Source organism: Rana temporaria, chromosome 5 (assembly GCF_905171775.1).
Source record: "Rana temporaria chromosome 5, aRanTem1.1, whole genome shotgun sequence".
Taxonomy (NCBI): domain Eukaryota; kingdom Metazoa; phylum Chordata; class Amphibia; order Anura; family Ranidae; genus Rana; species Rana temporaria.
Window position 1 is genome coordinate 350,812,529 of NC_053493.1, and position 121,896 is coordinate 350,934,424.

A 121,896-nucleotide genomic window follows, 5' to 3' on the forward strand; every position below is an offset into this window, starting at 1 on the left:
GCTGCCAGCATGCCAGCACACTCCTCACCACTGTATTTGTGGTGAGAAGTGGGCTGAAATGATGTACAAATTGAAAAAGGGAGGAATGCCCCGAAACGTGTGCATAAATATATATTTTTTGACATATATTATATATAGTATATATAAATATCCTATGACAGGGCTCAAAATTTCAAGTCCTGAGCTACTAGCTAGGTCTCAAGATTTACTCGCCATCAGTTGGCCTGCCCAACCCCGACCTGCCCCGCCCCTAATTCCACCCCTAAACATGTCCTCATAGAATGGCATTTAAATTTTTTATGCAGAATTAAGTTCTAAAAATAAATAGTAACAACAACTTTGCAGGAGGCATTAAGGTGAAAAAACATGAGGGTTTACAACCCCTTTAACCGGTTCCCGACCAGCTCACGCAGATATACTGCGGCAGAATGGCTCCCCTGGGCGGAACCTCATACGGGTATGTCCTTATCTTTTTCGGCCACCAGAGGGCGCACAAGCCCGCCGCACAGCGGGGAACCCAATGTGCCTGGCCGGCGTGCACGATCGCCACCGGCCATGCGTGATCGCATGCACAAGCACCATCTGTCAGGGAAGAGGAAACATATTGTTTTGTTCCTATTAAGTAGGAAAACGATATGTCTCCTTTCCTAGTCACTCCCATCCCCACACAGTTAGAACACACTGAGGGAACACACAGTTAACCCCTTGATCACCCCCTTGTGTTAACCCCTTCCCTGCTGGTGACATTTACAGAGTAATCAGTGCATTTTTATAGCACTGAGCGCTGTATTATTGTCAATGGTTCCAAAAAAGTGTCCAATCTGTCTGTCACAATGTTGCAGTACCGCTAAAAATTGCAGATCACCGCCATTACTAGTAAAAAAAATCCATAAACAGGCCATAAATCTTTATCACAGTTTGTAGATGCTATAACTTTTGTGCAAACAAATCAATATACACTTATTGCAATATTTTTACCAAAAATATGTACAAGAATATATATTTGCCTAAACTGATGAAATGTATTAATTTTTTTACATTTTGGGGATATTTATTATAGCAAAAAGTCAAAAATATTGTTTTTTTTTTAAAAGTTGTCACACTTTTTTGTTTATAGCACAAAAAATAAAAACCGCAGAGGTGATCAAATACCACCAAAAGAAAGCTCTATTTGTGGGGGAAAAAGACGCAAATTTTGTTTGGGTACAAGTTTGCATGACCGCGCAGATTTTACCCCCTTCTGGTCAGGAAGGGGGTAAAATCTTCTGGGACTGAAGTGGTCAGGAAAATGGAGGCCAGGTTGAGGTAAGTCTTATTTATAAACTCTTTTGAGCTGTTTGTATGTTGTAAATGGGTGACTGTTGGTGAAGTAAAGTAGACCTTTTATTTTTATGGAAGGCCACCTTTAATACGTACTGTATGTTTCATAAGACTGTGATTTTTACAAAGTCTTTCTAATCCAGGGGAAAAAAACTTTACCTTTTGTTAGATTTCTACCAACCCGAATCTCTGCTGCACAAGGTTATCCCTGTGACATTGAACTGTATTTTTTACAGAGCAGAATTCTCTACATTGGATTGTAAGGATATGAAAAGCAATGTTTCATTCATTCATGTAAAAACAAAAACAGTAAGCGCTCGCAGGGAAAGTATTCAACCATTAGATTATATTTTGACCAATGTCATCTTTGCAGTACTGCACTATGATCTCTACTACTGAGAATATCAACTCCTTTGAATCCTTTGTGATCTCAATTCAAGGAATAATAAGCACAGTTCTGAGCAGTATTTTCCTTTTTCTTGTTTAATATGCTTATTTAGGAACATTGGTAGGGTACAGTTTATTATATGCAGCAATAACAGTACACAAAATAAAATGTACTGTTTGCATAATACGTACTGTATATACTCGAGTATAAGCCGAGGCACCTAATTTTACCCCAAAAAACTGGGAAAACGTATTGACTCGAGTATAAGCCTAGGGTGAGAATGCAGCAGCTACTGTAAGCGGAAAAGAGGGTCAACAATACCCATTTGCACGCCTCACTGTGCCCATTTGCACACCTCACTGTGCCCATTAGAACCTCCCTGTGCCCAACCTCACTGTGTCCATTGTAACCGCACTGTCCCCAACCTCACCGTGCCCATTGCAACCTCACTGTGCCCAACCTCACTGTGCCCATTGCAACCCAACTGTGCCCATTGCAACTTCACTGTGCCCATTGCAACATCACTGTGCCCAACCTCACTGTGCCCATTGCAGCCTCCCTGTGCCCGAGTCAGTGTACCTGAAATTCTTGACAGACTGCGGGCATCCATTCATTGTTTAAAAGTCACGGTCTCCTCCTGGTCCCATTCTGTGATAGGCGTTTCCCAGCAGCCCATCACCGTGCCCATTGCAACCTCACTGTGCCCAACCTCACTGTGCCCATTGCAACCCCACTGTGCCCATTGCAACATCACTGTGCCCAACCTCACTGTGCCCATTGCAGCCTCCCTGTGCCCGAGTCAGTGTACCTGAAATTCTTGACAGACTGCGGGTATCCATTCATTGTTTAAAAGTCACGGTCTCCTCCTGATCCCATTCCGTGATAGGCGTTTCCCAGCAGCCTATCACAGACGTCTTCTCATCCTCGGACTCAGTTTCCCAGCAGCCACTGTGTTCAGTTTTCCACCAGTCACGGTTGTCTTTTCATCCTCGGACAAGAGAACGTCCGTTATAGGCGGAACACTGAACACAGTGTCTGCTGGGAAACACCTATCATGGAAGGGACCAGGAGGAGGCCGCAACTTTTAAACAATGGACGCCCACAGCCTGTCAAGAATTTCAGGTACACTGACTCGAGTATAAGCCTAGGGGTGTATTTCAGCCCTAAAAAAAGGGCTGAAAAACTCGGCTTATACTCGAGTATATACGGTACAGTATGTTGTATATTCTGTGTTTAAGATTTACAATTTGCTAATGCACATGCTTGGACCTGCAACATTTTTAACAGGAAGGTATCAGTAAAGAAGGGTGAGGGGGGGGGCAGAAACAAAGGACAAGTTGGGTGCAAGTGGGGGTAGGTAGGAAGTGGTGGGGATGATTTCCAGGGGTACAATATAGTCATTGGATACTGATTAGGCTGGTATTAGTTAATCATTTCTGATGCTGTCAGGGTTCTATAGGAGAGAGTCAAACCCTGGTGAGATATATCTAGGGATGCCAAACTTTTGTATATTTAATAATCTTTTCTTGTAGAGTATTTTTCTTTTTAAATTAGACTACATTCCCTAAATTAGGGTGTCTGAATTACTTGGAGCTGTACTTTTTTGTCATTGATGGTGAACTCACATGGACAGAATTTTTTTCTCCATGTCAAGAAGTAAATGTTCTCCTGAGTAGTAATATACGTCTGGTATTGTTTTGTGCACCCTTAGGAGGGTGAACAGATTACACACATTTATAGTTAGTCTATGGATGAAATGCAAAACCTAATGCCATTACTTGTATGAATCTGACAGACTAACCAGGTTTTATTAATATGTTTCAGTGTTGCGTATTAATGTGGGTTCGCCTTTAGTGATGTTGGAATAGGGGTCATGAAGACTACTGTTGCAACCAGGTATTAGCTCCTGGGGCCCATTAGATACCACTGCAACTGGGTGGAAAAATTGCATTTATTTTTGGTAAAGTATAAAAAGGTGGAAGGGGTTATAGGAGTTAAGATGGTTAGGTGTGGAAGAGGGGTTTATGAGGATTACCTGTTTTAGGTACAGAAGAAAAAGAGGTGAGCATGTTTTCTGCACTGGGAGATATATAGTTGGAGATGGTGGCCCGGATTCAGAAAGGAGATACGACGGCGTATCTCCGGATACGCCGTCGTATCTCTGAGTGTGCGGGGTCGTAACTATGCGACTGATTCATAGAATCAGTTACGCATAGATTTCCCTAAGATCCGACCGGCGTAAGTGTCTTACACCGTCGTATCTTAGGCTGCATATTTACGCTGGCCGCTAGGTAGCGCTTCCATATATTTACGCAATGAATATGCTAATTAGGTAGATACGCCGATTCAGAAACGTACATCCGCCCGGCGCATTTTTTTACATTGTTTACGTTAGGCTTTTTTCTGCGTAAAGTTACCCCTGCTATATGAGGCGTAGCCAATGTTAAGTATGGACGTCGTTCCCGCGTCTAGTTTTGAAAATTTTACGTTGTTTGCGTAAGTCGTTCGCGAAAAGGGGTGTACATAAGTTATGTTCACGTCTAAAGCAATGACGACTTGCGGTGTAATTTGGAGCATGCGCACTGGGATTTTTTTTCGCGAACGGCGCATGTGGGGTCACAGTGACTTTAAATAAAACACGCCCACATCATCCCCATTTGAATTAGGCGGGCTTACGCCGACACACGTTACACCACCGTAACTAAGGGCGCAAGTTCTTTCTGCATACGGAACTTGCGCCCTAAGTTACGGCGGCGTACCGTATCTGAGATACGTTACGCCGCGCCGACAGATACTCCAATGTATCTGAATCCGGCCCGGTAAGTCTACAGTAGTGGTTATGAAATTGAAGCTGAGGGAACCTAGCTTTATCTGGCACTGAGACCCAGTTATAGTGCCTTGAAAAAATATTCATACCCCTTGAAATGTTTCACATTTTGTTACAAGTTACAACCAAAAATGTAAATGTAAATGTATTTTATTGGGATTTTATGTAATAGACCAACACAAAGTGGCACATAATTGTGAAGGACAATCATAAATGGTTTTCAAAATGTTTTACAAATATATACTGGAAAAGAGTGGCTTGCATTTGTATTCAGCCCCCTTTACTCTGATACCCCTAACTAGAATCTAGTAGTGGAACCAATTGCCTTCAGAAGTCACCAAATTAGTAAATAGAGATGTTATCTCTGTATACTGTAAATACAGCTGTTCTGTGAAGCTTTCAGAGGTTTGTTAGAGAACCTTAGAGAACAAATAGCATCATGAAGCCAAGGAACACATCAGACAGGTCAGGGATAAAGTTGTGGAGAAGTTTAAAGCAGGGTTAGGTTATAAAAAAATATCCCAAGCTTTGAACATCTTATGGAGCGCTGTTCAATCCATCATCTGAAAATGGAAAGAGTATGGCACAACTGCAAACCTACCAAGACATGGCCATCCACCTAAACTGACAGGCTGGGCAAGGAGAGCATTTATCAGAGAAGCAGCCAAGAGGCCCATAGTAACTTTGGAGAAGCTGCAGAGATCCACAGCTCAGGTATGAGAATCTGTGCACAAGACAACTCTTAGTCGTGCACTCCACAAATCTGGCCTTTATGGAAGTGTGGCAAGAAGAAAGCCATTGTTGAAAGAAGACCAAAGTCGCATTTGCAGTTTGCAAGAAGCCATGTGGGGGAAACAGGAAACATGTGGAAGAAGGTGCTCTGGTCAGATGAGACCAAATGGTACTTTTTGGCCTAGCGAAAACTAACACTACACATCACCCTGAACCCACCATTAACACCATGAAACATGGTGGTGGTTCATCATCATGTTGTGGGAATGCTTTTCTTTAGCAAGGACAGGGAAGCTGGTCAGAGTTGATGGGAAGATGGATGGAGCCAAATATATGGCAATCTTAGAAGAAGACTTGGTAGAGTCTGAAAAAGACCTGAGACTGGGGCAGAGGTTCACTTTCCAGAAGGAAAACAACCTTAAACATACAGCCAGAGCTACAATGGAATGGTTTAGATCAAAACATATGCATGTGTTAGAATGGCCCAGTCAAAGTCCAGATCTAATGCCCCATACAGACGGTCATTTTTTGTGATGAAAAAAAAATGACGTTTGAAGTGATGAAAAAAAACGACATTTTTGAAACTTCATTTTCAAAAACGATGTAGCATACACACCATCATTTTGAAAAATGATGAACAAAGTGACGGCACTCTAAAGGGGAAGTTCTATTCGCCTTGAGGCTGCTTTTAGCTGGTTACTTGTTAGTAAAAGATGATTCGTGCTTTTTTGTCTGTTACAGCGTGATGAATGTGCTTACTCCATTATGAATGGTAGTTTTACCTCCCGTCTCAAAACTTGCTTCTGGGCATGTGCGGGTTTAAAAACGTCGTTTTGCCCACACACTATCATTTTCATTGACACAAAAAATGACATTTTGAAAAACGACACAAAAAATTCGAGCATGTTCGAATTTTTTTTTTGTCATTTTTCAGAAGACATAAAATGACATTTTGCCCACACACGATCATTTTAATTGACATTTTTAAAAATGTCATTTTATTTCATCACAAAAAATGACCGTCTGTACGCAGCATAAGTCCAATTGAGAACCTGTGGCAAGACTTGAAAATTGCTGTTCACAGATGCTCTCCATCCAATCTGACAGAGCTTGAGATATTGTACAAAGAAGAATGGGCAAAATTTCACTCTCGAAATTTGCAAAGCCGGTAGAGACTAGCCCAAATAGACTTGAAGCTGTAATTGCAGCGAACGGTGTTTCTACAAAGTATTGACAAAGTATTGATTCATCGAGCGATTTTATTTTACATAAATTGTCTATCATAATTACTCAGATAATTTATTAATTTTAGACAATTGATAATCATTTGTCAATAAGGTAGATACACCCTTTATACAATATTTTAAATTGTATACATACCATATATTCAAATACATTTTGGGAATATATGCTAGTTGGTTTTATTATATTATGAAATTGGCGTTTGTACAAATATAATTATAATTTAGGATATCTATTGGTTAAAAAATAATGGTTTAACCACTTCCCGACCGCCGCATGTATATGTACGTCCACAGAATGGCACGTACAGGCAAATGGGCGTACAGGTACGTCCTTGCCTTTCCGCGGGTCGGGGGTCCGATCGGGACCCCCCCCCCGCTACATGCGGCGGTCGGATTCCCGCGGGGAGCGATCCGGGACGACGGCACGGCTATTCGTTTATAGCCGCTCTGTCACGATCGCTCCCCGGAGCTGAAGAACGGGGAGAGCCGTGTGTAAACACGGCTTCCCCGTGCTTCACTGTGGCGGCTGCATCGATCGAGTCATCCCTTTTAAAGGGAGACTCGATCGATGACGTCAGTCCTACAGCCACACCCCCCTACAGTTGTAAACACACACTAGGTGAGCCCTAACTCCTACAGCGCCCCCTGTGGTTAACTCCCAAACTGCAACTGTAATTTTCACAATAAACAATGCAATTTAAATGCATTTTTTGCTGTGAAAATGACCATGGTCCCAAAAATGTGTCAAAATTGTCCGAAGTGTCCGCCATAATGCCGCAGTCACGGGTTTTTGGGGGATATTTATTACAGCAAAAAGTTAAAAATATTGAATTTTTTTCAAAATTGTCACTCTATTTTTGTTTATAGCGCAAAAAATAAAAACCGCAGAGGTGACCACCAAAAGAAAGCTCTATTTGTGAGGAAAAAAGGACGTCAATTTTGTTTGGGAGCCACGTCGCACGACCGCGCAATTGTCTGTTAAAGCGACGCAGTGCCGAATTGTAAAAATGCCTTTGGGCATTTAGCAGCATATTGGTCCGGGGCTTAAGTGGTTAAACATCATTAATCATGTTTTAGATCATATAAAGGGGGTCAATTATGATGTACTGATTATTTCTGCATGATCGAGTCATTTGCCAGCATAGATCGATAGTACACACCAGTTAACCTCCAACATCATTGCCATGGAATGGGCTGATTGGTCTACAACGCCATGGAGGTGCGTTCCAGCAAGGTTTGTGGGCTGCCAGTGCTCACCAGTGCATATCAGTGCCACCTGCTAGTGCCCACAAGTGCATATCAGCGCCACCTATAAATGCCCACCAGTGATGCCAATCGGGGCCTCATCAGTTCCAGCTAGCAGTGCTGCCTATCAGTCTCACCTACCAGTGACCATCACTGCCACCCATCGGTGCCCATCACTGCCACCTATCTGTGCCACCTATCAATGTCCTTCAGTGCCACCTATCAATGCCCATCAGTGCCATCCACCAATGCCACCTCATCAGTGCCCACCAGTACCACCTCATCAGTGTCCACCAGTGCCACCTCTCAGTGCCGCCCATCAGTGCAGCCTCAATTATCTGTTAAAGTACTTCAAGAGGTTATTTATTTTCTCCACATGTATTTGAGCCAAAGTAATAATCATGGTAATGTTTTATGGAGTTCCCTCACTAGACACAGCTGTGGGAGATACTAATAGTCAGAAACCATGAATCAGACTGAAACAAATGTACAGTTAAATCACACTTGTTTAATATATAATAAAAAAATGTAAACAGAGTAAACGCAGTCAAAACATAGCCAGAGTTCAGGAACCAGAACGAATAGTCAGACAAGCCAAAACACCAGGGAGCCAGAGATCAGCGTAGTAGAACAGCAAGCAGGATCTGGAGCCAGAAGGAACTTCAGCCAGGCATGTCTTTAACAGCAACACAGGAGAGCGTTTCTAGAGATGTGACCAAGGTGAAGGCAGAGAAGATCTGCACTGGACGGCTTAAGTAACCAAGACTAAAGCAGGATATCATTAACAGGTGAGTCACTGTGGAGAGATTGGAGCTGGCAATTAGCAGACAGCTGAGCGGCCAGCTCAGAGAAGAAAGGGCTGAGCCTAGCACCTGACACTAATCCCATGATATTGTTCAAATATGGAAATACTGAAATATGATTTGTTGGCATTTAAAAAAAAAGATGCTGATGTAGTCCACCCAGACACCTAAGATACAAAGCTACCTATGTAGTCAGGTAGGTCTACTTTGCCTCTACAACCTGCCTTGTAGGTGGAGGAGTGACGATTCCTCTATATTTATGGGATGGAAAGGAGGGGGGGGGGAGAATGGCCTGCATAAAACTAAGAATGTAGAAAAGGAACGGTGTGCTCCCCCTGTTTGGGAACTGTGGGCTGTGACTCTTGATGGGACTAGAGGTTAAAGAAAAGACATGTTTCAGAATCGTGAGTGTCACAATTCTCCCTCCTTCCATCTTGATTCAGTTTTTTGAAGTACCACTTTGTTTTGGGACTTGTATCTAATATATGGTACTAATACCATATTTCTTTGCTGATGGTGGATATGGGTTTTGCTGCATGCTAGTACCAGGTTGCTGTTTTCAGGATCACACCAGCAGAAGATGAACAAGTCGGGGTCCAGTAGCAGATGCAGCAGGTAAGGATCGAACGGAAGCATAGTCAGTAAACAAGCCAAAGGTAGGTAACACCTACCTAGTAGTTGGATGGGAAGCGCAATCGATGAACTCGAAAAGGGTCAACAATGAGTGGTAGCAAAAATAGGCACAGCATCAGGTATGCAAGGAGAAAGATATTGGATAGAGAGAGCACAGTAATTTGGCAAACACATGGCTTAAATCAGGAATTGCAGGGGGAACAGCAAGGGGTTGCAGGTTCACTAGAAAAGAAGACAAAAACAAGGTTGTCCAAGGAATCCGGCATGGAGCTGTTCAGCATCCTTGGTGACACAGTGAGAAGATCCACAACCAGACACCAAAAAAGGTCGCAGGTTCAGACCCAGGTCCTGACACTCCCTCATGGAACATGCGCTATGTTCCATGGGTCCCAGCTGGACCACTGGAACATGATGCCTTAATCTGAACCAAGGCAAATCGAAGGGCACTGGAGGGCGTATGGGGGTTGTGTTGGACTTGGATCCAGGGATGGGGTCAGCAAGTCTCAAACCAGCATCCAAGAATGCATTGGCAGACAAGCAGGTCTGTGTGGAGTTCGGTGGTCACAATGTACAGAATATGCCCTATAGCCTTGTTTACTGCATCCCAGCTGAAGGGTATGGCCACATGAAACAGTAATTGGGTCTCCGCCTACCCCTTATTACCAATATTCTAAGAACACTATCTTGGGCCATATTTTAAAAGTAGAGCAATCTCACTTTTTTCACTGCAGTCTACTAGTCTCTGATTATTGGATAATTAAAAGGAAAATTATTACAGTACTTATTGATTGAAGATCCTGAACTCCTTTAGTAAATTAATTTCCTGTTTTGAATGGTATTAATAACTAACCGTGATATTTCAGCATCTGGACCTCAGCCAAGCAGTGTAAGCATGCCAAAAGTTCTGCTCATGCTTATAAGAAGGAAGTGGGGAGGAAGGACAACAATTTACAAATTTTGAACTGAAAATGTAAATAATGAATTCAAATCAGCAGCTAATTTGTATCTAAAAATATACAGAAAATAATAATGATGCACTCAGAAGTACTAACAGGGTACAGTACTTAAGTCCAGTGATTAATGTGAGTTTGGAGTATCAATATTTACACATATTTTGATAAATTAAACACAAAACAAATTTATCACTTAATATGAAAATGTGCAGATGAAAGTGCCTCTCCACCGGGGAATCTCATTTGTTTAAACAGTACCAAATAAATAATTGCCATTCATAAATTAGAGATGAAAAGTGCTCTACAGCTGAATCAAAAATTGAGGTAATTATAGCTTCTGGCTCTCATACATTAAACAAAGAGCTATCAGGGTAAACGATTTACATTTTCTATTCACCATGATACTGCAATGAATATGCGCTGTATTTTTTCCAAGCACGACTTGCCCTGTAATTTAAAGCATGGAAATACCTTGCTTTAAATTTGTTGATGGTCTTTTTTAGCTTCACTTTCTTTGGTTGTCACAAATTAGTTTTTATAATGGCTGAAGTTACATGCTGGGTATATGAATTAAAGGATAATTAAGAAGTTTAAAACTCTAAAAAGGCTGAAGCCTCGTACACACGGGCCAGAATCTCGTCAGGAAAAAACGTTGTTTTTCCTGACGAGATTCTTGGCAAGAATCTCTTGCCGCCCGAGTGTACAGACTCTCCTTTCAAAAGAACCGCGGTTCTCTTGAAAGGCAAGAACGTGGTGACGTCATTGCGTATGACGAGCATTCGCTCGTCACATTTGATGCCGTCGCCGCCATCTTTCTATAACCTACCTATGCCTAGGAAGCTACCACGCATGCATCAAATTTCGAGCATGCGCGGGTTTCCACGGCGACAGGTAAGTATACAGACACTCGAGTTTCTCGTCGGGAAACAGGCCGACAAGAATCTCGACGAGAAAATAGAGAGCAGGATCTTGTCGAGATTCTGGGCAGATTTCCAGACGAGAAACCTCAAAGCCTCGTACACACGCTCGGTTTACTTGAGAAAACCGAGCGTGTGTATGAGGCTTAAGTCTGATAAATTAATTTATGTAATAGCATGCCTTGCAGCTCTGATTCTGATTGTGAATTTTTTTGTAAATGCAGATGCAATTGCATACACACATCAAGTAAGTAAACCAGGGGACTATTAAACAGAAAATGATAATATTAAAAAGGACCAGGAAGCCTCTCCTCCTACTATCATCAGATGGAAAATTAGATTCATTTCCAGATCTCATAGGACTATCCATGAATAGTATCAACACACTCTACAAGAGGTAATAGGGTCGATATCCCTGGAGGTGTCTGTAACATGGAACATGATTTGGTATGACTGGAAGATGGGTCAAAGCAGTGGAAACTGCAGTTCAATATTTCTAAATGTAAAATAATGCACTTAAGGAAAAAGAATCCCATGAGAGAATACAACATTGGGGGTACAGTGTTAGACAGCACTACAGCAGAAAAGGATTTGGGGGTACAAAGTAACTAAAGGAAAATTTTAAATTAATCTTAATAAGTATAATTTTACTGCAAAGCAGTCAGATGGTTACATAGTTTGTAAGGCTAAATAAAGACACCAGTCCAATCTGTGGTGTGTGTGTGTGTGTGTCAATATTAAATCCCATATCCTTGTATGTTGTGATCGTTAAGATGCTCATCTAAAAGTTTTTTTGAAACTATTGAAACTCCCTGCTGATACCACTGCTTGTGAAAGGGCATTCCACATCCTCACCATTCTGACAGTAAAGAACCCCCCCCAAAAAAAAAAACACACCATAAGCCCCCCTCCACCAAATGATTTGAACCAGTGCACAAAGCAAGGTCCATAAAGACATAGATGAGTGAGTTTGGGGTGGAGGAACTTGACTGGCCTGCACAGAGTCCTGACCTCAACCCGATAGATCACCTTTGGGATGAATAAGAGCGGAGGCTGCGAGTCAGGCCTTCTCATCCAACAGCAGTGCTTGATCTCACAAATGCGCTTCTGGAAGAATGAATGGTCTAACATTCCCATAGACACACTCCTAAACAAACTCCTAAACACGCCTTCCCAGAAGAGTTAAAGCTGTTATAGCTTCAAAGGGTGGGCCAACTCAATTTTAAACCCTATGGATTTAAGCCTCGTACACACGATACGATTGTTGGCAGGGTATTGTCTGTTGACAGACTGTTGTCCTAAAATCTTAAGACTGGGATAACATTAAAGTTCATGTAAATGTAAAGGCAGGCATCTCAATACTTTTTGCAATATAGTGTATGTTGGTTGGTGTTAGTGGATTAATTTATCAAAGTATAATAGTTTCAACATAAAATGGACAAAGGGGTATAAATGAACACTTCTAAACATAAAAAGTAATGAGAAAGAGTATTGAACTTTTGGAGTCTGTATAATAAGAGCTATGATTACAAATTTCAACATAATCCAAAAAAAAAAGGCAATTTCAGCTGTGCGTAGTGCAAAATCTTGAACTTGTTCTACAGACATTGTTACTGAACTAAACACAAATACACATTTTAAAACATTTTAAATATATATATATATATGCTATTGCAAGGCATTAGTAAGTTTAAACTAGCAAAATTTAAGCTTTTAGCATGACTCAAATCAATTTATTGTTTAAGATGTCTGAAAAAATAGGATTTTTATAACAGCTTACCTGTAAAATCCTTTTCTTTTGAAGTACATCACGGGACACAGAGAAGCATAGTAATTACTATGTGGGTTATAGAGAGTACCTTCAGGTGTGGACACTGGCACGCCCTTAAGGCAAGAAGTTCCCTCCCCTATATAACCCCTCCCATACCGGGAGTGCCTCAGTTTTGTAGCAAGCAATAAGTGTCCCAAATACCCCAAAAGAGGGGCGGGTGCTCTGTGTCCCGTGATGTACTTCAAAAGAAAAGGATTTTACAGGTAAGCTGTTATAAAAATCCTATTTTCTTTATCGTACATCACGGGACACAGAGAAGCATAGTAATTACTATGTGGGACGTCCTAAAGCAATGCTATGAGGGGAGGGAGACCCCAAGAAATAAGCCGGGCGCCATCAGACATGAGGAATCAAACTGCAGCCTGCAGCACACTGCGCCCAAAGGCGCTCTCCTCATTCTTTCTTATGTCCAATTGATAAAACTTAGTGAAAGTAAGGACAGACGACCATGTCGCGGCCTTGCAGACTTGAGCCATGGAGGCTTGATGATGCACTGCCCAGGAAGTACCCACCGCTCTAGTGGAATGTGCTTTAACCTTAAACGGGGGAACCTTTCCCCTCAAGCCATAGGCTTGAGTAATGACCTGCCGAATCCATTTGGAGATAGTGGACTTCGACGCTGCCTGCCCACATCTGGGACCTTCTGGCAGGATAAACAATGTATCAGTTTTCCGGACCTGAGCAGTAGCCTTAAGATAGATCTTAACTGCTCTTAATATGTCTAGCGTATGTAAAGACTTCTCCCTTGCAGAACTAGGCTCTGAGAAAAAAGACGGGAGAACAAGATCCTGATTCAAATGAAATCTTGAAACAACTTTAGGTAGGAAAGCCGGGTGGGGCCGTAGGACCACTCTATCCTTATGGAATATAAGGTACGGTTCCTTACAAGACAAGGCCGCCAACTCCGAAACCCTCCTGGCGGAGGTTATGGCTACCAAATATATCACCTTCCTGGTCAGAAGGACCAAAGGAATATGAGCCAAGGGCTCAAATGGTTGTTTCTGTAAGACAGAAAGGACCAGATTCAGATCCCATGGACACAAGGGAATCTTGACTGGTGGACTAAGCCGGATCACACCTTGCAAAAAGGTTTTGATCAGGGAATGTGTAGCTAGTGGCCTTTGGAAAAAAATCGATAAGGCCGAGATCTGGCCCTTAATGGTGCTTAGGGCCAACTTCATGTCCGCCCCTAACTGCAGAAACTCCAGAATTCTGCCAATGAGATACCTCCGGGGATGCCAACCCCTGGTCTCGCACCAGGCCACATAAGATTTCCAAACTCGGTAATAGATAAGTCTGGATGCCGGTTTTCTGGCATTAATCAAAGTAGATGCCACCGCATTAGAGAGACCCCTTTTCTTTAAGATATGGGACTCAATAGCCAGACCGTCAAATTGAGAGACGGTAAGGAAGGATGGAATATTGGCCCCTGGGACAATAGGTCTGGCCGAAGCGGCAGGGACCACGGTTGCCCCACGGACATCCTTACAATGTCCGCGAACCAGGCCCTTCTGGGCCACGCTGGAGCCACCAGAATCACTGGTCTTCCTTCCGACTTTACCCTGCGAAGAAGACGGGGTAATAATTGCAGCGGAGGAAACGCATACATTAGGGAGAACTGATCCCATGGGAACACCAGTGCATCCGTGCCGTAAGCAAGTGGATCCCTTGTCCGGGACAGAAAGTTGCCCACCCTTGCATTGAACCTCGATGCAAAGAGATCGACATCTGGTGTTCCCCACCTCTGACAAATGCTCTGGAAGATGTCGGGGTGAAGAGTCCATTCCCCTGGAAGCACCTGTTGGCGGCTTAGGTAGTCTGCTCGCCAATTGTCTATTCCCGGAATGAACACTGCAGATATGCATGGGACATATTTCTCTGCCCAGGTCAGGATTCGATTCACCTCTCTTTGGGCTGCACGACTTCTTGTGCCCCCCTGGTGATTTATGTATGCCACGGCAGTGACATTGTCTGATTGAATCCTGACCGGAAGACCCTTCAACCTGTCTGACCAAGCTGACAGGGCTAGATAGACTGCTCGAATTTCCAGCAGATTTATGGGTAGAGACCTCTCGGAGGCTGACCATTTCCCCTGGAGAGACAAACCTCCCAGGACTGCACCCCAGCCTAGCAGACTGGCGTCCGTGGTCACAACCTGCCATGTCACGGGAACAAAGGACTTCCCCTTTAGCAGGTTCCGGGGAACCAGCCACCAACAAAGGCTCTGCCGGACTGACCGGGAGAGAGACATAGGGAGATCCAAGGCTTGAACCTTTTTGTTCCAAGCGGACAGAATGGCATGTTGAAGCTCCCTTGAGTGGAACTGCGCAAATGGGACGGCCTCGAACGAGGCTACCATCTTTCCCAGTAACCTCATACAGAGGCGAATGGGAGGCTGACGCTTTGCTTTGACTAGTTGAACTAGTTCTCTTAAAGCCTCGAACTTCCTTTGGGGCAGGAAGACCCTTTTTAGCTTTGTGTCTATGAGTAGACCCAAATATTCGAGCCTTTGCACAGGCATTAAGGCTGACTTGTCCAGGTTGAGAACCCAACCCATGGATTCCAGAAATTTTACGGTTCTGTGTACCGCTGAGTTTAGATCGGCCACTGACCGGTCTACTACCAATAGGTCGTCTAGATAGGCTACTATGGATATGCCTTGAGACCTTAGATAGGCTAACAGTGGAGCCAATACTTTCGTGAAAACACGAGGAGCGGTGGCCAGACCAAAAGGTAAGGCCACGAATTGGAAGTGGCGCTATTTACCGCGAAGCGAAGCAGCTTCTGATGGTCGAGAAAGATAGGAACGTGCAAGTATGCGTCCTTTATATCGATGGACGCTAGTAGTTCCCCTCCTTGCAGGGAGGCCACCACTGACCTGATCGATTCCATCCGGAATGATTGGACCCTTAGGAACTTGTTTAAGGCCTTGAGGTCCAGGATGGGTCTTACATCCCCGTTTGGTTTGGGGACGGTGAAGAGATTGGAATAAAACCCCAAACCTTGTTCTTCCACTGGCAGCTCTCTGATTACCCCTTGGGATAACAGATGATCTAAGGCCAATGCTAAGGACCTTCTTTTGCCGAGGTCCTTTGGGACGTTCGAGGTTAAGAAGCGTGGTGGAGGAAATTCGCTCAACTCCAGCTTGTAGCCCCCGGAGACCGTAGAGAGGACCCACCTGTCTTGGATCCTGTCTAGCCAAGCCTCCGCAAACAGCTGAAGTCTTCCCCCCACCCGGCTGAGTGGGGGAGAACCTTCATAATGCTGACTTAGTTGCTGGCTTGGCCTGTGGCTTACGGTTCCAAGGTTTTTTGGAAGCCTGAGGCTGGCCCTGTGGCTTCCCACCTGCATTGAATCGTCCAGGAGGCCGTCGGAACTGCCTGGTACCGGAAGTACTAGGGATAGGAGAGGAGGATCGCTTAAAGGAGGGGGGACCCCTAAACCTTTTCTTTACTGGCAACAGTGTACTTTTGCCACTGGAAATTTTCTGAATGTAAGCATCCAGATCTTCCCCAAACAAACGCTCTCCATGAAAGGGAAACCCCGCCAGTAATTTTTTACACGGGGCTTCAGCAGACCAGTTCTTCAGCCAGAGTAACCTGCGCATATGAACTAGCGAGAGAGTGAGACGTGAGGACTGCTGAATGGAGTCCTTAATAGCATCTATGGCAAAACATAATGCTCTGGGAAACTCAGCCAAATTCTGGGCCTGTTGTGCCGACAATTCCTTTAAGACCCCTTTAAACTGGTCCTTCAAGGCCTGGCAAATCCCAATAGCCGCAATTGCAGGCTGGGTTATTCCTCTCGCCGAAGCAAAAGAGGTTTTTAATAAAGTCTCTAATCTCTTGTCTGTCGGATCTTTGAATACCAGAACATTGTCTACTGGACAGGTCAAAGATTTGTTTACGCAGGACACAGCTGCGTCCCTTGGGGATGCCCCATTTTTTAGTGAATTGTTCCTCCATGGGGTATAAAACCGAAAACTTCTTAGGAGGAAGAAAATATCTATCTGGATGTTCCCAATCCTTGTAGATAAGCCCTTCCAGCAGGGGGTGAACCGGGAAGGAATAATTAGCTTGAGGAGCTTTTAAGGAGCCTAAAGATGAGACTGCACTTGAAGCTGGTTCTGAAAGTGGCAACTTGAAGGCCGAACGGACCATCTCAGTGAGGGACTGGACCAACAATTTTTCGGATTGCGATGCCGAAAAGGGTTCTCCCAAAGTGGAATCCTCAGAGTCCACTACTTCCAGCTGACCTTCTGCCAGATCTCCAGAGGGTAAATCAACCTCTTCTGAGGATGCATGCCCCAAATCGAGGGACTCCTCAGAGGGAGAGGGGGACCTTGTGCGTTTTTCCCTTGAGAGAGAGGATGCAATCAAGGTCGCTAATCTCTGCTCCAGACCCCCCATAGCTGAGGCCAGAGCCTCCTGTGTCACAAAAACTGGAGCAAGTGGGACAAGGGCAGAACAGGCATCTGACAGCCCTGATGGTTCACCCTGGGCCTCCTTCAATTTTTCAGGAGAGGAAGCAGCCGCAGGAGCATGCCCGAGATCCTCTGAGCCAGATGGCGATCCCTTTGCTTTTTTGCTTCTAGTCCCTGAGCCTTTAGCCACGATAAAGCTGAGGTTCTCACAATAGTTGCAACTACTTGCGAACCTATAGACCAGCACTGACGCTGCTATTTGATGGTTGGCAAGGTGCAGAGCCCACTATGCGCCTTAAGCAAATGTCACTGTCCACCATCAGTACTAAATACTGAAGTATGTGCACAAGATCTCTGTGTCCACCGTCAGCCAGAACCAGTTAGGTGGACTGGAGCATATAAGGACTAGGTGTATCACCTGACCTGCTCTGTCCTGTAATCTCAAGTCTCATAGAGAACAGCTGAGATAGACCCCCTGCGCGCATGCGCACGCGCGCGCCGCTGTTAGGCGTGCACCACGAGGCTACGCGCGCACACGTAGCCGCACGCGCGCACATGTCGCCACACGCATCTCACGGAGCACGCCGCGCACATTCGTGCGCATCGGAGCAGCGTACAAAAATTTCATTTGTGCGCGCGCGTGCGCCTAAGACACATCAATGTCGCGCGCGCATGACGCTACGCGCCATGCATGAGGATGGAACCCACAGCTCCATGTGAGAACCAGGTAAGCCAAGTGAAGCCAAACATTTTGGACAACTTTTCTCTGCTTTTAACCTGCACAGGAGGGGCTAACTACCTGACTAGAGATACCCCTCCTCCCCACAACACACAGGACCATATAGGAGAAGCACAGACAGTTAGCTTTAGGCAAACATAATGGCTCAAAATAAAGGAAGGTTACTCCTAGGACCAAGTCCTGAAGCACCTTCACTTACCTGATCCAACGCTGCAGGACTCTGCATAACAGACAGTCCAATCTTCACCCATCACGGAGAGCAGCGTCTATAGACCTTCAGGGACCGGGGTCCATGGACAGGAACACCACACCCCTGGACCCATATCGCACCCTGTCAGTAAACTTTTGGTATTAGGAAATTGACCAAAGTACTGAATAACCAGGATCCAGCTCTCAAAGAGAAGCATTACAGGCCAAACCCCGTTCTTCTTAACCGGGGCCCGGGTACCGTCCACTTTGGCTCAGAAGCACTTTGGACGGATCCGGATTTCATGGAGGCTTTTTACATCCAATATGGATCCCTCCAGTGGAGCTCCTTGGAGCACATGTTCACTCGTGACCAACACCTTAGACACTGGCAAAAAACTGAGGCACTCCCGGTATGGGAGGGGTTATATAGGGGAGGGAACTTCTTGCCTTAAGGGCGTGCCAGTGTCCACACCTGAAGGTACTCTCTATAACCCACATAGTAATTACTATGCTTCTCTGTGTCCCGTGATGTACGATAAAGAAAAAGTGTTTTCATGGTGGAGCTGTAAAAAACTATTTACCAATTCTGAGATCCAGTTCTAAAATTCAAGGTTATATAATTTGCAAAGGACATCATTTTTTAAGTATTCTAAAATGTTAACATGACCTTTATTATCACACACTGTAAACAATATGGGACAGATCCACAAAGATCTGCCCCGGCGCAGCGTATCTGAGATACGCTACGCCGCCGTGACTTACTTGTCCTCGGTTCGAATCCTGAAAGAATTTGCGCCGTAAGTACGGTGGAGTAGTCTATCTCTGGCGGCGTAATGGCGCGTAATTCAAATCGGCGATTAGGGGACGTGTTTCATTTAAATGAAGCGCGTCCCCGCGCCGAATGAACTGCGCATGCGCCGTCCCTAAATTTCCTGCCGTTTTTTTGTTTTTTTAACATAGACGTGAATTACGTCCATCCCGATTCACGGACGACTTACGCAAAAAAAATAAAACATTCAAAATAAACGTGGGAACGACGGCCATACTTAACATGGCAAGTCTAACTATACGCAACGAAATACCAGCTTTAACTATACGCCGGAAAAAGCCGACTAGAGACGACGTAAGAGAATGCGACGGCCACGCGTACGTTCGTGGATCGTCGGAAATAGCTAATTTGCATACCCGATGCGGAAAACTACGTGAACGCCACCCAGCGGACGCCGAAGTATTGCATCTAAGATCCGAAGGCGTACGAAGCCATACGCCTGTCGGATCTAACCCAGATGCCATCGTATCTTGGTTTGAGGATTCAAACCAAAGATATGAGCGGGAAATTTGAAAGTACGCCGGCGTATCAGTAGGATCTGCCCCAAAGTATATTTGTATTCTTTAACCACTTCCCGCCCGGCCTATGGCCGATTTACGTCCGGGAAGTGGTTATGAAATCCTGACAGGACGTTTTAGAACGTCCTGCAGGATTTCATGCCGCGCGCGCCCGTGGGGGCGCGCATCGCGGCGATCGGTGATGCGGGGTGTCAGTCTGACACCCTGCATCTCCGATCTCGGTAAAGAGCCTCCGGCGGAGACTCTTTACCACGTGATCAGCCGTGTCCAACCACGGCTGATCACGATGTAAACAGGAAGAGCCGTCGATGGCTCTTCCTCACTCGCGTCTGACAGACGCGAGTAGAGGATAGCCGATCGGCGGCTCTCCTGACAGGGGGGGTTAGCGCTGATTGTTTATCAGCGCAGCCCCCCCTCGGATCGCCACACTGGACCACCAGGGATGCCCACCCTGGAGCACCAGGGTGGACAAAAAAAAAAAAAATGCCAGAAAAAAAAAAAAAAAAGTCTAAAAAAAAAAAAAAAAAAAAAGATGCCAGTCAGTGCCCACAAATGGGCACTGACTGGCAACCTGGCAAAAATCAGTGCTGCCACCCCAGTGTCCATCAGCGCCACCCCAGTGTCCATCAGTGCCACCCCAGTGTCCATCAGTGCCACCCCACAGTGCCCATCCATGCCCAGTGCCCACCTATCAGTGCCCATCTGTGCCACCCATAAGTATCCATCAGTGCCGCCCATGAGTGCCCATCTGTGCCGCCTATGAGTGCCCAGTGCCGCCCATGAGTGCCCATCAGTGCCGCCTATGTGTGCCCATCAGTGCCGCTATGTGTGCCCATCAGTGCCGCCTATGTGTGCCCATCAGTGCCGCCTATGTGTGCCCATCAGTGCCGCCTATGTGTGCCCATCAGTGTCGCATACCAGCGCCGCCAATCAGTGCCACCTCATCTGTGCCCGTCAGTACTACCTCATCGATGTCCATCAGTGCCATCTCATCGGTGCCCATTAGTGCCGCCATATCAGTGCCCGTAATTGAAAGAGAAAACTTATTTACAAAAAAATTAACAGAAAAAAATAAAAACGTAATTTTTTTTCCAAATTTTCAGCCTTTTTTTAGTTGTTGCGCAAAAAAAAAAATCGCAGAGGTGATCGAATACCACCAAAAGAAAGCTCTATTTGTGGGGAAAAAAGGACGCCAATTTTGTTTGGGTACAGTGTAGCATGACCGCGCAATTGCCATTCAAAGTGCGACAGTGCTGAAAGCTGAAAATTGGCTTGGGCGGGAAGCTGCGTAAGTACCTGGTATGGAAGTGGTTAATGTTAAAAATTCCCCTTCTTTTTTAATTTTTTTGGACATAAATGTTTATATAAACACTTCTTTAAACTTATACACTTTGCTTTACAGTCTTTCACCACTTTGATTATGGCATATTGATATACAGCTGTATAATTATCTGACTAAGGCCGGGTACTCACGACCAAACATGTATGGTGAAAGCGGTCCGTCGGACCGTTTTCACCATACATGTCTGCCAGAGGGCTTCTGTACGATGGTTGTACACACCATCGTACAGAAGTCCGCGCGTAAACAATACGCGGGGCGTGTCCGCGGTGTCGCCGCGTCGATGACGCGGTGTCGCCGCGACAATGACGCGGCGACGTGGGCGGCCCGCCTTTAAAATGCTTCCACGCATGCGTCGAAGTCATTCGACGCATGCGAGGGACGGCGGGCGCCTGGACATGTACGGTAGGTCTGTACTGACGACCGTACATGTCCGAGCGGGCAGAATTCCAGCGGACTGTTTTAAAACAAGTCCAGGAATATTTGTCTGCTGGGAAAAGGCCCGGCGGGCAAATGTTTGCTGGAATTCGGCCCGCTCGCGCCCACACACGACCAAACATGTCTGCTGAAACTGGCCTGCGGGCCAGTTTCAGCAGACATGTTTGCTCGTGAGTATGGGGCCTTATAGGTATTATAGATATGTGTTACATACAAGCAGTTTTCTGGTACAGTGGTAGGCAGATGTTTTGAGTTGCAAAACATTCCTCTCATATGTCTGCCAGCCACTCTGCCAGAAAACTGCTTGTGTGTAATACCTATTAAATAAGATATTTATACATGTACAGTGCCTTGAAATAATTTACCACATTTTGTCATGTTACAACCTAAAATGTAAATGTAACTTATTGGGATTTTATGTGATAGGCCAACACAAAGTGGCACATAAATGTCAAGTGGAAGGAAAATGATAAATGGTTTTAAAAATAGTTTTTTAATAAATATGTGAAAATTGTGGTGTGCATTTGTAATCAGCCGGTGCGGTTTAGTGAAGCCTGCAGATCACTGCTCTTTCCTGCGCCGCTCCCCCTGCGGAGGTACACCGCGGCCGGCCTGGTGCTGTTCCGACTTACAAACAAATTTGACTTAAGAACAAACCTATAGTACCCATCTTGTTCATAACCCGGGGACCCCCTGTATGCAACACAAGTTTGAGTCAAACATTCCATCGGAAACAAAAATCACGGTTTTCTTGTCAGAATTTTCGATGGTGTGTGCGTTGACAGGTTTTCTTCTATGATTGCTCTGTATCCATCTTTCCAAAAACTCATCTTCCCTGTCCGTGCTGAAGAAAAGCATCCCCACAACATGATGCTGCAACCACCATGTTTCATGGTGGGGATGGTGTGTTCGGGATGATGTGCAGTGTTAGTTTTCCACCACACATAGCATTTTGCTTTTTGGGCAAAAAGTTTGGATTTTGGTCTCATCTAACCAGAGCACCTTCTTCCACGTTTGCTTTGTCCCCCACATGGCTTCTTGCAAACTGCAAACGGGAATTCTTATGGCCTTCTTTCAACAATGGCTTTCTTCTTGCCACTCGTCTATAAAGGCCAGATATGTGGAGTGCACAACTAATAGTTGTCCTGTGGACAGATTCTCCCACGTGAGCTGTGGATCTCTGCAGCTCCTCCAGAGTTACCATGCTGCTTCTCTGATTAATGCTCTCCTTGCCCGGCCTGTCAGGTTAGGTGGACAGCCATGTCTTGCTAGTTTTGCAGTTGTGCCATACTCTTTCTATTTTCAAATGATGGATTGAACAGTGCTCTCTGAGATGTTCTAAGCTTGGGATATGTTTTTATAACCTAATCCTGCTTTAAACCCTGCTATAACTTTATGCCTGACCTGTCTGGTGTGTTCCTTGGCCTTCACGATGCTGTTTGTTTACTAATGTTCTCTAACATACCTTTGAGGGCTCCACAGAATAGCTGAGATTAAATTACACATACGTGGACTCTATTTACTAATTGATTGACTTCTGAAGGCCAGATGTGAAATATTTCAAGGGGTATGAATACTTTTTCAAAGTACTGTATATAAATTTGACATAAGAGTTTCCATACCTTGTAAGTGGATAGGTAGATGATAACACATGAATGTTGTACATTTAAATATAAGCTGTACGGTGGTTTTAAATAAATAATTTTATTATGTCTAATAAAATTTCATGATCTCATCAGAGACATACACAAAGTTTGAGGCTGGGTTCACATATGAGCACACAGGGGCTCACAGCAGGAGTCCGGTGCGTCCACGTTCACCGTTTCAGGTCCGAATTCAGCCCAAGTTTTGCTGCTGCGAAGATATGTAAACCGGCTCCACATACATGTACGTGATGCAGCATTTCCGGGAAGGGGGCGCACATGGCCTCATCTGTGCTGTGATTCAGTACAGCACAAGTTGATCAGTAGGTCCCGACCAATGATTTATGGCCAGGAGCTGCTGATGGGCCTAATGAATCAATTTACTAAGAACTCAGGGCTCTGTACACGGAGCAGTGATGTAGCTGTTTTTTTCTCCCTGCAAAGCAATCAGCCACATTGATTAAAGTGGTTGTTAACCCACTTTTAGTCATTCAACATTTTCTGTCTTTTTTTCCATTTATATAATAAAAATAAAAAACCCAGAGGTGATCAAATACCACCAAAAGAAAGCTCTAAAAAAATTACATTTAATTTGCGTACAATGTTGCATGACCGCAAAAAAGTGCAGTGCAGAATAGCAAAAAATGCCCTAGTTATGAAGGGGGTAAAATCTTCCGGAGGTCCTCAAGTGGTTACTAAATGAACATACCAAAGGATAAGAAGCCTCTGCTCCATCTGGCCAGATAAACAGCAAGCTACTACTCATGTATAAATAATTTAACAGGGTTAAACACCTCCGCTATCTATAATAATCACACATGGAAATAATTCTCAATACGCCAAACATTCCAGACACTAAAGGTACATGAACTGTCAAAAACGAGTCACTGTTTACATGTCAAACATATCAAAGTCCTTTAGCACAATGCTCACCTCTAACAAATAGCACATAACTGAGCCACTGCTTGATGTGTCAATGTACCCAAGGATAGGAGCATGTGAAACCTTGTGACACCTCGAGTTTGTTGCATGCCCCCATGTGACTTCTGGCCAGGCCCAAAGCCATTTAGCTTTGCAATCTGACGAGTGGCTGTTCTAGGTATAGTGTGGTTGAAGGCAAGAACCAGTAGGCTGTCGTTTTGCAAGATGACTGTGGAAAACTAGTACTATTACAAAAAGAGAAAAAACTGTTGCTGTAACTGCTTAAAAAAAGTTAGCTTTAATTTGTTAGTCAAGTCCATCTAAATCTACCAAAAAAAAATAAAAAAATGATTGCAGCCACCACATTTAAAGTGGAGCTAAACCCTATTCTTCTTTACAGCAAAGGAAGCTGCCATTTCTCTGCGTCCCCAGCTTCAGTAGGGGGCAGTGTGGTGCTCGATTCAGAGCATCACATGGCTCCTTTTTTTGTTTTGAATAAACTTTATGCTAAGTGTGCAAAACATACACTTTATTCAATGCAATGTAGGGCACTGCGACGTGCTGTGCTGCCTTAAATTGCAGTGCGATTCATAGTGCGTTGCAATCAAATGCAGCATCTGTGCAATTTACTACAGCATGCTGCAGTGCAGTACTAGGCTGTATTGCAATGTAAATAGGACACATAGGAAACAATTGCTTCCCGTGTGTTCCTGCTGTGACAGACATTTTAAAATGTCGATTGTCATCGCATATAGTGTGAATTAGCCCTTAAAGGGGTTGTAAAGGAAAAAATGTTTTTCCCTAAATAGCTTCCTTTACCTTAGTGCAATCCTCCTTCACTTACTTCATCCTTCGATTTTGCTTTTAAATGTCCTTATTTCTTCTGAGAAATGCTCACTTCCTGTTCTTCTGCCTGAAACTCACCACCGTAATGCAAGGCTTTCCTCCTGGTGTGGAGAACGTCTCTTGAGGGGGGAGGGGGTGAGCAGGAGTGTCAGGACACCAACTAACACACAGCTCCTTTCTCTATCTGCAAAGAAGAGAGTGTCCTGACTTGCCTGCTTGCCCCCTCCCCCCTCAAGAGGCTTTCTCCATACCAGGAAGAAAGCCTTGCATTACGGTGGTGAGTTACAGATAGAAGAACAGGAAGTGAGGATTTCTCAGAAGAAATAAGGACATTTAAAAGCAAAATGGAAGGATGAGGTAAGTGAAGGAGGACTGCACTAAGGTAAAGGAAGCTATTTAGGGGGAAAACAAATCCTTTACAACCCCTTTAAAGAGAAGTTTGGGTTTAAAAAAAAATTAATACTTCTTATCTAGGTGGATGCTGCATCTGTCCCCTGTTGCCTCAACACCCTTCAGTGAGCAGAGAGCCAGTAACTGTCAGGCCTTGTACACACGACCAGACATGTCCGATGAAAACGGTCCGCGGACCGTTTTCATCGGACTTGTCTGCTGGGAGGTTTTGGTCTGATGTGTGTACACACCATCAGACCAAATTCCCTGCGGACAGAAAACGCGGTGACGTGGCGGCGACGATGACGCGGCGACGTGCGCGAACCAGGAAGTTCAATGCTTCCATGCATGCATCACTTCGACGCATGCGGGGGATTTCGGTCCGATGGTTAGGTGTACTAACCATCGGACAAGTCCGACGGACAGGTTTCCACCGGACAAGTTTCTTAGCATGCTAAGAAACTTTTGTCCGCTGGAAACCTGTCCGCTAGGCCCTACACACGGTCGGACATGTCCGCGGACCAGTTTCAGCGGACATATTCGGTCGTGTGTACGAGGCCTCAGTCACCAACTCTCTGCTCTGCCCCTCCAGCGCTCACTGGAGTGCCAGGGGCTGTGCAGGTCGTGGGAGATGCTGGCTCAAGCTCTTAATGGTTAACTGAGAGGATGAGGCATTTGCCAGCCAGGCATCTCGGAGCATCCCCGACATTAAAGTTGGGGTCTCTTCAGAGTATAGACCAGCTGGGTGACATCAGTCAAAAGCGGGTTTTAACCCACTATCGGCTGAAGACGAGTCAAAAAATTTCTAAACGAAGTGCACTCTTGTGATCCCCAGGAGAAGTAGGGCCAAAAGAGCTCTGGCCCTACTTCTCCTTTAACCACTTGCCTACCAGGCACTATAACCTGCTTCCTGCCCAGGCCATTTTTCAGCTTTAGTGCTGTCGCACTTTGAATAACAATTGCACAGTCATGCAACACTGTACCCACATTTAGGGCCATATCCACAAAAGAGATACGACGGAGTAACTGCTGTTACTCCATCGTATCCCTTGTCCTAACTTTGGAACTGATCCACAGAAGCAGTTTTCCAAAGTTAGGCAGAAGATCCGGCATGTGTAATTGAATTACACTGCCGGATCTTAGGATGCAGTACCGCATCTGCCGCTGGGGGCATTTCGAGTCGAAATGCCGCTTCTAGTATGCAAATTAGCACTTAGGGCGATCCACAAAGCTTTTCAGCTTCGTTTTTTCGCCGTAAGTTTTAGTTTGCAAGTGTAAAACTAGGGCTGGTTTTACAAAGTGGAAAGTTAGTAACACCATGTAAAAGCCCATTCAAGCGACTGCATTTGGTATGCATTCCTGAGGGAGAACTCCACGGCAATTTGTAAAATCAAAACCGGCATGGGTTCCCCCCCCCCAGGAGCATACCAGGCCCTTAGGTCTGGTATGGGTTGTAAGGAGACCCCCTCTACGCCGAAAAATCGACGTAGGGGGTCCCCCTACAATCCATACCAGACCCGTATCCAAAGCACGCTACCCGGCCGGCCAGGAATGGGAGTGGGGACGAGCGAGCGCCCCCCCCCCCCTCCTGAGCCGTACCAGGCCGCATGCCCTCAACATGGGGGGGTTGGGTGCTCTGGGGCAGGGGGGCGCACTGCGGGCCCCCCCACCCCAGAGCACCCTGTCCCCATGTTGATGAGGACAGGACCTCTTCCCGACAACCCTGGCCGTTGGTTGTCGGGGTCTGCGGGCGGGGTGCTTATCGGAATCTGGGAGTCCCCTCAAATAAGGGGGCCCCCAGATACCGGCCCCCCACCCTAAGTGAATGGATATGGGGTACATCGTACCCCTACCCATTCACCTGGAGGCAAAGTGATAGTTATTAAACACACAACACAAGGGTTTTTAAAATCATTTATTAGTCTGCTCCGGAGGCCCCCCTGTATTCTTTAGCTCTAATACCAGGGAGGGCTTCTTCTTCCGCTCTCCGGGGGTCTTCTCCGCTCTCCGGGGGGGGTTTCTTCTTCCGCTCTCCGGGGGGGTCTTCTCCGCTCTCCGGGGGTCTTCTTCTATCTTCGCCGCTCTCCGCTGTTGACTCGGCGCACCCCGGTTCTTCTGCAGCTGTCCGGTGCCTTCTCCTTCAGCGCTGGCTGCCTGCTATCTTCGTGTGTTAGCTCAATTACTAGCAGGCAGCCAGCGTGGTCTTCTGTGACGTCATCTTCTTCTCTTCTCTTCTTCTCCCTTCTTCCGATGTTGACACAACGCCTCTTGTCACTGCAATGATGGAAGCGCGCCTTGCATCCCATTTATATAGGCATCATCGTCCCATCATGCTCCGGTAGGTACCCACGTGGTGGGTGCCTACCCACGTGAACCCACCACGTGGGTACCTACCGGAGCATGATCGGAAGAAGGGAGAAGAAGAGAAGAGAAGAAGATGACGTCACAGAAGACCACGCTGGCTGCCTGCTAGTAATTGAGCTAACACACGAAGATAGCAGGCAGCCAGCGCTGAAGGAGAAGGCACCGGACAGCTGCAGAAGAACCGGGGTGCGCCGAGTCAACAGCGGAGAGCGGCGAAGATAGAAGAAGACCCCCGGAGAGCGGAGAAGACCCCCCCCAGAGAGCGGAAGAAGAAACCCCCCCGGAGAGCGGAGAAGACCCCCCCGGAGAGCGGAAGAAGAAGCCCCCCCTGGTATTAGAGCTAAAGAAGACAGGGGGGGCCTCCGGAGCAGACTAATAAATGATTTTAAAAACCCTTGTGTTGTGTGTTTAATAACTATCACTTTGCCTCCAGGTGAATGGGTAGGGGTACGATGTACCCCATATCCATTCACTTAGGGTGGGGGGCCGGTATCTGGGGGCCCCCTTATTTGAGGGGACTCCCAGATTCCGATAAGCACCCCGCCCGCAGACCCCGACAACCAACGGCCAGGGTTGTCGGGAAGAGGTCCTGTCCTCATCAACATGGGGACAGGGTGCTCTGGGATGGGGGGCCCGCAGTGCGCCCCCCTGCCCCAGAGCACCCAACCCCCCCAGGTTGAGGGCATGCGGCTTGGTACGGCACAGGAGGGGGGGGCGCTCGCTCGTCCCCACTCCCATTCCTGGCCGGCCGGGTAGCGTGCTTTGGATACGGGTCTGGTATGGATTGTAGGGGGACCCCCTACGTCGATTTTTCGGCGTAGGGGGGGTCTCCTTACAACCCATACCAGACCTAAGGGCCTGGTATGCTCCTGGGGGGGGAACCCATGCCGGTTTTTTATTTGAAAATTGGCATGGAGTTCTCCCTCAGGAATGCATGCCGAGCGACGCTGTCAAATTTTTTTTTTTTTCCCGACGCAACTTTTTTAAGCCGGCGCGATCCACAAAACTCGGCGTAACGTAACTTCGCGCATGCGCAGTACGGCCGGCGCGGGAGCGCGCCTCATTTAAATGGGACTCGCCCCATTTGAATAGGAACGCCTTGCGCCGGCCGGATTTAAGTTACACAGCCTGAAATTTCTAGGTAAGTGCTTTGTGGATCGGGCACTTAGGTAGAAATTTTAAGGCAGTGTAACTTAAATGGGATTTTTTAAGTTGCGCCAGGTTTTTGTGGATCTGGCCCTTAATTTTTATGATTTTTTTGAGACAGATAGACCTTTCTTTTGGTGTTATTTAATCACCACAGTTTTTATTTATTTTTTGTATTCGTTGCTAAACAAATTAAAAGTTAATTTGTGATCCTGATGTCCACTGCCCCCTGCTGTTTAGGGGACGGTGGTGTCCTCTTCTGCTCAGGGACCTTCATAGGGTTGGGGGCGGAGGGGGTTAAACATCATATAGTGGACATTTTTGGTACTTAAGAGACCTAGAGACATAGGGCCAGATTCACATAGAACTGCGGCGGCGTAACGTATTGTAGATACGTTACACCGCCGCAAGTTTTCATCGCAAGTGCCTGATTCACCAAGCACTTGCATGAAAACTTACGCCTGCGGCCTCCGGCGTAAGCCGGCGTAATTCAAAGGGGCGTGTGCCATTTAAATTAGGCGCGCTCCCGCGCCGGACCTACTGCGCATGCTCCGTTTTGAAATTCCCGCCGTGCTTTGCGCGAAGTGACGTCATTTTTTCGAACGGCGACGTGCGTAGCGTACTTTCGTATTCCCAGACGTCTTACGCAAGAAATTTTTTTTTTTTTAATTTTGACGCGGGAACGACAGCCATACTTTAAAAAGCATATACGTGGGCTGTGTAAAGTTAGGGCAGGTAAAACGACGACTAAAATTGCGAAGGGGAAATTAGACTAGCGACGACGTACCGAACGTGAAAAACCGTCGTGGATCGCCGTAAAACCTCATTTGCATACCCGACGCTGGAATACGAAGCGAAGTCCACCCAGCGGCGGCCGCGGTATTGCATCCTAAGATCCGACTGTGTAAAACAATTACACCTAATTGTTTAGGTCTAAGGGCTATCTATGCGTAACGGATTCTATGAATCAGTCGCATTGATACTCTGAGAGATACAACGGAGTATCTGAGATACTCTGTCGTATCTCTGCTGTGAATCTGGCCCTGAGTCCACAACTGATTACGTATATTATTGTACATTTGCTGCTGAATGTATTTCTCCGTTTATTATTGGATGAACAAATGTCATACTAGACTGTTTAGTAATTTCACACTGTTATCTAAGTGTTCTCGCCAATACCAGTGCACTTGTTTTTGTGTAATGTAATGAGAAAATACAAATGTTGTGTTTTTTGTTTTTTTGTGTTCGTTTTCAATAAAATTTATCTGATTTAAAAAAAAAACGAATTAAAAGATTCGAAAAAAAAAACAGCCCTTTTTCTTTGTTTCTGTTATAAAATTTAGCAAATAAGTAATTTTTCTTCACTGAAGTGTGCTGAAGGGGCTACACTGATAGCCACTCATGAAGAGGCACTAATGAGGCTGTAATGATATGGTGGCATTGATGAAGAAGCACTGACATTCTGCACTGATTCCCACTGATGTGGCTGCCCTGATTATCAGTGTAAATGTCTGCTGTCACAAGAAAGCCAGTTATCAGCTTTCCTTTCCTCACAGTGACAGCATTGAGGAAAGGAAATTTGTCATTTGTTTACATCGGATCAGCTGTTATTGGTTACAGCTGATCACATGGTAAAGAGCCAATGCCATTGGCACTTTACCCTGATCAGTGATGTGCTGTGTCCAAGGGACATGGCTGGCCATGTGCGGCATGACTGGGAGGATGTTATATGACATCCACCCGGAAGGAGGATAGCCCTGCCGGCCTATAGTAGATTGAGGCCGGGTTCACACTGTCGCCGCATGCGGCGCACAGCAGGGGTCTGGTGCGTGCTGGTCCGATTTCAGCCCGAATTTTGGGCTGAAATCAAACCTGAGACACACCAAAAAAGGCACGCATTTTTCCAGCACACCGCACCGGACCCGCTGCGGAGATATGTGAACCGGCTCCATAGAGAGCCAGTCACATTCTCCTGCTATGCGGATCGAATGCGGAGAAACACGCATTTAATTTACATAGGTGTCAACCCGGCCTGAAACTGGTTAAACGTCATAATGTTTTCTTCCTTAATGCATTCTAGGCATTAAAGTAAAAAAATCTTACGATGCTTGTTTCTATTTTTCTTTTTCCCATTTATAACCAATTCTAAAACTACAAAAAAAAAATGTACACCCATTAAATTAAAAGTCAACTATAGTTTCCCATTTACTCATGACAAATGACCTAACCTATAAAAGCGTCTTTTTAATTAAAGAAAATCTAAATCACCGTATCTGTTGTAGCAGTCTCCTTGGATGTTAAAATGGTGATGCATAAGATTCTCGCTAAAAAACAACAGACATTGTAGTTTGAGCTTTAAAGTATACCTGAAGCCTTATTATTAGTTTTAGATAGGAGTAAGGAAAGGTAGTAAACAATCCTGTGAGTGTGAGTAGGTCTGCGCAGAAAAGGAGCAGCCCCTAGCTGGAAGAGATCCTACCCCTGGCACATGGTGGGGCTCAGGTCATGGCATGCAGTGGCACAACACAAACCTTTAGTGCCCCAGTGCAAGGAACCATGAAGGACTCCCTTCAATCCAAACCAGGGCCCGGTCGCAAGTGCAACTTTTGTCACCCTGAAAGTTCCTGCCGGCATTCCAGCACTGAACACTGGTGAGGTCAGGACTGCTGTGAAGCAAGATGTGGGTTGTGGAGAGGAAGAGAGCCTCTAAGGCCCCGTACACACGACAGAGGAACTCGACGTGCTTGGCACGTCGAGTTCCTCGTCGAGTTTTGGGATGAAGCCGCCGAGGAGCTCGGCGGGCCGCCTTCTCCTATAGAACAACGAGGACAACGAGAAAATAGAGAACATGTTCTCTATTTTCTCGTCGAGTTCCTCGGCGGCTCCATCGAGCCAAAACTGTACAGACGACAGAGATTCTCGGCAGAATCCGGGTTTTGACCAAGTTTCTCGGTGAATTCTGCCGAGAAACTCTGTCGTGTGTACGAGGCCTGACACTCCTGGAAGTGTCAGAGGTGGCCAAAACATCAGAGATGATTGATCAAAAGGGGAAAAACAGCACAGGGAGTTTTGGTAAATGCTCAATATCCACTATTAGTGAATGTGTTCAGGCAGCTCTGCGTATTGCGGTGACAGGGCTACTGTAACGTACAACTCTCACAAGGAAATATGTAGGTTGCAATTAGTGACCTGCTTCTGAAAAAGCCAATTGACTTACTTTTGTTCTGAGTCATTGGAGTAAGTATTCAGAACAAATCGGTGCACATTACTTGTGCGCGGGAGTGACGTCACACCGGCTCCAGCCAATCACAGAGCAGGAGTCCGCGGCCCCAGAAGGAAGAGGGGTGAGAAGATGGACGCAGCCTGAACAGGGGACATGATTAGTTTGCAGGTAAGTGAGTGAGTGAAAAACGTATATACAGTAGCGCAACACATGCGAACTGAATCGCCTCACATAATGGGCTAATATGTGATGCATATTAGCCCAGGGCTCGACAAAATCCGGGCGCCCAGTCGCAATTGTGCCGGTAATTGAGTCCGCGGCTTTGCAGGCCTAAGCTTCCTTCTGTGATCTTCATCTTGTGGAGGCCGTTGGCATTACAAGTAAAACAGCAGTTTTCACTGCCATCTCCTTCCCTCTAATTAGAACCCCCAAACACTATATATATTTTTTATTCTAACACCCTAGAGAATAGAATGGCGGCTGTTGCAATACTTTCTGTCACACCATATTTGCGCAGCGGTCTTACAAGCACACTTTTTTGGGGAAAAAATACACTTTTTTTAATAAAAAAATAAGACAACAGCAAAGTTAGCCCAATTTTTTTTTTTAAATTGTGAAAGATAATGTTACGCCGAGTAATTTGATACCCAACATGTCACACTTCAAAATTGCGTCCGCTCGTGGAATGGCGACAAACTTTTACCCTTTAAAATCTCCATAGGCGACGTTTAAAAAAATCTACAGGTTGCATGTTTTGAGTTGCAGAGGAGGTCTAGGGCTAGAATTATTGCTCTCGCTCTACCAATCGCGCCGATGCCTCACATGTGTGGTTTGAATACCGTTTACATATGCGGGCTCCTAACTTTTTTAGCTGGCTCCTAGATTCCAAGTACATTTTTCAAACCCTGTATTAGCCCATTATGCTTTTAATTTGCAGGGTTTTTAGTGAGCAAAAGAGGAAGTACAGGTGAAACTCGAAAAAAATTGAATATCATGCAAAAGTTCATTTATTTCACTCATGCAACTTAAAAGTTAAAACTAATATGAGATAGACTCATTACATACAAAGCAAGATAGTCCAAGCCGTGATTTGTCATAATTGTGATGATTATGGCTTACAGCTCATGAAAACCCCAAATCCACAATCTCAGAAAATTTGAATATTACATGCAATCAATAAAACAAGGATTGTACATAGAACAATATTGGACCTCTGAAAAGTATAAGCATGCATATGTACTCAGTACTTGGTTTGGGCCCCTTTTGCAGCAATTACTGCCTCAATATGGCGTGGCATGGAAGCTATCAGCCTGTGGCACTGCTGAGGTGTTATGGAAGACCAGGATGCTTGAATAGCGGCCTTCAGTTGTTCTGCATTGTTCGGTCTCTCATCTTTCTATTGGCAATGCCCCATAGATTCTCTATGGGGTTCAGGTCAGGCGAGTTTGCTGGCCAATCAAGCACAGTAATCCCACGGTCATTGAACCAGGTTTTGGTGCTTTTGGCAGTGTGGACTGCCAGTGTTATAGAAGTGAGGTGTTCTATGGAGACATTGTAGTAAAGTGTTATAGAAGTGAGGTGTTCTATGGACACATTGTAGTAAAGTGTTATAGAAGTGAGGTGTTCTAGGGAGACATTGTAGTAAAGTGTTATAGAAGTGAGGTGTTCTATGGAGACATGTAGTAAAGTATTATAGAAGTGAGGTGTTCTATGGAGACATTGTAGTAAAGTGTTATAGAAGTGAGGTGTTCTATGGAGACATGTAGTAAAGTATTATAGAAGTGAGGTGTTCTATGGAGACATTGTAGTAAAGTGTTATAGAAGTGAGGTGTTCTATGGAGACATGTAGTAAAGTATTATAGAAGTGAGGAGTTCTATGGAGACATGTAGTAAAGTGTTACAGAAGTGAGGTGTTCTATGGAGACATTGTAGTAAAGTGTTATAGAAGTGAGGTGTTCTATGGAGACATTGTAGTAAAGTGTTATAGAAGTGAGGTGTTCTATGGAGACATTGGGGGTTATTTACTAAAGGCAAATCTACTTTGCACTACAAATGCAGTTAAAAGTGCAGTCGCTGTAGATCTGAGGGGAAGATCTGAAATGAGGGGAAGCTCTTCTGATTTTATCCTCCAATCATATGCAAGCTAAAATACTGTTTTTTTCCCTTGCATGTCCCCCTTGGATCTACAGTGACTGCACTTCCAAGTGCACTTGTAGTGCAAAGTAGATTTGCCTTTTGTAAATAACCCCCTCTGTAGTAAAGTGTTATGTGAGTGAGGTGTTATAGAAGTGAGGTGTTCTATGGAGACATCGTAGTGTAGTGTTATAGAAGTGAGGTGTTCTATGGAGACACTGTAGTAAAGTGTTATAGAAGTGAGGTGTTCTATGGAGACACTGTAGTAAAGTATTATAGAAGTGAGGTGTTCAATCAACACACTTTAAATTAAAAATTAAATGACTGGCATATTATTGAAAAAAATTAAAAGTAACCGGGCGGGGCCCCTATTGGGCAGGGTAAGTGGTAAGTCTGGCCCAGGTTACTATGTATCTGTAGCACTACCCCCGAAGGAGCTGCTGGTTAGTTTTGGGCGGCACATTACCTCTATTTCTCCGCCTTCTAGGGTACTGGATGAGAGCTGAAACAAAGTCAATGTCCACACGTTGCGTTCCTTTTTCTCTGCTTTATTTACCGAACGTGGTAAAAGAACGAACAATAGGTTAAAGAGGTGAGATATGGTATAGGTAGTAGTTTCAGGTGTAGAACTTGATAGGAAGCACTCCTGCTTCCAGACAAAAACTCTCGTCGCCACTCTAGCCACAGTGGGTAGTGTGCCCCTGGATAGGCCTCTCCCACTAGTCCTAGCAGCCAGGGCGTCACACAGAACCATGGTGCAGTCCCTGCCACTGACCTTCCCAAAGGTGGAGACACGTTCGGTCCAGAATCCTGTCCTTTAGGATTAAGCACCCGGATCTCTTCTCAAAGTAGTAACTGACTCAGCCTTTCAGTATTATTGCGTCCTTCAATGAAGTTCAGGCTTCCCCTGAGTGTACCAGCCTCGTACTGGGTGCTCTCCAGAACAGCTACTTCATTCGACGGCTTCCTCCCTCTAGGATGGATAGCGCAGGACCACTTTAGCAATGCAGACCGTCTGACTACTGGGCCTGCTCAGCAGGGCATGACTCCAGACCAAGGTGGTCTCGGAGCCAGGAAACTCTGAACACGCACCCCCGGCCAGGAGGGCCACACACAGGGGTGGTGGGACGACTGCCCAGGGTGGACGATGACAACCCAGAACATGGGACGTCTGTCCCTTAAATACTCTGCAATACTACGCATGCACAGCGAGGCAATCAACCCCCACTGATTGGCCGCTGAGAAAGAATACCCAACACACCTGGATCTGACTGCTACCACCCTTGGCCTGGGGTGGAACTGACACCCCAGACAACAATAGTGGTCACCTGCAGTACAGCCACGGCTGGAACAGAGGTCCAAATTTGAAAACAAAATAGGTCAGAGGTAACTGATCCTCTGACTAACCCCTAAATTTAAAGCAGGGCCAGCAAATAAAATAGCTGCCCGCTACATATCCATAGAACACCTCACTTCTATAACACTACACTACAATGTCTCCATAGAACACCTCACTTCTATAACACTACACTACAATGTCTCCATAGAACACCTCACTTCTATAACACTACACTACAATGTCTCCATAGAACACCTCACTTCTATAATTCTTTACTAAAGTGTCTCCATAGAACACCTCACTTCTATAACACTACACTACAATGTCTCCATAGAACACCTCACTTCTATAATACTTTACTACAATGTCTCCATAGAACTCCTCACTTCTATAACACCTCACTCACATAACACTTTACTACATAGGGAGTTATTTACAAAAGGTAAATCTACTTTGCACTACAAGTACACTTGGAAGTGCAGTCACTGTAGATCCGAGGGGGACGTGCAAGGAAAGAAAAACAGTATTTTAGCTTGCACATGATTGGAGGATAAAATCAGAAGAGCTTCCCCTCATTTCAGATCTTCCCCTCAGATCTACAGCGACTGCACTTCTAACTGCACTTGTAGTGCAAAGTAGATTTGCCTTTAGTAAATAACCCCCAATGTCTCCATAGAACACCTCACCCCCATAATACTTTACTACAATGTCTCCATAGAACGCCTCACCCCCATAACAGAACACCTCACTTCTATAATACTTTACTACAATGTCTCCATAGAACACCTCACTTCTATAACACTTTACTCATAGCTCCCAACTGTCCCTGATTTCGAGGGACTGTCCCTGATTTGGAACAATGTCCCTCTGTCCCTCATTTCGCCTCATGTGTCCCTCATTTTGGTCTGATTCATATAGTTGTATATAAAATTTACTTTTTATCTTTCAAAAAGTGTCTCCCAGTGCTAAACCTTTCATCCAAATTCTAAATTGCTGCATTTGTAAATTTTAAATGCCAATATAAAGGAATAGTAGTGGTAAAAAAATGTCCTTGTGGATTTAATGAACCTTTTTTTTTTTTAGGTAATTCTCCTTTATATATTCTATAATACTTTACTACAATGTCTCCATAGAACACTTCACTTCTATAACACTACAATGTATCCATAGAACACCTCACTTCTATAACACTACAATGTATCCATAGAAGACCTCACTTCTATAACACTACAATGTATCCATAGAACTCCTCACCCCCATAACAGAACACTTCGCTTCCATGGCACTATACTACTGTTACTAAAGTATTCATAGAACGTTCCCAACCGCCATTCCCACTACTCCGCACACTAGTCTGCTCTCGTCCTATCACCGCTCTCCTTTCATCTGAAATGCGGCAATGAGCAGCGCTCTCCTATTGGTTATTCGCAACCCCGGCCGCTAATTGGGACGGAGAGGAGAGGTGGGCGGAGTTAGGTTCCCCGGGAAGTGTATGGTTGCCATGCCACCCTGGACTTCCTGTATAGACTGTCCAGCCGTTACAGGGATCCGGATGGGGGGCTGACAGTGCGGAATGCAGGTGGGTGATGTGACCTGTGTGATGTACGGAGCCGCTCCTCATACCAGTGAAGGTGCACAGTGTTCTGGATGTATGGAGGAAAGCGGCAGCTTGTCTGTTCTGTCATCTCTGTGAGGATGTGTCAGGACAGACCCCCCCCCTCTCTCTGCAGCTCAGGACCTGCACCCCCATGATGGCTAACTATGGCACTGCTGGCACTTTTAGTTCCTCAAAAACTGGGGGTCACCAGGCTTAAAATAGATGTAAACCGATCACTGACACCTCATAGAAGCTTCAACCTCTTCATAAAATATAGAACTAGAGGCAAAACCTTTTTCTTTTCCTGTTGTATAGTGTAATGGAGGTTTATTACCCCCCATCAGTTTCATTATTGCCATCTGTGTCCCCATTTGAGCGACTTCTATTCATTTCCTGTCCCAAAGCTGAAACAGGAAGTGAAAGACAATCCAAGGCTGTCACCAGAACTAGTGTCCCCCCCCATTGGAAGATTTCCCCTCTATTCCTGTTCTGGTGACAACCCAAAATTTGGGATTTTCTTTCATTTTCAGTGGCGATGGTAAACAGGACAAATGGGGTGGATCTCTCTAATGAGGGCAATAAAAAGTGGGGGGTGTTTTATTCCCCCTCCACTCTATCCACAGCTAAATATAACGTTTTACATGTCTATTGAATAGTGCAGTGCTCCTTGGTAAATGATTGGTTGTATACTCTATGTTTACATACACTCACCGGCGACTTTATTAGATACACCTTGCTAGCACAGGGTTGGACCCCCTTTGCCTTCAGAACTGCCTTCATTCTTCATGGCATAGATTCAACAAGGTGTTGGAAACATTCCTCAGAGGTTTTGTTCCATAGTGACATGATGGCATCACACAGTTGCTGCAGATTTGTCGGCTGCACATCCATGATGGGAATATCCTGTTCCACCACATCCCATAGGTGCTCATAGGGCCGGCGCTAGCAATAGGCAGATCAGGCGGCTGCCTAGGGCGCCAGGGTAAGGGGGGCGGCAAAATCCGGATCCCCAGTCACTTGCTGGGGATTCAGATTATTAAAAGAACGTCCAGGACTGACTTTTTTTAAATACGTAACATACTGCCTTATGGCGACAGCCGCCAAGCTAGGGGGCGCCTGTGCCTGTGAAGACATCCCGGACCACTCTGCAGTGCCGCCCTAGCAATGAGAAGATGAGGGGAGAGGAGCCAAGACAAGGAGCAGCCGAGGAGTGCTCAATGGAACCGGCTGGGGCGGATGAGATGGAAGCCCTGCATACGGGCTTGCCGCGATATTCGCTCCCCCTCCTCCTGGTCGCTCGGGGATCTGTTGTGAGAGGACAGGCAGCAGCAGCGCCGCTCTCATAGTAAAGCCATCACCCACCGCCGACAGGTATAGTGGAAGCATAGGCAGCACGCGCGGTGCTGCAGCCTCTGGTCACAAATAAAAAAATGTACTCTGCTTGTGAAGTTTATAGTGCGTTGCACTGTATACAGATGAGGGACAGATGTATGTGGGAAGGGGGGCAGACGTGCAGGGGGGGACAGATGTGTGTGGGAGGGGTTACAGAGGGGGATCAGATATATGTGTGGTGGGGGGGGCAGACTTGCAGGGGGTACAGAGAGGAAATGATAGGTGTGTGGGGCATGTAGAGGTGCAGAGGGGAACAGAGGTGTGAAGGGGGTACAGATATATATGTGTGTGGGGTGGGTGAACAGACATGCAGGGGGGGTACAGAGGGGGAACAGGTGGGGAGGGGGGGGCAGATGTGCAGGGGGGTACAGAGGGGAAATAATATGTGTGTGTGTGTGTGTGGGGGGGGGGCATGCAGAGGGGAACAGAGGTATGGAAGGGAGGTGCAGAGGGGAACAGAGTTGCATAGGGAGGGGTGCAGAGGGGAACAGAGTTGCAGAGGGGTGTGCAGAGGGGAACAGAGGTGTGGAAGGGGATGCAGAGGGTAAAAGAGGTGTAGAAGGGGGTGCAGAGTTGCGGAGGGGGATGCAGAGGGGAACAGAGTTGCGGAGGGGGATGCAGAGGGGAACAGAGTTGCGGAGGGGGATGCAGAGGGGAACAGAGTTGCGGAGGGGGATGCAGAGGGGAACAGAGTTGCGGAGGGGGGTGCAGAGGGGAACAGAGTTGCAGAGGGGGGTGCGGAGGGGAACAGAGGTGTGGAAGGGGGTGCAGAGGGGAACAGAGGTGTGGAAGGGGGTGCGGAGGGGAGGTGCAGAGGGGGGCTGCAGAGGGGAACAGAGTTGCAGAGGGGGGTGCAGAGTTGCAGAGGGGGGTGCAGAGGGGAACAGAGATGTGGAGGGGAACAGAGGTGTGGAAGGGGGTTCAGAAGGGAACAGAGGTGTGGAAGGGAGTGCAGAGGTGCGGAGGGGAACAGAGGTGTGGAAGGGGGTGCAGAGATGCGGAGGGGAGGTGCAGAGGGGAACAGAGGTGCGGAGGGGGGTGCAGAGGGGAACAGAGATGCGGAGGGGGGGTGCAGAGGACCACGGCTGAAGAAATAGGTGAAGAGGCACCACAAAAATCTCAGTGAGGGGGAGGCAAAATGAGGTTTCGCCTAGGGTGTCAAAAATCCTTGCACCAGCCCTGGGTGCTCTATTGGATGAGATCTGGTGACTGTGGAGGCCATTGGCGTACAGTGACCTCATTGTCATGTTCAAGAAAGCAGTGTTGAGGTGATTTGAGCTTTGTGACATGGTGCATTATCCTGCTGGAAGGAGCCATCAGAAGATGGGCACACTGTGGTCATAAAGGGATGGACATGGTCAGCAACAATACTCAGGTAGGCAATGGCATTTAACCACTTGCTTACTGGGCACAAATAACCCCCTTCCTGACCCGTGGACTTTTTGCGATTCGGCACTGCGTCGCTTTAACTGACAATTGCGCGGTAGTGCGATGTGGCTCCCAAACAAAATTGACGTCCTTTTTTCCCCACAAGTAGAGCTTTCTTTTGGTGGTATTTGATCACCTCTGCGGTTTTTATTTGTTGCGCTATAAACAAAAATAGAGCGACAATTTTGAAAAAAAATATATTTTTTACTTGTTGCTATAATAAATATCTCTTCTTTTTTTTTCAGTCTAGGCCGATACATATTTTTTGGTAAAAAAAAAAAAAATCGCAATAAGCGACTGGTTTGCGCAAAAGTTATTTTTTTTTACTAGTAATGGCGGCGATCTGCGATTTTTTTTTTTTTTTTTTTTTTTTTTTTTTTTTTAGCAGTACTGCGACATTATGGCGGACACTTTTGACACATTTTTGGCACCATTCACATTTATACTGCGATCAGTGCTATAAATATGCACTGATTACTGTATAAATGTGACTGGCATTGAAGGGGTTAACACTAGGGGGTGAGGGAGGGGTTACATGTGTACCCTGCCTAGTGTTACTAACTTGTGGGGGAAGGGGGGTGACTGCGGGAGGTGACCGATCTGTGTCCCTATGTACAAGGGACACAGATCGGTCTCCTCTCTCCCTGACAGGACGTGGATCTGTGTGTTTACACACACAGATCCACGTCCTTGTCTCTGTAACCGCCAATCGCGGGAGCCTGGTGGACATTGCGGCCGCCAGGCACGCGCATCGGCATCCCAGTGATGCGGCGGGCGCGCACGCCCCCCACAGTGGCCATGAGGAGCGGAGGCCGTAAAAAGACGGCGGCTCAGAGAATTAGAACCACCGGCCGTATAAAGTCGTACGGCCGTCAGGAAGTGGTTAAATGATGCCCAATTAGTACTAAGGGGCCCAAAAGGTGCCAAGAAAATATCCCCCGCACATTACACCATCATCACCAGCCTGAACCATTAATACAAGGCAGAATGGATCCATGCTCTCATGCTGTTTACACCAAATTCTGACCCTACCATCTGAATGTTGCAATCTTCTATTATCCAAGTTTGGTGAGCCTGATGCGAATTGTAGCCTCCGTTTCCTGTTCTTAGCTGACAGTAGTGGTGCACCGGATTGTCATTGATCCGTGATCCGCAGGGATCAATGACTACGGATCGGCACACGCATGATCCGCGGCGCAGGTGGAGGGGGGCAAGCAGAGCGGTAAAACACGCTGTATAGGCTGACACTGAAATAGTCTCCGCTCTGCTCGCACAGCCCCGCCTCCTCCTTACCCCGCGCTGGTTTACACAGAATGTGCGCCGCAGCCAATCGCATTCTGGTGTGTCCGGCCACTCCCCCAGCGTGGATAACTGCTGAGTGAGTGATGGACGCCGCTGCAGGTGAGCAGCTGTCCCGCGGTAAACTGTGAGAGAATGGGGGGGGGGGGGGGGGGGCAGTGCATGGCGGCAGGTGAGGCTCCATGTGTGGGGGGTCGCAGTAGGTATGGAAGAATTTACCTCCCAGGGGGGATTGTTTACCCCACCAGGAAGGAGAGGGGGAGCGGAGGGCCGATCCGTGAGTTTTTTGATACGTTGCACCCCTAGCTGACAGGAGTGGCACCCTTCTGTTGGGTCTGTGGTTTTCTGCTGCTGTAGCCCATCTGTTTCAAGGTTCTGTGTGTTGTGTATTCAGAGATGGTATTCTGCATACCTTGGTTGTAACGAGTGGTTATTTGAGTAAGGCTGGGTTCACAGTGGATGCTGATGCGGCTCACAGCAGGGGTCCGGTGCAAATTCACGGAGCCGCACTGGAGATATGGTCACATTCTCCTGCTTTTGCTAATTGGATGCGGAGATTCCACATCCATTTCGTAATAGTGTGAACCCAGACTTTCTATCATCTCAAACCAGTCTGCCCATTCTCCTCCTCCGACACCAACAAGGCATATTCCTTCACACAACTGCCACTCACTGGATATTTTCTCTTTTTCTGTTTTTTTTTTTGTTGTAAACTAGGGTGGATATAAATCTTTGTGTGTGTGTGTGTGTGTGTGTGTGTGTGTGTGTATATATGTATATATGTGTGTGTGTGTGTGTATGTATGTATATATATATATATATATATATATATATATATATATATATATATATATATATATATATATATATATATATATATATATATATATATATATATATATATATATATATATATATATATATATATATATATATATATATATATATATATATATATACACACACACACACACACACATACATACATACATACATACATACATACATGTCCATAAATATTGAGAAATCGACACAATTCTAAACTTTTTGGCTCTATGCACCCGTTCAAATGAATAGGGCCACAGTGAAAGTACCCTGCAACCGCGTGCAGCAAGGTGCTTGAACATTTTGAAGGTTAAAGTACCGTATTTATCGGGGTATAGTGCGCACCCCTAAAGTTGCCCCCATTCCTGTGGAAAAAAAGTTTTTTTTGTACTTACAGTTTTGGTGTCTTGCGTGGCGTCCATCGGCGAATCCGGCGTCCGTCTGCGGCTTCGGGTGTCCTCTTCGTCGGGTCCGGCGTCCTCCCCGCTCGTTTCCCGCGCCGAGTTTTGAATACTGCGCCAGCATATACCGAGCGCAGTACACTCGGGCAGGCTCGGCAACTGTCGCGCTCACGTCCTGTACGTCCAGGACGTGAGCACGGAAGAAGCCGAGACTGGCCGACTATACCCGAGTGTACTGCGCTCGGTATATGTCGGCGCAGTATTCAAAACTCGGCGCGGGTATCGGCGTATATCGCGCACCCACGATTTTGCCCTGATTTTCAGGGCAAAAAAGTGCGCGATATACGCCGATAAATACGGTAGGTGGTGCGGAGGCAACATATCATACCCCCTAACTGCCTGTCAAACACCCTTTAAAAAGCAATCCACTGGGGGCGTGGTCTAGCCACAGGTGAAGATGGCTGCTTAATAGCGGAGCTCCCACCACTACGGGGATTTTTGAACAATCTGAGCGTTCTTAGGCTTTTATTCCGGTCCTTTCCGAGACACCGTCATTCCGGACTTATCTGGCTACCTGGTGTGAACTTTTGGTGGACTACACAGGTGAATTTTTTCCCTATTTCGGCTTTATACCGGGACTGGGTCAATGATATGGCTAATACCGGATTAATCAAAACGGATATATTGCTGAACCCGACAGGTATCCCTGCATCGAATCTTGCTCATATGCCTGTCTCTGGCATAGCTATGGATAACATACATCTCCAGCCTAGCTTGAGTGATCTTCACACTGTTGCTGATGACATTAAGAACACTTTTACGGCGGCCATTGCAGCACTGAGCCTGAAGGTAGACACTATTACTGCGCGGGTGGTAGAAGTTGAGAATTCTGCTGCGCAACAAGGTACCATGCTGCGTCATGTCAATCGTAAGGTTGACTCCCACACGCTCCATCTCAGAGATCTCCACCGCCAAGTCGAGGACTTGGAGAATAGAAGTAGACGCCATAACCTTAGATTAAAAGGTCTTCCAGAAATCGTTGAACATGATCAACTAACTTCTGTGGTGTCTGAAATCTTTAACAATCTGCTGGGGCGCCCTCCGCAGACCCCTGTCAAAATGGAGCGCATTCATCGCGCATTGAGACCAAAGGGAAAGTCCAATGATCCCCCCAGAGATGTCATCTGCTGTATTTCTGACTTTCAATTAAAGGAAGATATCCTTAGAAATGCTAGGATGCGACACAAATATCTACATGAGGGCTCAGAATTGCAGATATATCAGGACCTGTCAAATATCACGCTCCAAAATAGGAGAGACCTAAAACCCTTGCTGGAAGTACTGAGAGAGAGAGCCATATTATATAGATGGAAATTTCCCTTTGGATTGCAAGCCTCTCATCAAGGTCGTTCAGCCCTGCTAAGAGTACCAGAGGAGCTACAAATGTTTTGTGACGCACTTTGTATTCCATATGTCGATGTTCCTGACTGGTATGCAGAGTTTCGCTACAGAGCTGCCAAGAAAGATCAACAAGCAGAAACCATGGAAACCATTCCTACACGCTATCGCAGACGTCGCTCACCCTCGAGGAACAGGTCTCCAGCTGCCTCCAAAGATCAAGATTCCAGACTGCAGACAACAGGATCCCCGCGCATGAGAAGACCAAGACGTGACTAGTAATCATTTAATGTCTTGCTTTTTTTTTTTTTTTCTTTTCCCTCTGCAGGAGGGTTTGCTCCTAATCCCTTTCTGCACCAATGGTTTCAGGTTTCTTCTTATCTTATCCTCTTTCCATTTCTGATTTTTGTGAGCCTTTCTTTACATGGCTTATCTCCTTTATGCAAACGGAATCGTTTTATTTTGGAAATATCTACTGTGATTAGTATTGCCTGATGCCTTTTGATTTTTGTTTTTAAGTATCCTGAAACCCTTCTGTTGCTCTCTAATTTAACACTTTGTGTCATATGTCTAATGAGTGAGACGATGGATACCTTTTTGCTTCCTAATAGGGAATGTTATGTGTTCAGTAATCCATTGATCTTACTTGTTTGGGGTTAATGTTTCTTTTCCTTTTCTGCTATGGTCTGGTTCATGATACATTGTACCTATCTGTTTTTTGTTGCTATTTTTCACGTTTTTTTTTGTCCTTTATATGAATTGAAAGGTGGTAGTGGGTAAAGGGGAAAGGAGGTTGTGATCTTAATTGAAACAATTACTAAGAAGTAGGATGTTGATAGGAAAGAAAAAAAGGAAATGTACAGGAAGAATGCTTATAGTAATTTAATATGGAAGCATGATGAGGTAGCTGAGGGATAATATTAGAACATAGACATTTAAATAGGGCAGATTCTTTGGTACTCTTTGGTTTAATAACTAGGACATCCCTCTTTGTTGACCTTTTTTTTTTTTTTTTTTTTTTTTTTTTTTAAGCATTAGAACTCACAATGGGAGGGAACCTTACAAAATTCAATGATAAATAAAAATGAGATAGCAATAATATAAAAAAAATAATAATAAGTAAATAACAGTTATTGAGGATAATTTATATATTTATGTATGCACTTTTGTGGTAAAAATATTGCAAGGGGAAAAATTATTATTTTATTTAAAATTAAAAAAAAATTAAAATAAAAGAAAAGGAGGAAAGGGGATTAAGAAAGAGTATGGAGAAGTGAATTGTTTTATTACGTCAGACTCTGTTTAATACCTGTGCATTTTTTTTTTTTTTCCTTTCTCAATAATTCTGTTTTATTTTAAATAAGGGTTTGAATTCATAGGTAATTTACAAATTGATGAAAAGGGGGTTCTTTATTTGTGTTTTTTTCTACCCTGTAGTGGTGGGGCGTATGGTTTACATCCCATTCATCTTTGCCTGGGTTGTTTCCAACCCCACAATAGTTACATTAGTGGTCGTCGATCGGTTTGAGGTTGACGTGCTCTATTGTCACTATAATTTTTACCGATTTACCTTATTGTGGGAATCCTTGTGTTGATTTCCTCCTTACGGTAATCGGTCTCTGGGTTTTCACCCAACGATTTTTACATTTGTTTTTTCATTTTCAGTTTTTTCTTTTTTTTTTTTTTTTTTTTTTTTTTTTTTAAAAAACCCTCCCCGCTCTTCCCTCCTCGCCTCCCTATTCACACCCCTTCTTACCCCTGTTTTTGTATATATATATAATTTTTTTTTTTTTTAAGACGATATAAAAATGGCCCTTCATAATAATATTTCTACGAGACCACCGCATTTGAAGTTCTATTCCCTAAATGTTAAGGGTCTCAACGTCAAGGAGAAAAGATCTAAATTATTAATGATATTGAAAAAGTCGAGAGCTGATATTATTTTCCTACAGGAGACTCACTTCAAGACTAACAATATGCCTGTTTTTAACGATAAGAGGTTTCCATTGTCTTTTCATGCTACTAATCCTGAAAGCAAGACTAAAGGGGTTTCTATATTGATTTCCAAAAATTGTCCCTTTCAGATTCAGGACTCTCTGGTGGATGAAGAGGGAAGATTTATTTTTCTTAAGGGCTCCTTGTATAACAAACCGATTACTCTGGCTAACATATATGCCCCTAATAAAATGCAAGTATCGTTCCTTAAGAATGCTTTACAACTACTTGATACCTTTCAATCTGGTATGCTCATAGTGGGGGGCGACTTCAATTTGGCATTGAACCCCTTGCTTGACACTTCTTCAGGCTCCTCAAAAATTTCCTATAGATCCTTATGTTCGATAAAGAATGTGTTGAAGAACATGTCCCTTCATGATACGTGGCGCGCATTAAACCCCACAACCAAAGATTACACTTTTTATTCCTCCCCACACGACAGATATTCAAGAATTGACTACTTTTTCTTGTCCCAAAATGATCTTGAGGACCTTATTGACACTTCTATTGAACCAATGTTTTTCTCCGACCATCATCCCATTACTTTCTCTATAATTTTTCGTTCGCGGCCTGTTAATAATAGAATCTGGAGGCTTGATAATTCCTTACTTAATGACCCTAAACATGTTGACACACTAAATTTAAGGATTAATCAGTACTTTACTGAAAATGATATTGGAGATGTAGATCCTGTATCTCTCTGGTCTGCACATAAATGTGTAATTAGGGGTGAACTGATTTCTATTAGTGCTAAAAGAAATAAAATGAGAAAAGCCCAAATCAAATCCCTTACTGAACGAATCCAACTACTGGAAAACAAACATAAACAGTCGCTGGCTTTGGATACTCTGTCTGAATTACTGGAAACTAGAGAGGCTCTTTTGAAAATTTTAGATGAAAAGATTAAACGCAACTTCGCTCTATCACAAAAGATGTTTTACGAATTTGGCAATAAATCTGGTAGGCTTCTTGCTAGGACTCTTCATTCTAACAAACGTGTTAATAATAATATTTACTCTATCACAGATCCAAGTGGAAAAAAATTGTTTACCTCTTCCGAAATTGCTGATCGATTTAAGCAGTTTTATGCTAAATTATATAACTTACCCATTGATGGTACTCCCACTAGCTTGGCTGATAGAAATAGGAAAATTACTGATTTCTTAAATTCCTATAGCCCGAAGCCTATTAGCACAGAGGATGCTATTGCTTTAGACAGGCCTATTGATAGAGAGGAAGCTGACACTGCCCTCAAGCAACTTAAGACGGGTAAATGCCCTGGCCCAGATGGACTATCTGTTTCATATTATAAGACCTTCTCAGGTTCCGTCATTCCTCATTTTTTAAAAACGTTTAACAATATCCCCTCTTCATCTCCTTTTATCAGAGATATGCTAGAAGCACATATTACCATGATTCCCAAACCCAACAAAGATGCATCCCTAGTTTCTAATTACAGGCCCATTTCACTTTTAAATGTGGATATTAAGCTATATGCTAAAATTATTGCTAATCGCCTACTCCCCTTACTACCTAAGATTATCTCTCTAGACCAGGTGGGCTTTATCCCTGGCAGGGAGGCGAGGGATAATACTGTTAAAGCTATTAATATACAACATTGGCTCACAAGATCTGGAGTCCCGGGTTTCTTTCTTTCTCTTGACGCAGAGAAGGCCTTCGACAGAATAGCATGGGATTATATGGGTGAGACCTTGAGAGCTCTGGGATTTGGAGAACGTATCCTTCATCTTATTCTTCTGCTTTATTCTACACCCACAGCTAAAATTAAAGTGAACGGCTGTCTGTCGGAGGCCTTCTCTGTGTCCAATGGAACCCGTCAGGGATGCCCTTTGTCCCCAATTATTTTTGTCATTCTCTTAGAACCCATGCTCAATAGACTTAGATGTAACCAGGACATAGTTGGCATTGGGATTGAGGGGAAGAATTATAAACTTGCTGCATTCGCTGATGACATCCTTCTCTTTCTATCAAATCCCATAGTAACTATTCCCAACTTGTTAAACGATTTTTCCCTCTTCAATTTAATTTCAAATCTTAAAATTAATTTTGCTAAATCTACGGCCATGAACATTTCTTTGCCGGCTAATACTGTCTCTTTGTGTAAATCAAACTTTCCTTTTCACTGGGATGAGGAATCATTAACGTATCTTGGTATTAAATTGACTCCAAATATAAAGGATCTTTTTAGTACGAATTTTATACCTCTGCTCAAAATTATTAAATATGATTTGTTGTCTTGGGATAAGCAATTTTTGTCTTGGTTTGGGAGAGCAGATGTTGTTAAGATGAATGTTCTCCCCAGAATTCTCTATTTGCTACAGACTATTCCCATTAAGATCCCGTCTACTTTTTTTAAGGCATTTAGACAAATATGCACAAAATTTATTTGGAATTTAAAACAGCCTCGAATTAAATGGGACAAACTCGTTCTTCCCAAACTTTTGGGGGGTATAGGATTGCCTGATGTGCAAAAATACTATTGGGCTTGCCACATGACTCGCATTTTAGATTGGCATTTGCATTCCCATACTAAGGCTTGGGTCGAATTGGAAGGTGTTTCCTCGTCTCCTGTCTTACCGCTTACGCATTTGCCTTGGATTGCTGCTCGCAAAATCCCACCTGTCGCCTGCTCTCACCCTTTGGTGGGTCCTACCTTGCAAACTTTTAGGGCTCTCTGTAAAAATCTACATTTTTCCTCATTATATGGTCCCATGACTCCTGTTAACTTAAACCCAGAGATTTCTTTAGGACAATCGGTGCTTGACGTATCCGGTTCCTCATACGTCAAATCGATCAGAGCTGAAACCTTTTTTGACAACGGTAAACTTCTTACTTTCGATTCTTTTCAACTTTCCCACCCTGACATTATTATACAACCCTCTGGATATGAACAGGTTAAACATTTTTTCAATCGCACTGGCTCGAATTCTGTATGGTGTAGACGCAAGTCTCCTTTTGAGAACTTGTGTCTCCAAAATTCTCCTAAAAAACATTTGATTTCCGCGATGTATGCGTCATTTTTTGCAACGTTCGACATTAAGACTGATGTAGTGAATCTCAAATGGGAAAGCGACCTAGACGTATCCCTATCGAGTAATGAATGGGAACTTGTTTTTCATCATATACATAAGGGATCCCTGAATGTATTGACACAGGAAAACAATTACAAATTATACTCTAGGTGGTATAGGACCCCTGCCATCATTCATAAATATAATGCAAACATTTCTCCACTATGTTGGCGATGTAACCGTGCTCAAGGCACACTCTTGCACATATGGTGGGGATGCGATCTGATCAGACCCTTCTGGAAGGAGGTCCATCAATTAATTTCTCGCATTACAACATATACCCCTGACTTCACTGCCGCCCAGTATTTACTACACCACTCCTCTCTACCGCAATACATTTATAAGAAATCATTGATGTTCCACCTAATCAATGCTGCCAAACTATGTGTACCCATTCGATGGACACAGTCATCACCTCCTTCCATCTCGGATTGGTTTAATAAAATTGGATACATGGCCGAAATGGAAGAACTCATTTCCCAATCTAAAGATTCTCCTAAGACCTTTTATGAAAAATGGGCATGCTGGTTGTCTTTCAAGAACTCCGCTGAATTTCATTCTTTAAGGACTGCTTCACTATAATCTGGTATTATTTCATCCTCTCCGGACTCCACTTCTTATACGTACTCGATAGGGCTATTTTTTTTTTTTTTTTTTTTTTTTTTCCCTCTCCTCCCCCCTCTATCCACCATCCCCCCTTTCTTCTCCTTACCTTTATTCTTTATTGACTTCATAATTATCTATATGTCAATGGTATTTTCCTTTTAAGGACTGTTTTTAAGGACTGTTTTATGTAATGTGCATATTCTACAATTTGTACATGTTTAATATTCTGTATTTATTTATGAAAATTTCAATAAAATATTTGAAAACAAAAAAAAAAAAAAAAAAAAAAAAAAAAAAGCAATCCACTACAGACACATGTGAATGAGCCCCATGATCGTGCTCCGAAGAAGTACACACAATCACAAAATGGGACAAAGTACAGCTTTCAAAGCGATCGTATGATAATCTGACAAGAATTTCCGTAAATTGAATAAGCTCTTGATTTATGATATTCTTTATTGTTTGTAAGGCTAAGAGGTTGGCAATCTGCAAGATAGAGTAGGCACTGCCCAGAGAGGGATCAGATTGAACATGTTTTGGGATATATGCAAACTACGAATTCTCATTTTTTAAGTAAAAATGTGTTCTAGGTGAGGGTTACTAAATCATTACATCTTTTTGATAGAGCAATAAGTTATTCTCACTGTGCTCTTTACATCTACTTCAACATACATTTTAATTTTTTTTGTTACGTATCATGATTCCCAGCATATACAAGACATCACAAGGCTGGGTTTACACCAGTGCGATGCGAGAACCCTGCAAATCTACTGCGGGTTCCCACATCGCACCCGACTCGCACAGCAGTTCACACTGCCATATGCAAATTGCTGGGAGGGTCATACAACATTAACGACACCCCCTTTTCAGCTCGCATATCGCACTGTGAACTGACCGTTCGGACATGAATCGGATCGCATAGCTGCAAACACTCATGCGATCTAATTCTGACCAAAAAGAGTCCTGTGCGTGTTTGGTCCGAATGCGGTGCGATATCAGCCATGTTATCTTTATGAATATGAAAAAAGTGTAGCGCTTATTTTTGTGCATAAGTCAGTTGACAACGCATGTCAAATGTTGCAAACATACATGAAATCTTAATTTCAGTGACACCAAGTGACTGAGTGTGATCCGTGAAAAAATAATTGTAACAAATAAATCAGAACGAAGCAAGCCTCTATTGTGACCAAACACAAATAACAGTCCAAAAGTGTAGGAAAAAACTGCAAGGTTGAAATGAAGAATTATATGATGCGTGGTGTACTATTCTGTTAATTTACTGTTGATCCTTTTTGTCATTTTATACTTGTAACTGTTCTTTAATACTTACAATAAACTTTTGTAAACAAAAGAAATTAAGAATTCCGCATAGATATGACTCACTTTAAAGGATAGAGACACCACCACAGATGATGACTGTTTAGTTGAAATGCGTCGGGTGTACCCATTCACACACATCGCTCTTGCACTTTGTGATATGCCTATGGCATTCTTCCAAGTGCAAGTTTTTTTTGTTTGTTTGTTTTTTTTAAATACTACCTTGTACGGTATTGCACTGTGAGGTTTTTTTTTCCATTACGCATGTTGTGTGGTTACCGTATCTCTGGCTCCAACAAGACTACATGTTTTTTACACTTCCTGGTGTTTATTGGAATTTGCGGTGCCAACTGATATGTGGATTTAGGACCAGCTTTATACATCTTGCTGACTGATTAAATAAGCCAGTTTTGACTTGGGTGGTCTATACTAGAGCTGCAATCTCGCGCGATCTCCAGGCTGAATGACCCACGATTTTCGGGTGCGGCCATAGGAAAGTCCCCGACTTCAGCCTAGCTCCGGAGCGGAGGCCATCTCGGTACACCCGGCGGCGGTTGTCTCATCAGGAGGTGACGTTTCGTCGCCGCCATCTTGCTCCACCCCACACTCCTGCACAGTAATGATAGTGAGAAGGGGGCAAGCAGACATCTTGTTACACCCAACATTTATTTTCAACACAAAACGGAGCTTATATGCTTAACCACTTGACCACTGGGCACGTAAACCCCCTTAATAACCAGACCAATTTTCAGCTTTCGGTGCTCTCACAATTTGAATGACAATTACTCAGTCATACAACACTGTACCCAAATGAAATTTCCGTCCTTTTTTTTCACACAAATAGAGCTTTCTTTTGGTGGTATTTAATCACCGTTGGGTTTTTTATTTTTTGCGCTATAAGAGAAAAAAGACTGAAAATTCTGTAAAAAAAAAAAAAAAATTTTCTTTGTTTCTGTTATAAAATTTTGCAAATTTAGTATATTTTCTTCATTCTTTTGCATAAATGTGAAAGATGAAGTTACGCCGAGTAAATAGATACCCAACATGTCACCCTTCAAAATTGCACACGCTCGTGGAATAGCGCCAAACTTTGCTACTTAAAAATCCCCATAGACGACGTTGCAGGGTATTGTGGGGTATTGCGGGCCATTGCAGAGTATGGGGGCATTGCAGAGTATGGGGGTATTGCACAGGGAGGGATGGATGGCTGGATCTGTGACTGCATGTGTCACAGATCCAGCCCGCAGCAGCAGCAGCAGCTGCTGCTGCTTCCGCTCTCTCCCCTCTCCTCTCTCACACTGTACCGTTCGGTACAGAGAGGAGAGGGAGGAACCGGCGTCATCACATGACGCCGGTTTGTTTACTAGTGATCGCTCCGTCATTGGACGGAGCGTTCACGTGGTAAACCGCCGCTATCAGCGGCGATTTACCGTGATCCGTGATCAGCCGGGTCCAGAGGAGCCGGCGGTCAAGGAGACTCCCGTGTGCGCGCCCCACAGGGAGCGCGATTCTGGGAGGACGTACATTGACGCCCTCCCAAAGTTAAGCAACCGCCTTGTAGACGTATTTCGTCTATAGGGCGGTTGCTAACTGGTTAAATACAGTATATGTAAATCTGACGGACTGTTCACATGTTAAATTTTAAAAGCAGCAGCAAACCTCACATGCTTGCTAATGTGACAGAACACCTCTGATTTTCACATTTAGTTAAATGTGAAAATCAGAGGTGTTCTTTCACATTATCAACCATGTAAGGTCAGCAGGTTTGCTGCGGCTTTTAAAATGTAACATGGAAACAGTCCGTCAGATTTACATATACTGTATTTAAGCACATAAGCTCAGTTTTTTGTGTTGAAAATAACTTTAAATAAATACAATTTTGAGAATCGTGAGAGAATTGTGATCTTCATTCTATACAAAAGAATCGCGATTCTCATTTTTCCCTGAATTGTGCAGCTCTAGTATATACCTCACCAATTCAACACCCCCTGGTAAGTCTCCTCCATATATCGGTGGTGGTGTCTCTATCCTTTCACAAAGTGGGTCATATCCATGTGGAATTCTTCATTTCAACCTTGCAGTTTTTCCTACACTTTGGACTGTTATTTGTGTTTGGCCACAACTGCTTTATTCTGATTTATTTGTTAATTATTATTTTTTTCATGGATCACACTCAGTCACTTGTTGTCACTGAAATTAAGATTTCATGTATATGTATGTTTGCAACATTTGACATGTGTTGTCAACTGACTTATGCACAAAAATAAAAGCTACACTTTTTTTCATATTCACTAGTTTTTGCTTTGTCACAGCTGTGTTGGCAGCTAATTTTTTGTGTTCACTTATTGCACAGCGCAGTATATCCTATATGTACTATCTGTATGGCTGAATATCGCATTGCACAGACATAGCATGTGATTTGCACTGCAGTGCAAATTTCATGCGATCTCGCACAGCACAGCAGTGCAAACCCAGCCTTAAAAATATGAAGCAATAGATAAGTGTACAAGGGGTTCTGAGTCCAATACAACTGTTTGTTTGTCTTTGAATGTAATGTAACTAAAATAAATGTAAACTGAATTTAAACTTGCCACACTTAGGAGCTGCTGATCATTCAAAATAAAAATGGCCGATCAAGATCCTAGTAACAAGGAGTTAAGCTTGATGGATAAGCAAATCACCAGGTAAGCTTGTTTATTGTATCATTTTGTCTATGAATAATAAAATCGCAACAACAAAAATAAAAACTTTGGAATGTAGTGATTTTTTTTTTTTCAGTGACACATTTTTTTTTATCCAATTTACACAAAATTGGTTACCATTTATTACTGTAATTTTCACTAATCAGCTTGTGGAAAGATTATTTTTTTTTTTTTACAAGAGATGATTTCTGACTGGCTTCTACAGTGGGCTTTGCATGAATTGGTGCTTTTAAGTTTGGACTTGAATTTAGATTTGAACAATGCTACATTTGAAGTATTGGCTGAACACATTCAACATTTCCTATGCATTTGTAGGGGCCAGGAATAGAGCCAAGATGTCGGCGAAGATGTAACTCCACCGTCATTGCTGGAGGAGGGCACTGTATAAGGGTACATCGTTATGGCAAGAACCCTTCCAGCAGACTTCAGTTACACTTTAACTGCTTGCCAACCAGACGCCGCAGTTATACGGCGGCAGGTCGGCTCCCCTGCGCGAGAGCCCGTAGCTATACGTCGACTCTCGCGCAGGCCACTACTAGGCCTAGGCACTGATCGCTATAAAAATGCCAGTGGTCCCAAAAATGTGTCCGAAGTGTCCGCCATAATGTCGCAGTACCGAAAAAAAAATCACTAATCGCCGCCATTACTAGTAAAAAAAAAAAATATTAATGAAAATACCCCCTTTTTTGTAAACGCTATAACTTTTGCGCAAATCAATCAATAAATGCTTATTGCGTTTTTTTTTTTTTTTTTTTTTTTTTTTTTTACGGAAAATATGTAGAAGAATATGTATCGGCCTAAACTGAGGAATTTTTTTTTTATTATATATATATATATATATATATATATATATATATATATATATATATATATATATATATATATATATATATATATATATATATATATATATATATATATATATATAATATATATTTTTTTTGGGGGATATTTATTATAGCAAAAAGTAAAAAATATTAATTTTTTTTTTCAAAATTGTCGCTCTATTTTTGTTTATAGCGCAAAAACTAAAAACCGCAGAGGTGATCAAATACCACCAAAAGAAAGCTCTATTTGTGGGGAAAAAGGGACGCCAATTTTGTTTGGGAGCCACGTCGCAAGACCGCGCAATTGTCAGTTAAAGCGACGCAGTGCCGAATCGCAAAAAGTGCTCTGGTCTTTGACCAGCAATATGGTCCGGGGGTTAAGTGGTTAAGCTCTCAAATACATCAGAGGTGTTGGGTCTGTGCTGTCAGCTGTTTGCAAGCAAAATGCTAAATTTCCAGTGGTATCAGCAGTAGTGTATTTAGGGTTTGTGCTGCCCTAGGCCTGACTAAACTTGTGCACCCCCTAATTTAAGTATGAGCCACCCCCTTCCTGTCAAGGCCACACCCCCTTTCTGTTTAAGACTTGCCCTGAAATGTTCGAGTGGGGACACTAGTTCTTAGGGCCTGGAGGGGCAATGGATTTCCTTAATTTTCATAGATTTCCTCTCACTTCCTGTTTGGCTATGGGGCAGGAAGTGAAGGGAAATCTCTGCAATGGGACAGGGATAGTAAAAACTAAACTGACAGGGGCTATAACCTTCCTTACTCTATCCAAAAAAAAAAGTGTTGCTTATAGTTCTACTTTAAGCACAAATTTCTAATAAATTTATGGCGAGGACTAAGAAGATATAACCATGCCAATGGTGCAGCAGAAAACATATAGCACAGTGAGGAAGGTTTGTGGTCCAGGATGACTGGACAGTCAAAATTAGAAGCAGCTTGCATTACACTAACGGTGTAGTGCAAGCTGGGAGGGACTCTTTCCGTGCTGCCCCCCCTGCAAAGTGCTGGCCTGGGCATTGTTGGCCTAGGCCAGGATACATCGTTGGGTATCAATTCAGTGTTACTGTGGTGTGTACAGAATTGAAGTACTGCATGAGTACCTTTTATACAGTGCTGCTGTGATGCCTAAGAATTGTGTATAAAAAAAAAAAAAAAAAAAAAGTAAACCGCGGGATGCATTGGAATTGTCGCTGTATCTCCTAGCACAAATCAGCGACTGATCAATGCAGCTGGCTGGTAGAGCTGCACGATTCTGGCTAAAATGAGAATCACAATTTATTTGCTTGGAATAAAGATCACGATTCTCGTGGCGTAACATCTTTCACATTATGCAAAAATATTGGGCTCACTTTACTGTTTTAATTTTTTTGATTAATTGAAGTGTATTTTTTCCCCAAAAATTGCGCTTGAAAGACTGCTGCGTAAATACAGTGTGACATAAAATATTGCAACAATCGCCATTTTATTCCCTAGAGGCTCTGACAAAAATTAATGTTTGGGGGGGTTCCAACTAATTTTCTAGCAAAAAATACTGATCTTTGTAAGATCTAAGGACAGAAATTAACATTTGTGATGCGACAATTAATGAAATGTCAAAATTCTCATCTTCTTTAATGGGATAATAATAAAGCTGCTTTGCTGGTGATACTGATGTAGTTATGCTGAAAATATTTTAAAAGGCATTTATTTTGTATGATCTGAAAATCGCGAATCAACGCTCACTAAACTTCTACCAACACCAAATTAGCAGAAGGGGCCCAAACGGGTGGCGCTTGAGAAATGAACTTCCTCTTTATATTCTCATAGTACTTCACTAGGTTTGTGTTTGTCAAAGAACAATTTGCGGATAGTTGGTATGCTAGACAAAATCCTGCACACGCGCTTTTGACAAAAATCAGACGCTCAGTCGTACAACAATCAAACCGTGTGTACGAGACCTTCGTTTGAATTGCCTATGTTTATGAGAAGCCTACTGATGAAGCCCTGACTGGGAGCGTAACGTGTATAAGAACTGGTAAGCTACATTTGCTGTGGATGCTGTTACCTATGTCTTTTAATGCTATTTACGGTACTTATTTTAAAGTGCTTATTTTAATGTGAGTTTACCCATTGAGGAGCTAATAGTACTATTCAGAGAGCACTATTCTTGTTCCCATTTTATTTTCCATGCATACCTACCTGAGGTGAAGTAAAGTTGGCCACAGATGCCTAAATAGCCCATGGTAGGGCAATAAGCACATCGAGACCTTGATTCATATTGAGGTCAAATAAGGAAGGTGGAGTAAAGCTGGTGGAGAGTCAGAGGAGAACAGGAGTTTTATCCCCTACGGACCGAGATAACGAAAAGTTAGTGGTGGGGCAACTTGAGACCTTGATCCATACTGAGGTCAAATAAAGAAGTATTGGATGCATATGGGTGGATGCGTGTATCACCTGGAGTTTGGAGGAACTGAAGAGATTACTATCGCAGCACATTGATGGTGGATTTTTGTGGATGCTTATATAGAGATTGTAGATGAGACTTTTTTTTTTTTATTATTATAGCTATTTTATGTTAATTTATGTGATTGTGCTGCTTTTTATGTATTGCATATGTGTTTTATGACAAGTCTGGTTTACATTTGAAGACTTCAATCTTTATGTTCTGTATATTACAACCTCCCTTTTTTTTTTTCAGCCTGTTGGACATTAATTTGAACTCATTCCTCCATTCAATCAATTTGCACTGTAATCACATTTCTGAGATTGAAGGCCTTGCTCATCTGCACAATTTACAGCATTTGGACCTGTCATCCAACCTAATAAGCCAGATTGAAGGACTTGATTCTCTGATACACCTTCAAAGCCTGAACTTGTCCTGCAACAAACTCACTAGAATAGAAGGTGTGTGATTTATTTGTTTATGTAAATTTTATTGATATTGTATTCTATCTACACAATGCATGTAACATTTGGGCATGTATACCAGGATTTTATTATTGACACTAGAAACTTAGAGAAGAGCTTTGAGGGAAAGAGCAGATGGCCAATGTGAACTGGTATTTTGTTCACTACAAAAAAAAAAATGGAAGGGGCACACACACCTACTGCATTACCAATGACAATTTAATGAATGATCAAATCCGTAAAAAGTGGGTACTCACAAAAGATGACTCTTAATGAGCCATAGAAATCACAGTGTATGGACATGTGCAGGATCATATCGTGGGGTAATGTTGTAGGTTTCGGGGGTACACCCCCTCCGTCAGAGCTAGGCCTGGCTTCTTTGACAGAAAATTACACTTGTCAAGTAGGGGATAGTGTAGTGAGGAGCAGTGGTTGGGATTGGGGGCATAGTTGCCAACAGGGCCATCCACTGCTCAAATTTGTGGCTGCTTTCAGCTTAACTGTTAAAGTGGTTGTAAACCTCAGACGTGAAATATGAACAAAGCCTATCCCTCTATAGTGTGTACTTGTCTCAATTAGGAGCACTAAGTGTAATTTATATGTGCTGCTTTGTTCCTCTGCTGTCAGCATGAATTGCTTTTCTGACACCAAGAGAAAAATTGTGACGGGGGAGGGATCGCTATGTGATTGATAGCCTCAGTTTTGTTTCTGTGTGCTTTGTAAAGAGTTAGCGGGGGGGAGTTTCCCTTCCTTCCCCTCCAATCAGCTCTCAGAGCTCTCCACACTGAGCTCTGCAGAGTGTAACTTCAACTCTCTGCCCCTTTTTTTTCTGATCTCTCAGACATGCTTTATAAATTCTGGATTTTGAGTGGATGAAAAGGCTGCAGATAAACCTGTCCAACTTATGTAGGAGGATTTGTTTAATCTCTGTGTACCAGTCACTTCAATGGGTTTAATGTAAGGATTCGCAACCACTTTAACTTCTGTTATCCGCCATTTCTGACAGGATCAACAAAAAGTGCAAATTGGGCTTCATGCACACAAGCGTATTAAAATGCTCATCTATACTATCCATGCTGAATCTTCCTTTCAGAAGCTGGCATAAAAATGTAGCTTAAATAAAATATTTGTTTTGGTACAGAATTCTGTGCATTTTCAGGTGTATAGTATTCAGAAGAATATACATTTATTCTATTCGCTATAATATTAAAGTGGAACTCTATGCAAAATCTAAAATCCCTACACCACAGATCTAACACTAACCTCTCTATCCATGTAAAGAAAAAAAACATGAGTATACATACCTTTTTATGGAAGCTGATCTGACCCGATCTCCAGCGCCGGAAGCTCTGCAGAGGACACGAACGGCGATGGCTGTGAAATGAATGGGAAGTGATGCCACCCATAGAGTTACTATGGGGCTTCCCTTGTCCTCTGTCTCCTCTGCACCCACCTACACAGAGAAGCCGCGGCTGACAGCTCAGAGTGGGATCCGGTCGCATCGGGTCAGATCGTCTTCCAAAAAGGTATGTATACTAATTATTTCTTTACAGGGATAGAGAGGCTAGTGTTGGATCCATAGGGCCAGATTCACGTAGATCTGCGGCGGCGTAACGTATCGCATTTACGTTACGCCGCCGCAAGTTTTACGGGCAATTGCTTGATTCACAAAGCACTTGCCTGTAAAGTTGCGGCGGCGTAGCGTAAATCCCCCCGGCGCAAGCCCGCCCAATTCAAATGATCCAGGTAGGGGGCGTGGATCATGCGCCGTCCCTAAATTTTCCCGACGTGCATTGCGCTAAATGACGTCGCAAGGACGTCATTGGTTTTGACGTGAACGTAAATGGCGTCCAGCCCCATTCACGGACGAGTTACGCAAACAACGTAAAATTTTCAAATTTCGGCGCGGGAACGACGGCCATACTTAACATTGAGTACGCCACCTAGGGGGCAGCTTTTTATCTTTACGCCGCGTATCTCTTACGGAAACTGCGTAAATTTACTGCGACGGGCAAGCGTACGTTCGTGAATCGGCGTAACGACTTATTTGCATATTCTACGCCGACCACAATGGAAGCGCCACCTAGCGGCCAGCGTAAATATTGCACCCTAAGATACGACGGCGCAGGCCGTCGTATCTTAGGCATGTTTAAGTGTATCTCAGTTTGAGAATACACTTAAACATATGACGGGCTTAGATTCTGAGTTACGTCGGCGTATCTGCTGATACGCCGGCGTAACTCTTTGAGAATCTGGCCCCTGGTGTCTATAGATGCAGGGATTTTAGATTTTGCATGGAATTCCACTTTAATTTATCCTTGACACTGCAATAATTTATACTGCATACATGTGTTGCAAGCATTTCTGTGCATGTGTGTAAATTATGTCAGTGTTTTTTTTTTTTTTCATTAAAATTCATTATAAAATACCTACCTAAATGCCAAAGTGTGAAAGGACACATCGGCTGTTCAGAGGCGTAAAAATTGCCTCTAAATTTTTTTTCTGGCAATGTACATAAGACCTAATTTAACAAAAATACAATTGACATGGTATTTTCTTTTCAACTATTGCTGTTGGTGATTTGTCTCTCGGGAGTTTTTGTAGTATTTCTCTTAAATGTTTTTCTTCTGATTTATCTCAGGGCTGAATAAGTTATTAAATCTCAGGAAGCTGAATTTATCTTACAATCGCATACATGACCTTAGTGGTAAGTGGATTTGCAACCTCTGTTTCCTCAATTGTTTTTTTTTTTTTTTGTTTAGCTTGTGAATTGCCAGTGAAGAGCTTTTTATTAATGACCAGACATTTTAGGCGAGACATCTTAATGCAATAGAAACGCTTCATCATTTCTGTTTTTGTAATGGGTTGTGACAGTAACATCCCTATGATAATATCACATCTCACACGTTCCAGAAATGATTTGTATTTTCAAGCCTTTTAAGATATTGGTGTTTGAACGTATTCTTGTTCAATCCGGACACAGTCAAAAACAAGGCGTAGATGCATCAATCTATTTTTTTTCTTTGCTGCATATAAAGTAATTTTAGGGTAAAGCCCTCCAATTTGGTTTAATCTAGCTCATAGAACCCCCCCCCTTTATTTTATTTTATTATATATTATAATATAATTTTTTTTTTTTTTATATATATTAGTTTTTTTGCTTTTCCCACTCCAGGTCCATAGAGATTTGTTGTTATGCCTTCCAGCTGTTTATTTGGAGGACTGTCTTTATTCTCATAAATTTTCTTTCCATTAGTAAGTTTCGGTGTCCAAGTCCCCTTACTGTCATTGCTTGTTCTGTGTTCCCAAACCTGCTCAATGAAGCTTGCTGTGCTATCTTAAAAATGTCTCTACACCAAAGTATTCATTCATTTTGCCGAGTACTCTTCACCTAAGATAGCTGCTGGCAATTTTAGAGAAACCGCCATTACTGTGACAAAATCACCTACTGTTTATGGGGTCATCATACCACGAAAAGTTAAAAGTATAAAAGTTTAAAGTGGAGTTCCACCCTCCAGTGTCACATTTTTTTGGCACCTTTCAGAGAGGAGGGGGGAGCAGATGCCTGTCTAATCCAGGTATTTACTCCCACTTCCAGTGATAGATCCCCACAGATTCCGGACCCTCCTGCACATATACAGTTATGGGGCTATAGGCACAGGAGTGCCTAGGCACCCTCACTGTTAGAATACCAAATGCTGCACTTAAAGGAGTAGTGCACCTTTTAAAAAATAAAAAATAAAAAATTAAATGCTGAACTAACACTCAACTAGGGCCGAAACAACTAATCGATTATGAAATTAATTGATTACCATTTTCATAATCAATTAATCGGCCAGTAACATAATGTGGTTAAAATTGGCCCTTTTATAGTACAAAAAGAGCAAATCGCTACTGTAAATATTACTTTCACTGTCCCACAGTAAAACATTTTAAAGAGGAAATCACTTGAGGACCCCTTCACGCCGATATTCACTTGAGGACCTGATCACGGCTGGGCACAGGCACGTACAGGTACCTCGCCTTTAAGAGCCCAGCCGTGGGTTATGCGTGCGCCGCCGGCGGCACGCTCACGACCTAGTCATGAGCTCCGTAACCGCGCGACCCGATCGCCGCCGGTGTCCTGCGATTGGGTCACAGGAGCTGAAGAACGGGGAGAGGTGAGTGTAAACAAACCTTCTCCGTTCTTCTCTGTGGCTTGTCATTGATCGTCTGTTCCCTGTCATAGGGAACGACGATCAGTGACGTCACATGTCCAGCCACGCCCCCCTACAGTAAAAAAACACAATAGGACACACTTAACCCCTTAACGCCCCCTATTGGTTAACCCCTTCACTGCCATTGTAATTTTCACAGTACGCCATTACTAGTAAAAAAAAATATTGATAATACCATAAAACTATCCCCTATTTTGTAAAGGCTTTAACTTTTGCGCAAAACAATCAAACGCTTATTGCATTTTTATTTATTTATATATATATATATATATATATATATATATATATATATATATATATATATATATATATATATATATATATATATATATATATATATATAATTTTTTTTTTTTTTATGAAAAACAGTGCTATTTTGTTAGGGGGTCGTCTTATACGCCCAGTTGCCTTATACGGTAACTATGATACAATATATACAACAAAGGGTATGTAGTACTGAGGGAAACTATAGGACGAGTTATAAACTTTCCAGGTCCTGACTCTCACATACCAGGAAGTGCACTGATGTTTTTGTTCAGATTACACTAAAGGCACAATTAACATTTCTAGATGTACCATTAGAATAAATCAATATATCACTTTTAAGTTCAGGTCCACTCTAGGTTGGTAAACCCAAAAACTTTTTTAAGGAAAAAAAAACCCTGCAAGAAAAAGGCATAGCATACTAGCTCATTATGTTGCACTGTCGAATCGCTCCTCGTTCCCCTCCGCCGCCATGTTTCCTCAGAGCGTCTTCCTTGTAGCGCTGCTCCAGCGCTGTAACTGGTCGGAGCGGCCATGACGTCACTTTGGCGCATGCACGCGGGACTGGTACGATCCCCAGGATGCGCACGATTCCTGCATTATCATTCATAATGCCGGAACGCTCAGTGCGCCTGCGCCGTTGTCTTCGGCGAACATGCGCCGTAGACATTGGTGCAGTGTTTTCAGCAAATATCTCCTTATACGTGTAGGTTAAGGAGATATTTCTGACACCTACAGGTAAGCCTTAATCTAGGCCTACCTGTGGGTGCAAGTTGTCAAAGTGGGTTTACAACCACTTTAAATACCAAACGTTCTACGTATATAAAGGAAAAGTAAAAAATTACTATAGATGCCCTTTAATTGGATTGCTAGCAGCAGTGTTGTTTGTGTCGGCTAAAACCAGCCTAATATGTTTTAAAACCACTTTCAGAATCAACATTAATATATGTATTCAGTATTCCCAGATTGAAGCTGATGGTGCTTCAAAGGCTTTAAGAAAGCTACTTAAAATATTAGCAGACTTTATTGCCCGCTTCCCGGGCATACCGGTCTTGGTATTTGGGGACTTCAACAATTATCTTGACTATATGAAGGACAAGCTTCATGCTCGTCTTTTGTTAGAGATGGGTCTTGCGGATGTTTGGAGCATGCGCAACCCAGAAGCCAAGGTGTCCTCATGTCAGTCAGCCTTGATGGGGGGGGGGGGGGGGGTCTGTCCAGAATTTATTTGGGGCTAGGGAATGACCACCTTCTACCATTATTGGACTCCTCGCAATATCATCCCAGACAGGTCTGGGATTACTCCACACTCTCGATAGATATACGAGTTGGGGCGCTCGGAGACAATACACTATGGAAACCTAATCCTTTTTGGCTGTCACTTATTCCGAACCCTGATCCAATACCAAAACTTCTTATGACCTTCTTCAGACATAATGTAAACTCCACGACTATAGACACGGTTTGGGAGACAGCTAAGGCATACCTGCGGGGACAGTTTATTAGAGTAATATCTCAGATTAAAACTTCTACCAAAGAATGGGAGATGTCAGTCTTGGAGAAAGCGCAGCATTCGGAAGAAAGCTATGTCGCTAACCCCTCTGACGATACAAAAAGGTCATGGTTAGCAGCTAGCTCAATCCATGCTTAGGGACTTATCTCTGCAGTTGGCAGAGAACAAACGATTTTTTTTTTTTTTTTTTTACAACAAAGTCACTGAGGAAGGGGGAAAACACGGGACATATGTTGGCACTACTGGCTAGATCACAACAGTCATCCTCACATATTGTGGCCGTGACTGATGTCCATGGAGCACCATGTTACTCCACTCAAGCCATCATAGGTGTCTTTACAGTTTTTTCAGGATGTGTACTCGTCTAAAGTCCGACCTTCCCAGAAAGATATCTATTCGTTCTTGGACAAATATCCAATGCCCTGCCTGTCTGCTTCGGACTCGGCCCTGCTTAATGCCCCTTTAACAGAGGAGGAATTGATGGAGGCGCTGGCTCATGCACGAAATGGTCGGGCACCTTTGGCTGACGGATTACCGTCAGAGGTGTACAGGTGTTACACAGCGCAACTCATCCCGACTCTCCTAAAAGTTTACAACCAATCTTCTGAGACCGGGACTCTTCCTCCTTTTATGAATGAGGCTCTTATAGTGGTACTGTTAAAGCCCGGTAAGGATGCTTTTTTTTTACCGGACTCGTACAGACCTATCTCACTACTCACATTTGATGTCAAGTTGCTGGCCAGGATACTGGCGAACAGATTGTCCAAATGTATCTAACAAGTGATCCACAAGGATCAATCCGGTTTTATTCCCATGAGATCTACATCTCAAAACCTACGTAGTTTTATTTCTTAATTTACAGTTCCCCTTTTTGAAATGGGTCCAGCTGCTATATAACTCCCCATCGGCGAGGCTACGCATTAACGGGGATGTGTCGGATTCCTTTAGGCTTTATAGGGGCACGCGTCAGGAGTGCCCGTTGTCGCCCCAGTTGTTTGCCCTCACGCTGGAGCCCTTGGCCATACATATCCGAGAGTCGCGAGACATCGCAGGATTTCAGCGGGGACCGAGGCAGGATGTTGTATCCCTATATGCAGATGGCACGTTAATCTACCTGGGAGACACTGACAGGTCTCTGCAGAATGTGATGAGCCTGATCGCTGACTTTGGACAGCTGTCGGGTTTTAGCATTAATTGGAATAAGTCGGTACTTATGCCCCTGGACCCTTTGCGGAGGCCCTTACCTAATTGCGCGAAAGACATCGCTGTGGTGGAGGAATTCTGTTATTTAGGCATACAGGTGACCCCGGACCCTACTCAATACCTTGATCGAAATATGACTCCGTTGCTTCGTAAATTCAGGTTAAAGTGCTCCGCCTGGAGAAAGCTGCCCCTTTCAGTTGCCGGGAGGGTAAATTAAATTAAGATGGTCTGGGCCCCTCAACTTCTTTATATATTTCACAATACCCCAATTTGGATAATGCACAGATGGTTCTCTGGAATAGATGCTCAGTTTAGGGAATTAATCTGGGGTAACAAACTGGTTCTTTGCAATATTTGGCAAGTGCATACCATATGCCAGATATTGTTTTCTAGCCTCCCAGCTGCAACACTTGGGTAACTGGGGGGTGGTGGATGTATCGGACCCAATTAGGTCCCTGCTGGTCCCCGTGCACTCTAGTCTTCCAGCCCTAACCCACTTAGAAGCAGGTTTTACAAAATACTCTCCCCACTATTATATTATTAAATACCCTATGGAAATATATCCGGTCCCTCCTTAAAATAAAGGGGGTATGTCCATTTACTCCCATTTGGAGAAATGGATACTTTAAGGAGCTTCTCAAACTTGAGGACTTTGGCTCCTGGGAGGAAGCAGGCATTCATTATATTGCACAGCTATATACTGGAACCCTGTTTAAATCCTATGCAGATATCGGTGAGGAATTCTCCCTTCACAGAACCCAATTTTATAAATTCCTCCAACTGAGGCATGCAATACAATGTGAGGTCAGAGTGTCTTCGCTTGCGCCAATAGCGCACCCTCTGATGAACGATGTACTGTTGACGGATGAGAGGAAGGGCATGATCTCAAGGGTGTATGTTAGACTGCTTAATTCCACACATGACGCTAGTACACTTCCCTGCAGAACGGGATGGGAACGTGACCTGGGGCCTATAGACAGTGACACTTGGGAGTTAGGTCTGACGTCCGCACCTTTAGTGTCGGTGTCTGCATCACAGAGATTGTCTCATCTCTATCTTCTGCATAGGGTATGTAGGACCCCAGCTCGTTTACATAAATGGGGACTTGGAGAATCACTGTTCTACTATGGGGATCTACTACATATGATGTGGAAGTGCCCAAAGCTCTTTAGATACTGGCAATATGTCCTTAATACGATCTCACAAGTATTCCAGTTCCCGATTTCTGCAGGATCCATATTTGGCAAGTGCAGAATCACAGTATATATAAAATAATATGCAACGTGGTTGGAGGGAAGCTTCAGAATGGCAAAGATGTTTTTATTACTGATTATGTGAGCAGACTGCAGTTCCTTTTTAAAGCTGAACTCCAGCCTTACCTTCAGTCTTGCATAAGTGTATTGTACAGACTCCTGTACTCCAATTTTCACTGCATACTGTGAGCTTCTTGGCGTACATCAGAGAGCTTGGGTAAGTAAAAGGGGGCGGGGGGGGATGCTGACACCTAAACTTTTTTTGTTTACCTTAATGCAAGGAATGCATTAAGGTTAAACGTTGTAAGACTTTACAACCACTTGAAGGAATTCAGATGGTGCCTGTGTTCCATCAGATTAGGCGACCCGTCAGAATGTATAATGGAAGTGACGTTTCATCTGCGCCATCTTGCTACACCCCGCACTTCTCCACCGTAACGATACACCGAGAAGGGGCCAAGCGGACATCTTGTTACACCCCCAGGAGTTTTGCATTGTAAGGTTATTTTTAACAGAAAACTGAGCTCTTATAAGGTGAAATACAGTATTTATAAACCGGACGGACTGTTTAGATGTTGAATTTTAAAAGCAGCGGCAAACATGCTGATCTCACAGGTTTGCTAATATGACAGAACATCACTTTTTTTATAATTTGACATGTGAACAGTCTGAGGGATTTTCAAACCCTGTTTTTCACCTTTTTTATATGCTCTGTTTCCTGTTAAAAAAACAACTGTGTAATGCAGAACTCCGGTGGGCGTAACAATATGTACGCTTGCCCCCTTTGCGGTGTATCGTTACTGTGGAGGAGTGCGGGGTGTAGCAAGATGGTGGTGAAGGAACGTCGCTTCCGTTACATATTCTGACGGGTCGCCATATCTGACGGAACACCTGCTTCATTTTGTGGCTGGATGATATCCAGTAAAGGCCTTTTCATCTCAACCTGTCCCTGCCCCTTTAATACATTGGGTATCAGTTCTTCCAATCATGGAGACTCTGCATCACATTTGAGCATTATTTAGGTCAGTCTGCATGCACATGCACCCTGATGTCACATCCCACCAACCGTGATCTGGTCACATTGCACAGACACTCAAGCCCTTTACACACGCTCGGTTTTCTCAGCGGTAAATAGTCCACAGAGAAAACCGAGGGGAAAGCTAAGAACCCGGCAGGAAAACTGCCATGGAGCTTTGGCCGGGAATCCCGGCCGTGTGTATTCTCCATTGGCACTGCCTCGCAGTGTTTCCCATACTAGTACTAGATCTGGCGGGGGGAAAAATGCCGGGAATCCCGACAAGAGAGAAAAAAAGGATTTTTGTACTCACCGTAAAATCCATTTCTCTGAGTTCATAGACGGACACAGCCTTCATTGACCTTAAGGTTATGCTTCTTCCTACCAGGATCTCCTGGTAGGAAGAAGCATAACCCTAAGGTCAATGAAGGCTGTGTCCGTCTATGAACGAAAAAGAGAAATAGAGAGTAGGTTCTCCATTTTTTTCGCCGGGATTCCTAGCTGTTTTCCTGATGGGAAAACTGTGAGGAAGCATACACACGTCCGGTTTTCCCAGCCAGAAGCTCTGCTGGCAGTTTTCCTGCCGGGAAAAACGGTCGTGTGTACGAGGCTTTAGTGTCACTGCGACAAAACTAAGCACATAATGAAAACAAAAAGGTTTTATAAAAAAAAAAAAAAAAAATTGGCATGTTGCTGTGGGCTAAAGGCATAATATAAGCAGATTAAACTTCATATGGGCCTTTGATTTCATTCCTTGGTGAAATAGTACCCTTTTTTTAATTTATTTTTTGTATGTGTCTGGTGTGTTGTCGTTTGTACGAATTTTTACTTCCGCTTTTGGCACAAAGAACACTGGTGACCATGCATGGGTCCAATTCCAAAATATATATATTTTTTTGAAAAAATCTTATCTTTGAATTTTTGTTCGAATTTCTCACAATTAGTGAGCCACAGTAACAGCTGAATTTCGTGCGGCCATCGAATTTGGCCATGTTGGAATTTTTTAATTTTTTTTTATAAAGCAAACGATTTTCAAATTAATGATGGGGGAATCGTGTGACAAATATAATTGAAAAAGAAAAGTAAATCCCCGGAAAGAAAAGGAGATTCTTGGCCACTAAATTTATTTTATTTTCTGTAGCAACATGCGGTGAAATTAAAGGATTGGTTGGTCAAATGACGAAATCAATGGTAGCACCATCGGATCACAAAACGTCTGATTTTTTTTAAAGACAATTTGTTTGCAATTTAACCCATGTATGGCCTGCATAAGAACTAATTGTGTATTATTACTAGAGATGCACCAAAATTTCAGCAGCCAAAAATTGTGTTTTTGGCATATAGAGAAAAAAGGTGCCGCTAATGGGGACGTGATTAATGGCAAAAAAAAATGAATATTCATTTAAATTCATGATATTAATTAAAAAGTCAAATGTAATACAATTTTTTTTTTTTTTTTTGTTATGGATGTAAATTACAGCACAGTTTTTGTTTTTTTCTTTTGTGTTACTAAATAATCAGTTTGTTTTACAATGAAAGGATTGTAGCAGCCCCACTTGAACCCAAGTTACCGCCATAGTAAATCGTAGCTGTTGCTGAATATAAATCTCACCTACATAGCTAACCGGATTTCATGTGTATTTGATAACTTGTCCCTGTTTTCCAGGTTTAATTCCGCTCCATGGATGGAATCACAAGCTTAGCCACCTTTATCTCCATAGCAACTGCATTAATAGCATGGACCATGTACTACAGAGTATGGTGGGGTTACAGTCTCTGGCTCACCTTACATTGCAGCAGGATGGCAAAGGCAACCGTGTTTGTTTTGTAGCAGGTAACCAGTACAGTAATTTTGAATTATGAAAAAAATTTGCTATGTGCAATAATACAGCCATACAAATCAAATGTTAAATGAAATTGGTGTGTTTTGTGTAACAGATTTATCATGCAATAAAGATTAAATATGTAAAAAAAAAAATAATCATCATGTGGCCAAAATGTATCAATTCAGAACTCCAAATTCAACATAATAAAATCTAATTCCATACAGCATATGTGGCTGAATAAAAATGCAATTACCAAATAAAAAATACTGAATAATGAATTAAAAAGTCCAAAAATTCATAGACTGTTCCAAGACTGATGCCGTGAAAGATCCAAACACATTAAATCTCTCTCAAAAGTTCTCCAAGTGTACAAACTCCTTGCCAGAAAGATCAGACCTCTAAATTATAGGAGGTCACTCTGGCACAGATGTAATCAACCTGGGTACTGCAGTGACAGCCTGGGATGTATCGGCAGCAGCCTGTGCCAATAGTTGGCTCCAGCATCTCTCCTAGGACTCTGGCAGCTCTCCATGTCAGTCTCAGTGATATATCACTTAGAGAGAACAGCCATAAACTCCATGGCCCAGTATCAAATATAGTCCAAGTTTTATTATGTAAACATACTCATAAGGATAGTGATCAACCAGCATGAGACATCAAAAAATTGCAATCGCATCGTTATCTGACTCTGTCACAAGTAGGCTCCTCCCAACATGTTTTATCTAGAAACACGTCTTTGGGAGGCTGTTGCATTCCCCATGGTTTCACTGCACCGGTAAATATAAAAGAGACCCTATCTGACAGTTTGTTCATTTTATAAACTGGCTGGAGCTCTGTGTTCATGAAGTAAATTTGGAAGAAAAAGACCAAAAAATCAGCGCAATAAACAATGTGATTGTGAAAATGAAATAATCAATATAAAAGCCTACTAATAGGCCTGACGTGATTGCTGCCCACACCACTTAGAATGTATTCACTTGTGACTCTCAATAGGTTAACAAATACAATTATATAATATGTGTGTGTATGTATGTGTGTATATGTGTATGTGTGTGTGTGTGTGTGTGTGTGTGTGTATATATATATATATATATATATATATATATATATATATATATATATATATATATATATATATATATATATATATATATAAATTGGTGTAGCGCAACCAAAAACTGATCAAGTCCAAATATTGCCAAAATTCCACTGTAGTGCAACTTTCAGTGACAATTCATAGATATCCAGTGACTTCAGTGACCACCACCTCTAGCTGGAATGCCTGTTCACCTCCCAATGTTGACCCTACTACAGAGTCTCACACACACCTGTAGTAATATCTCCCAGGATGCCTCAGGAACCTCCTTCCTCTTTCCTCCACCACCACCTTCCCAGGATCTCATTTAGTCATGTGTAGCCATATAAAACAAAGGCAAACCATAGTGCTCTCTGCTAATAGCATTTAATAAAACTTAACTCAGAGATAAAATACCCGCATACAAATGTGAAAAACATGCATATCATCAATCGTGATGAGAACGGAGAAAAACTTTCTATTTGTCCTAAATTGTCTAAACCCTCATTGCAAAAACAATTTTTTTTTGTCTTTAGGATATCGAAATGTGGTTTTTGGAAACCTGCCACAGTTAAAAGCTCTGGATGGCGTTGGTAGATCAGGCGAATCTGTTCTTGGGTTTGATGTAGATTCTTTAGATGTCCCCAATCTTGACTTCCTGGAATATTTGATCACCTGTAATGATGATCCTGGCAGCAAAGAATTAAAGGTACCACTTTTGCCATTGTTGATTGTTTACTGAAGATTAGAAAATGTTGGCATTAAAAAAGTTGTTCAGGGCAATGTCCTAGTTTGTGTGTGTGTGTGTGTTTTTTTTCTTCTGTCTCTGAGATCTCAAGCTTGTACTCATTGATGATGCATACTCAAACTGACAAGATTGATGCTTTATGTAATAATTGAAAGCATATATATATATATATATATATATAGTGTGTTGATGGTGGCAGAAACTGTTAACTTATATCTAAACTAAAGGTGGCTGCTTTTAGTTTCCTTTTTTCAGGATTTTTTTTTTACTTTCACCCTGCAGTCCTGTAAATGACACAATTCCTGCCCTGTGACTACACTCACCCCACTGTATTTCTGGAGAGAGAGAAGAGACATGGTTGTCTTCCAGACTGGACTTTAAAAATGTCTTACTTTCTTCTTCTCCATTACAAGAGGGTGAGGAGATAAATAGTTTACAAAAGGAAGATAATATTGTTGGCACTTTCTGTTCAGCTAACTGGAAGTGACAAGGACACTGTATTATTAATTAGAAAATTGTATGTGCTTGTTAAAAATGTTCTTAGACTGAAAAAAAGGAACCACTACAGTCACCACATGGACTGGTAAGTTGCAACACTTATCTGTATTCATAAAGGGCTATTAAAGGAGAGGTACAGCCAAAGCGTGTTTGGCTGTACTTCTCCAGAGGATCACAGGAGTGCAGATCATTCAAAACTCCTGTGATCTGTTTTCAGCAGACATCGGGCTGAAGTCCACTGTTGTCTGACGTCACAGAGAAGGTCCAGGCTTGGGAAGGATCACGACAATATTGTCAAGATCCACCCACATGCCTGGACTGGCACCCGGCTCGGCCGCTCAGCAAGCCGCTGAGGGGCTGAGCCAGCTGCTCCCACCCCCTCAACAGCCCAGTGCTCCAGTGAGCGAGGCAGAGCAGAGAGCGGTGATTGACAGTCACCGGCTCTCTGGTCAGGGAGCCTTGAGAACTGAGCGATCAGCAGGTTTTGATAGCTTGGTTCTCAGTCTTGGAGCTGACGGGAACAGATGCAGCATCGGACTGATGTTGCATCCACCTAGGTAAAAAAATTCCATACATCTCTCTTAAATAAAATGCTGTCTTACAGCCCTTGGTTAGGCATTTGTGTGTACTGGGCCTTTAGTATCGCTACTCCCCCCTTTTTCTTTTTCTTTGTTTAGGGAAAAAAGGAGACATTAAAAGTCTTTGACACGATGCACTATTTTTTGTAAATGCAGGGCTAAAAATAACATTTTAAATTGTTTTAAACACTGCACGTTTATTTGATTACCAGAGCTCAACAAGTGGTCCTGTCATAACCCCTCGAATCGATCAGGTTTTATCGCAGTATCGGAAGAGGCCTGTTGGCCTCGGTTCAGGGCACTTAAGTAGATGTATAGATGCCACGACTTCATCAGACCAAGAGTCCACCAAACATCACGATTCCACCGGCATCCTGCGTGAAATGAGGATTAAGAAGTTGGAGGAGCAGATATCGGAACTTCTGAAGGTTTGTCTTTGACTTCTTACGTTGGTTGTGGCTCATTTTTTAATGTACATTTTCCAATGGTCAAGCTGAACTCCAGGATTTCGGGTACTTTGTAAAATGTGCTGGTATACCACCTTGTGGACCTATCTCTATTATCTACAGGTGACCGTTTTACAGAGCTCTGGGAGTGCAGTTTTTACAGCAGTCCTGGCACTCTGACAGGAGATATGCAACTTTTTCGTGCAGCAACCACTCTACCCGACCCTCCCCTTCACTGTCTGTTCACAGAAGGCTTTGTATTTTGTGAATGAGTTCATATAATACAGCGCATTCTGTGATTGATCAGGAAGGGGCTGGCACAGCAGCTGTGTGTGGCTGCAGAAGCTGAGACCAGAATGTCCAGTGTTGGAACACTGGTAGTATAGCAATCGTGATGCTCCCGGCGCTCAGTAAAAATGTCAATTGTAAATTAACCTCAGCCCCCCCCCTATAGCAAAATGATGCGGCCAGGAGGTGGTGGCTCTCCTGCTCTGACTGGATGTCCCAGGACGTCCAGCAGAACTAGCCACTCATGCGCACCCCCTGGGGCACTCAGCGATGCGATCGGTATTGCAATGTGTCGCTCCAACACACCCCGTCAACAATCACGGTAAAGAGTCTATGGCGTAGGCTCTTTTTCATGTGATCAGCTGTGTCCAATCACAGCTGATCAGTGTTGCTAGGAATAGCTGGTTATTGGCTTTTCTCTATTCAGGCTGACAGGGCGCGAGTAGAGGAGAGCCAATAAGCTGCTCTCCTCCTGACGGGGAGAGCTGCACTGATAATTAGTGCTGTTATGATCAGTGCAGCCCCATCAGCGGTGCCCACCTGTGATGCCTATGAGTGCCCATCATTGCCACATATTGGTGCCTCCTCATTAGTGCAGCCTCATTAGTGCCTGTCACTGAAGGAGAAAACGTACTTATTTACAACATTTTATAACAGAAACTAAGGTAAGGTGTGTGTTTTTTTTTTTTGTTTTTTTTTTTTTTAAATTTTCATTTGTTTAGCAAAAAATAAAACAGTTGTGATCAAATACTACCACTGCTTTTATATGTGGGGAAAAAATAAGTGTTTCATTTGGACACAGTGTAGCATGACCGCGCAATTGTCAGTCAAAGTGTGACAGTGCTGAAAATTGGCCTGGGCAGGAAGTGGGTGAAAGGGCCCCGTTATTGAAGTGGTAAAAAAAGGACATGTTGGACATAATCCAGCACATTTTTTGAAAGTGACTGAATTCTTGGAGTTCAGCTTTAAAAGGGTTGTAAAGGTTTGTTTTTTTTCACCTTTCACCTCGCTGTCATGGGCCCTCCATGCCCCCCCCCCGTTTACTTACCTGAGCTTGTTCACCTGCTGTGTGCATCTCCTGGAGTCCTCTTCTCCACTGAGTCTGGCCGTTGATTGGATAGATTGATAGCAGCGCAGCCATTGCCTCCCGCTGCTGTCAATCACATCCAATGACTCGGCTGGCCGGGGGGGGGGGGGGGGGGCGTAACCAAGTCATACAGTTGACGCCAACTGTATGACATGGGAGTGCGCCCGCAAGCTAACCCCCTCGGGAAAGAGAGCTTCCCAGAGGGGGTTAGCTTTAGCTGGGAGGAGCCTGGACAGCCACCGTGGGACCCCAGAACAGCAGGATCGGGACCACTCTGTGCAAAACGAACTACACAGTGGAGGTAAGTGTTTTTTTTTTTTTTTTTTTTTTTTTTTTTTTTTTTATCGAACCTATACATCTCCTTTTTAAAGTGGCATTTTGTAATGTATTATTTCTTTACAGGCTCCACAACCCAAGCTGGAAACGCCTATAAAACCCAAGCGAGACACTGACCCCACAACTGAGAGTGACTTTGAAAGTGAGAAGGAAAATGTAAAGACCTCTGTAATTAAAAGAAGCAAAATTCCTGCTTTTAAGAACAGACAGACACAGAAACAAAACTGTCATCAGCAATCAAAGACCCGAACTTCAACTAGGTATCTCTGTGGCTAATCTCTCATTCTTATTGTTTATAAACCATTCTGTGAGCACAATATTCCTTTTGAAGTCCACATGAGAAATGCCTATTGCTGTGAGAACATCCATTAATCTTGCAGAAAAGAAACTAATGTGCAAGTGTATATGCTCCTAGTCCTCAGGCCCAGTGCCAAATTGAAAAATGATTATCAGTTTTTGTCAAGGTAACTGATGCTGTTAAACTTGGTCTGCGCATCTATACTTAAAAAAATTCTGGTCACGAAAGAGTTAAGGAAATGGTGTTTGTAACCAATTATTCAAATATAATATTTATCAATTATAGTAGAATAAAACCTCTGATTTAAAAGGTATCAGATGTGGTTCTCTTACTGTGTAGTGGCTTCATTATTGCTTTAAGACAGTGATTTTCAACCTTGGTGAGACCTGGGCCCAGAGCTTTTTCAATGCCCTAACATTAAAGAAGAAGTGTTCTGATGCTGCAGCTGTCTCTAAGCCAGAGAACTAAGTGATCATATGACCACTGATCGCTCAGTTCTCAGTCTGCTCAGAGATGAGAGTGGTGACATTCCATTGTTCACTGAAGCACCGGGCTGGGGCAGAAGCTGCTGGCTCAGGCTTTCAGCCGCACACTGAGAGTTTTCTGGGTGAATCCTAACGTCGTCGTTGGGATGCTTTCAAAGCCTAGAGTGGCTGTACTGTTAGCTGACAGCAGGCTTTAGCCTAAAAAGTAAAATGTTCCCCCTTCAGGTCATTGCCATAATTAGTATGCCCCACTTACTAGCACATTGTGACAGACTTGCCTTTTTAAATGGAACCTTCCAGTGGCGTGCTTTTACTACTCCTGGCACTTCTAGCTTCACCTGGTCTTCTTTTCAGGGTTTGCAGTCCAGCCGTTTGAATGGCCGAGCCACAACAGCGGCACTACCGTACATGCGAATCACCATCTTGGCAGAGCGCTCTCTGCATTCATTGTACACTCAGTTGTCCGTCAATGCAGCAAGTACTGGACTAGATATGCCATCAGCTGGAGCCGATGTTCATATCTACTAAATGGCACAATTTCAGGCCCTTTACAAGGCACCTACAGGTCAGACTGGCCTGTAGGGCAATATCCCTTTTAGGGAGGTTCGCACCATGAATCGCACAAGAATGCACTGTTTGTTCCTATGCAATTCACATGCGATCTGGGTACAGTGTGATTTCAGCCTATTCATTTGAATGGGCTGAAATTGCGTCTGATCGCAGCAAAAGTATTACTTGCACTACTTTACAAAACACACAGCAAACAGATCGCATGGTGCTTCTGTGCCATACTATCTAGGGCAAGAAAACACGCTGCTTTGTGACCTGCATTTGGGGTGTGTTTAGAATTGCACAAGTGCCGTGCAGGAAACGCACATGCAGTTCTGTTTCCTGCACTGCATTCTGGTGGGAACTGGCCCTAACTGCTAGCAATTTTTGTGTAAAGAATATGGTTTTGTTGTATGTATGCTGATACTTTATATTTTGTGTGATTAATAACAGACGCAATGTAAAATCTGATTGTAGACTTCTTTTTTCAAAGTGTCTCGATAAACACATTCGGTGGAGTAGTGTTTTCGTTATGGGGGTCTTTGCACTGTTTTCGAATATTATCATATGATATTCGGTCACTTTCTGATTAATTCACTTAGATGTGGTTCTGTGGGATTATTCACCATTTCAATTCTGTAGAGCTGCAGCTTCCATGGGCTAACAAGTCAAATTTTTGTCTATCGTCTTACATTTTACAGTGTATCTAAGCAGAATGTAACCAGGAAGAAGAGCCCCAGCCCTCACAGGAAAGCACAGAGCCCCAGCAGTGGATCATCAGAAAGAGCAAATACCGACAGTACGGAACAGGTCTCTGCGCGACTTGTTGGGCCTTTGAGATCTCCGCAAAGAAGATTAGAACCATCAGTATCCAACTCAGTAGAGGAATCTACATACAGGGTATGGAGTTATTGGCCAATAAAACAAAAGTTTGGGTTTAAAAAAAAAAAAAATATTTATACGCGTCTAGGTGAATGCAGCATCGATCTAATGGTGCATCTGTACCCCGCCGCTTCTAAGACCTTAGCAATCAAAGACCGCTGATTGCTCCATTTCCAGTCTTCACTGAGCAGAGAGCCGGTTACTATCTCCGACTCACTGCTCTGCCCCACCAGCGCTCACTGGAGTTCTGGGCTGTGGAGGGGGTGAGAGCTCTGGCTCAGTCTCCCAGTGGAACTGAGAGTCAGTCCAGGCATCTAGGTTGAGCTTGGACCAGCTGAGTGACGTGGGCTTTAGCCTGCTGTCAGTTGAAAACGAGTCGTAAGAAGTACACACAAAATGGCTTTGGCCATACTTCTCCTTTACGCTGAACTGTATTCAAAAGTGAAAATGCTACTATTCCTCCTCCCCACCCCCGACCCTAACATATAGATATTTTTTTACAGGGAGCGGATGGCTTTTGACAGGTATCTGCTCCCACTTCCTCAGTTCTCGCCTAGGTGAGAATGAATTGTATCAAGACATGCCCCCTTAACTACCCCCCAACCCCCTCCCTTCCTACTATTCCCCCACCTGCGGCCTCCTGGGACACGTCACACATTCCAGGAGGCTGCAGGACCAGTCTCGTAGCGCCACGCAATCTCACACATGCACAGTGGGAAGCTGGCTGGGATTGCTCAGAAAGTCGCAGTGGGCTCCCTTATCCAAGATGGCAGTGCCGGGGATCCACAGCAGTAAGACGAATAGTTGCTGGAGGGCAGTGCTGAAATGCAGGTACTGGCAAGTAACTGATTTTTCGAGGCAAATACATGAAGTCTTTATTGGTAATACAGATTAAAAGTAGACAAGAAAAAAGGCTACTTTACAAAAAGTAAAAAGTCAAGCGATTTGTCATCATAAAGGACGTTTACCCATAAAACCGTACAAATGAGGTTGGTTCAAAAAATAAAAGGTTGATCAGATTTCAAGAAGACCACTGCATTTCTGGTAAATTACTCAACTAAGTATGCAAGGACACTGCTTAATGCAAAAGGAAGACAAAGAATAAGAGGAAGATGCAAAAAAACTCCCTAGGCAGCGGTGCGATTTGAGCCATTCATTTTTCACATGTGCAGTGCACAGGATTGTGGTGCGAATCACATGCGGTGTCCCGCACCACACAAGTGTGAACCAAGGCTCAGTACGTGTATACTCAGCTTTATACTGCCTTTAGAGAACCCGTTCAGGTAATCTTGGAATTATTTTATAATCTTTTCAGACCCAGTGAATGGATCATTGAATGCAGGGTTTAAAATTGCCCCCACTTCCACCCTTTTCACTCCTGAGTACCCTGTGTGTGTGTGTGTGTGTGTGTGTGTGTGTGCGCATGTAGAGACAATGTTGGCTGAATAACAAGCTATGGATGCCTGACTCCTAGGTCCTTTCAGCTGATATCGGGTGTCAAAATGGAAATCATGCTGTCCCTTTACTAGATGTCACTAAGGACTGGAGCTTACAAGCTGTGTAGAAGTAACAGAACGTCTATCGGTCTTATATTACAGTTCTTGTACAATAATAATTCCCAGGTACTTGTAAGGTACTAGAGCCTGTATATGTGTTTTTATAAGGCAGTACTTTGAAGTTGTTAGGATTTAAATGTGATTTGGTCATGTTTGCTTTGCAGGCACTTGTTCAAGAATTGGATCAGGAAAGAGAACGGCGATGGAAAGCTGAACAGCTTGTTGTAAAGCTAACAGAAAATTTCAAAGAGTTGCAAAGTCAGGCTAAGGAGGAGAAAGACCTAAACAGCATGGCTGTATATACCACGGATCGGTGAGGAAAGCTGTAAAATTCTACATAGTGCTAGGACCCTCAACCCATTGGGATACATAATCTGAACTTTGTAGCCTGTCAATATTTTTGTTTATCTACAACTTTTATACACATTTTTCTGTGTTTTGTAAATCATGGGATTTGTTTTTTTACACGCATCTCCCCCCTTTTTTTTTATAGACAAAACAAATTGGCAATTATTTATTAAGAAATAGATAAAGAATGACAGCCATTTAGAAATTGTTTGATGGTAGGATAATAAAAGTGCTGAAAAACATTGTTATTCTAAAAATACTAGTTGTATGATGTGCTGATCCGATGGGTTCAATACTTTTGTAGCCTCTGACCTGGAAGAAGTACTGTATTTATTGGCGTATAACACTCACTTTTTTACCCTGAAAATAGAGGGTAAACTGTGTCTGTGTGTTATACGCAGGGGGCTGTGGGATGTTTTTTCCTGAAACTTCCCTCCTAAAGTTAGGGTGCGTGTTATACGCCTGTGCGTGTTATACGCCGATAAATACGGTATGTAGATTACAAGTTCTGACTTTCTAATCTGCATGCTTTTTAAACACTGTAACTCAGAAAGTATTGAAGTCGGAGACGGCAGGTAACTAGTATTCTCAGAAGAAATATGGGTGCTAAAGATCACTGTTGAGTTTGAATGGTTGGGATTCCATACCAGATATCACCTATAACCGTGACGGCGAACCTTGGCACCCCAGATGTTTTGGAACTACATTTCCCATGATGCTCGTGTTTTCTGCAGTGTAGTGGAGCATCATGGGAAATGTAGTTCCAAAACATCTGGGGTTCCAAGGTCCGCCATTACTGACCTATAACATTTCAGTTCTCTGTTCAGATGGGAAGTGGTAGGAGGTTAAAAACCTGTCAGTGCCACCTATAGGGATCAGAAACGAAAACTTCTTCCTTTTTTTTTTTTTTTTTTTTTTTTTTTTTTTTAGCAAGGACCAAATTTTGGTCAGTGTGTGGTATTCCCTTTTCAACGGGATTCAGTTGTTTAACCTTTTCGCTGCCAGGCCCTGTGCAACATTTTTACACTCAGGTGGCCATTTTTGCAATTTTTTTTTTTCATTGCTTTTTTATTTTTTCCCTTACAGCTTTTAGAGTTAACCACTTGCTTACTGGGCACATATACCCCCTTCCTGCCCAGGCGAAATTTCAGCTTTCAGCACTGTCACGCTTTGAATGACAATTGCACGGCCGTGCGACATAGCTCCCAAACAAAATTGACATAATTTTTTTCCCACAAATAGAGCTTTCTTTTGGTAGTATTTGGATCACCTCTGTGGTTTTTTATTTTTTGTGCTATAAACAAAAATAGAGCGTCAATTTAAAAAAAAAAAACACATTTTATTTTTTTTTTATTTCTGCTATAATAAAGATCCAATTTGTTTTTTTTTAACTATTTATTTTTTTCTCAGTTTAGGCCGATACGTAGTCTACATATTTTTGGTAAAAAAAAAAAATCGCTATAAGCCTATAGTGATTGGTTTGTGCAAACGTTATAGCGCCTACAAAATAGGAGATAGAATTATGATTTTTTTTTTTTTTTTTTTTTTTTTTTTTACTACTAATGGCGGCGATCTGCGATTTTTGTCAGGACTGCGATATTACGGCAGACACATCAGACACTTTTGACAAATTTTTGGGACCATTCACATTTATACAGCGAACAGTGCTATAAATATGCACTGCTTACTGTGTAAATGTGACTGGCAGGGAAGGGGGTTAACACTAGGGGGCTATCAAGGGGTTAATGTGTGCCCTGCTAGGTGATTCTTACTGTGGGGGGAGGGGACTGACTGGGGAGGTGACCGATGGTTGTCCCTATATACAAGGGGCGCACCATCGGTCTCCTCTCCCTGACAGGACGTGGATCTCTGTGTTTACACACAGAGTTCCACGTCCCTCTCTCTGTGACTGCTGATCGCGGGTGCCTGGCGGACATTGCGGTAGCCAGGCACGCGCATCGGCACCTAAGTGACGCGGCGGCTGTGCCTCCCGGCATTTTACAGCCACCTTGTGGCCGTAAAAAATCAACGGGTAGGAATTGGTTAAAGACCCCCCAAACCATATTTTTTCTGAAAGCACATGACCAGTAAAATACAAATAAGGTGCTACTGATTTTTAGGCTTAGCTTAACCTGTATTGAGTTAATAAATAACAAATATTTGTAAATTTTAAATTGTGCATTTTTGAGAAATGGTGAAAACCGGGCGTACGCAACATTTTCTTTAAATCTGGAGGTTTTCCTTTTTCACTTACAGCTTTCAGACCTTGTAAAAGACAAGTAGAATAAAATAAGGTGCTACTGATTTTTACGGAAACCGCGAATAGGAGAGGGAGAAATGAGGCCCGTACCCATCTGGCCACCTGCAGGCACTTCTGTAGGTCCGTACGACGTATGGACCTGGCAGTGAAAGGGTTAATTGACTTCTGTCAAAGGGACATGTTGGAAAATGTCACCCTGTCACACTGATCAGTGTATTCTGACAGTTACAGGTGATGCTGGAAAAAGACAATGTCCCAGCACAAAGGGATTCCTCCATCCACCCAATTTGAATAAAAAAAAATAACAGTGCATGGCCAGCTTTACTACCCTACACCTTCCCCATGAAAGTTAGACATAGAAAATCTAGACCTCAGATGTGCATTCGGTGTCCAGCCTACCCAGGGTCCATCTGTGTTTACAGTCTACCATGTACTCTAAAAAAAATAAAAAAATAAACTTTCTGCTGAATTGGTTAAAGATATGGCTGTATCCTCATCCGCTTTGCAGTGTTTTATGAAAAAAAAACATGAAATTACATTCTGTTAATTATTAAAATGTAAACGACTGGCTAACTTGGTGCATTTTTGGTCAATTAGGTTTTAAATTGGATATCTACAGATACCCTAGGCCTCTAAGTGAATTTTTATATCACCCACATTCTCTTCCACCTATAGTCTTTACATGGTGGTATATTGTTTACTGTTAAAGTGAATCTAAAGGAATGAAAAAAACAACAACAAACGTGTTATACTTACCTTCTCTGTGTAATAGTATTGCACAGAGCAGCCCCAATCCTCTTCTCTTCTTTTTGGGTCCTCCATCCGCAGTCCTGGCTCCTCCCCCCTGCTGTGCCCTTAATAGCAAGCCCTTTGCTTTGTGAACTTAAGCCGTTTCGCCCCCGAGCGGTGCTCCTTGTGACCATTGACACACAGAGCACAGCTCGGCCACACCCCCAGCTTTCTCCTCATTGGCTCACTGGCTGTAATTGGCAAGGAGAGAGAGAGAGAGAGAGACCCAGGAGAGCTGCTGTTTTCATGCACAAGATGGGGCTCGGATAAGTATAAGGGTAGGGAAGGAGCTGCACCCAGAAGTTTTTTTACCTTAATGCATAGAATGCAGAGTCTGTAGAACCACTTTAAGCAACATCTAATATTGGAGGAATTTTGTAAAGCTGTTACAAATATTGTGTTTTTTGTTTTGTAGGATTAAAGAATTACTTTTGAAGGAGAAAAATGCAAAATGTACATTGCAAGCACTTGTGCACCAGTTAAAAGAAGAAAATGAGAGGCTTACCGATAAAATAAAGCAGTCTGCTAGTAAAGAAGAAGAATATCAGCAAGCCTTTAGAAAGATGGAAGATGCAATGTCTAAATTGGAAACACAAAAAATTCAGCAGGAAGCGCTGGAGGTACAAGATATTCATGGCCTTTTTAAAATACATTTTTAACATAATTTTTCTTGTATAGACTTGGCATTCAACAAGAATCATCACTTTCAATGTCCGCTGCCTGGGGAGTTTTTTCAACTGTAACTGCACCTGCCTACATACTATATTTTGCCAGAGTGTGTGACTAAGGGCTGGTTCACACATGATGCTTGCAAGCTGAATGCAACGTTATATACTTTAATGCAGAGAATGCATTAAGAAAAAAAAATTCTGCCTTTAGAACCACTTTAAGGCAGATCTGAGCTGCATTTATGTCTCAAGTGCCTGACCTAAAAACCAGTGGCGGTGCGTCCATAAAGGGCGCACGGGCGCCGCCCCCTCTCTCTTGCCACCTGTCTTACCATAGATGGATTCATTCATTGCATGAATCTATCTATGGGCCACCCCCTATTCGTGTGCCCGATCCTTTTTCGGGTGAAGGGCCCCTGAATTACAGCAGCGGGGTATTTTTTAGAAGCACCTGATTAAAGCCATAGGCTTTAATACGTATCCAAAAAGGTGAACAGCGGGCGCCATGCTGTGCATTCACTGTTCACTCAGTGTTGTGTTGGGAAAGTGAATGAATCGCTTTCCTCACACTGAACCGCCTCTCAACCAATCAGGTGCTCGGGTCTGTTACCTGTCACCTGATTGGCTGAAACGACAGGCGCTGTGATTGGACACCATCTATTAGCCATCCAATCGTAGCAGAAGATGGCGAGGAGCACGGAGGACCGTGACCCGCTGCCCCACCGAACGAGGTAAGTGCCAGGCGGGCGGGGGAGGCGCAGTGGCAGCAATTGATGGGCACAGTGGCGGCATTTGGGCACAGTGGTGGGGTTTGATGGGCACAGTGGCGGCGTTTGAGCACCAGCCACCACTGCTAAAAACTGCAGAACTCATGTTGGATCGGCATGACAGCCAAGCATTCAGCTCACTTCCATTAGACCCCATACACACTATTAGATTTTCTGCAGATTTTTGTCTTCAGATTTACCAAAACCATATAATATGAGGTCAAACCTTAAAGCGGAGCTCCACCCTAAAGTAGAACTCCCGCTGATCGGAACCCTCCCCCCCTCCGGTGTCACATTTGACACCTTTCAGGGGGAGGGGGTGCAGATTTGCACCCACTCCCGGCCACACAGTCTGTGGGTAGACTGCGGGCAGGACGTCAGATTACCCCCCCTCCCCACCCCCGTTGTGTTCTGGGAAACACTCAGCTCCCAGAACACAGCGGGAGCCAGTCAGCACGGCGGAACGCGGCTTCCGCATGCGCCGTAGGGAACCGGGCAGTGAAGCCGGAGCGCTTTACTTCCTGGTTCCCTCACCGAAGTTGGCGGGGGGCAGCAGAGTGACGAGCGATCGCTCATCCTCTGCTGCGGACGGCGCTGGACTCCAGGACAGGTAAGTGTGCTGATATCAGCGGACATCCGCTTTAAGAGTTTCAATTTGTATGCAATCAGGCAGGCCCTTGCACTACATGGTTTTGGAAGACAAAAATCTGCAGAAAATCTAATAGTGTGTATGGGGTGTAAGATCACATAGGAAGTGGGTAGTGATCTCAGTGGGGGCAGCAGACAGAGGCACTAACCCTTCCCCAAGCACAACTAATGTTGATGGATATCACTCATTTTTAAGAAACAAGCTATGTTGTGTTGGTATGAAGCGCCTTTTTTCCCCCCACTTTACTTTATTTCAACAGCTATTCTATATAAACCAAGGTAGAAGATATGCTAATTGGCTTTTTAAAAGATAAAATAAATTTTCGATTTTTTTTAAAAAGCATAGTCCTCTCTTTATATTGATTGTTTCTGTCCTATTGATTGGCTGTGTGAGCAGACGTACACAAAAAGGGGTAATGTTTGTTTTACACTTTCTCTAAATTGAAAAAATGATTTTCCTTGAATGCAGATGAAACGCATACAGGAAGCTGAACGCAAAGTGACTGCCTCCAAGAGAGAAATTGAGTTGCTTCGAGGATCTGTGCGTCAGCACAAAGATAAAGTCCAACAGCTCCATGAACTGCTTACATCAAGGGAGCAGACACAAAGGTACTTCTGATTGTCACCAGCATGTCACCTCCCCACAAGCTTCTAAATACTCAGACATGAAACAGTCTAATATCGACCGTTTTCATCAGTTTAATCTCTTGCTGGGAGAGCCCTGTTCAGACACTGGATGTAAACTTGAACATTTTGCCTGGTTATTATTTAATTTCACTTTATTTTCAAGTGAAATAAACATTCTGAACCATGAATATAAATCACCAGGTTTACATCTAATGTGTTTAGCTTCAGATTTGGTGGGATCATGAAATCGGAGGTCCCTGGGAAATTGTTTTTTACAGTTGAATTGAATGTTTCAATAATATTGTTGTCACAGAAATTGATGTGACATTTCAGGATGTGATTCCAGCACACATTTCTAGTTGGAGAGATTAGTGTACCAACCAAAACTTAAAGCGGATGTCTGCCGAATATTTAATTTTTTTTAAATACTAATACTGTAGATGCTGACTTTCGAAAATATGGACACTTGCCTGTCCAGTGCGGCCACGATCCCGACACCCGAGGCCGAACAGTGCCTCGGCCAGTGCCGCCGCCATCTTCGCTAGGGAATCAGGAAATGAAGCTTTGCGGCTTCACTTTCCGGTTCCCTACTGCGCATGCGCGAGTTGCGCTGCGCAATTCAAACGCTCCTTCTTGTCTTCTATCTCCCAGAAGACAGCGGGGGTGACGGGAAGTGGCGTAGATTATCCGCAGATTCTGTGGATATCTATGCCCGGAAGTGGGTGCAAATACCTGTTATTACACCAGTATCTGCACCCCTCTCCCCCCCCCCGAAAGGTGCCAAATGTGACACCGGAGGGGGGGGGGGTCCGAAAAGCAGAGGTTCACTTTTTGTGAACCTCTGTATTAAAGTAAGCAGTATTAAATCCAAAATGTTATATATTACAACTTGCCAATCATTAGATGTTGTGGTGGCTTAGTTTTTTTTTTTTTTCCTTCTGTTTTCACCTGATGATCTGGCCATTAACACACCTCCTGTATTTGCCCCTGTTCTGGCGGAAGAAGCACAGAGACCCCTTTGGACAGCAACACTGTCAGTCTGGGTGAGGGAAGTGTTGGATGCACTAGCAGATTTAGATAAACAAACTGAACCCAAACTACACCCCTGTCGGTGTTGAATAGTTTGTCTCATCCCTGTAACAAGGAGCGCTTGTTCCTTTGAAAAGCAACAGGCTCTCAATGTTTCCCCTGTTATGTATTGAAATATATCTGCGGATTACAGAGAGCGAGAAGGGTTATTCCGGAAGTAAGACTATATTACGTATTTATCCCCCCCCCCCCCCTTCAAAGTTTTGAATATCTCTAGTGTGAAGGGCGGTGATGGAACATTTTATATTGTGTAATCTCATCGCTTGATTATTCTTATATATGTTATACAGTGTTTCATAGAAGTCAATGGAAACGAAGATAATTCATTCCACATTGACTTCTATTGCATGCAATACTGCATGTGGCCAGAGGTGGGGGGGGGTGCCAGAGAGACTTGGAAATAATTGGAGACCACTCGGAAACCTTTGGGAACTGGGTATTTCTCAACACACCTCTTGAATCCTGCTCGTTCTGCGAGACAACACTCCGAGGAAACCAAGTCAGGATTTGTAAAAAACGCTTGCATTGCGAAACGCTCATTAACCGTGTTACTCGCAATCCGCGGTATTACTGTACTAAGATTAATATCAATATATACTCTTCTGTGACGTAAACAAATAAATAATATCCAGTTTTATAACCAGCAACTAATCTTTGTTACAATGGCAAATGCTGATTTGGTACTTTTTTTAAATGTTCTGAATAAAAATATTGGAAATTAAAAGCAAAAGGCTTACTGGCTGGATCACCAGGTGAAAATAAAAGAACATAAAAAAGAAAACAAATGCAGCCATCACATCTGAGAATTGGTAAGCTACAATATAATACTCATACCTTGTTTCCTCCTCTTTGTACAACAGTCCTTCATTGACCACCCGGTCAAACTCTGAGGTCATCCTGTACAATGCAAGACCAACAGTCCTGTATTGTGCAGAAGGACACAGAGGCCCTGCCCACAAGCTTGGATATCAGACAGTGCTGCCTGCTGGGGAAGTGAGGAATAAGATAAGTATATCCCCTTATTTTTTTTTATCCCCTAGGTGAAATGAACAGTTAAAGGGGTTGTAAAGGAATTTTTTTTTTTTTTACCTGCAGACATTCCTCTTTTCACTTCCTCATTGTTCGTTTTTGCTCAGAAGTTGCTCTATTTCTTCTCTGTTCTGTTCACTTCCTGCTTGTCTGATTGTTACTCACCACCGTGATGGGAGGCTTTACTGCGGTGATGAGTAACGTGCTCGCCCCCTCCTGGGAACTTCATCTGTGCGGCAGGACGCTCTCTACGTGTTAGAGACTTCAAGGAGGTGTGAATTACTGGGCGTACCGCAATTCATACTGGGAAATGTAGTTCTTACATGAACAAACGATGCAAACCAGGAAGTGAATGCGAGAACAGAAACTAGAATGCCGGAGGTGATATAGATGAAGGAATTTGATAGGCATTTACTCGTTTTTTAACAGAATCATTACACTATTCTGTCTGTCTACCTTGCAGACATTAATTTTAGGCAAAAAAAAAATTTCCTTTAGTGACCCTTTAATCCCTGCAGTGGGAAGGGCGTTCTGTTGCAATGGTTAAGATTTCTTTGTCCCTAGAGATTAGGTTTAAGGGGGACAAGTGTTTCCAAATCCAAGCACTTTAGATTTTACTTTGTCTGATTTGTCAGGTTACAATATTGTCCTGTGATTGGGGTGCCATTGAAAGTAAGGGGATCACAAGAGTTTTGTGGTGATTCAGGAATCACAGTAATTCCGGCCGTGATCCGGAATGCCTAGGTGTGATCGCAGCCAAAGCTAAGCATCTTCTATCAGTTGCTGGGTTCTCCTTCTGTAGATTCTGGGGGAACATTTTCTTCCTCAAACATTTCACACATTCGCTTCATTCTTTATTCCACCGCTAATATATACTCCGCATTGACCTTGTATAGCGCTTTTCTCTCTGAGGACTCCAAGTATTGGAGATGGCATTGGCTGGGAATCAAACCTGGGTCATCTGCTTAGAAAGCAGCTATGCTCACCACTGCACCACCAACGCAAAGTTGGCATGTCTTTGTAGTGTGGAAGGAAACTGGAGTAGCCGGAGGAAACCCACGCAAGCACAGGGAGAACATGCAAACTCCACGCAGATAGTGTCCTGGTCAGAATCTGAAACAAGGACCCCAGTGCTGCAAGGCTAACCCCTAAGCCTCTGTGCTGCCCATTTATGGCCTCAGTTCTCTAAGGCCCTCCCCGGCTGAGCAGGGTAAATCACTTATGTTCACTCAAACTGCCTTCAGAAGAAATCCAAACTTATCCTAAACTACAATCTATAACACTCCTATAATAAAACACACCCAAATAACAATAAAAGAGGGGTACAGTGGTCCCCAATTTAGCAACGCAATGGAGCTAAATATTCCATTCACCCTTAGGCCTCATTCACACGGGGGGTATGAATCCATACCCTATGGGAGGGCTGTGTTTACCGGAATGGGGATGCACAGATGTTCCCAGCATCCCGTGTAGGCAGTCCCATTGCTGTTAACTGGGGTGCAGTGACTGTACTCAATGTGACATCTGTGTGGGTGCCGGTGCACGGCCCCGAACGCACCCAGGGTGCGTCCGTGCAACTGCACCCACATGTATGTCCTTTTTTGGGGTTAACGCAGCCCCCACACAGGGTACAGATTCATACACCCCGTGTGAGTGAGGCCTTGGACTTCTCCATGAAGTACCTCACTGGTGGGAAGAGTTCTAATTTCTCCAGCAGAGAAAGCCTAAAGAAAGCTGGAAAGACTTCTCCGACCTCTGAAGGCAAAATGAGTTCCAACCTCCACTCATAGCCGGTCCAACACACGCCTCAAAAACATACCGGCCTTCAACCTCCCCTTCTAGTCGGTCCAACACACGCCTCAAAAACATACCAGCCTTCAACCTCCCCTTCTAGTCGGTCCAACACACGCCTCAAAAACCGGCCTCCAAACTTCACAACATAATCAATTACTTTATGTCGATCGACAATACATAGATCAAACATATCGCCTGTAAAAACGTGCTTGAGATGTTGGTGGTAAACGGCCTGCTAGGCCCGGGGGGAACCAAACCAAGTCTTCCAAACCTGCCTCATATCCAAAAGTTGCCAAGAGTGTAAATGTAGACATTATGCTTTAAGGTTAATCAAAAATATCACATTCTAAAAGGAAAGGTAGAACAAGGGGAGGGGAGTATGGAAGAGGCAGAGAGGGAGGAAAGTAGGGGGATGGAAAGTTGCGGGTAAGGAAGGGGTGTGGGGGTTCCCCCAAACCCTCACCTCCTTCTTCCTCCAACCTTCCATTCTCCCAGCGTTCCTCCCTCTCTCCCTCTTCCATACTCCCCCTTTGTTCTACCTTTCCCTTTAGAGTGTTATTTTTTTGATTAACCTTAAAGCTTAAAGGGTCACTAAAGGAAAACTTTTTTTTAGCTGAAATGACTGTTTACAGGGCATAGAGACATAATAGTTAACTGATTCCTTTTAAAAATGATTAAAAATAGATAGAAAACAATCATTTAATGTGCCTGCAGTGTAGTTTCGTTTTTGCTGTTGTTTGCTGGTTCTCTGATGTACAGAGAGCCACTAGAGGGCAGTCAGCCAATAGAGAGCAGTGATACTTTGTCTAAAACTCCTCAGCACCAATCCAGTTTCGTTTTACTCACACCTCCTTGATTAGTGACCACCGTGAGAAATCTCCCAGTACTGTGGTTATCAGGAAAAAGGCAACCAGAAAGTGTCCAGAACAGAGAGGATTTACAGCAACATGAAAGCAAAAACGAACAATAAGGACATGAAACCAGTACTGCAGTAAGGTAAAGGAAGCTATTTAGCTAAAAAAAAAAATTCCTTTAGTGACTCTTTAATGTCTACATTTACACTCTTGTCAACTTTTGGATATGAGGCAGCTTTTGGAGGGCTTGGTTCGGTTCCCCTCGGGCCTAGCAGGCTGTTTACCACCAAGAAACATGCACTCACTTGCTCCACGGTACAGCGACACACCGGCCGAAGCTCCGCTACTCTCCCCCCCTCTCTGGCCGGCGTCCTCATTGTTACTGTGGGCACCCGGCCTTGACAGCTTTCGGCTTCACGGCTGGGCACTCACTGCGCATGCACGAGCGGCGCTGCGCTATCTGATTGGATAGGCGATCGCCTGGGACCTGTCACGTGTCCCAGGCAATCGCCTACAGGGAGGGGCCACCAAAAGGCGATATGACGTATCGTTTTAGCGGTCCCTGGGCGGAATGAGGAAGTGGGACAGGAAGTCCCACTCCTCCTGAAGCCCCCAAAAAAAATTGAATGCCAAATGTGGCATGTAAGAGGGGAAGAAGTGGATAAAGCGGAAGTTCCACTTTTGGGTGGAACTCCGCTTTAAAGCTGCATAAAAGTGTAATATAACTTAGTTATGCAATCAGCCATTTAATTTGTAAAATCACCTGAGGCTTTTTCTGTTTTGAAGAGATTGCCTTGCCATGTATGCACAAGCTGTCATGCACTTTTACAATGTCTGTCTGTCATTGTCAGAACGGAGCTGGAGGCAAGAGTGCCATTAAATGGGCCTGAGTTCCAGGAAGCTGTGGCCAAGGAAGTGTCCAGAGAAGGCCAAAGTCATAACCAGCAGATCAAAGCGTTCCAAGAGAAGATCGGCATGCTGACACAGCAGTATGCTGATTTAGAAGATGAATTTCGTGCTGCTCTGGTTATTGAAGCAGGAAGATTTAAAGAGGTACTATGGTGTGTAAAATATAAGCCCCTGAGTAAAAAAATGTAAACCTTAATGTCTTGATTAGCTCCTAAACACAGTCGAATCCCCGTAGGCTTAAACTGTAGTTTGAACCCATATCTTTTACTTCTTTGGTAGACAAACTGCATCAAAGAAATAAGGTACGTGTAGGTATTTTATTTATTTTTTATGGCTTATCCTGACAGCAGGCTGGAGATCAGGACCACTGTGTAAACAGAGCACAGCTACCTGGATCTCCAGCAGTCTGATCTGCCCCCTGCATAGTGCTCCATTCATCAGTCCTCCTCAGGGAATGTGATTGTTGATTGGAGCACTGTACAATGGGGTATCGGACTGATGGCGATCTAAACCAAGGTACCTTGAGAGCAGTGGTCCATATCTCCTGAGTGCTGTCTACACAGGGCTCTTTGATATAGGCGTACAGCACTAGCACACAATTTTAATAATTAAATGTCTTATTCTATGTATGTTTTGAGCCCCAAAAAATGTAACAGAAATATGTTTATATGTCGGGTTAGCTGATTTGATGTCCTTGTTCCTCATTGTTGAATTTATATGTAGCATGTTATGTTCCCATCCTTCCTTACAAATCAACCCCAAGTAACAAATGCACCTTATAATTGGGGTGTCTGCTAAAATGAAAGGAGCAAAGCTGGAGTGAGCAACTTCTTCCTCTGTCTGCCTGTATCATACAAGAGCCACTTGCATTTTTAACCACTTAAGACCCGGACCTTTTAGGCAGCTAAAGGACCTGGCCAGTTTTTGCGATTCGGCACTGCGTCGCTTTAACTGACAATTGCGCGGTCGTGCGACGTGGCTCCCAAACAAAATTGGCATCCTTTTTTTCCCACAAATAGAGCTTCCTTTTGGTGGTATTTGATCACCTCTGCGGTTTTTATTTTTTGCGCTATAAACAACAATAGAGCGACAATTTTGAAAAAAAAACCAATATTTTTTACTTTTTGCTATAATAAATATCCCCCAAAAATATATAAAAACATTTTATTTTTCCTCAGTTTAGGCCGATACGTATTCTTCTACCTATTTTTGGTATAAAAAAAATTGCGATAAGCGTTTATCGAATTGGTTTGCGCAAAATTTATAGCGTTTACAAAATAGGGGATAGATTTATTGCATTTTTTTTTTTTTTTTACTACTAATGGCGATCACAATGGTGACTGCGACATTATGGCGGACACTTCGGACAATTTTGACACATTTTTGGGACCATTGTAATTTTCACAGCAAAAAATGCATTAAAAACGCACTGTTTACTGTGAAAATGACAATTGCAGTTTGGGAGTTAACCACAAGGGGGCGCTGAAGGGGTTAAGTGTGACCTCATTTGTGTTTCTAACTGTAGGGGGGTGTGGCTGTAGGTGTGATGTCATTGATTGTGTTTCCCTATAAAAGGGAACACACGATCAATGACGGCGCCACAGTGAAGAACGGGGAAGCTGTGTTTACACACAGCTCTCCCCGTTCTTCAGCTCCGGGGACCGATCGCGGGACTCCAGCGGCGATCGGTCCTGCGGTCACGGAGCTTTGGACCGGGTCGCGCGCCCGCGACCCGCGGCTGGGCACTTAAAGAGGACGTACCTGTACGTGCTTGTGCCCAGCCGTGCCATTCTGCCGATGTATATGTGCAGGAGGTGGTCCTTAAGTGGTTAAGGTCTGATCTTACGCAGGAGTGTAGTGGGAGCACTCAGGACTTTGTTTCATTTATTACTGGTAAATTATACCCATTTACAGGGAATTAAGTGGTGTGTTTGCATTAATCCCTTCTTCCCATAAATTGGCTAGTAGGTGCAGGAAAGGGGCACACATCAGGTCTGTGAGAATGAAGAGGAGGTGTGGCAACAGTGCTGTTCTTTAGTTTCCCCATAGGAATTTTGATAATTTGGGCTTCAACCTGGGGAGGAGCTAGCAGCCAGCAGAAACCAACCTAAAAAAATGCTTTATTTGCGCAACACACTACGGATCAGAGTGTGAGCAAGTGCTACTTGCCCTCGGTCACCTGGCGAAATCCCACTATAGTGTGTAATTGTCCCAATTAAAAGCACACAGTGTAATTTCTGTCTTCAGCTTCATTCCTCTCCCTCCAATCAGCTCTCAAATCTCTCCTCGATGAGCTCTGCAGAGTATACCTTCTGCTCTCCACACCCCTTTTTTTTTTTATTTTACAGCCCCAAGAAGCTTTATAAATTCTGGATTTTCGATGTATAGATTTGAGGGCTGCAGATAAGCCAGTACTTTATGTAGGAGGATTTGTTTAATCTCTATGTATCAGAGGCCAGTCACTTCACTGGGTATATGTAAGTTTACAACCGCTTAAACCCCTTCCCACTGCTGACCCCCAGTCCTTAAAGCGGGGGTTCACCCAAAAAAAAAATTTGAACATTACATTCAGCCGAGTTGTCAGAATGACAATCTGCTGTTTTTTTTTTTTTTTTTATTTTATCCCCGTACATACCGTATTTTCACCGCCGCTTCTGGGTATGTCTTCTGCGGGACTGGGCGTTCCTAATTGACTGACAGGCTTCCGACCGTCGCTTACTGCGCATCACGAGTTGCCAAAAGAAGCCGAACGTCGGTGCGCAGGCGCCGTATAGAGTCGACTCGCAGTCCGGCTTCTTTCGGCAAATCGTGACGCGCTGTATGCGACAGTCGGAAGCCTGTCAATTAATTAGGAACGCCCAGTCCCACAGATGACATACCCGGAAGCAGCGGTGAAAATACGGTATGTACGGGGATAAAATTAAAAAAAAACAGCCGGTTGTCATTCTGACAACTCGGCTGAATGTAATGTTAAAACATTTTTTGTTGGGTGAACCCCCGCTTTAAAGAACTTCTAGATGCTGGGAGGCAGGCATTTGGGTCAAGTGACCACTGTGATTGGCTTTCACAGCAGTCACATGATCAGAAAGCTCCCGATCTCAAGTATGCATTGGGAGCTTTGGGGACTGCACTGGGAGTGTGCAGTGCCTGCCCTCTCGGCACAGTTTTGTATTTACATAGGACCGCATATATGCATGAGCCCGTTGAGGTGAAAACTTCACTCTCTCTGTTAATATTGGCTATTTTTATGCTGCTAGTATTCGTAAATATATAGGAAGGTATAATACATTTACTTTGCTTTGACCTTTTTTATTTTTTATTTTATTAATTTATAAATTTCTTCAGTTACTTCCCGGTTTCTTGCCAAGGCAAATTATGTCATACATCCCAGGAGTCTTTAGGAGGGAAGGAGGGGCTTTTTCAGCCAAGCACATCCTCCTGCCTGCATGACTGAGCGAAGGACCGATTTCAAGAAGTAAATGCTACATGAATCATCTGCCCTTACTCAAGATGGGCACTGGCAAAACTGCTAGGGGTGTGTTTTGTAAAGTGATTTCTCTGCAAAATAAAGCATAGCGGTATAGGCGGATGTTAGAGCTGCAAAATTAATCGTTAAAACAAATCGCTATCTCTATGCAGCATTTAGAGCAGGGGTAGGCAATTAGAGGACCTCCATCTGTTGCAAAACTACAGGTCCCATCATGCCTCTGCCTCTGGGTGTCATGCTTGTGGCTGTCAGTCTTGCTATGCCTCATGGGACTTGTAGTTCTGCAACAGCTGAAGGTCCGCTAATTGTATATCCCTGATTTAGAGAATTCATTCATGTAAGTGCAGAGCCGTTCTCTACTCACTGAGCTGTAAAAAAAAACAAAAAAAACGGGCTGCCTGCCAAGTTTATCGCAACATTTTCATCGCTGGAAGAGAACTATAAACAAAGTATCTTTTAGTTCTTTTTAAATCAAAGGAATGAACTGTTCTATAAATGAGGTGAGTTAAACCACCTAAAGACTAATGCCCCGTACAGTACAAACGATCTGAAGATCGGACAACAGATTGTCCAATTTTTTTTCTGCATGCTAGTCGTATATTGAATATGAACAGTTTGCTAGAGTTACAAAAATGCTTGCATGACAGAATAAAAAATCAGAAGTGATGTCATGTGTTGCAGTGTGTTTGTATTGTATTTTCGGATGACAATTGTACCAATTAAACGAAAATCGTACGATCTGGTATCGTACGAGAATAATTTTCGCGCTTGCCTGATCGAATAATATCGGATGAACTGTCGTGATTGGCTATCGAAAGCTCTGTACTAACGATCCGAATATCATACAATCGCTTCGATTTTCGTATTGTGTGTACGGGCCATTAACCTTTTTCTGACACTTGTTGCTTACAAGGTAAAATCAGTATTTTCTACTTGAAAATTATTTAGAACCTCCAAACATATTTTATATATAATATAATTTTTTATTTCATTTTTCCTTAGCAGAGACCCTAGAGATTAAAATGGTGTTTTTTGGGGAAAAAATACACTTCAATAAATTAAAGCGACTAGTAAACCGTAAAGTTAGCCCACCAATTTTTTTCTTGTATAATGTGAAAGATGATTTTACACGAGAGAATCGTGATCTTTATTGTAAGCTAAAAAAAAATGTGATTCTCATTTTAGACAGAATCGTGCAGCTTCAGCGGATGTGTGTTTTGCTATGAATATTAAAAATGAAATAAATGGCATTTGTTAGGCTCTAATGACACTTTCTATTTAAAGCGGGGGTTCACCCTATCGACGGGAAAAAAAAAAAAAAAAATTTATTTTACCTTAAAATCAGGCATTGTAGCGTGAGCTACAGTATGCCTGTCCCGAATTTTTTACCCCCGTACTCACCTTGTAGTCGTCCATCGAAGATACCGGGGAATGGGCGTGCCTCTGGAGACGGAGGATGATTGACGGCCGGCTCTGGCGCGTCACGCTTCTCCGGAAATAGCCGAAATAGGCTTGGTCTTCACGACGCGTGCGCATAGCCTGTGCGCAGGCGCCGTGAAGAGCCGAGACCTACTCGGCTGTCTTCGGGGAGAGTGACGTGCCAGGGCCGGCCGTCAATCATCCTCCCTCTCCATAGGCACGCCCATTCCCCGCGGGAGCCGGAATCTATGATGGACGACTACAAGGTGAGTACGGGGTTAAAAAAATCGGGACAGGCATACTGTAGCTCGCGCTACAATGCCTGTCTCGATGGTAAAATCATGGGATTGTGGGTGAACTACCGCTTTAACTGGTGACACATGACCAGTGTGATAATTTTTTTGGGGTCGGGGGGCAAAAGAAATTGTGAGTAGTGTCTGTGGCAGCTTTATTTGTCCAGACTTTGTGACTTGAGATGTCACTAGAATTGGGAAATTCCCCAAAAAAAGCAAAAAAATATATAAAAATAAATGACTTCTGGGCAATTGCCATTTTGCTGATGATGCCAAAAACGTAACCAGTTCTGTCCAATAGTAGGTTGTTTCTGGACTTGGGGAGTCTTTAATTTGTGTATTGCCCATACCAGACAAAGTAATAGGTGGTGCATCTTTAAAGCCTCGTACACACGATCAGTCCATCCGATTCGGTTAACCGATAAAGCTGACTGATGGTCCGTCGTGCGTACACACCATCGGTTAAAAAAACGATCGTGTCAGAACGCAGTGACGTAAAACACAACGACGTGCTGAAAAAACGAAGTTCAATGCTTCCAAGCATGCGTCGACTTGATTCTGAGCATGCGCGGGTTTTTAACCGATGCTTTTGCATACCAACGATCGGTTTTGACCTATCGGTTACCAGTCCATCGGTTAAATTTTAAAGCAAGTTCTCATTTTTTTTTTTGACCGAAGGTTAAATAACCTATGGGGCCTACACACGATCGGTTTGGACCAGGGATCCTCAAACTACGGCCCTCCAGCTGTTACGGAACTACAAATCCCATGAGGCATTGCAAAACACTGACATTCACAGACATGACTAGGCATGATGGGAATTGTAGTTCCTGAGCACCTGGAGGGCCGTAGTTTGAAGACCCCTGGTTTGGACTGATGAAAACGGTCCTTCAGACCGTTGTCCTCTGGCTATCCTATCGTGTGTACGAGGCCTAACAGTTTTTTTTTTCACCAGCAACTTGAATCCAGTGTCAAATGGAGCTTTGTTTTCTGCTATGTAAACATTTTGGGGCAGATCCACAAAGATCTGCCCCGGCGCAGCGTATCAGAGATACGCTACGCCACCGTAACTTAACAAAATTCTCGGAGGCATGATTTGGTATTTTGTTACTTGATCGTTAACAATAATTTTATAATTAAAGATCCAACAAAACTCAAAATCTGTCATTTTGTATTCTTGGTTAGTGAAAGTTTTTTTTAGCCTTTAGGAACATAACTGACAACTTCACGCCAAAATCTTAATGTGAGGGATTTCTGGTACACTTGGGTTATCATCGAATCCTTAAAGATTTTGCGCCATAAGTTATGGCGGCGTAGTCTATCTCTGGCGGTGGAATTCAAATCGGCGATTAGGGGGCGTGTTTCATTTAAATGAAGCGCGTCCCCGCGCCGAATGAACTGCGCATGCGCCGTCCCTAAATTTCCCGCCATGCATTGCGCAAAATGACGTAGCAAGGACGTCATTTTTTTTAACATAGACGTGACTTACGTACATTCCGATTCACGGACGACTTACGCAAACAAAACAAAAAAATTCAAATTACACGCGGGAACGACGGCCATACTTAACATGGCAAGTCTAACTATACGCGACGAAATACCAGCTTTAACTATACGCCGGAAAAAGCCAACTAGAGACGACGTAAAGGACTGCGCCGGCCGCTCGTACGTTCGTGGATCGTCGGAAATAGCTAATTTGCATACCCGACGCAGAAAATGACGTGAACGCCACCCAGCGAACGCCGAAGTATTGCATCTTAGATCCGACGGCGTACGAATACGTACACCTGTCGGATCTAACCCAGATGCCGTCGTATCTTGGTTTGAGGAAACCAAAGATACAACGCGGGTAATTTGAAAGTACGCCGACGTATCGGTAGATACACCGGCGTACTCGCTCTGTGGATCTGCCCCTTTTATGTCTATTGCTATATTCCTTTGAAAGGAAAGCGTTACAAATAATTTAGTTTATTTATTTAGGTTATTATTGCTCAGATTTTTTTATGCTGTAGTCATTAAGATACATTAATGGTAGGAAAACTACTATAATTGTTGATGGCAATACAATACCTTATTGGAATTGCTTTAAACTTGGAGAATGCCGTTGGCCCCCTGTAAGTAATAGATGACAGTAGTCAATACTGGACGGGCACACGGCATCTCACATCAGAGGACAAAGCAGAACTTGGAATGAACACTGTGATTTACCCATAGATGGAAAAGGGGAATGTGGACTGATTGGGAAATTATATCGCACAGCAAATATAATTCATGCAAGTGTCTGTCTTTGATAATAACTATTCTGCTTTTCCATTAACTTCAACATTATGTCAACCCCTTAAAAACATTTCTCACGGAAATGTGGGTATAGATCATAAAATGCAGTTAAGCATCAGCAGCGGAAATCACTTCTTCTGGATGGAAAAAATCTCTGGAGCCTTCTGTAGCTTTATTGATATTGAAAGATTTAAGGGGAGATTATGGTTTTAATTGCAATTCTATACTAGTAATTGGAAAAGTCTGAGGATATATAAAATAAAATGCATATTAAAACCCCTAAGAACACAGTTGTGGCCTAAGCGAAAGATGACAGATGCTCGATCTGTTTAGCAGGAACATTTGCTATAAGAGATATTGAAACTGCTGTTGCTGATCTCTACCTGAAAATCCTAGTTAGCCGGCTGTCTGGCCTCAGTGCATTCAGCTGACACAAAACACTCGTGCAGCCAGTGAAGTCTGAGCTCTTGATCTGTGTTTTTTTAATTTTATTTAAAAAAAATTTGTGGCTCAAGCAGCTTTTGCTGCAATGCTTACCTTCAATCTAGATCTGTTTCCCACCGTAAAGCCACCACCAAATGTTCTCGGTCTTCTAGGTGGAATTGAGGCCAGTGTCATTACCCACTAGCTTTAAGAGGGCAGTGTCATTACACAGCCTGGGCTCTGAGAATTACTGCACTGGACAACGCTAACACCTCATTATATCGGGGTCATTTGGTGCAGTAGTAAGGCCTGTCCCGCTGCTGGGAGAAGGTAGAATCTGGTATGTCCCTAAACCAGCAAAAATTATTTTTAGTGTATGTGTGTGTGTGTGTGTGTGTGTGTGTGTGTGTGTGTGTATATATATATATATATATATATATATATATATATATATATATATATATATTATACTGTATTTATCGGCGTAAATCGTGGGTGCGCGATATACACCGATACCCGCTTCCCGCGCTGTGTTTGAACCACTGCGCCGACATATACCGAGCGCAGTACACTCGGGTATAGTCGAGCAGGCTCCTCTCGCGGTCACGTCCTGTGCGTCCTTTACGCGAGAGGAGCTGAGCCTGCCCGACTATACACGAGTGTACTGCGCTCGGTATACTTTGGCGCAGTGGTTCAAACACAGCGTGGGGATCGAGCGGGGAGGACACCACGATGGCCGCAGAAGGACGCCGGACCGAATGAGGCCGCCGATGGACAACGGGCAGGACGCAATGGACGACGGGCAAGACACCGACGAGGGGCATCCAAACTGTAAGTAGTTTTTATTTTTTCAAGGAATTTCCCCTCAAGTTCGGGGGTGCGCGCTATACGCCGGGGCGCGTTATAGCAAGATAAATACGGTGTGTGTGTGTGTGTGTGTGTGTGTGTGTGTGTGTGTGTGTGTGTGTATATATATATATATATATATATATATATATATATATATATATATATATATATATGTGTATGTATACATAGTCTATAATCTCACCCGCTACTTTATTAGGTACACCTGTTCAATTGTTTGGTAACACAAATTGCTAATCGGCAACTCAATGCATTTAGGCATCTAGACGTGGTGAAGACAACTTGCTGAAGTTCAAGCCTAGCATCAGAATGGGGAGGAAAAGGAATTTAAGTGACTTGGCATGGTTGTTGGTGCCAGACTAGCTGGTATGAGTATTTCAAAAATTTCTGATCTACTGGGATTTTCATCCACAACCATCTCTAGGGTTTGAGAAAATATCCAAACTGAGCGATCGGGGGAGAAGGGCCTTAGTCAGGGAGGTGACCAAGAACCCGATGGTCTCTGACAGAGCTCCAGCATTTCTCTGTGGAGAGAGGAGAACTTTACAGAAGAACAACCATCTCTTCAGCACTCCACCAATCAGGCCTGAATGGTAGAGTGGCCAGACAGAAGCCACTCCTCAGTAAAAGGCACATAACAGCCTGTCTGGAATTTGTCAAACGCCACCAAAAGCACTCTCTCTCAGGTGATAAGAAACAAAATTCTCTGGTCTAATGAAACAGAGATTGAGGCCTGAATGGCAAGCATCATGTCTGGAGGAAACCAGGCACCGCTCATCCCCTGGCAGGACTTGGGAGACTAGTCAGGATTGAAGGAAAGGTGAATGCAGCAATGTACAGAGACATCCTTGATGAAAACCTGATCCAGAGCGCTCTGGACTGGGTTGAAGGTTCGTGTTCCAACAGGACAAAGACCCTAGGCACACAGCCAAGATAACAAAGGAGTGACTAAGGGACATGTCCTTGAGTGGCCCAGCCAGAGCATAGACTTGAACATCTCTGGAGAGATTTGAAAATGCCACTTCAACAAAGTATTGAGCAAAGGCTGTGAATACTTATGTACATGATTTTTTTATTTTTATTTTTTAATAGATTTCGAACAAACCTCTTTTACGTTGTCATTATGGAGGATTGTTTTGTAGAATTTTTAGGAAAATAATGAATTTAATTTAATTTAATTCATTTTGGAATAAGGCTGTAACATTACGCCGCATGTCACTGGAGAGCACATTGAACACATTTTATAAGTGGTCAGAAACTTGTAAATAACTCATGAAAGAATAAAGTTACGTTAAAATCAAGCACACCATTGTTTTTCTTGTGAAATTCCAAATAAGTTTGATGTGTCATATGACCCTCTTCCTATTGAAAAAACAAAAGTTGGATTCAAAATTGCCGACTTCAAAATGGCCGCCATGGTCACCACCCATCTTGAAAAGTTTCCCCCCCTCATATATACTTATGTGCCACAAACAGGAAGTTAATATCACCAACCATTCCCATTTTATTAAGGTGTATCCATATAAATGGCCCACCCTGTAGTTTGAATGCCTGGAGCAAAGACTATAGACCTCTAGTGGACACGGGTTTTACCACTTGCTGACACTTCTTTCAAATCCGTGAACATTCAATGTGTTGTACACAGATTAGCCATAATAAAAGTATATTGTGAAAATGTGTGTTTATGTTGTATCAGGTGAAAGAGGGCTTTGACAGCGTCACAGCAGAGCTAGCGGAGCATAAGGAAGCCCTATCCCGCCTCCGGCTTAAAGCTAAGCAGTCATCAAGTTTAATCCAGGAGCTTACCACTATGGTGAAGGAACAGAAGACCAGGATCGCAGACATCACCAAAACAAAACAAGAAGTCATCAAAGATCTGAAAGTATGTTTGTGTTGTACTGTAAACTGACAATTCTCCAGATACCAGAGCATGTAATGTTTTAGATTGTCTAATAATTGGCGTTGCCTTTTAATATTTTTACTGAAATTCCAACAATTTCTATGTGGTACTGAATGGTCCAGGGGATTCCTTTGAGGGATGCAAGCAGGGTGCCTCAGGAGCTGCGTCCAGTGTAAGTAATTATTGATCCCATCAGTAAAATGGTAAAGGGATCCTGAGGACTTGTTTACCATCTTCTTTCTGGTCTTAAACCTTTATGCTATTGAAACATGGCGGTCATTTTTGCTAAACTAGTAAAGCAAACTTGGAAGACTGTGGTAAGTTATTTTTTATCTTTTTTGGGCAATGTTGGAGGTATGTGTTGTGTTTTTAAAATCTATAAATACAGACCTCCTATCACAATTTGGATTAGCAGCAAGGATGGGAAGTGTTCTCATAATGGGGGATTTTAATTATCCATACATAGACTGGGGCGGAGGGAACCACACATTCGTCTAAGTCATGCCAGTTCCTAAATGTCTTGCAGGACAATTTCATGGGTCAGATGGTAGACGCACCAACTAGATACCAGGCGTTACCAGAGCTACTGATTGCCAACAATACAGACCTGATCACGGATGTGGAAAAATGGGGCAATTTAGGAAACAGCGATCACAGGTCAATTGGCTTCAGTGTAAATCACACAAATAGGAAACACAAGGGGAATATAAAGACACTGAATTTCAAAAGGGCCAACTTCCCTAAACTATGAACATTGCTAGAAGATATACATTGGGATAAAATCTAAGAAAAAAATAACACGGAGGAGAGATGGGTTTTCTTTTAAGAGCATATCAAATAAGGGCATTAGCCAGTGCATCCCATTGGGAAATAAAATTTTAAAAGAGCGAACAAAAGTCCTGGATGGCTTAACTCTAATGTAAAAATGCATATAAAAGCAAAAGAGAAGGCCTTCAAAAAATGCAAGGCTGAGGGGTCATCATAAGCATTCAGACTTTATAAAGAATGCAGCAAGAAATGTAAGGGTGCAATTAGGGCGGCTAAGATAGAATACGAAAGACATAGTGGAGGAGAGAAAAAAAAAACGCCCACAAATAGAGCTTTCTTTTGGTGGTATTTGATCACCTCCTGCGGTTTTTATCTCTTGCGTTATAAACAAAAGAAGAGTTTTTTTTTTTAACACATTTTTTTTCCTCAGTTTAGGCCGATATGTATATTTCTACATATTTTTGGTAAAAAAAAATCGCAATAAGCGATTCATTGGTTTGCGCAAAAGTTATAGCGTCTACAAAATAGGGGATAGATTTGTAGCATTTTTATTATTATTATTATTATTATTATTATTATTATTCTTTTTACAAGTAATGGTGGGGATCTGCGATCGGGTTCCCGGTGAAGCGGCAGGAGCGCGCGCGCCGGCGCATTAGTGGCCCAGGAAGGCAAGGAAGTCATATGACGCCCGCCCAGAACGAGAGCTGCACCGTCTGGCTGTCCTATGACAGCCGGCGGTAGGCAAGAATTTAATTTTGTTCATAAAGACCTGGAGGATAAGGTAAACGGTTCAATCTCTGTATTTGAGGATGACACTAAGCTAAGCAGGGCAATAACTTCTCCGCAGGATGTGGCAACCTTGCAGGAAGATCTGAACTAATTAATAGGGTTAGCAACTACATGGAAAATTTAGGTTAGCAGGAGACAGAAATCTCCCTTAGCATATCGCAGCTCCCATGCCAGACAGGAACCGCCAACCGCCAGAGGAGACAGCAAAAGGACACAAAGGCCACAAAACACCACCACTGTTGGAGGCAAGGTCAAAGGCTAAAACATCTACATGAAGTGTAAAGTGTAAAGCACAGTGGCTGGTGGGGACAGCAGGCCAGTTTTTGGGCTTAATGGGTGTCTTCCGCTCGGATTCAATAGAAACAAAAATAAAAGGTCTGCAGTCACCGGTGCTCCTACAACCATGGGGTGGCATCCGCGACAGCGCTGTCACCCAGTGGCAGTGCAGTTTGTCCTCTTGGATGGACGGGAGTCTACTGCGTATGCATGCTCCCATTGGCAGCTGACACCCCGGCGTCAGCACACCTATCCATCCTCGCATGGCATTGGGGGCGGGCATATAGGGATGGAGGTGCATCATCGGTGACTGCAGACCTTTTATTTTTGGTTCTACTATGTAACTAATAGCCAGAATTTCAAACCGGAAAACTTGGAGTAGGGAATGATTAAAAACCTTGGCAACCACCCCAACCTATAACTGGCCTTTGCAGCAAGGTGCATATGAAAGGGCGATGCACACCACAAACAAAGCCTTTACCGGCATGCAAAACAAGCAAATTGACCCTGTCTAACAATTCACCTGAAAGACAGAGGGTTTTGTTTACACACATTTGCAAATATGTGCGTAAGCTGCCATGCCCATGTCAAGGGACCTCTGTATACTGCAGTGCTAAATTTCCAGAGCTTTCATAGTAGCGCTTTTTAAGAATGGATAGATTATGGGTAGGTATGGAGTAGGAGTCCACACCTACTTAAAGGCACAGTGACGCACAGCAAGATCCAAAGGGCAGCGAAGGCATCCCGCATCCAACTCCTTCAACTGTACAGAAACGTGGCAAACAATATCCTGTTTTGGTCATTGTTCACCTGAACAAATAGAGTAAATCTCCTTAATGGGGACACAGACAGCAAAAAAAAAAACTTACCGTATTTGCCGGTGTATAAGACGACTGGGCGTATAAGACGACCCCCTATTTTTCCAGGAAAAGTTTTTTGGTTTTGGGATATACTCGCCATATAAGACTACCCCCTTCCTACTAGTCTTTCTGGAAGCTGTGCCATTACATTACATGCCCCCACTGTGCCATCACTTGCCCCCCACTGTGCCAACAGTGCCATCACTCACGTTTTGCAGATTCTGACTTCCAGGCCGATGATAGTCTCCGTCTGCTGCGGGCGTCCATGATTTAAAAGCCGTGCCTTCTTCTCAGACTGTCCTGTGATAGGCGGAACACAAATTTTCCCAGCAGGGCCTCTGTTCAGTGTTCCGCCTATCACGTACGTCCTCTCGTCCGATAGGAGGAACACAGAACAGAGGCGCTGCTGAAAAAAATTTGTGTTCCGCCTATCACAGGACAGTCTGAGAAGAAGGCACGGCTTTTAAATCATGGACGCTCGCAGCAGACGGAGACTGTCACCGGCGTATAAGGCGACCCCCGACTTTGGATGCATTTTTTTGCATCCAAAAAGTCGTCTTATACGCCGGAAAATACGGTAGTTACACTATCCAAAACTGGAAGAAAAACAAACAAGGGATCATTTTGGGAGTGGGGTGCAAGGTGTTGAAGGGACTGGACTGGAAGTTAAATTCAGGTACTTACACTAGATGTATATAAAAACAAAAAAAAAACACTTTTAATGATCTATTAATGAATGCAGGGCTGTATTTTATTATTTTGTGTCTTTTATATCTGCCTGTAGTTCAGCTTTAATTAAATGCCGCGTATCTTCTCAGAAGAGCGAGTTGCTTTCAATAATGTTGTTTTACTGTATTTGCAGAGTAAAATACGCAACCTGGAGATGGTGGCAGAAGAAGACAAACAAAAAATTGTTCAAATTCAGCTTCTAAAACAAGAAAAGTCTAAACTCATTTCACAGCTCACTGCCCAGGAGTCGTTGATCGATGGATTAAAAGCTGAAAGGAAAATATGGGGACAAGAGCTCACCCAACAAGGTAAGATCATTACATTGATGTGTACAACACAACTCGCTGTTTCTATGAGTTGGCTACAGTCTGCTTCTCTTAATTCTCTCAGATCTCCCTTGTGTTTTGCTCGTCTCTCTTCTGGGATTTTATGCTGAAAGTAATTGATATGGAACCAATAACATGATAAGGCACTGCAGCTGTATTGTGTGCTCTGAATGATGTTGTGGTTCAAATAGACGTATTGCTTTTAGTTATTAATCCACTGATCGTGTATCCCATCTGCCATTTGCTCTGTATTATAGGTGTCTCACTGGCTCAGGATAGAGGAAGGCTTGAAGCTAAAGTTGAAGTTCTTTCAACAGAGATAGAATCCCTGAAAAAGCAAAATGAGCGTGACAATGATGCATTACGGATTAAAACAAAAATGGTTGAGGATCAAACAGAGACCATTAGGAAGTTAAAAGAAGTGAGTAATGTTTCCAATGACTTCTGCTGTACAGTAAATCTTTTAATCAGAAATGAACATTCCACAACAACCTATTCACCCTATTGCATTAACGTTCACCAGCATTACCAGTGTTTGTGCCATGCATTGCATTTATAAAAAAAAAAAAAATAGGACCCCCATGCACTTTGCTGATGGACATTATGGACGGTGGTACAAGAACAGTGTTGGCAAGACAGCAGGAGCCAGAGCTGTTGCCCCCTCTATTTGTTGTGGAATGATGTCTCTGCTGCCCCATTTCAATCTGCATCGGAGGCACTTCTGCAGCAAAATATTTTTAACACAGAAAATTGAGGCCTTTCAATGTAATATTATGGAGGGCCCCGCATCTCACACAGCATGTGGGTCTTATCAGGATAATGATCAATTAATCTAAGAACTGTTGGGGCTGAACTACACTGCTCCTGAGCACCCTAAATCAAAAACGCAATACAATTACTTATTGACGTATACCGTGCACTTTTTTCCCCTTAAAATAAGGGGAAAATCGTGGGTGCGCGATATACGCCGATACCCGCTTCCCGCGCTCAGTTTGAATGCTGGCGCCGACATATACCGAGTGCAGTACATTCGGCCAGGCTCGGTTTCGCTCGTGCTCACGCATAAACGTCACAGAGCGTGAGCACGAGTGAAGCCGAGCCTGGCCGAGTGTACTGCACTCGGTATATGTCGGCGGAGGCGTTCAAACGGAGCGCGGGAAGCGGCGATTCGACGGGGAGAAGCCGGGAGGACACCACCAAAGCCGCAGACGGACGCCGGACCCGAAGAGGCCACCGATGAACGCCGCGCAAGACACCAAAACTGTAAGTACTAAAATTATATTTTTTTTACAGGAATTGCGGGTCCACATTAGGGGTGCGCGCTATACGCCGGAGTGCGCAATACCCCGATAAATACGGTACATTTTTTATATTTAAAGTGAACTCCCCATTCATTCATGTCTCTATACATTTAGTTTGTTGTGAAATCACTTTTTTATAAACACCTCCCTAGCATTTCTAACCTTGATTAAATGATTCATGTAGCATTTACTTCCTGTAATCCTTCTGCCCTTAGCTCAGGTGTGCAGGCGGGAACATGTACTTAGCTGAGAGAACCCTCTCCTTAACTGAAGAAATGTATAAAAAAAAGTACATCGAAAAGTATATCGTATCTATTTACTATTGCTAGCAGCATAAGGATTAAAAATAGTCCATGTTGATTTAGAAAGTGAAGTTCTGCTTTTAAGTCTGCCAAACACTGTAGAAACCAGGATGACCGTGTTTAAAGGGGATCTTGGGGGGGTGTCAACCTCCCAATGCCACTTTAGGCTCGGTTTACATATGAGCCGCAGGGGTCCAGTGCGTGCTGGTTCAGTTTCCGGTCCGATTTACAGCCCTAATTTTGGAGCTGAATTTGCATCTGAAACGGACCAAAACGCACCGGAACTGCTGCGGAGACATGTGAACTGGCTCTATAGAGAGCCGGTCAAAATCTCCTGCTATTGCCAATTGGTTGCAGCGATTCTGCATCCAATTTGCAATGGTGTGAACCCAGCCTTGGTGATATGTCCCAAAGAGGGACGGGACTGTCCATGCAGTTCAGAAACTGCGTATTGGATATGCTGTTTATAGGAGGTTGTATTGTTTCCCCACTCATATTAATAGTACAAAACTGCAACTTTGGTATGTGGAGCATCATCTGCACTTTACTACGTATTGTTTTATTACTTAAGCATTCCTGATGATGCTTCTGATGTGAAATCGAGTGATTTCTCGATATATGTTGTGGTGGTTTCTAGACATGTGCACTGGCAAAAAATTCATTTTTTTAGTTTGTTATTTTAGTTTTCGGAAATTCGGGAAATTTAAAAAAAAAAAAAATATATCTTTTTTTGTTTCATTCGTTTTTCGGGAAAATCCCAAAAAAATTTTTTTTTGCTTTTTTTTTTTCGAAAATTCGGAATTCTGAAATTCGAAAAATCGGAATTTTCGGATTTCCGAAAAAGAAAAAAACTGAAAAAACGAAATTTCCGAAAAAAAACGAATGAAACGAAAATAAAAAACAAATTCGGAAATTTTAGATTTTCGAACTTTAGATTTTTGAATGTTACAATTTCGAATTTTAATTTTTTTTTTATTTTTCACATTTTTTATTTTCGAAAATTCGTAAAGTGAAAAATTCGTAAATTCGAAAAATAAAAAATTCGAAAATGAAAAATTCTAAAGTTAAACAAAAATAAAAAATTTGAAACTTGAAAATTCGAAAAATTTCAAAATTTGAAAATGAAAAATTCGAAATTTTGAAAATGAAAAATTTGAATAATTAAAAAATGCGAAAAATAAAAAAAATCTAATTCGAAAATGAAACATTCGAAAAATAAAAAATTCTAAAATTCGAATATTCGAAAAAAAAAAATTTGGAAAATTCGGAATTTCGAAAATTTGAAAATAAAAAAAAAAAAAAAAATTTTCGTATTTCCAAAATTCTGAAATTAAAAATTTCGGAAGTCCGAAAATTCTGAAATTAAAAAATTCTGAAATACGAAAATTTGATCCAAAATCCAATCCAAAAATACGGATATTCGGAAATTCGAAATTTTCGGAAGTCTGAAAATTCGGAAATAAAAAATGTGTTAATACGAAAATTCGGAATTTCCGAATTTTCGTTAAAAAAATGAATTAGAAACTAAACAAATTGCACATGTCTAGTGGTTTCCATTGTCAGTAAGAGGACTTGTAGTGCAGTTTTGGTACTAGTAGGCTGGACCTGGAACAGATGGCATGCTGGGCTTTAGGGAGTGCAGACAATCCCTTCAGTAGTCGCTGTTTCTTTAGTCTATTGCCCATGCCTACAGATAGAATTGAGGTAGAATGTACTTACCTCTTTCTGTACCTGCAGAATTTATAATTCCTGCATACTGACACATGTTCAGCTTTATGTGCTCATTATATTTGACCTGTCAGAAAAACCCCCATGACTTACAATAGTGGGAGTATTTTTTTCCCAGATACTATTGAGGTTATAGTTTCAGTGCTATCTTTAATGGTGGATGTATCTAAGATTTTGTATATATGTATTGCAGCCCAATAAAAGTTATATTTTAGCCCCCAGTGGTTTTGATGCGTGGGTTGAGCGCATCTCCATTTTGTTCTGGTTGGCTAGTATTCCACTTATGGGGGCTTATATAATTCTTATATTAGAATTTTTTATTTTCAGGGGCTGCAAGAGCGAGATGAACGCATCAGAAAGCTGCATGCACAAAATCTCGAGATGGAGAAAGCATTAAGAGAACAGAATGATGAAAGAGCAATACAATTACATGGGCTGAAAGAAAAGCTGGAAAGGCAAACAGAAAGAAAGGAGGAAATCAAACTGCAGCTAGAAGAGAAGGAGGCTGAGCTGGAAGATGTGAATAAAGCTTATAGGTGATTAAGCAGCCTCTGGAGCAGAGGTTTTAGTAAATGTAGCATGTGCTGTTTGATGTGAAATCTGTGCTCATTTGAGGCATTTGCGCTTTCTATTCATAGTGCAATGAATAAGAAGTGGCAGGATAAAGCAGAATTATTAAGCCAGCTTGAAACACAAGTCAGGCAGATGAAAGAGAATTTTGATGCCAAGGAGAAGCGACTGATTGAAGAGAGAGACAAAAGCCTTCAAAACCAAAAGTGAGTATAAAGCTATGCTGGATTTAAACTTTGTAAAGGTTTGGTGAATTCCACTTTATATCCAAATGGTTTGTAGCCTGTTTTATGTGTAATGTCTGTCTATTATGTACTCCTCTCTGCTTCCCCGTACAATTACTTTGACAACCTATCACTGCTTGATACTTTTGTAGAGTATCCTGATGCATTGTACGTCCCCTTGGCAAGCTCAATAATATTGGCATAATATGTGTTTTTCAGTTTATACACTTCAGGCCCGTACACACAGAATCGGATATTCCGACAACAATTGTCCGACGAATGTGTTTTGTTAGATCAGGGCTCGACAAAATCCGGGCGCCCGATCGCCATTGCGAATTGTGACCTGGCGCCCGCTGGGTAATTGAGGCCGCGGCTTTGCGCCTACAAGGCCGCAAAGCTGCGGCCTCAATTACCGGCCGTTGCGGGCCCGCCGCGATCGCGCCGTGGGGGCGCACGGAGGCACAGGATCCTGTGTCTTTGTGCTCCCCCGCCGCGCGACGGACGGTAATTGAGGCCGTGGCTTTGCTGCCTTGTGAAGGCCCAAGCTTCCTTCTGTGACTTGGCACCATCTGGTGGTGGCCGTTGGCATTACAAGTAAAACAGCAGCTCTAATTTGTTTTTTCACTGCCATCTCCTTTCCTCTAATTAGAACCTCCAAAACATTATATATTTTTTTATTCTAACATACTAGAGAATAAAATGGCGATCGTTGCAATACTTTGTCACACCGTATTTGCGCAGCGTTCTTACAAGCGCACTTTTTTGGGGAAAAAATACACTTTTTTTAATTAAAAAATAAGACAACAGTAAAGTTATTTTTTTTATATTGTGAAAGATAATGTTACGCCGAGTAAATTGATACCCAACATGTCACGCTTCAAAATTGCGTCCGCTCGTGGAATGCCGACAAACTTTTACCCTTTAAAATCTCCATAGGCGACGTTTAAAAAATTCTACAGGTTGTATGTTTTGAGTTACAGAGGAGGTCTAGAGCGAGAATTATTGCTCTCGATCTAACGATCGCGACAATACCTCACATGTGTGGTTTGAAAACCATTTACATATGCGGGCGCTACTCACGTATGTGTTCGCTTCTGCGCACAAGCTTGGCGGGACGGGGCGAGTTTTCTGGCTCCTAACTGTTTTAGCTGGCTCCTAGATTCCAAGCAAATTTGTCAAACCCTGTGTTAGATAATCCGACTGTCCGTATGCTCCATCGGACAATTGTTGTCGGAATTTCCAACAACAAATGTTGGCTGTGCATGCACTCAAATTGTCTGACAACAAATGTGTTGAATCGGATTATCCATCAGACTAATATCCAAAGTACAAACACGCATTCTCGAAAGCAATGCTAACCATAAGACAACGTTAGCAGAAGTTGCCCAAAGGGTGGCCCTAAAGAGCTAAAAAAACACGTAGTACGTCTTTATGTCACTACGTTCGTGTTTGTTGGCTGAAAATGTTCTGCCATGTGTATGCATACCAAGTTCACGGACAACGCCCTTCGGAAAAAAATTCATGAATTTGTCCGATTGTGTGTACGAGGCTTTAGCCTCTTATATACAGTGGATATAAAAGGTTTACACACCCCTGTTACAATGTCAGGAGAGCTGCTGAAGTTAACTTTTTACATTAAACAGTAGGTGATTGGTTGTCGGACGATCCTAACAACCAATCACCAGCCTGTTGATGTAAAAAGTTAACTTCAGCAGTTCCCGTCACCATCCAGCCCTGTGATACCAGCTGCTCTCTGCTGTGCTCTACACCTGTGTAAGGTAGGAGAGTTCGACCTACACAGTGTGTGTGTTTTTGTGTCCGGGGGCAGAGGACACTATGGGGGCAGAGGACACTATGGGGGGCAGAGGACACTACATTGGGGGGGGGGGGGGGGACAGAGGACACTACATTGGGGGGTCACAGGAAACTTGCAATGGGGGAGGGAGCAGAGGACACTATGGGAGTGATGTAAAAGGGGACAGAGGACACTGCAATGGGGGGGGGGGGGGGACCCTATTAGGGACCCCTTCTCCAGACCTTGCTGGGTGCCAGGATGGGAGAGGGGGTAGTAAAATCGGAATCCCTCAGCTACATGCTCCCTCAGGATGAACTGGCTTTGTATAAGTGAAGCACCTTAAAGTGAGGTAAACCTGTACTGTTATTACTATGTTAGGATTATTATTATTATCTTCATTTATTAACAGGTGAATGCGGCCCTCCATGCATTCACATACACTGAATCCGGCCATTAAGTGGAAAAAGGTTGCTGACCCCTGGTATAGAGTATAGCTGGCATACCTTGCCCATACCTGCCAATTATTGTTCCTCACTTGATACCTCCTATTTCAGCCTTACAGAAGATATTTCAGTTAGGACCGGGCATATGTACCTGTACAGTATCATGCCAAGTAGGGTCCTAATCAGCATGAAATCTCCATCCCACACAAGCACAGAATGTGTCCAAACAGTTGTATAAAAGTTTTTATTGCATTCAATACTGTGGATCCAAAGATGTCTGCCATATGAAGATACCATAACTTGACTCCAAAAATTCATAATATCGCTGCATATATTTAGATCACGATGCCTAAACATCCATCACTGCCGTCACTATACAAAAATACTTATGTCCTGGGATGTAGTTCCTCCTCAAGGTGATGTCTGCTGGTGTAGGGCAGGGATATGCAATTAGCAGACCTCCAGAAACTACAATTCCCATCATGCCTCTGCCTCTGGGTGTCATGCTTGTGGCTGTCAGTCTTGCTATGCCTCATGGGACTTGTAGTTCTGCAACAGCTGGAGGTCCGCTAATTGCATATCCCTGGTGTAGGGGATATAGTCTTGGTAATGCCTTACCCTAAAATTGAAGCATGTTTGGTAGAGGTGGGTTATACAGGGTCTTGCACACAGTTTTTCTGTTTGCCAGTGTCAAATCCTCCTGTAGGTGGCAGTATAACCCTGACTGTAACTGAATCATATCCTACAATGGGTACATTTCTGCCTGGTACAGCCCCATGGACCATCACACATATATTTAATGAGCACATTATTAAAAACAACATGCATAAGTAGGTTAATTAAAGGAACACTTCAGGTATATAAGAACATGTCCCATCTATAAGTACCGAAAGTGTGTGTGTGTGTGTGTGTGTGTGTGTGTGTGATATATATATATATATATATATATATATATATTTTTTTTCCTGAATTCACCTATATGGTAAATGTTTGTCTGCATAGGGTTGTAATGGAAAAACTTCATTCTGTGGATGATGCATTTCGAAGACAATTGGAGTCCATTCTAGCTGCTCATCAAGCTGAAACTATTAAAGTAGCCAGTGAAAAACAGAAGGAAGTAGAAGCAGCAAATGAAAGGGTACGTATCTACACACTGTTGTACCAAAGTAAATCATGGCTCCTGTACCCACTCTACACAGTGGTAAATCAACATATTTAGCATCTTTGGTGAAAGTGAAAGTGAAAGCCGCATGTCACTTTAGTGGATTGTTTTTACTGATTGGGGATAACCAGCTTGAAATCGTTTTCTAAAAGTTGACCGTTTTACCCTATATTTTAAAGCTGTGTTTGTTGATCCACAGTTGCATACTGGTTAATAAAATAGTGGGGTAGATTCAGTAAGCAATTGCGTCTGCGTAACCATAGTTACGCAGCGCAATTGCTTAGTTGCGCCGGCGTAACGACTTTTCTGTATTCAGAAAGCTTGTTACGCCGACTGCAGCCTAAGATATGACTGGCATAAGGCTCTTATGCCGTCGTATCGTAGGCTGAATTCTTACGATGGCCGCTAGGTGGCGTTCCCGTAGTGGTCAGCGTAGAGTATGCAAATTGCATACTCACGCCGATTCACAACCCTACGCGCGCCCTGCGTACGCATTTTACGTCGTTTGCGTTCGTCGGGTTTCGCGTAAGGCTGCTCTTGCTATTAGCAGGGGCAGCCAATGCTAAGTATACCCGTCGTTCCCGCGTCGCGATGTTTGAAAATTACGTCGTTTGCGTAAGTGAATCGTGAATGGCGCTGGACGCCATTTACGTTCACGTTGAAGCAAATGACGTCCTTCCGACGTCATTTGCCGCAATGCATGTCGGGAAAGTTTCCTGACGGAGCATGCGCACTACGTTCGGCGCGGGAACGCGCCTAATTTAAATGATCCATGCCCCCTACGGGATCATTTAAATTACGCGCCCTTACGCCGGGCAGTTTTAGGGAGCGCACACGCAAATTACGGAGCTAATGCTTCGTGAATGAACGTAGCGCACGTAATTTACGGAGGCGCAGCGTAAAAACGGTACGCTGCGCCTCCGTAAGAGGGCGCAAGTCGTACCTGAATCCAGCCCATTGACTTCTTTTGCTTTACCCACAATCTTTAACCACTTAAGACCCGGACCAATATGCAGGTTAAGGACCAGTGCTATTCGGCACTGCGTCGCTTAAACTGACAATTGTGCGACGTGGCTCCCAAACCAAATTGGCGTCCTTTTTTCCCCACAAATAGAGATTTCTTTTGGTGGTATTTGATCACCCCTGCGGTTTTTTTATTTTTTGCGCTATAAACAAAAATAGAGCGACAATTTTGAAAAAAATGCAATATTTTAAACTTTTTGCTATAATAAATATCCCCCAAAAAAAGATATAAAAAAAAAAAAATCCTCAGTTTAGGCCGATACGTATTCTTCTACCTATTTTTGGTCAAAAAAATCCCAATAAGCGATTTTTTTGCGCAAAATGTATAGCGTTTACAAAATAGGGGATAGTTTTATGGCGTTTTTATTAATATATTTTTTTTTTATTAGTAATGGCGGCGATCAACGATTTTTTTCTTGACTTCGACATTATGGCGGACACATCAGACACTTTTGACACATTTTTGGGACCATTGTCATTTTCACAGCGAAAAGTGCTATACAAATGCACTGATTACTGTGAAAATGGCAGTGAAGGGGTTAACCCTAAGGGAGTGATTCTTACTGTAGGGGGGCGTGACGTCACTGAACGTCGTTCCCTTGATCAGGAAACAGACGATCAGTGTCACTGCCACACAGAAGAACGGGGAAGGTGTGTTTACACACTGCCATTTCACAACCGATAAATGCTTATTGCGTTTTTTTTGTTTTTTTTTACCAAAAATAGGTAGAAGAATACGTATCGGCCTTAAACTGAAGGAATTTTTTTTATATATATATATTTTTGGGGGATATTTATTATAGCAAAAAGTAAAAAATATTGAATTTTTTTCAAAATTGTCGCTCTATTTTTTTTTTTATAGCGCAAAAAATAAAAACCGCAGAGGTGATCAAATACCACCAAAAGAAAGCTCTATTTGTGGTAAAAAAAAAGGAGCCACATCGCACAACCGCGCAATTGTCAGTTAAAGCGACGCAGTGCCGAATCGCAAAAACTGACCCGGGTCCTTTTAGCTGCCTAAAGGTCCGGGTCTTAAGTGGTTAAACTTATTGCCCATTGGAATATACTTTACAGTGAGTCTTTTTGAAGAATTCCCATTTCTGTTCTGTGTTCATCATTGTACATTGTAGTAATGCCGACCACTCCGTCACACTGCTCAGTTTGAATTTTAGGAAATAATCACCTGGGGACTAGAGATTAGATTGGGGAAAGACCTAAATCACTGAGGACTTTATCATGCTTCTTTAATCAGATTTCAGTTTATATCCACAAAAAGTTATTGTGATTGATCGGTTGCTGCAATTTGTTCTATGCTCTTTGTCTTTATAAATTCAAATTATTTGTTAGGTTTTTAGTGTTCATCCTACAGCTTTCATAATTCCTTTATGAAAATAATTTTACTCCATGCTGAAAGTAAAATGGTTTACCATTAACGGCTCTGTAATGGTATTTGTAGAATTCACCTGCATTCTGTCACATGCCTTCAAAGGACCTTTTTTACTGTATTCTATAGTAAATGAACTATTTTATAAGTCTATGCTGATTATTAGTGATGCACCGAAATTTTGACCACCGAAAACTATTGGCTGAAAATAGGGTCTTGAGCATTGTGCAGAAAGCAAAAAAAAAAAATGCTGATAACGGCTGTCAAACTCCAGTGGTTTTGAACATGACTTTGGTGTGTTTTTCATAGGTCACGTGACTCAAAAAATGCATCAAAAACACAACACTGATGCATTTTTGATTTGTTCTGGCTGCGTTTTCAATGCATTTCAATGAAAAGGTACTGATCAGATATGTACTGTATTTGCTGGCGTATAAGACTACCTTTTACACTTAAAAAAACTGGCAAAAAAGCAGAGTCGTCTAATACGCCGGGTCAGCTGCTTGGATGTGCGGTAATACTGTATGTAGCTTCGGCTACATACAGTATATATTGCTTAGCCAATCATGGTGAGCGATGTATTCAAATGAATACAGAGCCTGCTCAGATTGGAGTAACAACCTCTGCCAATCCGAGCAGGTTACATACAGTAGCCTGCTCGGATTTGGCTTTGAGAGTCAGAGAGGCGTGGGCTGATGATGTTACAGCCTCTACCAATCCAAGCAGGCTTTGTATTCAATAATAGAATACATTGCCCATCATGATTGGCTCCAGCAAGAATGAAGAAGAATATGGCTCCAGAAGAAGGAAATATGAAGCGTCGGAAGGGGGATCGTCTTATACGGTGAGTACAGGGAAAAAAAATCTTAAACTGTAAAATTAGGGGGTCGTCTTATACGCCTGGTCGTCTTATACACTGGCAAATACGGTACCAAAAATGCAGCAAGCAGGATTTTAACACAATAAATTTTAGATTATATTATTTACAAATTCCAATATAATACAATTATTTATAAATGAATAAATATATATATTATATAGATATCAATTTTAAGAAACTGCGATTTCGGTTTCGGCCAAGTGTATCCTAAATCATCCGTTTCGGCACCGTAGTTTTCATTTTGGTGCACCAATATTGATAATGTGTGGTGCTGCCATGGATTTTTTGGTTTTTTTTTTTTTAGCAAGAAGTTGTATACTTTATTTTTTTTTTTTTTGTGAATCATTAATATAGCATTCTGTGCATTATTATTTTTTCTGACCTTTTTATTTCAGTTGATTTAGATATGTACAGTATTTCTACCAAAGTAGAAAGCTGCTTAGGCTCTTGCGCAAGCCTTTTATTTATGTTGTACACAAATTCTGTGTGCATCTATATCTTCTGTAATTGCACCTCCTCACCCCTGCCGAGTGCAGATCATCCTTGTGTTTCAAAGGGAGGACTCTGAAAGCAGATTAAAACTGTAAAACTGACATCAATCTTTTGGTTCAAAAGTAAGCTTGTTAAATATCAAACTTGAACTGAAGTTTTTAAACCTAATGCTGGCCATACAGTCCACGAAAAATCGTCCGAACGAACTTTCGAAAAACAAAAGTTTGTTCGTGAGTGCAAACGATAGTGCCATCATGTAATGACCGATAAATCGTTCAGTGGACATAAAAAAAAAAAAATGGTTTGTTTCTTTTTTTACATATACCTAGTGCAGAAAGTTCAGACGGGAAACACATTAACCTTTCGATTTATCGTTCATTCGGCAGAAAATTTCCAAAATTGTCCTTCGTTTTTTTGGCTCAAAAAAGTCCAAACGATTATCGATTTTGTGCCCATTAACTGGCCGAAAAACGAAAGATCTTTCTTAATGACCGAATGTCGGACGAATTTTCGTATAGTGTATGGCCAGCATAAGATTCGCACTACTGTATATGGACTTTCAAAGTTTGAACATTAAAACTATATGAAATCCTGTTGGAATGAATAGTTAAAGGACCTCTTTAACCCAGCACATTACACCAAATGTATCCCTTTGATGAGTAAGGAGCACCGCAATTCTTATTTTGTATCCTTGATACAGTAATTTGGATACTAGAAGCTGAATAGAAGTCATAGCAGCGTGCAGAGCGTGACATTGACTACTGATAACACAGGCCTGGAGCCCATGTGTCAATCTCCATTGCTTTATCTTGTCTGCAGGCTCATCAAAATAAATAAACCATAAACCCTGCAGTGAATTATGAGATATGATTCACCTTGGAATAAAGACCTTTATCAATGTTTACAGAACTATTGAGTGAATTCTAATGTCCTTACAACTTAGAGTAAGTTGTATATTATTACACATACTTGCTGGTCAGCATTGGATGTTAGCCTAATTGACTCTAGTGATGACAGGGTTTATGGCCCTGGCTCTAAAAAGTAGAACTTCCAAGGTAAGTATAATTGAGTAAATTACCTTTTTTAAAAGTCCTCTTTAATACATCCCTGACTATATTTTTTCTTCATATCTACATCAGTCAGAAGAATGGGAAGCTTCCTCAGTTTAGCACTGAATGATGTAGATCAGTGGTCTCCAAACTGCGGCTCTTTGCTTGCCTTTATCTGGCCCTTGGGGCACTATTCCTCCCACTGACACCAACGATGAGGCGCTGTTCCTCCCACTGATATAAATGATGGAACACTATCCCCCCACTGACACCAATGAACAGGCACTATTCCTCCCAATGATACCAGCAAAGGGGCGCAATTCCTCTCGCTGATGCCAATGACAGGGTGCCACTCCTCCTACTGACCATGTAATTTTATAATGTTTTTTTTTTTTTTTTTTAATCCCACTGATCACCAAATCTGAGGCATTGTTTATTTCCACTAGCCCTGGAGCACTTTTTACTGCCAATGGCCACAGTCCAGCAGCTCTAAGGTCTAATGGACAGTAAAGTGGCCCTTTTATTCTTAAAGCTTGGCGAACCCTGGTCTAGAAGAAGGTAAACTGGAATATGTAACCAATGCACTGAAAGTGCAGTCACTGTAGATCCCAGGGGGACATGCAAGAAAATAAAAAACAGCATTTTAGCTTGCACATGATTGGATGATAAAATCAGCAGAGCTTCTACTCATTTCAGATCTACCCCTCAGATTTACAGCGACTGCACTTCCAAGTGCACTTTCAGTGCCTTTCGTAAATAACCCCCACAGTTAAAGTTAATATTCCATTGTCGCCATACTTTCAATAACCTTTTTTTTTTTTGCAAGTTTTATTTTGCAGTCACATGACCGCATAGCATTTTAGCCCATCCCCATTTGTCTAGCAGGGAGCGCAGGTCTTTAATTGCATCACTACGCTCTCTGTCTGTGTATGCTGTTTCCCAGAAGGCTGTACTTTCTGCTCTACAAATTTTTAAGACTGTACTATTTATAAGACGGGGTGTGATTTGCTCATGCTCAACAGCCTGACTGCAGTTACAGAAGGAGTGTGATATTACTGGAATTGGGTCTATGTCATTCGAAATGAAGGCTATTGACTGCAGAGGGAGAATCAAATAGCCAGGACTAGGTTTGGGGCCTGGCCATTGATTATACAATGGAAGATGCTGATAACTGACTGCAAGTCCAGGTGTGCAAACTGACCAGGCAAGCACAAATTACAGTATTTATCTGCCTATAGCGCGCACCGGCGTATAGCGCGCACCCCTAATGTAGAAGGGAAATTCCTGGGAAAATTTTTTTGAATTGCTTACAGTTTTGGTGTCTTGTCCGGCGGCCTTCTCCGGTCTGGCGTCTGTCTGCGGCCCTGGTGGTGTCCTCCCCGCTTCTCCCGCGCTGTTGTTGAGTCGATCCCCGTGCTGTGTTTGAACGCCGCCACCGACCTATACCGAGCGCAGGAAAACACTCGGGCACGTATTTCTCTTGTATGAAGTGAATCAAACCAATAGACTTCTATAATAAACACACACACATATATATATATATGATAAAACGCCACATTTTGGGGTAACATACACTATATATATATATATATATATATATATATATATATATATATATATATATATATATATATATATATATATATATATGATAAAATGCAAAATCTCAGGGTGACATACACTTTTATATCAGTTTGGTAGTTAAAACTATTTTTTCCTGCCTTTGTCCTATTGGGGACTGGAAATGTCCCCCAAATGAGGCCTTTTCTCAAACATTTTTTTTACAGGAACACTCCTATTCCTTTCAGAAGTGTAAAATTGAGGATTTTTATATGACTTCAGCATGCCCCCCCCCCCCGACCCCTTTCTCCATATAACTTCATCGTTTTTGCCAAAACTCAGGATTTGCAATTCTACATTTCTCTTTCAGCGTGCTGCGGAGTATATGGCCATATAATTGCTGTTGAACTTGTATGGCTGAATTTAACTCCTCTTTAAAAAACGGTAGCAGAAAGGGTAGTGTAAGGGCAAAGAACAATGGGCTTTGGTCTTTTTTCTTTTCCCAAAGTCTTGTACCAGCCATTTTGGCATGGGTTTTTTTTTATTTTTTTTTTCTTTAGAGTCGGTTTACACAGGGGCAACCTGGGATCCAACTTGAAGTCACCCCCAAGTCACGCGGTTGAGAAAGTCAATGTAAGTGAATGGAGCCATCTTAAAGCGGGAGTTCACCCGGAAATGTAAATTTTTTACCTTAGATTGATGCTCATTTTGTCTAGGGGAATCGGGTATTTTTTTTAAAATCGAAGCCGTACTTACCGTTTTAGAGATGCATCTTCTCCGCCGCTTCCGGGTATGGTCTTCGGGACTGGGCGTTCCTACTTGATTGACGGTCGCATCTATTGCGTCACGAGTAGCCGAAAGAAGCCGAACGTCGGTGCGGCTCTATACGGCGCCTGCGCACCGACGTTCGGCTAATTTCGGAAAATTGTGACGCGATAGATGCGACCATCGGCAGCCTGTCGGGAGCCTGTCAATCAAGTAGGAACGCCCAGTCCCGCAGCCCATACCCGGAAGCGGTGGAGAAGATGCATCTCTAAAACGGTAAGTACGGCTTTGATTTAAAAAAAACTACTCGATTCCCCTTGACAAAATGAGCATCAATCTAAGGTTAAAAATTTACATTTCTGGGTGAACCTCCACTTTAATGTATACTACTGAAGTCGCTCCGACTTCAGAAAAGGCTCCTGTACTACTTCAATCCAACTTCTAGGCAACTTGTACCCATTGATTTCAATGGAAGTCGCCTCCAAGTCGGATCTCCTGTCTTAACTAAGGCAACAATACAGGAAGAGAAAATTTGTTTTCTCAGGCAAACCCCTCCCTCCAAAAGAATTTCTAAGGCAAACCCCTCCCTCCCACAGAGCTGATTGTTGTTTTATTGGCCACTGGAAAGCCTCCTGTCCTGGAGGCGACTTGAAGTTGCCTTGTAAGTTGCCCAAAGTCGCGCTGTTTTGCGCGCTCAGGTCGTGTTCAGGTTGCCTCGCAAAGTCGCGGCCAGAGTCGTGTCGCCCCTGTGTGAACCGGCTCTCATTTGCTTACATTGCAATAGTTGTCTTCTGCATCTGCAGTAATATTCTTTCATAGTTACTGAGTCATTTAGTTAAAGGGAACCTGTCAAAAAACAAACAATAACTGTCATTGCTGTTAGTGGTGGAGGCTCTGGGGCCGTCACCCTTATCCTGGATTTACTACCTAGTCATCCACTGACATTGAGCAAGCATTTAGCCAGTGAAATCTGAAAAGTTAGAAAAGGCATGCAAGGCAAGCAATTCCATGTGAGTGTCTGTCTAATCAAGGAAGCTGGGATCAGAATGTCGGCTCTAGAACTTGCACCTTAAAGGGGTTGTAAAGGATTTTTTGTTTTTTTCATAATAAGCATCCTTTACCTGCAGACATTCCTCTTTTCACTTCCTCATAGTTCGTTTTTGCTCAGAAGTTGCTCTATTTCTTCTCTGTTGTGTTCACTTCCTGCTTGTCTGATTGTTACTCACCACCGTGAAGGGAGGCTTTACTGCGGTGGTCAGTAACGTGCTCACCCCCTCCTGGGAACTACATCTGAGTGGCAGGACGCTCTCTACGTGTTAGAGACTTCAAGGAGGTGTGAATTACTGGGCGTGCCGCAATACATACTGGGAAATGTAGTTCTTACATGAACAAACGGTGCAAACCAGGAAGTGAATGAGAGAACAGAAACTAGAATGCCGGAGGTGATTATAGATGACGGAATTTAATAGGTATTTACTAGGTTTTTAACAGAATCATTACACTATTCTGTCTACCTTGCAGACATTAATTTTAGGCAAAAAAAAATTTCCTTTAGTGACCCTTTAAGCCCAGGTTCAGCTGAACTCGCACGATTTCACTCCCACTTGTCAGTCTCGATTTTCGGCCGCGATTACAGAGACATCTGTGCAAGTTTCTACTGCAGATGCAGTGACGCGCCGATTAGGACGCGTTAAATTGCACCAGTGTGAACCAGGGCTTAAAAAAGTTATATCATTTTCTACATTATAAAAATGCAGCTAACTTCAAAACAAGAATGTGTTACAATAATACGGCCTCACTAATGCCCACTTTGTTGTTGCAGGTTTACCAAGTAGAAGAGGAAATGCGGCAGCTCTTGCAGGAAACAGCTAACAGTAAGAAAGCCATGGAGGAAAAGATAAAGCGGCTCACTAGTGCATTAAGTGATATTCAGCAACATTTCTAACATTTCAACAGAGTGGAAGGAGACGTTATGTTGCTAAACAGGCTAAAGTTGCATCTGTTTAAAGGTGTGTCAGTAGTTCAAAGGAAACTTGTATTGGAGAAATATGCAGACTTCTATTGCTGTGATCTCCTTCTGAAAATGCTGCTTGCCTGTCTGTCATGCCCACTGGCTTTCAAAGTCCTTCAACCTCCGACTGCCATGCAGTTAGCATGTTCATGAGGTCAGCAATGGCAGTATACATAGTTATACCAGTAGAATGATATCATCTTAAAGAGTTCTCATATAACTGGCTGTAATAAAAATAAATATATTCTTTATTAATATAATTTTTATTTTCTTTCTCATCCATTGAAAGATGCAAAGACTTTCACCTTTTGGGTTATACTGCGGCCTACAAGAGGATTGGACTCTGGCAAACCAACTGTAGGCCAGCCCAGCATGACCCTACTCCCAGTGTGCCTCCTGTTCGCCCGCTCCCCCCCCCCCTTTTCTTTATCGTTACATCACGGGACACAGAGCGGCATTCATTACTATATGGGTTATATGGAGTACCTTCAGGTGTAGACACTGGCAATCTTCAAACAGGAAATGCCCCTCCCTATATAACCCCCTCCCATAGGAGGAGTACCTCAGTTTTTACGCCAGTGTCTTAGGTGTTAGTCATGGTTTAGCTTGCCTCCGCATCCTTGGGATTAGGTGAGCTACCGGTTCTGTCCAAAAAAGCCTGCGCGCTAAAGTGGTCAGTAACCGGACCCCAAACCCTTGGGGTATAGCCCATAATGCTTTCTTTTTAAGAGAGCTGGACCCTGGGCCCAGAACTTAGAAACCTTTGGGGCGCCTAATGTTTTCTGTTTGCCAGGGTGCTGTATGGGCCCAGGACAGTGGATCCTTCATGGAAGAAGAAGGTTCCCAGGGCCTGAAGGTCTAGACATCCCCACGGAGATGGGGGAAGATTGGACCTCTTGCTTGGCAAAGTCCTGCGGCATGGAGCAGGTAAGTAAGGGGAAAAACCTGCGGGGCTTGGCTCTTAGCAAGTTTTTTCTGGGAGGTCACAGGGGACATGCCTAAGGTTATGCATTGCATCTGGCAAACCAGTCACATATCATGAAGATAGGATGGCTCTATATGTTATAGTTCCCCATAAAAAGTGACCTCCCTGGTAGTGTTGTAAAAGCTGTGAGTGGGGCCTTTTATGTACAAGTGTATGTGTGTGTCAGAGAGCTATGCTTACCTGCAAGCCTCCAGGCGATGCTCTATCCAGTCCTCTCCCTCATGCCTGCAAGGCAGGCAAAACGCTGACCTCCTCGTGTGTTCACAGGCCTGCGGCTGCAGGAACAGAGAGGCCCTTCCTCCCAACCCCCCCCCCCGTCGCGGGCGCGCGCGCGGTGCGCGTGCACGTGTTATAGACGCATTTGGCGCCGTTTTAGCTGGGGGGGAAGGGCGGGTCAGTGGTTTAAAGGAAGGGGCGGCCCTTCCTTAGATGCCACAGCTCATTCATTCTCTGGCTTAAGGGAGGAAGGACTGGAGGGAAGCACGGGGCGCTGAGGACACACAGTGGCCAGAAAGAATACTACAGTCTTCAGAAGATTGTGGTTTAGCCTAGGAATAGGCTGGTTTTCTTTTCCATCTCATAGTCTTTTCTTTGGCAATACTACTCAGGGGGATAGAATGTTTTTTCTTGCCTAGATTGAAAAAAAAAAAAAAAAAGAAGAAAAGTTTTTCTTTGAAAAAAAAAAAAAAAAAGTGTCATCTAGGGTAGAGGAAACATTTTTTATTCCCCAAACAGGTGTTTGGGCATTTAACTATTATAAGTCCC

The 121,896-nt window shown here is 43.2% G+C and overlaps 1 protein-coding gene across 3 annotated transcripts; it reads left to right on the forward strand.

The window, feature by feature from the left end:
• The first annotated feature begins 36,858 nt into the window (after positions 1 to 36,858).
• Positions 36,859 to 120,497, forward strand: LRRCC1 (leucine rich repeat and coiled-coil centrosomal protein 1). Of its 3 annotated transcripts, XM_040354554.1 has the most exons (20): positions 36,859 to 36,952; positions 53,324 to 53,407; positions 56,933 to 57,138; positions 59,783 to 59,848; positions 68,273 to 68,440; positions 70,044 to 70,216; positions 71,544 to 71,759; positions 73,555 to 73,748; positions 75,522 to 75,720; positions 77,423 to 77,571; positions 81,071 to 81,275; positions 83,208 to 83,347; positions 88,983 to 89,184; positions 99,503 to 99,688; positions 103,265 to 103,439; positions 103,715 to 103,878; positions 107,116 to 107,324; positions 107,427 to 107,564; positions 110,823 to 110,958; positions 119,958 to 120,497. In XM_040354554.1, the coding sequence occupies exons 2-20, from the start codon at positions 53,349 to 53,351 to the stop codon at positions 120,078 to 120,080; spliced, it is 3,108 nt and encodes a 1,035-aa protein (XP_040210488.1). In that variant the 5' UTR covers positions 36,859 to 36,952; positions 53,324 to 53,348; the 3' UTR covers positions 120,081 to 120,497. The 3 variants fall into 3 exon arrangements, with proteins under 3 accessions (XP_040210488.1, XP_040210490.1, XP_040210491.1); XM_040354556.1 differs by lacking the exon at positions 110,823 to 110,958 and having other exon boundaries at positions 119,958 to 120,061; XM_040354557.1 differs by lacking the exons at positions 36,859 to 36,952; positions 53,324 to 53,407; positions 56,933 to 57,138; positions 59,783 to 59,848 and adding an exon at positions 60,322 to 60,396.
• Positions 120,498 to 121,896: the final 1,399 nt, after the last annotated feature.

Bases quoted from the DNA above. Each gene is read 5' to 3' on its own strand.
- LRRCC1 (XM_040354554.1), top strand. From the start codon at position 53,349: ATGGCCGATCAAGATCCTAGTAACAAGGAGTTAAGCTTGATGGATAAG. The intron at 75,721-77,422 runs GTATGGAGTTAT...TTTGCTTTGCAG, and splicing joins TAGAGGAATCTACATACAGG to GCACTTGTTCAAGAATTGGA. The intron at 89,185-99,502 runs GTACTATGGTGT...ATGTTGTATCAG, and splicing joins AAGCAGGAAGATTTAAAGAG to GTGAAAGAGGGCTTTGACAG.